General features: G+C 41.2%; 1 protein-coding gene across 11 annotated transcripts; it reads right to left on the reverse strand.

The window, feature by feature from the left end:
• Positions 1-29,848: 29,848 nt before the first annotated feature.
• Positions 29,849-105,797, reverse strand: LOC106579892 (pre-B-cell leukemia transcription factor 3). 11 transcript variants are annotated; one of them, XM_014160232.2, is made up of 11 exons: positions 104,388-105,797; positions 103,563-103,642; positions 46,398-46,645; positions 45,397-45,587; positions 44,230-44,365; positions 42,708-42,737; positions 36,363-36,528; positions 35,699-35,776; positions 35,136-35,248; positions 34,015-34,104; positions 29,849-31,613 (listed from the first exon to the last, which is right to left on the reverse strand). In XM_014160232.2, the coding sequence occupies exons 1-11, from the start codon at positions 104,579-104,581 to the stop codon at positions 31,521-31,523; spliced, it is 1,419 nt and encodes a 472-aa protein (XP_014015707.1). In that variant the 5' UTR covers positions 104,582-105,797; the 3' UTR covers positions 29,849-31,520. The 11 variants fall into 11 exon arrangements, with proteins under 11 accessions (XP_014015707.1, XP_014015709.1, XP_014015708.1 ...); XM_014160234.2 differs by having other exon boundaries at positions 103,563-103,636; positions 104,388-105,795; XM_014160233.2 differs by having other exon boundaries at positions 46,404-46,645; positions 104,388-105,794.
• Between the last annotated feature and the right edge of the window lie 38,382 nt (positions 105,798-144,179).

Here is a 144,179-nt window from a genome sequence, read left to right on the forward strand (position 1 = left end):
AAAACATCACAAAGAAACAGGCTGCATTATACTCCAATTAGACTGCACTTAATAGTATGTTGCTATATCTCTCTGTCCTCATAGTTTCTCGCTAGGGATTGGAATTGGAGAATATTTTCATAATGTCCTACCACAAAGCTCCCTGCCCTATCCAGAGTAGTCTACTATCCTTTCTGACAGCTGGAACTGCTAGCTTTCACCCTCTGTTAGTTAGCTAGCTACCTAGCTACAAATACGTTTTGAGTTACAAAAATAAATACATCAAGATAGGTAGCTAACTAGCTAATATTAAGTTAGCAAGTTGGTGATATTTAATTAACTTGGCTACAGTATGTAAAGTTAGCTAGCTAGCAAACACATTACATTAGCAGATCATTTGAGTTAGCTTGCACACAAAGTTCCTGTAGCTATCATTTTCAGAATATATTTATTTACTTGAATAGGTTCTCCCAATGCCTCCGTTTTCTGGGTCCTTAGAAAAACACAAGTATGGGCAATCTCCCAAAGTTTCCGGTGATAGCAAAACACAGCCAGCCATTTGGACGATTGGAGGACTTCCAACAGACTGACTGGTCTTCCAACATGGCTCCTGGTGTGGTTGCTAGGTGGTTTGTGACGCAACTGCAAGCCCTCTATTGTGTGCAATTACAAACTGGGTAGTTCAAGCCCTGAATCCTGATTGGCTGACAGCCGTGATATGTCAGACCGTATACCACGGGTATGACAAAACGTTTATTTTAACTGCTGTAATTATGTTGGCAACCAGTTTATAATAGCAATAAGGCTACTGTACTCCTGGTGAGAGATATAGGTTTCAAGACTGGGCATTCAACTGAGACTGCTCTTCTCTGTGTCACGGAGGCTCTCCGCACTGCTAAAGCTAACTCTCTCTCCTCTGCTCTCATCCTTCTAGACCTATCTGCTGCCTTTGATACTGTGAACCATCAGATCCTCCTCTCCACCCTCTCCGAGTTGGGCATCTCCGGCGCGGCCCACGCTTGGATTGCGTCCTACCTGACAGGTCGCTCCTACCAGGTGGCGTGGCGAGAATCTATCTCCGCACCATGCGCTCTCACCACTGGTGTCCCCCAGGGCTCTGTTCTAGGCCCTCTCCTATTCTCGCTATACACCAAGTCACTTGGCTCTGTCATATCCTCACATGGTCTCTCCTATCATTGCTATGCAGACGACACACAATTAATCTTCTCCTTTCCCCCTTCTGATAACCAGGCGGCGAATCGCATCTCTGCATGTCTGTCAGACATATCAGTGTGGATGACGGATCACCACCTCAAGCTGAACCTCGGCAAGACGGAGCTGCTCTTCCTCCCGGGGAAGGACTGCCCGTTCCATGATCTCGCCATCACGGTTGACAACTCCCTTGTGTCCTCCTCCCAGAGTGCTAAGAACCTTGGCGTGATCCTGGACAACACCCTGTCGTTCTCCACTAACATCAAGGCGGTGACCCGATCCTGTAGGTTCATGCTCTACAACATTCGCAGAGTACGACCCTGCCTCACACAGGAAGCGGCGCAGGTCCTAATCTAGGCACTTGTCATCTCCCGTCTGGATTACTGCAACTCGCTGTTGGCTGGGCTCCCTGCCTGTGCCATTAAACCCCTACAACTCATCCAGAACGCTGCAGCCCGTCTGGTGTTCAACCTTCCCAAGTTCTCTCACGTCACCCCGCTTCTCCGCTCTCTCCACTGGCTTCCAGTTGAAGCTCGCATCCGCTACAAGACCATGGTGATTGCCTACGGGGCTGTGAAGGGAACGGCACCTCCATACCTTCAGGCTCTGATCAGGCCGTACACCCAAACAAGGGCACTGCGTTCATCCACCTCTGGCCTGCTGGCCCCCCTACCTCTGAGGAAGCACAGTTCCTGCTCAGCCCAGTCAAAACTGTTCGCTGCTCTGGCACCCCAATGGTGGAACAAGCTCCCTCACGACGCCAGGACAGCGGAGTCAATCACCACCTTCCGGAGACACCTGAAACCCCACCTCTTTAAGGAATACCTAGGATAGGATAAAGTAATCCTTCTAACCGTCCCCCCCCCCTTAAAAGATTTAGATGCACTATTGTAAAGTGGTTGTTCCACTGGATATCATAAGGTGAATGCACCAATTTGTAAGTCGCTCTGGATAAGAGCGTCTGCTAAATGACTTAAATGTAAATGTAATGTAAATGTAGATATTCATCATAGCTGAGGAGTATATTTAAGCAATAAGGCCCGGGGGGTTTGTGGTATATGGCCAATATACCACGGCTAAGGGCTGTATCCAGGCACTCCTTGTGGCGTCGTGCATAAGAACAGCCCTTAGCTGTGGTATATTGGCCATATAACACACCCCCCCGGGCCTTATTGCTTAAATATACTCCTCAGCTATGATGAATATCTCTCACCAGGAGTACAGTAGTATATAACAATATCTTGCAGAACATCCATAGTCTGTCTTTTCTGGGATTCTGAATAGTACTCGTGACATGAGCTGTCTTCTGTGTTGGCAGTGAGGCTAAGCAGCTACCACATCACACCACAGCAGAAATAAAGTGTGGAACATGGTGGTGGGGTGAGGAATACTGTCTGTAATATATTCATGTTTGTTAAGATCAGACTCAAGGTTAAAACAACAGCTATTTTTCTCCATGTCACTTCTCTTCGGCAGAGTGTGGAGTTGCAATGTGCCAAACTTGACGCCTATGCTCACTAATGGAGGAAAAATAAAAGATGAATGATAAATAAGTAAATATTTTCACAACCTTTCACTGCCCAACCCCCTCGCTCTTCTCTCTTCCAGACAGAAATGCAAATAGCCCCATTGGGTTTCATCCCCCTTATGCTCTAACATGCATTGACAGAGTCTTTATATTCCCACTTCCCCAGAAAGAAAAATATAGGCAACACTTTCGTTTAATATGAAAAGATATTAATGTTTCAGTATGTATAGGTAGGGATCAAATCTGTGCTTTAGGATGTCATAGACAGCGGTTGAGTGGAATGCTAAATGCCATACACCCTCAAGGTTATCTCTGCAGACAGGGGACTTTTGCAATCCGTCTCTGCTTTATTTTCTCCAATGCATGCATCAAGTCAGCCGAGATTGTTGTACAGAGAAGATGAAGGTGACTTTTAAAAGAAGCCAAATCTTCCCTCTCGACACGTATTCTGTCAGTGATTTTAAATTAGGTTCACACCTTGCTGTGACCACAATGAATGGTAGTAATTTGGAGGGTCCAGTTGTGCTCTCCCAAAGCAGTGTGTGGGGTTGGTTTTGCTTGGGGGTGAGATTAGGCAGAGGTACAGTAACCCAGGGGCTATCACAAAGCACTGACACATGAAAGTGTCATTTCCCCCAACGAGTGCCAACCGAATATTAAAATTAGGTCATCAGTATAGCACACGCCAATTTTTGCCCTCATAGATCACTGCTGCCCTTCCATCCAGGATCTCATTACGCCATAATTGGTCAATAAGCAGTTAACATACAGTAGACGATGTGTAATTTTAACATGGATGAAGAAAATGTGTGTAGAATTTAGTTTGTGTTGGTTTGAAGGTAGTCAGGCCCCTATCAAACAGTAATTGTGTATTTGTATTTATTAAGGATCCCCATTAGCTGCCAAGGCAGTAGCTACTCTTCCTGGGTTCCAGCAACATTAAGGCAGTTATATACAATTTAAAATATTACATGACATTACATTTCATAACACTTTACCCAATACATTTAGTGTGTTCCCTCAGGCCACTAATCCACTATCACATACTTACAATACAACATCCATGTGTATGTGTGTCACCGCTGTTACATAAGGTGTATTTGTATCTGTTTTTTAAATCTGATTCTACTGATGGCATCAGTTACCTGATGTGGAATAGATTTCCATGTAGTTATGGTTTTATTTTGTACTGTGAGACTCCCAAAGTCTGTTCTTGACTTGGAAATTGTAAAGAGACCTTTGTTGGCATGTCTTGTGTGGCATGCATGGGTGTCCGACCTGTGTGCTAGTACAGTAGTTTAAACAGACACCTTGGTGCATTCAGCATGTCAACACAACACAAGTAGTGATGAAGTCAATCTCTTCTCCATTTTGAGGCATGAGAGAGTTACATGCATATTATCAGTGGTGTAAAGTACTTAAGTAAAAATACTCTAAAGTACTACTTACAGTGCATTCTGAAAATATTCAGACCCCTTCAGTTTTCCATATTTTGTTACATTGCAGCCTTATTCCAAAATGTATTACATTCTTTTTCCCTCATCAATCTACTACACACAGTACCCCATAATGACAAAGTGAAAACATGATGAACGGCGCAAAGGACAGAGAGATCCTTGGAGACAACCGGCTCCAAAGCGCTCAGGATCTCAGACTGGGGCGAAGGTTCACCTTCCAACAGGACAACGACCCTAAGTACACAGCCAAGACAATGCAGGAGTGGCTTCGTGACAAGTCTCTGAATGTCCTTGAGTGGGCCAGAGCCTGGACTTGAACCGGATCGAACATCTCTGGAGAGACCTGAAAATATCTGCACAGCGACGCTCCCTATCCAACCTGAGAGAGCTTGAGAGGATCTGCAGAGAAGAATGGGAGAAACTCCCCAAATACAGGTGTGTCAAGCGTGTAGCGTCATACCAAATCAAATCAAATCAAATCAAATGTATTTATATAGCCCTTCTTACATCAGCTGATATCTCAAAGTGCTGTACAGAAACCCAGCCTAAAACCCCAAACAGCAAGCAATGCAGGTGTAGAAGCATGGTGGCTAGGAAAAACTCCCTAGAAAGGCCAAAACCTAGGAAGAAACCTAGAGAGGAACCAGGCTATGAGGGGTGGCCAGTCCTCTTCTGGCTGTGCCGGGTGGAGATTATAACAGCACATGGCCTAGATGTTCCCAAGAAGACTCGAGGCTGTAATCGCTGCCAAAGGTGCTTCAACAAAGTATTGAGTAAAGGGTCTGAATACTTAGGTAAATGTAATATTTCCGTTTCTTGAAACCTGATTTTGCTTTGTCATTATGGGGTATTGTGTGTAGATTGATGAGGGGGGAAATAATTTAATCAATTTTAGAATAAGGCTGTAATGTAACAAAATGTGGAAAAGGTCAAGAGGTCTGAATACTGTAAGTCGTTTTTGGGGATATCTGTATTTTAATTTACTATTTATATTTTTGACAACTTTTACTTTTACTCCACTACATTCCTAAAGAAAATAATGTACTTTTTACTCCATACATTTTCCCTGACACCCAAAAGTACTAGTTACATTTTGAATGCTTAACGAGACAGGAAAATGGTCCAATTCACACACTTATCAGGAGAACATCCCTGGTTGTCCCTACTGCCTCAGATCTGGCAAACTCACAAAACATAAAATGCTTTATTAGTAAATTATGTCTGAATGTTGAACTGTGCCCTTTACTATCTGTAAAAAATGATTGCCTAATAGAAGTAATTTGACATGATTTATACTTTTACTTTTGATACTTAAGTATATTTTTGCAATTACATTTACTTTTGATACTTAAGTATATTAAAAACAAATACTTTTGGACTTTTACTCAAGTAATATTTTACTGGGTGCCATTCACTTTTACTTGAGTAATTTTCTATTAATGTATCTTTACTTTTACTCAAGTTTGACAATTCTGTACTTTTTCCACCACTGCATATTATTAATGTTAGCTTTCAGTGTACATTTAAGGGCCAGCCAGCTGACCTGTTCTGAGCCAATTGTAATTTTCTGAGGTCCCTCTTTGTGGCACCTGACCACACCACTAGTCCAAGTGCGACAAAACTAGATCCTGTAGGACTTACCTGTTGATAGTGTTGTTAAAAAGGCAGATTATTACTTTATTATGGACAAACTTCTCCCCATCTTAGCTACTGTTGTATCAACATGTTTTGATCATGACAGTTTACAATCCAGGGTTACTCCAAGCAGTTTAGTCACCTCAACTTGGTAAATTTCCACATTATTTATTAGAAGATTTAGTTGAGGTTTAGGGTTTAGTGAATGATTTGTCCCAAAAACAGTGCTTTAAGTTATTGAAATATTTTGGACTAACTTATTCCTTGCCACCCATTGTGAAACTAACTGCAGCTCTTTGTTAAGTGTTGCAGTGATTTCACTTGCAGTAGTAGCTGATGTGTATAGTGTTGAGTCATCCGCATAAAGTACATAGACACACTGGCTTTACTCAAGGTCAGTGGTAATGTCATTAGTGACCTAGACAGCTGCCCTGGGGAATTCCTGATTCTACCTGGATTATGTTGGGGAGGCTTCCATTAAAGAACACCCTCTGTGTTCGGTTAGATAGGTAACTCTTTATCCACAATATAGCAGGGGGTGTAAAGCCATAATACATATGTTTTTCTAGCAGCAGACTATGCTCGATAATGTCAAAAGCCGCATAGGAAGTCTAACAAAACAGCTCCCACAATATGTGTATCATAAATTTCACTCAGCCTGTCACGCCCTTGGTTCTCTATGGTGTAGTAGGTCAGGGCTTGACTAGGGGGTGATCTAGTATGTCTATTTCTATGTTGGTACTAATATGGTTCCCAATTAGAGGCAGCTGTTTATCGTTGCCTCTGATTGGGGATCATATTTAGGTAGCTATTTCCCCACCTGTGTTTTGTGGGATATTGATTGGTAGTGTGTTTGGGCACTACGTCCTCATGGTCTTTGTTATTTTGTTAGTTTCACTTAAATAAATATGTGGAACTATACTCACGCTGCGCCTTGGTCTGATCATTTTCAAGAACGTGACACAGCCAATGATCATTTGTGTAAGTGCGGTGCTTGTTGAATGTCCCTCCCTATAAGCATGCTGATAGTCGGTTGTCAATTTGTTTAGAATAAAATAGCTTTGTATCTGGTCAAATCTTTTTTTCCCAAAAAGTTTAAGGGTTGGTAAGTGGCTGATTGGTTGGCTATTTGAGCCAGTGAAGGGGGCTTTACTATTCTTGGGTAGCGGAATTACTTTTGCTTCCCTCCAGTCCTGAGGGCGCACACTTTCTAGTAGGCAAATACAGTAGAAGTGGCAATATCGTCCGCTCAGTAATTTTCCATCCAAGTTGTCAGACCCCGGTGGCTTGTCATTGTTGATAGGCAACAATAATCTTTCCAGTTCTTCCACACTCACTTTATGGAATTCAATATAGCAACGCTTGTCTTTCATAATTTCATCAGTTATACTTGAATGTGTAGTGTTTGTTGCTGGCATGTATACATTTGGTAATCTTGCCAATGAAAGAATAATTAAAGTAATTGGCTACATCAGTGGGTTTTGTGTTGAATGAGCCATCTGATTCAATCAATGAGTTCAGTTTGCCTTTTTGCACAAAATTTCATTTTGGGTGCTCCAAAGCTGTTTACTATCATTCTATGTCTTTGTTTCATACTATAGTTTCTTCTTCTTTTAATGAAGTTTAGTCACATGATTTCTCAATGTGCAGTACGTTTGCCAGTTGGTTGTGCAGCCAGACTTACAGTTGAAGTCGGAAGTTTACATACACTTAGGTTGGAGTCATTAAAACTTGTTTTTCAACCACTCCACAAATTTCTTGTAAACAAACTATAGTTTTGGCAAGTCGGTTAGGACATCTACTGTATGCATGACACAAGTAATTTTTTTCAACAATTGTTAACAGACAGATTATTTCACTTATAATTCACTGTATCACAATTCCAGTGGGTCAGAAGTTTACATATACTAAGTTGACTGTGCCTTTAAACAGTTTGCAAAATTCCAGAAAATGATGTCATGGCTTTAAAAGCTTCTGATAGGCTAATTGACATCATTTGAGTCAATTGCCATTCCTTTTGCTCATCCCTCTCAACCATACAATTGTACAATTCCTCATCAATCCGCAGGCTTTAACTTTTTTACAATAATTTTCTTAACAGGTGCATGCTTATTAGTAACTGGAATAAGCAATTTCATAAATGTGTCAAGTTCAGTGTCTGGTTGCTCCTCATTACACACCAAGGACCAACAAATATTATTTACATCAACAACATAGGAATCACAACAAAACTTATTGTATGACCTCTTATACACTACTTTAGGCCCAGCCTTTGGAACTTTGGTTTTTCTAGATATGGCTACTACATTGTGATCACTACATCTGATCAATTTGGATACTGCTTTACAGTAAATTTCTGCAGCATTAATAAAGATGTGATCAATACATGTTGATGATTTCATTCCTGTGCTGTTTGTAACTACCCTGGTAGGTTGACTGATAACCTGAACCAGGTTGTAGGCACTAGTTACAGTTTGAAGCTTTTTCTTGAGTGGGCAGCTTGATTTAAGCAAGTCAATATTTAAATCACCCCAAAAATATACCTCTCTGTTAATATCACATACATTATCAAGCATTTCACACATGTTATCCAGATACTGACTGTTATCACTTGGTGGTCTATAGCAGCTTCCCACTAGAATGGGTTTTAGGTGAGGTAGATTAATCTGTTGCCATATTACTTCAACAGTATTTAACATGAGATCCTCTAAGCTTCACAGGAATGTGCTTCTGAATATAAACAGCAACACCTCCACCTTTGGCATGTCTGTGTTTTCTGTAGATGTTATAGGCATGTATTGCTACCACTCTATCATCAAAGGTATTATCTCAGTGAGTTTCAGAGATTGTCAGAATATGAATGTCATCTGTTACTAGCAAATTATTGATTTCATGACCCTTGTTTCTTAAGCTACATATGTTAACATGGGCTATTTTTAGCACTTTTCTGGGACGCTTGATTGTTTTCATTGCTTTACTGGGAATCTTAGCAGAAGTAGACACACTGGACTTCCAACTAGGGCACACCGCCTCACAGCTAACAGTAAAACTATGGTTCATAGGCATATGATTACTGCATACAATAGCTGTATGATCAGCAGAGGCATTCAGGTCAGTTAGAGATGCATCAATTAGGTTACTTATTTTGTCTTCCAATGCCCCTGGAATAATGTACATTTGCTGAAGCATTATGACAACTCAGCGACACAATGGTAGGGATTAACTGAGCTGGGCTTGCGTCATTGATAAGTCATTGTCTCAACGCAGCCTTATATTGTGTCACGTCCTGACCATAGTAAGATGTCATTTTCTATGGTAGAGTAGGTCGGGGTGTTTTGTGTTTTTCTATATCTATGTTTAGTTCTAGTTTTATATTTCTGTTTTTTTTGGGATGATCTTCAATTAGAGGCAGCTGGTCCTTGTCTCTAATTGGAGATCATACTTAAGTAGGGTTTTTTTTCCACCTGTGTTTGTGGGTAGTTGTATTTCTGTTTAGTCTATATACCTGACAGAACTGTACACTGTCATTTTTCTCTTTGTTATTTTGTCTTTAGTGTTTTTGTTATAATAAATTTCATCATGAGCACTCAACACACTGCGCTTTGGTCCCCTCTCTACGACAGCCGTTACATATTGCTATATAGGAGCACAAGTACAGGACATCAATAAGCTTTTCCCAAACATTTTTAACCTGCATCAGGAAATTGAGTCATAGTTCATGTGGGATTCAATGAAATTATGAAGGGCAGCTAAGAACAGCTGAAGATGAATTTGAAAGAACTGATTCGTCTGTTTGACACCAACAAATGCCCCATAATATCTGGCCCTGTGCCCTCCCTAAATCGTGGCATTGAAAGTTTCAGTAGACTTTTAGCCCTCCATAACTTGCGGGTGTAACATTTTATTGACAATTTTGATACATTCTGGAAACAAAGCACATTTTATAAGGAGGATTGGATCCAACCAAATAATGTGGGTTCATGGATCCTTTCACAGCACAACGTTTTGCTCTAGGGAATGAAATATTTCTCACCATTGAACTGCCCAATACAACGGCCAGAGAAAGGGATGGAGAAATCTGCCCATTCCTACCCCTCACATAATTCGTTGAACCTTTCATGAGCCCACTAGAAGCAGGATAGCATATGCCCGCTGCTCCCGGTAATAGGTCCAGACCTCCCACAGCAGGCAGTGCCCCATCAGATTTCAGAGAGCGGGAAAGGAGCCGAACTAGACAAAGCCGCTGCTGGAGTCAGCATAGTTGAGTCAGCACAGCCGTTGCAGACACAGGAAATCCCAGCGATGAAGGTGCAGGTAGATCAGGCACCAGTGCGGCGAAGCTATTCCTTATGTCAATCTGCTCCGAACCTCTCGCAGACACTCCAGTCCTCTTAGCAGCATGCCGCTGCCTTCGGTTTCCACGACTTGTGACATGGGACCAGCAGTGATTGGAACAATCCTCTTGCTGTTCTCCGTCTACTCCACTACAAGATGGAGGAGAAACAGATGGAGACGACTTCCTTGGCAGGCAGGTTCGAGGTAGCACAGGTCATTCGGATAGGGACAGACGATGAGGCGGGGAAACATCCATCAGACCCTAGTGGCATCCAGCCACAGGAGCTGAGAACAAAAAAAGTTCAAATTTGTATTTTCCACATAAATTTGCACATAATTGAAATTTGCTTCCTCCTTCCTGTCATCCTCCGCAAGTAAACAATTTCCGCTTTGGAACTCCGGATTGTCAATATTGTCCCGGACAAGATCGTAATAAACAGCTTCTACAGCGCTGGAAACATCTGTTAGCTATTCCAGGCAAAGCGGGCTCAATTGCAACCTAGCTAGCTAGCTGGCTAGTTGGTAGCAGGTGTTGACACAAACACTTTTGAACTAAATAAAAAAAATTGAACAAAATAAAACTTCCAAAAACAGGCCGAAACAACAGTTCGAGGCTCAGGAGGTATCCGAGTTCGTGACAGGAGTCATGCAGAGCAGAGGAAGCAAAAAATGACCTGAACAGACTTCAATGACAAAGCAGCTTGAACATCCATTGAGTATCTTTGGAACTCATATCGGAAATCTATTCAGGCATAACGAGTAAATGTTTCACATACTGGCCTGAAATAAACCTTGGGTTCTGGGCATCTTTTGGACTACTATAGTCCCTTAATATGTGCTGCAGAACTTTGTTTCTAGAGGCAATTTTTTTTGCATCAGTTTTGTTGTATGATTTTCATTTGACGGAAGCTGTGCTGCATAAACAAACAGTGCCCTAGGCACTGGCTGGTTAAACAAACACGGGCAATTTTCTTTTTCCCTGCTGTATTACATAGTACATTCTGTGAACAACAGACTCATAAGAATGTTTTTCTTTAGCAGATGCTCTGATGTTTATTTGTTTATTTATTTAGCAGACGCTCTCATCCAGAGCGACTTACAAGAGCCGTTAGGGTTAAGGGCCTTGCTCAATGGGAACATTGATAGATTCTTCACCTAGTTAGCTCACGGATTCAAACTGGGGATTTCGGTTACAGGTCCAACCGCTAGGCTACCTGCTGCCCTGTCAGTACAGATGTTATGTAGCGATGTGTCGTTATATTCCCACAGTAAAACTGGTGCTTGATATAAGTAGTGATATACAGTGCCTTCACAAACTATTCACACCCCTTGACAGCCTGGATTTAAAATTGATTAAACTGAGATTTGTCACTGGCCTACACACAATATGTCGTAATGTCAAAGCAGAATTATGTAAAAATAAATAAATAAAAAGTATTACAAATGAAAAGCTGAAATTTTGTGAATAAGTATTCAACCCGTTTGTTATGGAAAGCCTAAATAAGTTCAGTAGTAAAAAGTTTAAGCCCTAAGCCCCTTGGGGGAGGGGGGGGGGTCTACTAAGCTAACATAATTGTTTTAAAATGGTCATATCTGTAACGGCCGTCAAAGGGAGTAGACCAAGGCGCAGCGGGTTGAGTGCTCATTTTAACGTTTTATTTAAATAAACTTGAACACTTAACAAAACAAGAAAACGAATGACAGCTAAACAGTTTTGCATGCTAACCCTAGCAGTGCAAAAACAACTTCCCACAAAGGACAGGTGAAAACAGGGCTACAACGATGTACCTGATTGAGAGCCATACCAGGCCAACACAAAGAAATAAACAAACTTGGATAGAGCATAGAAATACAAAACATAGAACATAAGCAAAAACCCCGGAATACTCTAAACAAACCCCTCTACATAAACCCCTCTAAACAAACTACAAATAACCCCTTTACTGGTCAGGATGTGACAGTACCCCCCCCCCAAAAGGTGCAGACCCCGGATGCACCTCACACAAAAATGAACCCCCCAAACTGAAGGGAAGGTGGCTACTGTCACCGATGGTTTCCGTGCTACACCCTCCCCAATCCTCCTACTGTGGAGGTGGCTCAGGCTCTGGCCTTAGTCCCCCACCTAACCTGTCCACCCCCGCTGAATACCTCGGGCTGAAGGGCGACTCTGGGAGCTCCGGACTGTGGGGCGACTCTCTGGGAGCTCCGGACTGTGGGGCGACTCTCTGGGAGCTCCGGACTGTGGGGCGACTCTCTGGGAGCTCCGGACTGTGGGGCGACTCTCTGGGAGCTCCGGACTGTGGGGCGACTCTCTGGGAGCTCCGGACTGTCGCCGGACGCTCTGGACGGGGCCTGCACACTGAAAGCCTGATGCGTGGGGCTGGTAGTGGAGGTACCAGACTGGAGACACGCACCCCAAGGCTAGTGCGAGGAGCAGGAACAGGACGAGTTGGAACAGACTGGAGACACGCACCCCAACCAAGGCTAGTGTGAGGAGCGGGAACAGGATACACTGGGCCGTGAAGGCGCACTGGCGGTCTCGAGCACAGTACTGGCACCACCCTTACTGGCTGGATGCCTGCTTCCCTCTGGCAAATGCGGGACGCTGGCACCACGCACACCGGCCTGTGAATGCTCGGCCTTGACACCGTGCGCATCACCCCATAGCACGGGGCCTGACCAGTAACATGCTGCCTCCGGTAAGCACGGGGAGTTGGCTTGGGGCTTAACCCTGGCCCAGCCAAACTACCCGTGTGCCCCCCCAAAAAATATTATTGGGGCTGCCTCTCAGGCACATATACCACATATACCAACAAACCCCGAACCACATAAAACAAACACCCCCCCTGCCACATCCTGACCAAACTACAATAACAAATAACCCCTTTACTGGTCAGGACGTGACAATATCAAGGCTTATTTAGCTATTTGATTTGGAATTTTAGGACCCATTTAGGTATCCACATCATTTTCTTTTTAAATACTTTGATAAAATATTGAATATGGCCTTTACTACTATAGCCCATAGAAACACATTAAATAACACATTCATAAATGGCAAAAAAAAGACAGTACAAAAAATACATGATAAGGAATAAAGTTTTGAAGTGTCTGTCCTATATCTAGCAGATATAAGAAAGCTCAGTAAATATATATATATTTTTACACATTTAATCACTTACTTTTGTTGGCTTAAAATTACCTCCATACTTCCATTCATTTGAGTTACCTTCAGACGAGTCCCGTGATACTTGTGGGGTCATATAGCTTTTTTTTTTTTTAAACGGTTCGGATGCTACAGACAGAAGTTGGCACATGAGTATTACCGACTTCAGACTTGTCCTGTGGGGCTTGTGGGGGTCGCAGAGAAAAACGGAGAACACCAATCCATAGAGTGGTCATATTAGTCCAAACCGTTTGGACACAACAGATGTTTTCGTGAGAAGAACCTTCCAGTCCATCCAAAGAAATTATATCTCTAGCTTAGACTGACAGATTTTGATGTTTTTTTTAAATGATGTTACTTAGATTGACATGCTTCAATAGACTCTGAAGGATTAATAGCTCTGAACATAGTTACCTGCATTTGATTGGTTCTCTTTGATTTTAAAACTTCACAGTTGCCTTCAGATGAGCAGGAGGTATCAACATTCTCTATAACAAACCAAAGCAGGGTTCTGAGCCCCCAGCTGTAATAAATGGGGGAAATCGTTGTCACAGCCCATGTTTCTCTCTTCTTTAACGTAGTTACATGACTGTACTAGGACATTTATGGACTTCTTGATCCAGTGGTGGTGGATTAAAACAAAATCAAGCCAAACTGGTTTGAACACCCTTTGTGAAGGAGTCTCACAGCATACTGTGCAACAAAAAACATATTATGAACACTGAAGCATTGTTTTATTTTATTTTCCTTTTTTGATTCAATCTATTTTCCTCAATTTTTTTGTTGAGTACCTTCTTCCTGCTTGTGAAAATGGGGTTTGTATTGATGAGCTGGGCCCAATATTGATTTCCCATCATTCCAAGTGTGGACATTTTCTGGTCTATTATACTACAGTCGCAGCATATTCCCCTAGCAGCTGTAAAGTGGATATATGGACAACCTGACCTTGGCAATACGGAGATAATGAAATATCCTTAATGACCCTCCCTGAAAGATTTTACAGGCCCGACTATAGACTGCCAACCCATGTACAATAATAGTTAGTGGAGGGGATTTTAAAGGCCTACCTAAATCTATAGCTTCCAGTACATATTGGTGAAACGGTTAACTCTTCTATTCCATAAAAGTACTGCAACCATTAAGGGTACATAGGTACATAATAGGCTCAAAAACATGAAACACAACCGGTGAGTGAAGTTTATTTTTTCTTGGTACTGTTTGATATGGAATATGCGGGGAGAGTATTGTAAGAGTTATCTCTTTGGCTTGCACTGGTTAGCAGTGGTAACCGCGGTAACTTTTGTTTGGAGGCGCTTTCCTGTCACTTTCATTCAATGGATAACTAATAATTGCTTTTTTTTACTAAGAAGGGAAATATGAATACTGATGGTAACGACCTAATCCACCAATCTTAAAAATATATATATATATATATATATCTTATACTAGTTTCGGCTTAGACCTCAGCTGAGCGTATGCAGGTGAATACTGTAGATCATTATTCGCTCTACTATTGGACAGGCATTTCAGCAATAGGTACAGTAGCGAAAGACGATAACAGATTTTGAACATGAAAAGAGCGTCTGTGTTGTATGATTGCCATCCAGAGGCAATCATACAAATACTGTAAATCACTTCTAACATTGTTGCAATAGGATAATATAAGCCTAACTATCAGTATAGTGGACAGCCATCACACTTAATAGGTGTTTGTGAAAGGGCTATTGTAAATATTCCTAATGTGAAGCAAGAGTTCTTTTACAGATTTGTAAAATAACAGTTACACTTGTACTTATTGTGTGGGAAGTACTTTGAGTGTAGGTTTCTGATTTAAATAAGGTCCTGGCCATCAGTCTGTGTGGCTTTTCTGGGGCTAAATTGAGGAGGGCTGGTTGCAGAGGCAGCTGGCTGAGCATGTCTGGTTCAGACACGGCTGGTACATAATGACTATAATCACAGCAGATAAGCAACTGGTGCATTGGAAAGGGGGAGGGACTGAGGGGGTGAAGGAGATAGAAAGAGTAATTTAATCTTTTGGACCCACATTTGTATGAAAGCTGTGGGATTTGTGGGAGATGCCTTTCAGTGAATGACATTTAGATTACAGAGGCACCCCTGCTGACACCACGGTCAATACCACCCTCTCCACAACGGAGGTCCTAAGACTCAGCAACACCATTCTCAGAATAAAGCAAACATATTTTACAAGCAATCATTTTTTAAGCCTGTAATCATTTAAATATGGACATGCTCAGGACTTAGAATGAATCAGACGAACATTCATTTCAGTGGAATCTATGATTGCTTTGGATATAGATAATCTAGTGCACTCACTTTCATGGTAATTTAGCAAAATATGTTGTATTTGATCATTTAAACATGAATTGGTCATGTACTGTACAATTTTGTATTGGGTGAGGGTGAGTTTATGGGATATTTGAACCACACTTGCGTTAGGTAGAGAATGCCATCTTCTTCGTCATCATCATAATAATTATTATCATCCTCCTCATTATCATCTTATTTGTCGTTATCACTGTCATCATATTGCATCTCATGAGTAGTCGTAAATCCACATATTTGGTGACCTCCTGTACATTAAGTTTGGCCCCTGATCTACGTATGTGGACACTATAACAACAAAATAACTACCCTCATCAGTGTAAGACACAGTAACTTAGTCCTTTGCTCCTTCCCTGTTTCCTAATATTAAAGATCACATTTTTCCCTGTTGACATACTTCAAATGTATCTCAGATTAATGATATATCACGGCAAGGGATCTACAAAAACCGTTAGAAAGCCTGACACCTTGATGTCAAATTTTTTTAAATCTGCAAGTAATCTTTTTGATTTATGAAAGTGTCCAGGTTCATCGAGAGTGATTTCAGATTTATCACATCCTGGTTAGAATTATTAATGATTTTCAATTTGTAAATCTGATGCTGCCATGTTCTGAAGTGCTCCGCAGAATCACCAAAGGCTGATATCGGGGTCTAAAGCTTGTTCCTGGAAACATGATTACTTTATCAAAATATCGCTACCTATGAGTTACATTTCACTTATTTTCCTCTCTTGCAGAGTCTCTCCACTCCCCTTCATTTATTTCTCCTCACGTACAAGTGCTAAACACATTTTTCAGAAATGCCTCAAAACAACACAGCCACAACTTACTGTATTTCATTGCCCGGCTAATCTTTTCAGGTAAAAAAGGATTTTTATATTACTGTTGACTAAATAAAGTTATGTGAGCTTCATTGCCTCAAAAAGTTAACATACCACACATTTTCAGTGAGGTAGAGAAAGCCACAAAGCTTGCATAAAAGTAAGAATGGCTGTTCAACTATTAGACAATTATGAGTTATGCCTTAAATGTACTGTTATTACAATTTACATTTAAGATAAACAAACAAGCCAAGTTAAGTTCCTGACACATGCACTTTTCCACACATACCAAACCTTGAAGTGCAACATGCAGACAGCTATATTGCGCAACCTTTGTAACACTGCTGATTAGCAGAAAAACTAGACCATCACTTTTGAGATGGTGGACAATGTCTTACTGTTGAGGTTTACTAGATTTTGATGGCTATGACATGTCAACACATTCACAGATCCCCTTCACTCTCCCACTATCATGACAGCAACTCAGAGCTGTACGCACTCGTTATGAAGGCTATGTGGGCATTCTGATTGTAATATACCCATGACAGACATGAATAAGGATGGCAATTTGCAAGTTGGCAGTATTACCCAACAAATATGTATTGTTTGGACACCTCTGCTGAAATGTGCAGTTTCAAAAGAGTAATTTGTAACTAACAAAGGCCAAGTTTGCTCTTACCTGTCGAAATGTACAGATAAAATCTATTTTGGTTTGCTTTATTCCAAAGTAATAATTGCTGCATGTTATTTATATACTGGCTTACCTATCAGGCTATAATCAGATACTATAACCTTGAAGTAAATAGTGAATCTTATGTGAGAATAACCACCTACATAAATGGTGCCCCATGTGAGGAGAATCCACTACTTCACTGTCCAATCTGTTACAGCAACAATTGTATTCTCTGTTTAATTGGTTGACTTTTTCATGTTCCTCTCTTGCAGTAATTTGCCAGTTGGTAAGTCAGTGTGATACAGTGTTTATTGCTTTTTGGTAAAGAGCCCAGGGGAGTTTGTGTGTCCTAGTGGGGGTAATTAAGAGACATGAAGGAGTGGCAGGAAACAACTGTGGGAGATCACACTAAATGATGGCCTATCTCCCTCTCTAAGTGATAACCCCATCCAAGATGCAACATTTATTTCTGTATAAGATACTATTGCTGGAAACACTCACAGAGATGCCCTTGCCTTTAGCATAAAGTGTCAACTGATCAGAGGACCAATTTGTGCTTAAAAGTTTAACAGTTCAGCCTTATGAAAACATACTAATAGTCAAATCAAATCGAATTTGTCACATGCGCCGCATACAACAGGTGTAGACCTTACCGTGAAATGCTTACTTACGAGCCCTTAACCAACAATGCAGTTCAAGAAATAGAGTTAAGAAAATATTTACTAAATAAACAAAAGTAAAAAATAAAATGAAAAGTAACACAATAAAATAACAATAAGGAGGCTATATACAAGGGGTAATGGTACCAAGTCAGTGTGCAGGGGTACATTAAACAATGCAGGATATTACCTTCACTCCAATACCCTGTAGAAATAGTGTGCATCTTTCAGCTGCAATGCATTAAATGTGACATTCTTTTTGAAAGAGCCCACCATATTTAAATTGTGAATGTTTTCTCAGGTTGGATGAATAGCTCTAGTGTCGCTTTATCCTTGTACCAACTCCCTCTGTGGTGGGGATGGAGAACGGCTCATATTCCCCACCCTCTCATCCCATTTCCATTCATTGTGCTTGCCTGGGGACATAAGGCCATTAACCCTCCAGAGCAGTTGCCTCTTTTCCATTAATGAGGGTCTGGTGCTACGACAAATGCTGTCATCCATATTGCTCAGCTTCTATATGTTAGATTTGAAGAGATATATTATGGGGTCTTTGATCATTACCTTTATTGCGACAGATATTTTCAGCTAATCCACTGAAAATCCGCAAACATTCCTTTGTGTGTGTTTTTTTACAGCCCGTGGCACACTAAATACAGCAAACCTGAACAATGCCATTCTGAAACATCATCCTGACTCACTTTCATTCAGACATGCAGGTTATTTTCTCATAAGGAATCAATAGGAGGATGGAGAGTGAACAGGGATGCGTAGATGTGTAAAGCAGATGCTCTGAGAGGACACAGAGACAGTCTGATTTCTCTAGGGGGAGCGAGAGGAAAAAGGGAAAATGTGTTCCATACCTCTAGCTAGACACAATTGGAAATGGAGTTTGAATGCAAAACCCTCCATTGCCCCAACTCCTCTCTGAGCTGGGAATTCTCATTGGACGAAAACCTGTTTGTGCTAATTTGGTTTGATGTGCCTCAGTCTGTATGCCTATCTCTCAATGTGGTCATGTGTCCCAGAGGGACTGCAAAGGTGAAGGGTGACAGTACTTCTAGTAGGATTGTACATTTAATTCATAGCTGTAGGGGCTAATGAGAGAACTGTAATGGAGGCATTTGGGGTTGAAAAAGTCAAGCAAAGGATCACTTCCAACCAGCCCCTACTGCCATGACATACTGTGACAAACGGAGCTGTAAACAAACAGGCTGCCACCCTCTACAGACTTGACTACAGTAGTCTGACAACCAAACAAATTAAGGATGGCTTATGAAGTTTTGTGGTCTAAGAGGGTAGACTGCAAGTGCCAGGACTTCATTTGTGTCAGACTAGCAATGATGGTAAGTCATTCCTGTGGTGGGCTGGACACTGTGCCAGGTTTTGATATCCATGCCATGAAGACACGAGACACAGATTCTGGACAGGCCATGACGTCATTTCTAGTTGCATCACTTCCTGCATGTATTCTCCTCATATCCATACATGTGGATGAGACCAATTTTTGCACAAAACAAGCAATATCTTTTGAACCACGGCTTAAAACCTCAAAGTGCAAATTCATGTGATTCTCCATGTAGTAACAGAGTCTCAGAGGTCTATAAAGCTTTGGGCCAGAGTATTTTATCCATCCTGTAAATAACCATTTTATTGAGAATGTCAATGAGGAGATCTGGTTACCTATGCTGGATCGGAGGAAGAGGGAGACTTAATTGCTCCCAGTGAGTGCAGTCTGAGGACTTGATTAGACCTCCAACCACTTCTCATGTTCTTCATTTGTATGGCGACAACCTTCCTCCTGACTGAAATCAGGCTGAGGTCGTTCCATGTCTACCGGTCTCCTGAGAGTCATACCCCAATGACTCTCCAACCTACTGACTACATTCCCTCCATTTTACTTCACATTGTTACCCAGTGAAAAAATATATACCGTATAACTTCAATTAATAGCCTGGTCATTTATTTGCTTTAATCACTCTAGGCAACCGGTGCTTATTAGAGATGGGCTTCTACTAGAACCAAGCGTCCATTTCCTTAATGCACGCAGCTTTTGCTCAGTAAAATGTTGCAAACACTACACTGTTTATTGTGACCAGTATGACCAGTATAAACATTACAATGGGTGGCAGATAGCCTAGCGGTTAAGAGCATTGTGCCAATAACTGAAAGGTTGCTGGTTTGAATCCCTGAGCCGACTAGGTGAACAATCTGTAGATGTGCCTTTCAACAAGGCACTCAATGAAAGAGTCTGCTACATGTAATAATAACAAATCCATCTCGATCAGACGTGCAAAGGCTGCCTGTCATACACCCCTGATTTCGTGCTTCAGCACCATGAATTTGATGTTGTGTTTTCTTTTTGGTGGTGCCATGGCTAGCAACGGTGACAGAACATTTATTAAATAATTTTTATGCACTTGACCATGGGAATATCAGAGCTGTGTACATGGTAACATTGTAAACCATTCATTTAGACCTGCCATTTATTTGAAACAGGTGTTAATTTGTTGAAATGTGTGCCGGCTATTAAAATGTTTTACATTATTCATATCAAGACAATTAGTAAAATAAATATGTGTTGTTTTTTGAAAGTACAAATCATATTAATATTAAAAAATATTAGATGCCTTTTACTTGAGTAATTGTCTTATTCTGTGACTGAATAATAGTATCTTCCCTCCTGTATTTCAATTATTTATTTTGTACTTTTGTACAACATTAATTCAAATAAACTGTGTTGAGGGAACTGAGGACAGACAGAGCTGTTATCTCTTAAGTGTACTTTTGCTAATTGTATTATCTCAAGGAAAAAAGAGGAACTGCAGCCAGCACCATAAAATGAAAAGACAAAATCACAATAATAGCGCTCAACTGAGCCGCCTGCCATTAGCAAGATGAATTAGTTGGGTCCGTGCTAGTGACAACAGCTACAGAGGGAAACTGATCCTGGTGCCTTGAAGACCTGAGCTCCCAGACACCACCAGGAAGCAGACACAAGGCCGGGCAGACCTCCAACACCCAGTGGACACACACACACACACAAACACACACACATAAACACACACACGCACAGAGAAACATAGTTGGCACAGAAAAGCATACCTGCATACAATGAATAATCTGAGATCTAAGATACACTTTTTTGCAATTATACTTGAGGGAAATTCCAGTATTACTTTTCATACAACATATAAAAAGCACTGACTCTAGTACTTCGGTACTTTGACAAGTGAAACAACGGACACAAAAATAAAAGCATACTAATTGCGAAAATTACTTTGCCCCTTTGCTGTATTTGACTTTTAGCTTATGTATTTAAAATAATCCTTTATTTTGCATGGTCATTGCCTGGAGCCTGGCTCCCCAGTGGACTCTTCTCACCATTCTATCCAGAGGCCTAGATAATAAAGTAAGGACCCTTGGTCAGAGGCAGGTTACATGGCAAGCACTGCTACACATAGGTGACATTGACTACAAATTAGGTTTAATATTGGATTCCAGGCTGGCGGCCCTTGCCCGGACTCCATTACACCAGGGAGCCAGCAGCCGCATGCAGAAATTTGTATCAGATCACATACAGGAGTATTTCAAAAATACGTAGCTAGGGGGAGTGAAAGTCACCTGAATACCATGTTTATGTGGCTAAGGAGGTTCGCTGATGCAAGACCTGAAGACTTGTGTTAGCCGGAACTGATACCTAGTCTTTACGCTTTAGTTATACATTAATGTTTTGGCTTTGGTGAATGCCCCAATATCATTACATTTATACACAGCTAACGATTAAACAACATAAACCAATCAATGTTGTGTTGTGTGCCCAAATATTGTGGATAGAGGAGGCAATGTATTTTTGTGTTAAAAACAACTATAACTGACCATTGAGTCAACTTAAACCTGCTGTTATCAGTTCCATTGAATTTCACATTAACACGTTTGTTTGTCATGATAGTATTCTTGAATGATCAGTATCTATATACTCGTCATTTTTAGTGGCCATAGGTGCTGGGATGATTGATGACATGTGAAGTATGACATCATGCCAGTGGGTGGCTTGTAAGAGCGCTGTACCAGTGAGGTCACTGGTCTCCTAATGACCTCCTCAGGGTTCACAGCAGCAGCCGCCTTCTCTCTGGCCCTACTGTAGGTCTCCCCCTCTCCACTCCACCCTGGTCAGCTCAACGCTTGGCTAGCCTCTGAGCTCATTGTCTTTAATCAAGAGTTTGGGGTATTGAGTAGTAATTCATTTGGAATCTCCTTGCCCTTAATTGATCACACTTTTTCTGTACACATACAGTGGTGTTGCTATGTATGTATTGATGTTGATACTGTGGATCTTCATTCGCGATAGCATAACATCTTTCCTGCTACCTCATACTAGTGGGTATAATAGTGGGTATAATACAGTATATATTCATGAGCTTTAAATGGTCAGGTCACGAAAAACTCATGAACTAAAAGTATGCTTGCATTAAGTATGCTTACAAGTCCTGTAACATGGTTACTATTCCTAGAGAGAGCTACTGTACAGCCTTTATGGTGGTCGCTAAAGGTCTTGTTGCCACACAAACATCGCCTCAGCAGACTAGCCACAGCCTCACATCAGTATTTGTTCTGCTCTGAATCATAGGTGGCCCAAAGCTGTCTTGATAAATAGCTACTCCAGGCAAGCATGGAGTATGCTCTCTGACACTATAGGTCACATAACCTTGTTGTCGGGACTAAGACTAATGCAATGTGAAGTGTCAAGTTATTATACTGAAACTAGACTGTGGAGCAGAACCCGAACTAGTCTGGTGATAGGAAATAGGTGAAACAAGGCAAGGTGAATGTAGAAAGGTCACAGAACAAAGAGATAGTGAGGAGCAAATGAGAGGGTACGGCCGGGGAAGTATTACACATTAACGGTAGCCTGTTGGAGCGGAAAGGGGCATTGGGGGTGCTTGCTAGTTGATGTGAATGATAATAGGCTGCACAGAACAATTGAACACGTGATATGTAATAGCAACTCAATGGAGACTTGGTAGCACATGATGCTTGTAAGGAACTTGTTTGTTTATTTCAAGACTAAATAATGCAATAATAATTCAACTCTGTGTCTCCTGAGCAAATGCCTCAGCACCTGTCAGAGATTGTGGTACGGTGCCTATTGAGAGAGATGCTAGAAGAAAACATGCTATTATAACAAAGCCAAGTAAACTCAAAGTAATTGTCTGCAGATGGTGAAAACAAGCCACAGCTGTTAATATAGAGTGAAACATGAGCTATAAAATATAAATGTAGCAGCAAGGGATTGAGAACACACAGCACCAGACCAAAAGCAAATGACTTCCCATTACAGAATATAACCTACTGATCTGACTGTGCTCTAGGTACATAGAGCATTTAAAGAGAACAATCTATGACTTGCTCATAAGGGTGGGGGAAAAAGAGAGAGAAGGAGAGAGAAAAGGAGAGAGAGAAGGAGAGAGAGAAGGAGAGAGAAAAGAGAGAGAGAAGGAGAGAGAGGAGAGAGAGATGGTGAGAAAGAAGGATAGAGAGAAGGAGAGAGAGAAGGTGAGAGAGAAGGAGAGAGAAAAGGAGAGAGAGGAGAGAGAAAAGGAGAGAGAAAATGAGAGAGAGGAGAGAAAAGGTGAGAGAGAAGGAGAGAGAAGGAGAGAGAAAAGGAGAGAGAGAACGAGAGAGAGAAAGGAGAGAGAGGAGAGAGAGAAGGAGAGGGAGAAGGAGAGAGATGGTGAGAGAAGGTGAGAAAGAAGGAGAGAGAGGAGAGAAAGAAGGTGAGAGAAAAGGTGAGAGAGAAGGAGAGAGAGAAGGAGAGAGAGAAGGAGAGAGAGAAGGAGAGAGAAAAGGTGAGAGAGAAGGAGAGAGAAGGAGAGAGAGAAGGAGAGAGAGAAGGAGAGAGAGAAGGAGAGAGAAAAGGTGAGAGAGAAGGAGAGAGAGGAGAGAGAGAAGGTGAGAGAGGTGAGAGAGAAGGAGAGAGAGAAGGAGAGAGAGGAGAGAGAGGAGAGAGAGATGGTGAGAGAAGGTGAGAAAGAAGGAGAGAGGAGAGAGAGAAGGTGAGAGAGGAGAGAGAAAAGGTGAGAGAGGAGAGAGAGAAGGAGAGAGAGAATGAGAGAGAGGAGAGAGAGATGGTGAGAAAGAAGGAGAGAGAGGAGAGAGAGAGGAGAGAGAAAAGGTGAGAGAGGAGAGAGAAAAGGTGAGAGAGGAGAGAGAGAAGGAGAGAGAGGAGAGAGAGATGGTGAGAGAAGGTGAGAAAGAAGGAGAGAGAGGAGAGAGAGGTGAGAGAGGAGAGAGAGAAGGTGAGAGAGGAGAGAGAAAAGGTGAGAGAGGAGAGAGAGAAGGAGAGAGAGAGAGGTCTGATTTCACTGATATCCCTTTTTCTCTTTTCTCTTTTTTGGGGGGAGACTTGATGTCAGTGTACTTTACCAGCACAAAGGAATCCCGTGCTTGCTGACATGCCTCTGCTGAGAGGTAAAGAGAACATCTGTCTCCTGTCACAAGCCTTCACAGGCCTGCCATTACCCAACAAGGGTAAGATAAGCCACCATCAGTTTGGGGAGGAGGCTACTTGAAGCCTTGTTGCTATCCTCATATAAGAACGTACATTGTACTAGCTATGGGGAGGGAAAGATGGTGGAATGGTTTCAGTGTGCTTTGAAATGAAATTGAGAATGAACTCCTGAGATGCAAGGATAGATGGGATCAAATGTTAATTAACTGTACTGTTTATAGCTCAAAGGCCACTTAGGACTCATGTCTTTATAGAAATCAGCACTCCAGATTTACTCAGTATAGTGAGTCCATGCCCCATAATGCTCATACTCAATAAATCAAACTAGTCTACAGCTTGAGTCGTGTGCTATATGCACGTGATGAAGCAAGTTCTGATGAAGTAAAAGGAGTGCATTATAAAATAACCATATCCACTGAAGGCAAACTGAAGTTTTTGTGTAATGAGTGTTGACTACATCCAGACAACCTATGCTGAATTCCCTACAACTATCACATTATCAAAATGCATGTCCATGCTTTCCAAATAATATTATGCTGCTTCTTTCAGAAGCCTTTACCCGCTATTAAGGTTGTGCTGGTAGCCTAACGTTAGTGTAGTTTATTTGGTGACAGATGGCAATTTTAAACAGCAGAATAAGCCAACATAATGCTAACATACTCAGTCATTTACATAGATATAGAATCAAACCAAAAACAGCAATCATCTTCCATCTCCATTGCTATTTTCCTGCAGTGGAGATGTCTGTGCACATTGTTAATCAAATGTGTTGTGGAAAAGCAATGCATTTGTCTATACATCACCCACCAAGCAGGGAGAGCCAGGCAGGCCCTGTGCAGTAAAGGCCCTGTGCTGTAATGGGTGTGTGGTGCTTCAATGAAATATTAAAGGATCCTAATGAAAAATAGGAAGATTGCCTTTCGCTGCAGAATTACAAATGTGTCTATTAATTTATATTTTAAATCATACCAATTTCATCTGGTGTGAGTAGAGCCAGGCAATAAGAGCAGTTTAAATTTTAATGTATAAACATTGTTTCCCTATTGAAATGTAACATGGGTCTTTGAACAATGTACTAGCAGCAATAAATCAACAAGAGTAGAAAATTGCATGTCAAATTTGCATTTAAGAGAATATGAACTCTACCTTAATAAAATCAATTACATCTTTCTTTAATTTAATTGGCGTCAGCTCAGATCTTGCAGAATGCTAATATAATTCACGATTTCCATATTTAATGATGCATGATTTTCATGGTAAATTTTACTTGGAAAATGTTGTCTTTAATGAACCTTAGAGAAAGCTCTAGTAGGATTCTTATTTGATAAATGTAACTTCTTTATTTCTAAAGGTCTTTTGGTCATTTTTCTTATTTGATTATAAAAAGCCTAATGGATTATATTTGAACAATAAAGAAATAGTTAAATGGTTTTTATTTTTTTTACTTAAATGGGTCTTATTTATGTATTAACGTTACACACCGCAGTGGGTTCCTACTGTATGATAGTGATGGAAAGTTTGACTATTTTTACTGACTGATCTTTCCGACTCGTTCAGTCAAAAAAACGAATCTTTCGACTGATTTCGTTCATTTGAGTCTGTAATGCCCAGAGCACGCAGGACCCCCCTACCGGCGAACGATGAACTGAGGACTCGAAAGTGTTAGGATTCTACAAGCCTCGTTCAAATGTCGTTCACTTTAGGGGGCTTATTGGAGCTTTCATTTCTGACTGAGACTTGTAAAAGTGTGCTTTAAACAATCTAAATGTATTGAGTGCTAGTTATACAAATATGATTACTTCTGGGTACATGTATTTTTCTTCTCTATGCTTCCTGCAGCATAATCTATTTTCCTGCGCGCATTTCTGACAGACAGTTCATGGTCGGAACACGTTTCTGGACTAGAGCTCCTGAGCGGGAGGAGCGTATATCAATCCTGCTGTAGGACTCATTGCGGCCAGCAGGTCAAACGAATTACTAAAATGAACAAGTCATTAAAACGAATCATGCCTCTCAGTCAGTAAAAAGAGTTGTTCAAAAATAATGAATCGTTTGCTAACTGCACATCACTACTGTATGTGCAGTACTCATTCAGAGGTTTGTAACAGTATTGTTGAGCTATACAATATCAATACAACAGTAACAAATGATCTATTCACACTCTTGGTTCATACTGCCTGATGTAGGTATAGCTACTGTAGCCAGTTTGCCAGGTGCTAGCCTAAATTAAATAATGCCACATGATTACAATGCTGGTCTATTTTACATTTGTGGTATTTAATCCATCATTTAGAGTTGAAACTGAGCTTTCATAGCGAATATATTTATTGGTGTATACCATGCTCTTAGCTAGTGTTACCTAGGGTAGATGTCCGCGCCCACATAATAAAAACATTGCCATCAAAATCCCTCTGTTTAAACTAGAAACTATCAGAGACTCTCACGAACGTGTTCTGGGTTTTATTCTACAACACCCACAAGCTTCACCGGCTTCGTGTCAAGTCGCTGACGCCGGCGTTCCAACTCCGAACAGGTCTTCTCACAAAAACGTCTGTCAAATCCGAACAGTTTGAGCTATAGACTATGACCCAACCATCGAAAAATGGGACTGTCACGAACATGAACATCTTCTCCGTTTTGCTACGACGCCTACAAGCGTCACATCTGAAGACAACCCGGTACAGACCGGTAGAACATTAATGAAAATTAATAGGATTTTTTTTAACCAGTGTTACTCATGTAACCTTTTTTAAAAATTATTATTGTAATGCTTTCCTATATCTCTCAGATGCATCTCAGACACCTCAAACCATACTTCCTTTAGATTTATTTTTGGATGAATGTGTTATTCAATGCGTTTCTACGAGCTAATAGCACTAAGGCCAAATTCGATGTTTCATCAAATATACAATGCAGTCAGAAAGTATTCAGACCCCTTGACTTTTTTCACATTTTGTTACATCACACCCTTATTCTAAAATGGATTTAAAAAATATCTCTCGTCAATCTACTCACAATACCCCACAATGATGAAGCAAAAAACGTTTTTTAGACATGTTGGTAAATGTATAAAAAAAAACGTGAAATATCACATTTGCATAAGTATTCTGAACCTTTAACTCAGTATTTTGTTGAAGCACCTTTGGCGGTGATTACAGCCTCTAGTCTTCTTGGGTATGACGCCACAAGCTTGGAACACCTGTATTGGGGGAGTTTTTCCCATTCTCTGCAGATCCTTCCAAGCTCTATCAGGTTGGATGGGGAGTGTTGCTGCACAGCTATTTTCAGGTCTCTCCAAAGATGTTCGATCGGGTTCTGGCTGGGCCACTTAAGGACATTCAGATACTTGTCCCAAAGCCACCCCTGTGTTGCCTTGACTGTGTGCGTAGGGTCATTGTCCTGTTGGAAGGTGAACCTTCGCCCCAGTTTCTGAAGCAGGTTTTCATCAAGGATCTCTCTGTACTTTGCTCCGTTCATCTTTCCCTCGATCCTGACTTGTCTGCCAGTTCCACCACCCTGCTTCACAGTAGGGATGGTATTGGCCTGGTAATGAGTGGTACCTGATTTCCTCCAGGTGTGATGCTTGGCATTCAGTTCAATCTTCGTTTTTTTATCAGACCAGAGAATCTTGTTTCTCATGGCCTGAGAATCTTTAGGTGCCTTTTGGCAAACTCCAAGCGGGCTGTTATTTGCCTTTTACTGAGAAATGGCTTCCGTCTGGCCACTCTACCGTAAAGGTCTGATTGGTGGAGTGCTGCAGAGATGATTGTCCTTCTCTCCAGAGGAACTCTGGAGCTCTGTCAGAGTGACCATCGGGTTCTTGGTCACCTTCCTAACCAAGGCCCCTTCTCCCATGATTGCTAGGAAGAGTCTTCATGGTTCCAAACTTCTTCCATTTAAGAATGATGGAGGCCACTGTGTTCTTGGGGACCTTCAATGCTGCAGAAATGTTTTGGTACCCTTCCCCAGATCTGTGCATCGACACAATGCTGTCTCGGAGCTCTACGGACAATTCCTTCGACCTCATGGCTTGGGTTTTGCTCTGACATGCACTGTCAACTGTGGGACCTTATATAGACAGGTGTGTGCCTTTCCAAATCATGTCCAATCAATTGAATTTACCACAGGAGGACTCAAATCAAGATGTAGAAACATCTCAAGGATGATGAATGGAAACAGGATATACCTGAACTCAATTTCGAGTGTCATAGCAAAGAGTCTAATACTTACGTAAACAAGGTATTTCTGTTAATTATTTTGCCCTTACATAGCTGCATGCTTCCCTTTTCAGTCGCAGTAAATGCACAGTTCCTTTCCAAGGAGTCTGCTACGAAAATGGGAATAAATGGATGTCAATTTCCATTTTAAATTGGTAACCAATGACCCATTGAGACAGCCTTTCTACCACAGACAGACAGAATAACTGGAATTAGAACAGCCTGACATTTCAGTTAATTGCACCAAGCATGCCACCTTCGCAATAACCTCCAAACCAGGTTCAATTAAGTCTTCACCTTCCAGCCACAGTTTCAAATGAGAGCAAAGACCACTTAAACAGTGCTATGAAACAGGAGAGGCATGATAGTTTGTAGCAGTCTTTCGAGACAACTTCCTGTTGGAAAGTCACATTGCGTAATTATATTTTGTACACTGAGTTCTGTCTCTGATCAATTTCTTTTTTTCAATTAGACATATTTCCTCATCTTCACTCTAATCTTCATAATTGGCAGGCTCTTCGCATCTAAATGCATTTCCATGCAGACATCCATGAGAAGCTTACTTCACTGTCCAATGGTTTTTACATGTTGTTTGTTTAGGATAATCCAGGATTTGGATTAATCACAAATCTGCAAACATCCCAATTAATTTAGTTGCATTTGTCAGAGGACTCAGGCAACAATTATAACTATTAATATGATCTTGTCAGATGTCAGCCAAGCACATGTCATTTTTGTAGGCAAGTCAGTTAAGACCAAATTCTTATTTACAATAAGAATTGTGAATTGCAAACCCTAATGACGCTGGGACAATTGTGTGCCGCCCTATTGGACTCCCAATCATGGCCAGATGTGATACAGCCTGGAATTGAACCAGGGTCTGTAGTGACACCTCTAGCACTGAGATGAGGTGCCTTAGACCGCTGCACCACTTGGGAGCCCATGTAATGGCATCTTGCAAGCTGTTCCTCTTATTTATATCAAAGCAAATGCCTGAAATGGGCCCTGAAGTCTTAGAGCCTTGTCTGGCCCTGTGGATAAACCATGCTTTCTTTAAGGGTTGATAGTTTGATATTTAGCATGCCACAACAGAATTAATTACCTAGATTGGTCATACTTTATGCAATGACTGTAGGGGTCTTATGAGCCATATATAGATACGCTATTACTTTTGACTTTACTAGTTTCTGTAATGCATTCTGATCATGACTGAATGTCAAAGTCAAATAAATTGAAATTATATTATGTGTATATATTTATATGGGGAAAGATTGTTAGTAGTAATGTACAAAAAAAATAATAAGAACAGAAATTTCAATTTTTAAAGCAAAACGTTTATTCATGTTTGAAATTACACATAACTACCACAAGGAAGACTTTTCAGTCCAGGGTGTAGTCGGGTTAGAAAGAAACACTAAACATTTTTAATACGTTAGAATCACTGCCACAAATCATTTTCCATGACTTTATCAGTTTCAGAATCACATACAATACAAAAAAGAGAAAGAAAGTTTGAACCCTGTCAAACAGAGCTTGAAATGTACAGTTCTGAAAATGAAACCTCTATGTATTACAGTTTTTATAATGATTTTTTGTGTGAATTAGTAACAAGATGAGCAACATTCAAAATGTTCTTCAGTATTTACAACAGTTTTACTGTTTGGTGTTAATTTATGACCAACATTCTCCTAGCCCCTCCCTCAAAATCCACCAATTAACAATTTTGCACCTCTCCCTCTTATTTTTAAAAATGACTTTTTTTCTCATTATTCTTAGTATTAATATTAATGTTAACATCATACATTTTCTTGTTTTTGTCTTTTTGAAGTTGCAATAAAGCAACATTATTTTCTTAAGATTAAAATATACATTAGATTACATGAACAAAAACAAAGAGTTTATTACAAGATGTAATCAAAACCACTAAATAAAAATGTTAAATAAAAAGACAAGAACTATGGTGGTGATATTGTTTAGAGGTAGTAAGTGAGCACTCTAAGCTATAGAAATGTTGAAAATCTATTGGTTTCTATGAGTTTGAATGAGGTAATAAAGCTGTGTATTGATTGGTGGGATGTATAAATACTCTTAAGCTATATTATATACAACATATTTTGTGTGACTGGTATCTTGTCACATGCCAAAAGGAAGTGCTACAACTGGTTGGATTTACTGTTAGACCCATGACTATTTCAACCAATAGCCCAAAATAACATATTTGAATATCACATGACTTTCACCTCACACAGAATGTTAACCTATATAAAGTTGTCATTTTCTATGCTTGAAGATTTTGTCCCAAAATACAGTGTTATCCCATTAGTCTTGTCAATGAAAGGACTGCATGTCAACCTGGTGGTTGTAAGGCAAAACTAATATTGAAAGCAACTCTTTCAACCTGCCAGCATGTTTACAACACTAGCATTTCTTATTTGCTGCACTCCTTGCGTTCAGTGATGGAACTGCTACTTTGTTAGTCAATATACAGTAGGTAAGATACCAAGGGAATTAGCTGATCTAAAACAAAACACAAATGATATGAAAAAGATATATATTGCATTTCAAAACCAAAACATTTTAGAATGCATATGACAACAACAAATGCCATCCACTTAGGAATAAATTCAGCTTGGGGAACATCACTTCTTAAATCAATTGTCAATTGAAATGAATGTTGCGCAATAAACATCTGGGCCTTGTTTGATTGGTACATGTATGTGCTTACCCCTTCAAATGACAGACATAAACTAGAGAAATGGTGAAATATAATCATGAGACTGATGGAGTTTGAGCGAAGACTTCACTGAACTACCAAGAAAACATCAGGTGTCCATATTGTAGAACATCATTGTGAGGGGGGTTGAGGACTCTGGTAGATGTAGCAGACAATTAGTTCTGAAAAAAAGTTTTGTTTATCCTCTCTGGTTGGTCAGTCAGTGAAAGTTCACGCTCTACAGCTGGGGATCAGATGCATCAATAACAGATCAATTTGAGGTATCAGAGTGCACACTTCCAGGTCCTTCTGTCGGGGAGATTACAGAAGATGGAGTCATTGCATCGTGCCATCCCCCATTAGCCTAGGAAGGAAGCAGAAGAGAAGGGATCAAAATGAAATACTACACATGAAAGAAGTCCATATTAACAACATAATGCTTTCGTAAGAAACCTATATTTGTCAAGACCAGTTATTCCCCCCAAAATGTTTTCATGTGAGGGAGAATAAGATGACTCTACAATAAAATATATTTAGTAATACAGATAACCAAAATACAGGTAAAAGATTCATTCTTATTGTGTAGAGTATGTTTGTGTACATATGCTCATTTACTAATTAATAAATAAAAAAAGGTATCTCCTTTGATATACTGTAGTATGTAGTACAACTGGAAAGCCAATGGCCATTCTCTGCATTATACTAGCATCAGCCATGAGACTCCTAGAAACAAATGTGCCTTATGCCTCAGCCAATGGGAGCGATCCCTGAAATCAATGTCTAATCAGATTTCAGCAGTGGCAGACAGCTTGTCGCTACATATTCTTATGTCAGTCAGGAAGAAGGAAGGCTGGGGGTGGGTGAGGTGGGGAATGCTGAGTGGAAGTGACGGAGCAGGGCCTTTCCCAGAGAGCCAGTCTGAGCCAGCCTGACTCCGCTTGGCTCGCGGCAGGGACTAGCCTTTGCTGGATACCCTTCGTCACCATCAACAAAACAAAAGGTTAGCGTATGCTAATTAATCTATGATGCACTTCATTATCAAAACAATCCGTCTGCATTACTGTACATTGGGGGCTCTAGCACTTGTGGTTCATTGGTGGAATTAGTATTTTGATGATTTAGATCGCCTGGAATAGGTCAATAAATAGCTTTATCTGGTCTGCTTTGTCACAATGTCGGTACTGCATTGAAATAAGAGTATTGCTGTATGAGAAGGCCTCTCCATCTCTTTAAATGAATTATCCAAAGCATGTTTTTGTTGTTGTCTGGATGTTTCTCCTCTTTTCACGTGCTATTATTGGATGTGTGGACTTGTCAGTAATGTTGTATTTCAGAGAGTATGTTTGTGTGGTGATTAATTGAGCTCTGGCCTAAACAGTGAAGGAAAGTGAGAGAGTGAGAAACACTTCAGTTGAGCCTGCTAGAGGTTGACACTTCTTTTAAAGGCCTGCGGGCTAAAAGGTGTTCAACAAAACCAAAATGACACCAAACGCTGTCCGAGAACACTAACGACGGCCTGTGTTATCGTGTGTGTGCTTGCTTACATGGTAACCCCCCCACCCAAACTATTATTTTTTAAAGATAACAGTGTGATATTTTAATATACTTCCAAATATGTATCCCACTTTGTGAATGTCAAGTGATTGTCAAGTATGGAAAATAAAACATCTAAACGGTTGATTGACAAAGGTTGGCAATGTCGAAAGTATTAGGTTCACCTCTTTGCAATACTGAAAATGTATAACTTTTATATGACTCTATCAGAATTTACATATCAGCTCATGACATTAAAATGCCTCTCAATAACAATAGCTGTCATGTTGGGAAGCTGAAAATAACCAAGCCTTCACATCACTACTGTCCCAACCATGGCAACATGAAGACAACAAATGGTAATAGTTTCTCTCTGGTATTGCAAAGGGAAATATGTCACTAACCATTTCTCTCTCTCTCTCTGCCTCTATCCTTTCTCATCAAACAAATTGATCTTTACTCTGATGGCTTCAGATTATGCACTGTGTTACAAAAAAGTACCATATCAGCCCTCATCAACGAAGATGGAATTCACGTCTGGAAAAGGCTGCAGGCGATCTCACTTTCATATTTTATCATGGTGATAAGGATATGGCAAAGTCTCTGAAGCATTTCAAAACAGCTAAACTAAACATAGGATACAACTAATAGCCTACTTATGTCATTTTGCTTTCAGTCACATAAGGTTTTACTTGATGTTTATAAAATCAAAAACGGGGGGATTTTAAGTCAAATGTATTTTTATTCCACCTGCACTATGATCTAGGTGTGTTTACTAAACTCTGCTTTTATCCTCCTGCAATGAAAATGTGCCAACTTTTCTACAATCTCTAATCTCCTGTGTCATGTTTGCTCTATCCTTTAAGAAGCTCAATCACTTGCTGCGGCAGTGCTGAATGGAGTTTCTCACTTCCCTGGCTCCCAGCTGCTACTATCTAGATTTCCATTAAACCTTTTAAGTAACATTCAAAACGTTTTTCTAAGAAAAGTAAATGTATAACGGGTCAAGAAATAAAATCAATTAGTGCAATTAATTTGCCTAAGATGTCACTTTTATCAGACAGTTGGCAGCAATGCGGGGTGTTCTCTCTCTGAGCTAAGACTACTACCATTATGTGTCAAATGTTTACAGTAGAATGGATCCAGTTTGGACAAGGTCTGCTCAAGGTAATGAAAAATAACCACTGTCTCCAGAATGGTACCTACAGGAAGAGGAAACCAAGATGACTTACATTCAAGCCATTTGGGCTGTACATAGTGTTCCCCCCCAGAGCTTCACTGTATCCTGCCGTCTGACTGATAACATGGCGCAGGGTATCCACCTGTGGGGAGAGAGAGGGTGGGCATGGCTGTCAACTCACTGTGGCATGGGGGTTGACATGAACACACATGCTCAATGCCACATTTCAGAACATACAGGACTTACTCCATGTGGAAAGGGACTATGAGACACAGACAAGACATTATGGTGGGTGTTTGCATTATTCAATGTATGTAGAGTATATCCACTGTCATCTAAATGTCTTCTCTACCTATGGCTATGTGGAAAGTTTTTGTGGAAAATGTCTAAATTCTAACATTGAGACATACCATTGGGAAAAGCACGGCCACACTATACACATAAAATATTCAAACACACAACAATGTGTTTTGTAAACAAAACCATATGCACAAACAAATAGAGGGGAGGAATACATCTTACTGGACATAAGGACGAGGACATGTTTTCTGTAACATATGGACAATACAGTTGTATTGTACGGACATGATTCATATGTTCTTTAAAGTGTTAAAGCCATACGTCTCTAGTTCTAATGGGTTCATCTGACATGCGTATGATTATGTTCCTCTATGTGTCTCTGAACCTGAAGAAATAACATCATGGATGACAACAACAGTATGCAACACAACCAAAATGAGACAAAGACAGGAAAGGATACAAGAGAGGAATGTAGGGGACCATAAAACCCAACACCAACCCAAGAGCTCAAGTCAAAGCCAAATGCATTCACAAAATGGAAACTTCAATCGAGTCTGTTACAGAGATTAAATAAATCCATTTTCTGGAGGCTTTTATAAATAATTGTTGATAGCAATGGGGTGGGATATTTTTAGGTAGGCCAGAATATTCCATCCAAAGCGAATTAGAGTCAGTAAAAAAGAAAATGGAGCTCACAGTGTGGCTCACTTTTGCAGTGGAGACCTGACTGTGGGAATTTGAGCTGGCCCAATGTGGGCAGCATGTCTTAGTTACTGTACTTCAGACTGCACTGTGGATGGCTCAGCACACAGGCAAAACTGGGACGGCTCTGTGCATTTGCACACAGGACCTGTCCCTGTTTTTGGCTCCTACCTGTGACTGCACATTGACTCCGACTTGTGCCCCTTGGTAAGAATCCCCATTCAGAGACTGCATGCTCAAGAACATGTCCCCAGAGTTTGGGAGGTTAAAAGAACCTGAAGAACCTGGAAAGGGAAGATGTAAGTAGCTGAATAACTATATAGAGGGCTACGAGGGAAGAGTACACACTAACTTAACACACATAAGCGCACAGAGAGACACAAACGCAGACACAATCTACTGTACATAGGAACACAACGCCCACTACTACACTCAGTTACTAGATTCCCAGAAAGTAAGCAACTACAAAAGGAAAGGACGGAAAGCAAGGAAATACAAGATAGAGGAGAGGATTATGGTCATGTCAGAACTCTGAGAGGCTATACAGATTTTCCCCAAAAAGGAGGCAAAACAAACTGAATGAAAATCACATGACACAAACAGAGATTTAATATGTGGCTGGTGGCTTTAAGCTCCCAATTTGTTCCACATCCCTTAATCCTTATCTACTGTTAGTGGGGAAATATCATATACCAATGACAAGGACAATAAGAAGCTTATGAAAAGAGCAGTACCAGTAAACATGTTGGTTAAAAGAGTGTTTTTGCTCTCTGCAGAGTCCAGCTGAAATTCTTCATCTTTCATCTGGAATCCTGGGTGCAAGAAAAAGGGGACCACTTCAAATAGCTATCGCTTACCAGATCACAACCCTTTGTGAGGTCAGCCAAGTCCAAAATCACAGTCATTCTCCTGGACTATACATTCTGTTGGATGTCTTTGTTCTGTCATTTGTGAGTCCTATTCATTAATAATTGTGTGCATTGTTGTTGTTATTTCACATTGGTAACCTATACAGTCTACTCTAACTGCTCCCAGCTATTATTTTCAATCTCTCTTAGAATAAAATGCACTACCATACAGTGGAGCTACAGTTTGACAAATTAGAGGGGGGGCTGAGGAAAAGTCAAGGGAAAACAAAACCTCAGTGACATCTTTTTGCCAGAAATACATCTGTTCTCGGTTCACAAACCAAGAACGCACTCTTTATGCATGAGTTTGCTTGTCTTATTTGGCATCGACTGTCTCAAAGACAGGAGACTCTGTGATCCCCAGGCTGGGAGCAGTGCCTGTCACTCCTGCCTGTGTGAATGGTGCGTGAGTGGGGGTGAGGCATGGGGGGGCTGGGGGCTGAGGGCTGGGGGTGGATGGCAGAGTTAGGGCCTGCACAGGGGTGCCTACCGGAGTTGGGTGTGGTAGGGGAGTTGGTCTGGCTGTTCTGCACTGCGGCGGCCACTGCATGCGCTGCTGTTACTGCAGTCTTAGCAGCGTACAGGTTAGCTTCTTCCTGGAACTTGCCTATGTTCTTCTTGTACCGGATTCTCTTGTTGCCGAACCAGTTGGATACCTGGGGGAGAGAGCAGAGGGAGAGCCGAGGTGTCAGACGTCAAGCAGCCAAGGCACTGTGCACTGAGCAGTGTGATTGTTTCAAGACGTTTGGGTCCATCAGGTACCCAATTCCCAGCCCCTGCAGTAATGTCCACTGGGTATGCAGGCTAATTAAGCAATAATCAGGAATCACTTGTGCGTTTTCATAAAAGTGAGCATGACATGCTCTCTGTTTGTCTCTTGACAAAACCAACACACCAGGGGTTGCTCGTCTCCCACAACACAAACTGAAAAGTTCTCCTGACTGTATTACATTGCCAGGCCTATTGCTAAGGAAACAAGTTCTGCCATTACACTCAAAGACATGTTTAGACTTGTTTGCTTCTGCATTGGTGGTAGAACTTTCTTGTGTTTTTAACAGATACACAGTTTAATATTAATGAAGGATATTGCGTACTACACCAGTGCAGAGCATCAAACCCATGGCTGGCCACTGCACATTCTGTCAGCCGGGCTGCATAACACAGGACAAAGGCATTGTGGAGCTATGGTGAGGTCAAAGAGTAACAGTGAGACCTAAAGTGCCTTCGCAAACTATTCACACCCCTTGACTTTTCCTACATTTTGTTGTGATACAGCCTGAATTTTAAATGGCTTAAATTGAGATTGTGTCACTGGCCTACACACAATCCCGCATAATGTCAAAGTGGTATTATGTTTTTAGAAATGTTTGCAAATTAAGAAAAAATGAAAAGATGAAATAGGTTGAATACTTATTGACTCAAGACATTTGTTATGGCAAGCCTCAAGTTCAGGTGTAAAAATGTGCTTAACAAGTCACATAATAAGTAGCAATAATAGTGGTTAACATGATTTTTGAATGACTACCTCATCTCTGTACAACACATACCATTATCTGTAAGGTCCCTCAGTCGAGCAGTGAATTTTAAACACAGATTTAACCACAAAGACCAGGGAGGTTTTCCAATACCTCGCAAAAATCTAACTTTGAATATCCCTTTGAGCATGGTGAAGTTATTAATTACACTTCGGATGGTGCGTCATTACTTTCCTAACTCAGTTGCCGGAGAGGAAGGAAACCTCTCGGGGATTTCACCATGAGGCCAATGGTGACTTTAAAACAGTTACAGAGTTTAATGGCTGTGATAGGAAAAAACTGAGGATGGATCAACAACAATTGTAGTTACTCCACAACACTAACCTAAATGACAGAGTGAAAAGAAGGAAGCCTTTACCGAATTAAAACTATTCTAAAACATGCATCCTGTTTGCAATAAGGCACTAAAGTAAAACTGCAAAAAATGTGGCAAAGAAATTCAATTTATGTCCTGAATGCAAAGCATTATGTTTGGAGCAAATCCAACACAACACATCACTGAGTACCACTCCATATTTTCAAGCATGGTGGTGGCTGCATCATGTTATGGATATGTTTGTCATCAGGCAAAGACTAGGGAGTTTCTTAGGATAAAAATAAACGGAATGGAGCTAAGCACAGGCAAAGTCTTAGAGGAAAACATGGTTCAGTCTGCTTTCCAACTGACACTGGGAGACGAATTCACCTTTCAGCAGGCCAATAACCTAAAACACAAGGCCAAATCTACACTGGAGTTGCTTACCAAGAAGACAATGAATGTTTCTGAGTGGCCTAGTTACAGTTTTGATTTAAATCGGCTTGAAAATCTATGGCAAGACTTGAAAATGGCTGTCTAGTAATTATCAACAACCAACTTGACAGAGCTTGAAGAAATAATAATGTGCAAATATTGTACAATCCAGGTGTGCAAAGCTCTTAGACTTACCCAGAAAGACTCACAGCTGTAAGCGCTGCCAAAGGTGATTCTAACATGTATTGACTCAGGGGTGTTAATACTTATGTAAATGAGATACAGTATGTCTGTATTTCATTTTCAGTAAATGAGCAAACATTTCTAAAATCATGTTTTCATTTTGTCATTATGGGGTATTATGTTGTAGATGGGTGAGACATTGTTATGAATTCAGGCTGTAACACAACAAAATGTGGAATAAGTCAAGGGGTTTATGAGGAACTGTTGCATCCATATGAAATACAATCTCAGGACAATGTCTGCTGTGTCTCTTCAAATTGAAACCTGAAACCTCACTTTAACAATACTAGTAAATGCTAACATTAAAAACTGTATAGGGTCCAGCTTCTATATTTCTAAAGTGCAGTTTCTATATTTACATTTCTACATTTCAATATTTATATTATATCACTATGACTACTACTTCAGTATTACCGCACGGTGATAGAAATAAACTGTCTCTCATAGTAGAAAGAAAGATTGACATTTTCTTTGCATGGGGTAAAACCAGTGTGTGAATGCTGGCTCTGCAATAATAGTGGAATAATAATGAGATTAGGTTTGTGTTTTAATAGTCCTATAAATTAGAGTGGCCTGTCGCCGTGCTATGGCTCCCCTCTTAGCTCCTACAGCCTGCTGCCGGACCAGCCAAAGAGCATCTGCCCCTAATGAAGCTTTATTTAATTTCCACCCCTGCGCTTACATTTTAATATCTCCAGCAGCCCGCCAATACTGCAGCAAGCGCAAACTGACTGGATTTGCATGACATCAGATCATTTCTATCCTGCATGTCTCTGTGCTTCTAAATCTTTAATATCTAGGCAATTAAAATGAATGACCATTCAGGCGAAGCCACTGTTGGCATGGTTTCCTTGACATCAATTGTTTGATGGGTTTACCTAGAGGTTAAACTAACAAGCAAGGTTTAATTGGATGCAATGAAAGCCCTAGCCATCATCCTTTTTACTTAACCTGCTTACAGTGGTTTTTAAGGGCAGACAGGATGCAGGCAGTCTCACCCTTTGAGCCAGATCACCAACAGCATTGCAGACCATAGAAAACCTCTCTCTGAGTGGTATCATTACTGGGATATTACTGTATATATTTAACAGGAAACAAAAACACATTACCCTGCTTTGAGAAATCACTTTAAGGCAAATGCAATGACATTGTTATATTTTAGTAAATGCAGAACTAAATTAAGTATACAATTATCATTATTACAGTTAATTAAAATAAATGCATATAATAACAGTGATGATTCTGCAGTATAGTACATGGGCTAACATTTATGAGAGAAAAAACAAAGCATAGGTAAAAACAAGCATCCAGCCAGCTCTCTAAAGCCTGTTTCATTTCATAGTAAAGGCCAAACTGAGCTGCCTGTCTGTGTGTGCTTAGCTGCCTTTAATCCATCCTTTATGAAAACACATGGTGGACCAAGGCTGATGCCGTATACCCGTCTGCTTCAATGGCATCTATGGGCCTCACAGCGCATCATAAAAAAGTCACTTATCAGCAGCGTTGTGTTAACACAAGGGCCACAACATAATGAAAACTACCTAGCCCACCACAGCCAGACACTTTATGCAGCCCATCTACATGGCATTATAGTGCATAATAAAGACAATGATTTTGACACTGAGCTTGGATTAGCAATATATGAGAGGCCTTTGAACATTTGTATACCGGTAATGATCATCATTGTGACTATCACTGGTTTTGGTTATGCTATAGAAACAGTAGTTCTGTCAGAGATATTTACTTCTGATTCTTGATAATAATTCACTATCCGGTATTCAACAGTGTTACATGAAAGCTTGAAACAGAAAAGTATTGCAATCAATTCTTCAAAAACAGAATTGCTTTGACAGGATGTATAATGTTGAAATGGTATTTAATATATCAGTATATCAGTTTGTGATGACCTGGTCAGTATTATTCTATTATTCAGGACAAGCTGTTATGACTGTATTTAAGCACTGTTTGGTGTTGTTAGATTGCACAGCCTCAGCAGTGTTAGCATCACCTAGCCTGGGTACTAAGGGGCTACTTCCTCTGGTCTACACACATTTTTCTCCTGCCCACTGAACTCTGGCTTTGGTGATTCACAGGTTGCGCTAAACATTGTGTAAATGCAGGCACCGTAAGGTAAGGACCAAAACCCAATCCACAGAACTAATTCCCTTTTATCTTGCGGCAGACCGTGCATTCAATTGACTTCCCTATGTTAGTGGGAGCCAGGTTGAAAGACTGAATTACCTGACCTCAGCAGCTGCATCAAAGGGAGAGATTGTATAATGGCCACGCAGGCTCCTTGCAAGAACACGACACCGGGTTTGTTCTCAGCGACCCACTAGAGAGGGCATGTAACAGTAGTTAATAATCCACTAACATTTCTGTCCCATTCCGGGTCAATACACGGCTCTTGTCATCGAAAGAGAATAGATGATCTTTCCCAGATCTCAATACAACTGGATTTATAAGGACTTCTTAGAGAACTCTTTAATGAAGCCTCACATTTGGGTCTTAATTATACAGACAAAGGTGGTTTCAGTGACCGTGCTGGTACTAATATCATCAATAATAGAACAGAGAACATTAATACTTAACACATTAACCCAAGGCATCCCTCGCGCCCTCGCCTAAATATATAATGACCTGAAATATTGATAAGTGTCGCTCAATTGAAGAGTGTGGGCTCTGAACTGGGCAACCACAGATTGCGGTGCTGAGTCAGCCATGTGTTCTGAGCTCTCTCGTTTGTCCGTCTGGAGGGCTGCCTGTCCCTGTTCGTGCCCTGGGAGCAGAGTGACCCCTCACAGCAGCACTGTCTGGAGAAGATATCAATTATGGCCCCAGACACATCCATAAACCAAGACACAAACCACTGCCGTCCAATCACACACTTTCATTTAGGAGCCCAGTGTCACACATGCAAACTGACAGAGTGAAATAATACGACTGCATCCTGCATTTAGAGGGCCATTGCCTCATGAAGTGAGGTCAACTTTTAAACAACACCATTAGCTCCTTTCGCATCAATGATGGTCGCTACAAACAAGCACATTTGGCCTCGGATGGTATAATCCGAGGATATGCTGTTTACTTCACCAGTAAATAAGTCATCCATGCCTTTTATTGGATGAGAAGTCCAATTCATGCTTGTAAGTGTTGGTGCACATGTTTTACAGATCTAAGTTTGGTAACTTTTTTTCAAAATGATGTTCATGCAATGAAACTCACACTCCGTTCCTTCTAGTCAGAGAAGAATATAGGCATTGTATAATGTCCACCCAAACCTACTTAATCAATCCATAAATCAAAGCAGTACATTCCACCTAGACATCTGTGATAACCTTCAGGCTGATATGTAATGCTTATTGAATTACATAGTTCTACTACAGTCATTGAAGTTCACCATTAAATTTGAGGTTATTTGGAAATACCCAAACACTCATTCGCTGAAGTAACTTTCCTGACTTCACCAGGCTCTCCTCCTATGCTTGAGTATTTTAGGATGACAAACTCAAAGAGGACTTGGCGGAGTCTAACTCAAAAGTAGTCAGCAAGAGTGTCTGCAGTGGCCTAGGCTTGTCAAGGAGAACCCTGCTAATGGGGCTTGAGATGAGTTCAAGTGAATTTCTAAAAGACCTCTTATTTCTGCATAGACTGATTTGTCCTCCTGGGAACTCCTACAGTGTCCTGTTTAGTGAAGCACTCAGAACAAAGAATTGTTCCACTTGTGAGGGTCAATGTCCACTCCTTCAACTAACATGAAGCACACAGGTAGAAAGCAGAACATTAGACACACGCTGCATGTTTTAAAACCAAGAAGGACATAACTAACAAATGATCTACAACTAACAAAAAAACACATACAGTATAGAAAACAAATGATTTGTGTTATAGAAATAACAAAAAAGTGAAATGACATGAGACATCAAAACAAACACAGTGTGGTGGCATGGGTGTTATCTTGAAATGGTATTTAACAATCATAAAAAATGATTAAAAGTGAGCTGAAAATACAAATGGAAATGTTGAATGATCCCTAGTCTTTGCATATGATTTGCTCACACACTGATGTGTGATTCAACAGAAAAATAACACATTCTATGTATCACAGTGGAACTTGCTTGGTGCCAAACCTACAGTAAAACTGTAAGCATGGTAAGCCTACATTAAAATAGCAACGGATACATTTTCTATGCCAGGATATCAGTCCATTTGTGTGAGGGAGGGGAGCTGTGTGCAGTGGTAGACTGTGAAGGTGCACATACAGAAACAAAGAAAATATACAAAGAATGAAAACAACAACAGTGGATCAGGAGAAGTCATGACATACCTGTGATACTGTGATGGTGCTTCCCACCCCCTGAAGGCAAAAAAGAATGGGCTTTTACAGTATCTGACTGCATGACTACACTCAATATACCCTTCCACACCCCCTCCCCACAGAAAAGAGAACATTGCAAATCAGTGTTTCTTGTATAGGTTATTCTCAGATTGGAACAACCATGGATTAACATCTGAACTAGAATACAAAATCTAAATGGTTCAAGTTGTAACAACAGTAGCAGAACAGAGTGCAGGAAGATAACAATACTAAATTGGTTTGGGTGTGGGGGTTGGGTGTGAGAGATTATATTGCCTTCAGGTTAACCCAACTATTAGGCTAAAGGTCAAGTGGGAAAGTCACATAAGTTGTCTGTAAAAACAAAATGTTTAGTGGGTGAAGCAGTGTCGTCTCCATGTACAAGCCACTGTGACCACACACGTACACCTTAAAAATCATATTTATTTACTGGATAACCTATACTGGTAGACATCCAGTCACCTGGACTGATCAGGCAGACAGAGAACCGCATGGCAGATGGGAATGAGAAAGAAAATGGCAGGAGACCCAGAGTGGACAGCTATTGAAAGGCTAACATACTATAGGCCCAGAGTGGACAGCTATTGAAAGGCTAACATACTATAGGCCCAGAGTGGACAGCTATTGAAAGGCTAACATACTATAGGCCCAGAGTGGACAGCTATTGAAAGGCTAACATACTATAGGCCCAGAGTGGACAGCTATTGAAAGGCTAACATACTATAGGCCCAGAGTGGACAGCTATTTAAAGGCTAACATACTGTAGGCCCAGAGTTGACAGCTATTTAAAGGCTAACATACTATAGGCCCAGAGTGGACAGCTATTGAAAGGCTAACATACTGTAGGCCCAGAGTGGACAGCTATTGAAAGGCTAACATACTATAGGCCCAGAGTGGACAGCTATTGAAAGGCTAACATACTGTAGGCCCAGAGTGGACAGCTATTTAAAGGCTAACATACTGTAGGCCCAGAGTTGACATATAGGGGGGCGGCAGGTAGCCTAGTGGTTAGAGCGTTGGACTAATAACCGAAAGGTTGCTAGATTGAATCCCCAAGGTAAAAATCTGTTTTTCTGCCCCTGAACAAGGCAGTTAACCCACTCTTCCTAGGCTGCCATTGTAAATAAGAATTTGTTCTTAACTGACTTGCCTAGTTAAATAAAGGTTCAATTAAGAAAATATATATGGAGTATTAACAGGCCTAGAGTGGATAGCTATGGAGGGCTAACCCACTGTAGGCCTCCTATTGAGGCCACTATTGAGGACACTGACCTCCCCTCCCCATGGCTACTGCTGTGATAGGCTGAACACGCCCTAACTGAGGTGCCATTAGGCTCAATGTCAAGGTAAGATAAAGACATTGGGCTCTGATCGTGCGGCATAGCCGTCCTTCCAGGCTGGTCTGGAGTTGCCACCAGGGGCCTTATTTACTGCCTTTTCCCCCCTGATTACCCAACAGCCACTGCGTCTGAGACAAGGAATCTGCACCCACCTGGGATACTGTGATGCTGCACTTCTTGGCCAACTCCTCTTTGGCTTCTTCACTGGGATATGGGTTGCTGAGGTGCGAGTAGAAATACTCGTTTAAGATTTCCGTCGCCTGCTTGCTGAAGTTTCTCCTTTTCCGCCTGAAAAGTGAACAAAATGAGAGAAAGGCCAAGCTCATTAGCGAGACCAGTATTAACTCATCCATTTGGAACAGACAAATTGCACAATCAATCTCACACATAAATGGTGAAAATAATGAGGAATGTGGGTCTGAGAGAGGCGTCAGGAGCGGAATATTGTGTCCTGCTTTCAGCACCATCCTCATCAACACACACCAAGCCATCCGGCGCCCACTAGACCCACAAACACACACAACACAAACACGTACAGTACATTGCTTAATTTGGTCTGTTGGTCTCTGATCTCCAGTCCAAGCGTGTAATGTGTAGTGTTTAGTGCAGTGGATGGGTAGGCGTGGTGATGGAGATCTAGGCCCAATTGCCCAGTCGAAGTGCATCTCGGTACATTATAGAAATCACAACATGCCCAGCTGAGCATTCTTCCTGAAGTGCCACAGCCCCAGGGAACTTCAGTGGGAACAAAGCAACTCTAACTAGATCCGGGTCCCCTTCTTCCCCCCAGGGCACTACTTACCATGTTATTGAGCATTAACTTATTTTGCCTTGTTTACTGCACTTCACGCGAGCAATGGGAAGCAAATGTGCTTCTGCTTGGTTTGCTTCAGCCCTAAACTTCCTCCCGCTCTCCTCAGAGCGCCACTCCACAAACTGTTTGTTATTACAGTAATCCAGAACACCTGCTCATGACCTCCACTCCACCAATTACATATGACTTTGTTCCTGCTTCATTTAATCTAAACTGCTTTCAGGTGCTAGGAGAAGATTGTTTTGAGAAGATGGCTATAATACATAATGAATGCACTTTATGGCAAGATCATCTGTGAATATTTGCAGTGTGCTGTTTGACACTGTGTGTTGTAGATTTGTTTTTTCTCGGATAGGAAGTGCATTTCTCTAATGTTGTTATTACGATCGTATGTCTACATACAGTTCTGTCTCTGGGTACCTTCCGATGCTCCAGGCTAGAAACATTGGTTTGTGCGTCACAGTGAAACACACAGGAACACACACGCACATATATACACACTGACCTGGCATCAAGGAATCTGGAGCGCAGGATCATGACGGCCTCACAGGTGCTCTGTTTGAGCTGCATCTGGATGGAGCTGAACTTGCGGTGGATGATGCCCACCATGCGCTCGATCTCCTTGGGAGAGATGGGTCGCGTGCGGGACTGCTCCCTCAGCAGGTTCATCACATGGGTGGTGAACTCGTTACACGCCTGCAGAGAAATCACAGAGCACAACCCAGCCCTGTTAGTGTCCTCCTGGCTGTATCTTTTGGCTAGGTACAACTCTCTCAGTAGCTGACCCGCCTCCCTTGGTTAAAAGCATCTTCACTGAACGCGCCATTGAAAAACACAGCCCTGTATTTATACGACTGCTGAGTGATTCAATGACTTAATAGGTGAAGTCATCTATGAATGCAAATGCCAATTTGCAATTTGGCTTTGGCCCAGCACAGAGAGAATTTAACCAGCTTTTTGTTAAACCAGTAGTTCATACATGATTCATTAGAATAACTAATTTACGTTGTGCACACTTTAGCTCATTACTCTGAGTAAAATTCGTTAAGTATTTACATTTAGATAATTAAACAAGGAAACACCCCTAAGAAAGATGCCTTCACTCCAGGCAATGCTATGTGCCCTCTCCTCCTCTCTCAGAATGAGAGAGTACATTTGTGTAATTTACCTCGCCGCCTTGCTGAGGCAGTGTTCCAACCTTTCATTTTCTTGTATAATACTCCTCTGTTTTATTGCTGAAGCTCAACATGGCACCCTAATGAGTTGATCATATTCTCATTTTACTGAGACGACGGCACCACTCCTCAGAATTTGTTAACGAACCACAAAATATATACATGTTTACAATATTACAAGGGGAATACTTTGTTCCCGGTTTTGTACTCATGGTGGTTAATATTACTGGCAATATTTCTAGAACTTCAGGGCAAAGTGAGAATGAAAAACATCATGCAAGCCTATGAAGCTTAAAGGTGTGATGTAAAGGAGGTTAAAGGTGTGACTCACACCCACCTGTTCGTATTTCTCCAGCTCTGTGTGATAGATCTGTCTGATCTGGGTGAGTTTGGATCTGTAGTCTGAGTGTTCGATGGAGTTGTCTGAGGCCCCGCCCGATGCTGCAGCTGCAGCGGCAGCAGCGGCTGACCCGCCCCCTTTCTCTGGTCCTGACACGCCCTCCGCCAGCAGCATGTTGTCCAGGCGCATGAGCTGGGGGTCGGGAGGGTCCTCCTCCTGGGAACCACGGATGCTGAGGCCTGAGAGACAACAGACAGAGAGAGAGAGAGAGAGAGAGAGAGAGAGAGAGAGAGAGAGAGAGAGAGAGAGAGAGAGAGAGAGAGAGAGAGAGACAGAGACATGATGACATCCAGACCTCCAGACATGACACAGACACAAAGGCTTTTTGATAAGTGGGCTGTTTGATAGGGCAGAACCTCGATGGTAACTGAAAATAATTATCACTCCATTATTTGTTTAGTGTTCCTTTGAAACTAGAGGGTGAGTTTGATGGGCTCACCTAGAACCACACCTAGACACATATTCTCAAACAACTCCATGGCTGACTGGGTGATTTCCATTAGGGTGAAAAACACACAACAGCTCAAATTATGCTGCTAAAGTACCAGCCTCACAAGTATTGTCTTGTACAGAATCCTGAGCAGTGAGCCACTAAAGCTCAAATTCACTGGATGTCTGAATTCTGGTACGTGCAAACATTGCAGGGGTAATTAACGCCATTACCTCAGCAGAATCGTAAAGCCGTAGTGTGGGACAGGTAGTCCCCTGTGGACATGGATTGGGTACTTCCTGTGTATGGTCTGTATTCCTGTTGCCCAAGCCTTCTTTTATCTGCACACTGTGCTGCTCACTGTGTGTACAGGGTGCCTTACATGACAGCAACATCCATAAACTGACAAAAGCTCAACTGCAAGGTAGCGCTTCTATTCTCCGAAAGGATGAATATACCTCAAGCATGTGTCTGCCTTTTCGGCATAGCGCAGAGCCTTAAATCACAATTTTCACTTTGTTTTCTGAGATTAAACACATATTTTGCATTATTCCACTTCATTTACAACAATCTGCGAGAACTACTGTACTACTACACTATTTAACTTTTTTCCCCTGCTAATTGTGCACTTATTTACTGTGCAACTAAGAAATCTCAGGGCACACGCCCGTGCACGCACACACCCACAAATCGTTGAGTGCTGACTTTTGCTGCTGTTTCTTTTTCTTTTTTCTTATCTTTCAACAAATCCTGATTAGCCATCAGTCAGCATCGGCGCACACCTGCACGCATAGAGAATGTTGCCATGACGGCTGCAAAGAAAAAAGACTGCAGCAGGTCAGAATTACCAGCCAAGTAGCCCTGTATTATTCAGTCCAATAAATGGATTAAAAAAACTGCACCCAATCCGCAGTAAACACTGAGTGCCCACTCAGACGTTATGATTACCAGAGTTGTCTCAATTCAATAATCTGCCTGCGATTCAGGGATTTCCAGCAGCTCATTAAGGCTTCATTAAGATATGGTGAGCCTCTGAATTCCAAATAAGAAGATTAGTGGTTCTATTGTGTGAGGCAGTAGCCTAGCAATCAGAGAGGTCCTCTACCAGGCACTGACTGACAGACTGACCCAGCACACCTAGTGAGTAGGCACTGGAGTGTGTTAAGCCTCTCTCTCTCTCGCTCAGACACATAAACACAAAATTGAGCTGAAAACAGTGACACTATATGGTCCTTTTAAATGAACATGATGTCATTTCTCCTATCACATTCCCCATTGACATTGGTGCGTTTGGTGTGTGTAGCTCAGATGTGGAGATGCTAATGCAAGACAAATGTGTGTCTATTCATGGGTTGTCTGGATGTTTGTCTTGTAGGTGTAATGGTGTGAAAGTAGAGGATGAATGTGGCCATTTGTGCTGGAGACACTGATGCTGGAAGAGTTGTAGCATCAGGTCTGCCAAGCCACATCACCCATGTGGACAACATGCCATTAACTCCACTAACTCTAACCACATCCCCGTCATACCTGCAAAGATGCTAAGCTATTCGAATCGTATCTCTGGTGGTGGCAATAGCTGGAGGTTGATCTACCAAACAGGTTTGCTCAGAGCAGTACTTTTGTCTACCTTTTGCTGCAGACACTTGTTTTGAGTCTGCACTTTCCTTTGTGCTGGAGGTGCTATTAAGTAGGTAGGCACGTTTTTCATGTCAGGTATATTAACTAGAACTCTGAGAGCAGCCGTTCACATTTCCACACCAAGCCCATGTTGTCACTTTCACTCCACTCTTTATCCAGGGGAAATACAGCTGGGGGAATTTACAGGGCTTTTCAGTTAAATGGACATAAATCACTGGTTTCATTCCAACCAAATAATCACAGGCCATAAAGAGCTCCTTGTCTCTTACCATATATTACCGCAAAGTTCCTATGAGCAATAATGTGGCCATTCAGAGCTTGGGAAAACAGACCGAGATATTAGGAAGTGACATGTAATCCTGTTATGAAGCTGACGTGTGGAGTGGCCATGACATTTTTATCATAAGTGTCCATTTCTATTTGGGAAATCAGCGGGATAAAAATGATTACTCTACTGGTCTGAGATTGTGCCGCCCCTCCAGCAGCCCACTAGTGTGTGTTTGTGCCAGAACAGCTATCGAGCCCCATCCATAACAAACACGTTTGGAAACACTGCCACCCTCCACCTGGCTCAACATACAGTAGGGAGCAGCTCTCATTCAAAAGACCAAGTGCAGGGATTTTCCTCACAAAGTCTATCTACTACTGTCCCACTGGGTAACAACTGGTTGAATCAACGTTGTTTCCACGTCATTTCAACCCAAAACAATATAGTATATGTGATGGCGTTAAATCATCGTGGAAAACTGATTAGATTTCCAAAAAGTAATCAACGTACTGTAAGGGAATTGTCTTTTTTTCACCCAACTTTTAAGCTAAAGTTGACAACTCAACCAAATGTAAATCAAAACTAGAGGTTGAACTGACGTCTGTGCCCAGCGGAGTGTTTCTCTCCCTCTCACTCTCCCTCTCACTCTCCTTGTATTTTTGTTTTCTCTCATCATTGAAATCTTTGTTCATGTTACTTAATACCTAATTTCTCCTCTAGGGTTTTTGAACGGAATAGAAGTCGACAATGTGATTAATACATTCATATCAGCGAGGTCTGGTCTGACTTTTTATTTGTTCATGTTTCAATGTGTTATCTGATCCGAGACAATAACACATACGACAGATAAAGACAAAGCAGGCCTCTCTCACAGACTCTCTCCCCTCCTCTGTTTATGATCATTTCCGGTTTCAGGCCGTTGTCTCGTTCATCACCCATGCTTGAAGTTCTGACAGTAACCTGAGCAGTGCCTCCAGCCTCCCCTTCCTACCACCTCTTTCCCCCTGTGCCCTCTTTTATTCCGTTGGCTTAGCTGACCTTTGGCCAGTGCTTGTTTACTCTCATCACTGAAGTGTGAGCTGGAGAGCCATAAAGGTAGAGCCCTGCTGGGTTAATGTGAGCTTCTGAGGAGAGGAGCAGAATCAGGGGCTGGAGCGGGGTTATCCACCAGTTCATACTACAGTACTACACTGTCATAGAGAACAGAGAGAATCATTTTTTCTAATGAGATTATTTTTTTTATTTTTTTTGCATTTCCTTTCTTTTAATATTTATTCCACAGATTTAATCAGAAGCCTAATTATTTTTCTCTCTATAGCATGTGATTGGATAGAGGGCTAACAATATGGAATAATATAAATTGTAGAATAGTGTCGTAAATTGTTAGCAAACTGTGTGCCTTGCTGTATTTGAAAGAACACATTGTATCCCTGTTACTTCCACTGCTTTCAAAATATCCTGTCCGATACATCTAACCCTGACCCCCTGCAGTTAATGCTTCCAACGAATGGGCCCAGCGCATATCTACACACTCTGCATCTAATTGCATCGATCCACAAAGGTCTCCCAAAGCTAACTAATCGAAACGGAATTTATTTTCTGTCAATAATTGCAAAGGTCATCTCTCTTAAACCAGGAGACAATCTCAGGCAGTACAGAGTAGGGCAGGCTGTGGGTCTCCTCTCTCCTCTCAGCCCTCTCTGTTGTGTGTATTAGTGAAGATCCCTGATTTCCACCGTGTGATTAGACCACACTGCCAAAGCAACACACCAGAGACCACAGAGGACTTAAGAGGAACACTATCACAAAGAGAACCGTGTCACTACAGCCTTGTTCCCATGTCTCTTTTGACTTAATATCATCTCAATTTTCAAAGCCTCCGGATCAGTGGCTGTCCTCTTTGGAAGCAGGGAAGTGCATCAAATTACCATTGGAAATCTTTTGTTCTGGCAAATCAAAAATAAAGATTCTCTTTCATTGATGTCCTTAAAGTCTTTTATAAGCTTGGCCTACATCCACATGGTACAAAGAATCTGGGAGAATGCCTGCGGGCTCTCTCAAGCATGTACATAATTAACATGCCATTAACACATTAATACACATTAGCTATTCCCAATGTTAATGGCAATCACACTGAGGGAAAGCTAGCATGCATTAGCCACATTTTGTTCCAATTTCTTTCTTACCATGAAAGAGCTGAAAAGGATCCTGTCTAATTCGGGGGCTAAATCATTATATTTCCCCATAGACAGAAACAGTGGCTTTGACAGTTCTCTGCACATGTCTGTCAATGCGTGCTCACACTCTCTCTTTCAAACTGCATCAATAGGAAAAGATATACACATTACATTACTATTCCATCTCAATAAAAAGAGACTTCAAAGCATGCACGTTCTCATTGTATTCAATGTAAACCGCAAAGGGTTTGACTTTAAAGGGAGAGAAACTGTGGGGATGAACAAGTGAGCATGCCGATTAAATGCGGAGTAATAGAGGGTAAGAAAGGGACCCTAATCTGGGGAATCCCTGTCCAGCATGATGCTGTATTTCCTCCCAGTATGGTGAGTGATAAGCTAATCAGGCCCGTTGACAGTGAAGTGGTACAGCCCCCCTGTGCTGGGTCAAGACTTCTCCCATCATACACCACCAGCACACTCTAAACGGACAGCATGGGAGGGTGGAGGGACAAGACGTGACAAAAAGTGGCTCCGGTCAGAGAAGAAGATCCCTGTCAGCTCAGGTAGCCTTTGTCCTTCGATGATGATGCTCTCCTCTCCCAAAGGAGGCTTTGACAAGGAAATGGGGCGGGGGGGGGGTACTCCAAATCAGAGAGATGGGAGGGTGGATGGGTTAGGGGGTGGGAAAAGATAACCCGAACAAACATCTTGTAGACATTTTGCCGAGTACACCAAAATGAATCACTGTCCCATTGTGGCGCGGACATTTGTGGAATGTGACACAAGGCATGACAGGCCAGGGAGAGAGGATGGGAGAAAACTGAGGGTAAACAAGGCCTAGTGTCACTTGATGTGTCTGTGTGTATGTACGTGTTTGTGTGTGTATGTGTGTGTCCACTCTGAATGCTGCCCTCTCAGACTGTGGTGGGCAGGCAGCCAAATGGCGCGGTGATGGCTGACCAGGCCTCGCTGTGGCGGCCGCACGCGGCGGTCGGGGAGACTGGCCAAATGAGTGGACAGGACCTCCGTTACAGATCAGCACACTGACTGACCCTACAGAACACATACAGGGATCAGCAGCAATCACCAACTCAATTCTGCCTGTTTACCTAATGAAGCATCAATATTAACAGAAACCTAGTAGAAAAATATTACATATTTATGTACCTCGTAAAAAAATTGCATCTTGCTCTATTTTAGTAACAAATAAATTAGTTTTACAATAAAGTATTCATGTACAATTTCAATATGACTAAGATCATTTGCTGCTTTTTCCCTCTTCATTTCATATCTTATGTACTTTTGGTTTTTAGCTGCTAGCCTCAATTTACTGCAAAGGTACCCAGATTTTTTATTCAGACCCCAAGCACATAATGCAAATGTGTCACTGAAAGCCACTTATGAAATACCCAAAGGCAACTAATCTCTCCTCCTCTCGTTCCAGCCTTCTCTGCAGCTCCCTAATTAGAAGATTGTATGAAACCAGGTCACACAGCAGGTCCTGTACACACAGACAGCAAGGCATATATACAGATACCATTTCATCTAAACATCATGTGCATGAAGCCATGCATACTGTATTCTACAGGCTAAGGGTGCTATTAATCCCATGTTTTTACTGGATTCCTCTAAAGAAATGGTTTAGGGTTGAGGAATTGTCTGTGTCAGTGTCTGTGTGTGTGTGTGTGTGTGTGTGTGTGTGTGTGTGTGTGTGTGTGTGTGTGTGTGTGTGTGTGTGTGTGTGTGTGTGTGTGTGTGTGTGTGTGTGTGTTACTCATGCACACATAAACCATAAAGCAGTATTGGGAACATACAGCAGACCATGATCCAGTGCCAAACAAATTATTCTTTGCAGTGCCATTTCTACACGAGAGTTGACAGTCTATCATTTAGATTTTGTTGCAGTGTATCCACGGTAGAGACTGCACTGCCTGAAGGAGAAGGAGCTGTTTCCCTCTGAAGAATGTATTTTAGAGAGAAGAATATGACTCCAAATTATAGATTAACATTCCCTTCACAGCCGAGCTAACGTATATAGTCCCAATTACACTTGGAGGCCGAGGCTGTACCGGTGGAAAATGGGTGTCTTTGACACACAAAAGAATATCATGCTGCTGAGCGGTGAGAAATGCTGAGAAGCGCACCATACATTAGTTTTTTTTACAGTGTTTATGACCTAAGGTAAATAGTGAATGTGATTTGGAGAGACAGAATGCTCAGGTCAGCCAAAGTCACATGTACCTGAACAGGAGCATCATAGCTGCTGGCGTATTGTTGTGCCTGATGCTGCAGGTTGCTGTGGTCTGCAGTGTGACTTTGAGGAGGAGCTGGACAAATCAATGTCCAGTCCCAACAACAACATGTGACAGAAGCAGGCCAGAGAGGATGGGTAGAGGAACAGAGACTACCAGGAAGGCTGCCAATCTACTCTTAATCAGCTCTCCTTTTGCTCAACACATCACATCATATCCATCGCAAGAACAACTGTGACAGTACTACAGTGGTATTGGGGTTTAATATAAACTATTATAATAGGGATTCACAATCAAATGAACATTTCTATAATAATTCCAACAACAAATTGCCAAAGGGAAAAACCCTTTGTGTTTTGTTTTTCATTTGATCTTAGGAGTAACAGTTCTGTATTGATGGTGCTACTGCTTGTTGTCTGGTATCCAGTGAACAAGGTAAAAAAAAAGGTTATTTGTTTCTAATTATTCTCAAAGTACATTTTACACACCATTTAATGAGTTTGTCTGGAGGAGTGGCCATGGGGCTGTGACTTCCTCCCCCCGTTATCCAAGATGAACCGTCCTGTCTCCCCCACGTCACCCCCATCATGTGAATCAAGTCCCTCTCCCTACTCAATTCTCTACAACGGCTTCACCGAAGCAAGACAACAGCTCCCGTGCCATCTCGTCTCGGCGTACCGGGAGAGAGGGGGGGTTGGGGGGGACAGAGCGAGGGGCTTGCTCCATAATTACAGTAATTAACAGTTGCAGATTTAATTGGAAGGGAAGGCATTAACGGGAGGAACATTGTGGCGGCGTGTGCGGAGAGAACCTTTGCGGCATAGGGCTTTTGTGTAGTACACACCTAATGGAGCAGTGGCTTGCTAGCTGGCTAGCTGGGCTGCGGTAGCGCTGTAGCCCACTGCTGACACAACAAGCACTGGGTTCAGACGCCGGGGCTTGTCACGACTCAAACTGGAAGCAGATAATTAGGTGCCAGGTTAATGAGAGCATGGGCTCTTGATGGCATTTGGTTACTGTATGTGGCCAATTAATGATTTAGCTTTTGTGTGGAAAACATAGCCCATTACTCAGCTTGGCCTCTGAGTTGGAGTGATGGAGTGGCAAAGGGCTGTAACTATAAACCTTTTTTAAATGGCTAATGTTGAATACCTGCGGACCACTTGCAGTTCTACAACAGACGTATGGAAACATACATTTAATCTCAATTTCCGTGTAGCCACTAGATGACCTTTTCAGACTGTATTGCCGTATGTCACTGCTTTCTATGTAAAAAATATCCCCATAGACATCAAGCAGACCAATACAGTCAAATACAGTACATTGCATGCCAATACACACACAAGAAGAAAGAAAACGGGTACTCATGCCATAAGTGTTAATTCACGGTATCGCCGTTCATAATGTGTTTGTGAAATCCCATACACTTTTGAAAAGCACTGCATTTTCATTCCATAGGATTTACTGGCAATGAATCCACAGAGAGAACTTAAGACATCCTCTTTCTTAGCCCTCCAGTCCAACGGCTCCACATCTCCTATTTTGGAGTGTGTTGTTCTCTTGTCTGTGGTGGCCAATTAGAGTGGTATAAGATAAATGGGCACACACAACTTTGATGTCCATCTTTTTAATAAGCTTTGGTTAAGATGACATCTGTGTGAAAGGGTTCAATATCCTCACAGTGGGAGAGAAAAGAGGTTTATTCAGAAGGAAAAAAAATCATGTAAATACTGTTTGAAGGTTTGGGCTGGGTTGGGGATCATCGCTTCTGCTGGGACTCTGCTGTTGATATTCATGATCATTTATAGCCCAACATATTGGACATCTTAGTTCTGCAAATTAGCCAAGGGGAGATGATGTTTAGAGCTTTTCCAAAACGTTTCTTTTATTAACAGAGGCATGTGCAAAAAATATATATTCAACTACAATGTATAATCCCCCCCCAAAAAAATATTTCATATTTCATGCATGGACAAAATATTTAATTGAAAATCATTTTAAAAAAGAACTCTATACTAGTATAGAATATGTATCTGTGTAGCCTTTATGCATGGGTAATGTGACATACTATACAGTGCATGGAGATATGATGACATTTTTCTGAGCATATTTGTTGGGCGTCCGCGTGTGTGTGTGAAGTGCGCATACCCGCTCTGGCCTGGGGACGTGCCCTTTTATATGTGTGTGTAACTCAGCCAGGAATAATGTAAATGTCTGAAGAGTCTTAAGACTGAGCAGGCCTGTATAAAAGCGCCCTGTTTGAGGCTAGTAAAACAAGTCAATAAATACAGACGAGAAGCCAGAGCTGTCTGCTGCGGGCTCTCCTGAATGAAAAGAGAGGTGAACTGCTTATTTTCAACAAGATGACAACAGCATTATGAGCCCTCATACATTCTGACTATCACTCACCACTAGCTACGTATATCTGTCAACATAAAACTCGCCTACATCCTAGATGTAAAATAACAACCACCTCCACAGAGAGAACTGTGATGGTCATGGAATTTTGGAGGGTGGTAATTGGCCAGCCAAATGACCACGGTCACCTTAATAAACGTTCGAGTAGCAAAAAAATATCAACTTTAAAAAATATATATATATATTTTATTCCTCTGCTCCTGACTGCATGAACTGCCCTAGAAATAGAATGAATCCCCATTCAAGACAATGATGGCATAGTGGGTAGACTGGTGGCCATCGTGAGTGTACACATAGGAGCAAAGTAGGAAGTAAAATACTGTATGCACTAAAATATGTGTTGTGATTTGTTGATTCAACTCAACTGACATTTGCACATATTTTACTTCCTGCTTTGATCCTATGGGTACAGTCGCTATGGCCAGTCCTCCCTTGAATGGGGATGCCCATTCTATTTCTATGGCAGCACATGCACATGTTTGTTCCACAAACACAAATATATATTTAGGGGGGTTATGATGGTTATTTTATTTTCATGACAGTCTACATACATAACCGTCGGTTGCACGGTTATACAGTATTTGTGCCAGGCCTAACTGTCAGTCCACAGCTGGTTGTGTTGGGCAGTGACACAGTGTATTAAATGCTGCCTAGTTACTGATCCAGGCTGTGAACTCTCTCTCTCTCTCTCTCTCTCTCTCTCTCTCTCTCTCTCTCTCTCTCTCTCTCTCTCTCTCTCTCCCTTTAAATGTTTTATCTCTAAAAGAACAGCAGCAGGAGATGGTACCACTCTCTGACTCCCACCACAGACAGCACCCAGAAGGTAGAGTTCCCTTCCTGTTTGCTCTCCAAATGGGAGGGTGATGACACAGACTTACCTAAATGGAAACACCATTACGAAGACAAACACTACACTATAAAAACTGTTACCTGATTACAGGTGAGAGCAAAGCCATGGCTTTCTACCTTTTACATTATGTCAACACTTCAGAAAAGCCAATAGGTCAGTAACTGACTGACTGGCCAGTCTTTGGTCTAGTCCATTTTGTGTTCTTTCCCTTTTCTCCATATCTGTTATCCAACAGGATGTGTTTACCAATGGGAAAAGTTCCTCTGCAAACAGGCTACAGTACTGTACTGTATGTATCATATCTGTGGCTTTATGTATGAATACTCAGAGGTCATATATCACCACAGGTCGTATACCACATTGAGGCCATTTTCAGTCTTTTAAATAACACACCTAATATTCAATCGCTGTATGTAGATATCCGTTTTCCATTTCTTTTGCATGTTTTTAGGGAGGATTATGTATGAGTCATTCCACCTCAAAAAGCACAACATAGAGGATTTTAACACCCACCATCACACATTGTTCTGAAATCGTTTCTGTAGTTATCGTTGCTGAAAACTTATTTTGTTGAATATAATTAGATGTCAGCAAAATTGATTGCACCCACATTTTAATTGACAGGATTCACATAGTATTAAAAAAAAATTGTACCCAACATCCCATTTGGAACATAATTCTTCTTAACAATGAGTAGGACGTGAGGAATCCAATAAAATGATCAAAAACCACGGAGCTGGTGCTTGGAGTATTGCTTCTTCATCCTTTGTAGTTTATTCCCTGTAAATATGGTGAAGTTTTTTTCACGTTCAGAGAAGCTATTCGTTTTCTTCACAAAGTTGCAAAGAAAATGTTGTGATCCATTTAATAAACACAAGAGATCAGAAAAATTGATAAAAGGGTGTGGTGGAAGTACTCAATGGTAGGAAGAAGTTTGGTCCAAATCAGATGTTGCTTACTATTTTTGTTGAATATTATGTGAATCCCATAAATGAAAAGGGTCAATTTGGGTGCAATCAATTAGCTTAATTTCTCAGAGATCAAATACAATTTCACCAAAATAATGAGTCAGGAATACTAATCTTATCTGTTTCCTAACTACAGAAATGATTTCAGAACAATCTGAGATGGTGGGTGTCATCACTTGCTGAAATGACATGGAATTACCCATATGAAGTATCATGGAGGCATGTACTGCACACATCTGCACAACAATGTGTGGAGTGGGAGGTGTCATGAGACAAATCTACAGGAACAAATATTAGTCCGTTTCTTTCCCCTCAGACAATACCACCACTGGTGATTATACACCAAATGTTGCAAGCCTAAAATCCTGTGATAAGCGATACAAATCCCCTGGACAAAATGAAATGTATTAAACATGGATTTCATAAATCTAGTCTTTCTCACACTGGGTCAGAGGTAGAGTCACTATAGAGCCCAGCATGCAGTTTCCCTGAGCTCTGTTACTCAAAGTCACAAGTGCTCTGTCTGCTATTAAATTGAACACCAGCAAAAGCAGCAAGAAGCCAATAAAAAATGTCTCTCGGTCCAGGAGTTGTTGAGTTTCTCAGGGAACTTTGACTTGCTAGCATGTTACACGGTAACTATTGTAAGCTATTCCAATGGTTGTGACTCTAGCACAGTACAACCTGTGAATCTGACACTTGGAACGGTAGTAATGATGTTTTATCATTACTACTTTCTGGCATCCATATTGATGGTGGATGAAAAATCTGGATCAAAACCATCTAATTGAGACAACTGATCATCTTCATTCACCCAAAGACAAAGAGAAATAGGAGGGAGATATTCCTCAAGGTCCAGTGCTCTGCAGCATTGCTATTCCTGTTCAAGATACAGTAGCTCATGTTAGTGTTAGCCCGGGTCCAAGCCGTACGCATTGTTAAACACCCAACTGGGATCCTTTTAACCTTGAGCAGCATACCAAAGGTAGAGGCAGCCTGAGGCTATGGGGGGGACTGGGTTCCACAACTCCCAGTGCCATGCTGCTTCACAGTGGGGGCCCAACATGGCCAGATTGGTAGAGAGGCCTTGTGGTATAAGGGCTGAACAAGGAGGAGGTAGGGGCTAGATGAGGGCCGGGGCACTAAACCCATTCATCTGGACCAGTGGTACTACATTCATTTGAGTTGTTTCATTATTTATTTGCTTTGATGTCCAAATGAGGCTTGCCTGGCCATCTCACTAAGCAGGGATACAGGGGGAAATTGCAAGAACATTCACCTTGGTAGAGACAGTGGTGGTATATGAGCATCTGCTCCCAGTCTGTTCACGAGACATTCAGGGTAATTATTTCTCTAGCTTGATGGATAATCTGTGATCACTAAAGATCAGAAAGAGCTAAGAAAAGACAGCCAGTAATTATCATTGCTCTGTGACTCTCCCTGATAGGTGAAGGACATTTGAGCATCTCGTAAGTCAACTGCGCAACTTGTTTTAAGCAAACGAACACAGAAATCTTCAGATCCAGTCTGGCAACAAGGTCACACTAACAAAGGCAAAGTCTTCCCGACTAAAAACCGTTGTTGGAGACACGGCATCTGTCATGTCGACTACAACTCAGAATGTACTGCTGTAGTAATCTTACAGGCCTCTTTAGAACAGATGCGGTCTATTTTTATCAATTTTTTTTTAAGATACATGTTATAATGTTGGGGTCCATTGTTGTACAGGGTCAATAGGAACTTTTGGAATGTTGTTTTATAATAAAAGGGGGCACTGTAGAAAATACTACAAATGTCATAACAGTGATTATGTACTTGACTGCCATGTGCTTCCATTAGTAGCTAGCATTTTTTTTATGCCATTTTAAAAGTGATAGCAAACAGGCTTTTGTGTCAAAGTGGGGAATAGAATAGAAAGGAAACAGTAAGGAATGTGTGGAAATAGGTTAGGACAGAAGTGCAGTGGGCTAATAGATGTCCAGTAGTCCTATGAAAACCATTACTTTGATTTCCTGTGTCCCTCCCTACCAGGCTGTCCTCAGAGCACACAGAGTCCGAGCACAGCCAGAGTGGATGACGGTAATACACTAGCAGACTAGGTTTAGCAGCCTACTGTATGTGTGGGCAGAGTGAATATGATGAATACATTACTATTTGAACAAAGTAGAACCTTTTTTCTCTCAAGCTCATATTATTAGTTGTGCAAAAACAAATATACAGCCCCCACCCTTTCAATCATTTAAATTCCGATTTCCAAGTATAATTTAAGATTTTTTTGTTGCGACAGTTGGCGGTTATTTCAAAACAGCGCAATGACAGATTAAAAAGTTGTCAAATTGGATATTTAAGAGGACTGCAGGCAGTTGTGTATTTTTAAAGGAATAACACAGATTGGAGATGAAATGAGGAACCTATATGCATATGTTATGCCATAGGGAATGAATACATACATTTTCCTCCAGGCCACCTACTTTCTAATAAGGAACCGGGAGTGTATAGATGTGGTAATGTCACAGAGTAGAGTTAATATGGGCGAGAAATTGCTTTTACACAATGATGTCAAAAGGAATATGTCACTGTATGATCATGTGGAATAAAGATACTCTTTTTTTTCCTCCATGAGTTAGTATTTCATTAATGGTTTCATTATTCCCCTTAAGAATAAAGAAACCAGTCTTTTATATGAACCTTGAATCCGCTTCTATTGAAAGTGGTTAACAGCATTTTATTTTTCAATAGCAGCACAGATCTGTTGAAAATACCCATGTGGAACATAGGCTGTAATGTAACAGCTTTCTTATAAGTTGAACAAAAGAGAAAGTGACAAGTGACAGTAATGGTATGACAGTTTTTGCGAGATGAGTTTTTGTAAACGTACAAAGCCAATGTGCTGGATGCAAGAGGTTTAAGTCTTAAAGACAGCAGGGTGTTGCTATTTTACACAGCCAACGTAATTGATTGTAGGAACAATGTCTGATCAATACACACATACAAGCCTCTTCCTAACAAAGACCTGCATGTAGAATTCATATACAATATCATATCTCAAAAACAGATAGTTCCGGACAAGCATGCTGAAATAGCACTTACTGTACCCACTGTTGCTTTTCTGGGTGTTATTATTCAACACTAACAATATAGTTTTTTCTGACCTTTGGTCATTTTGTTGTTGTTTGTTTGTTTTGTCTTTCACAAGCGTTTCCTTTCAGTAACTGTTACTCAGAAACACCCTCATGTCCATACACACTTCCTCATGTCCATACACACTTACTCATGCAATAAGCATCATTGTCACAGTTCCTTCCCTTCCAAATGGCTCTGCCTCCACCATCTGCAGGCATTCCCAGACACCCCGCTTTGAGTCTGCCATAATGATGCATGACTAAGTACAGTTAAAGTGTTGCAGTCTGTTGGCAAAAAGCAGTCAAGCACTTTGCTATAGTGTCACTACGGATAAGCGAGACAGTTGAAGGTTGACGTTGGATAAAAGGCAGTGACAGGTGCTCTGTGTGTGTGTGTGTCTGTCTCTGTGTGTGTGTGTGTGTGTGTGTGTGTGTGTGTGTGTGTGTGTGTGTGTGTGTGTGTGTGTGTGTGTGTGTGTGTGTGTGTGTGTGTGTGTGTGTGTGTGTGTGTGGAGACCATGGCACAACAGCTTTGAGTGTGTATTTCAGTGGCACGTGAGATGAGGATGGACACACAGCAGAGAAGTGCTGCACTGGGGTATATTAAATCTGGGACATGGTTTAAAATAAGCTCCTCTGCCAGGGAGTGTGGCCACAGTGCTGCCAGTGCAGCTTGGTCACGCCACTGCCACTGGCTCAGTACAGCCACAGCAGCTGGGCATCTCCCTCCACACAGGTGGCAGGACCCGGGCAACACTGGCACCGTCTCTTAGAAAACCAAAACAGCCTGATGATGCTGGACTAAAAATACTGCTCAAACGGTGAAGGAAGTGTATGGTGTAAACACATGGTAATATAATTGAAACGATCACATTTATAATAAGAAATCCCTTGGAGAAGGCAACGTTACTCTTCTGAGAATGCCTTCACAGAGTGCCCCAGCACTTGCAGTAAGCCTGTGAACAAAGTACAGCCTTTCCAGTGCACTCCTCATTAATGCAGTTTATTTGGCTTCTTATGCTGGGCTGTGAGAGCCGGTCTCTTTGGTGAGTCTATGGAGCAGCTGATGCCTGCTCTGTTTGACAAAGCAATCAGGGGGCTGGAGGTTCACTCAGAGCAGGGATTCTCTCTCTCTCTCTCTCTCGCTCTCCCTCGCTCTCTCTCTCTCTCTCTCTCTCTCTCTCCATTGTCCTGCTTCTGCCACTAGATATTCAACTTACAGTCAATGAAAAGCAGACAAAGAAATACCCGCTCCACTTTCTTTTGCCTGGGGTTTAATGTCTACAGTAAATGCTGCATAGACTCACTAGCTCCTTTACCAAATGTAATGCAGCTATTGCTTTCATGTACATTTTTTAAAGAACGCTTTTTTTTGTAGAAATGCTCATTTTTCCTCATCATTCTGTCACAAACCCTTCTCCTCTCCCTCTCTCTCCCTCTCCGCCGCCACAGACTACATAATTGATGCAAATGCTGTCACTTGCGTCAGGAGTGGAGGCTCTTCTGGTTAACTTCTCTGCAACACTTTATCGAGGAACATTAACTAGAGAAAGCAGCCTCGCACCAGGGGTGGGAAATATGCTTGTCATGGGTCTCATTCAAGCTGCCATTCAAGGGACTACTTCAGGACTGTTTCATCAAGGTGATTGAGAACAAAAAAGTACTGAAGCAAATTCCAGCTTATGTTTAGGGGCCTCGGCACATACATTATTTATACTGGCCCGGCCCAGCCTCTCCACCCTTCAGAATACATCATTGCCTGATTCTCAAATATTTCTCCAGGTTTCATTCCATTTAAGCTATATCATTTTCGCATCAGGCTCGACAAACCATTAGGCACAGAGAGCCTGCTTTTTGTGTGTGACACAGACCTGAAATTATGGATTGCTGCTTTCATGTGGGAGCAGTTGGGGCTTGATGGGAAGTCTCTCACGATTGGTGAGTGACAGGGATGCATTCAGAGACACAAACCGAGTTCCATCTAACAGAACAATGCTGGAGGAATATTCCATTTAAGCCTGTTTCTAAAAGGGTATAGATTGTTTTAATTTATGCAATTACAAGTATTGAAATTCGGGATATTCTTATGTGTAGGTCCAACATTTAGTGTTCTAAAACTGGTTAGGAAAGATAGTTGAAAGGCAGACATTTGCAGTTCTCTAGTATGCACATCAGCTACTCCCTCTCACTTGCAGCGGAGTGCTGCGCTTGTCTGCTCCTGCCTCCCCCTCTCTCGCCCTCTCTCTCTTTCTCTCTCTCTCTCTCTCTCCCTTGTCCTCTGTTTCTGGCCCAGGCCTGTGCTACAGATTAAGTGACTTGATCCTGCAAACATCTGAGGAATTCAGTTCCACATGGGGGTCAGAGCGAGGCCAGGGGATAGCCTTACAGGTCCTGGTCCATTAGCAGATCAGCAGAGGTGTTTTCAGCACGGCTCTACCGGCAGGACAGGAAGAAGGTATCTTACAGGCTGCCATTCAACAACACTCGTTACCATTACAACCATAACCTCAGCCTGCTCACATACACGATCACAGAGATTAAAGAGGAAATTAATTAGTACCACACAATAGTTGTTTCTTCCGTAGCACGTGTCTTGCTTTATGTGTTGTATTAAAGAAGCATACCTTTGGAGATAAGACTTTAGTTAGTAATTGCGATGACATAGTTTTGAAAAGTGCACAATGATATGTTGAGCAGTACTTTTCTGTTGTTGTTGACTTTTTGCCTTATTTGTGAACTGCACAACTCAATCTCACTAGCCTGCTGACTGGTTCTAAGTAGGTACTTCACAAAAAATACAACATATTTCTGGCCAATAACGTTCACAAAGAATATCTGGCTTCCTGGAAAAACATTTCAACCATAATTAGCTTTCTCCATGAGAGGCTCAAATGTTTCAGATGAATTTTTTGATGCTCTCACTGTGTTGACTGTTCAACCCTCTGTGCCATTCAGAGGGTGAATAGGCAAGACAAAATATTTAAATGTCTTTGAACAGGGTATGGTAGGTGTCAGGTGCACAGGTTTGAGTGTGGCCAGAACTGCAACGCTGCTGGGTTTTTCACGCTCAACAGTTTCCCGTGTGTATCAAGAATGGTCCTCCACCCAAAGGACATCTTGACACAACTGTGGGAAGCATTGGAGTCAACGTGGGCCAGCATCCCTGTGGAACGCTTTCAAAACCATGTGGAGTCCATGCCTCAACGAATTGAGGCTGTTCTGAGGGCAAAAGGGGGTACAACTCAATATTAGGAAGGTGTTCCTAATGTCTTGTACACTTAGTGTACACAATTCACAAATTGTCTCAAGGCTTAAAAATCCTTCTTTAACATGTCTCCTCCCCTTCATATACACTGATTGAAATGGATTTAACAGGTGACATCAATAATGGATCATAGCTTTCACCTGGACCTGGTTCGTCTGTCACAGAAAGAGCAGGTGTGCCTAATGTTTTGTACACTCAGTGTATATTGTGGTAAGCAATTTAGGTACGCTATTTAGCATGCTTATTTTATGGCATTTACATTGATTGTGATTGGCTCTATGTGGTAAAGCATATGCGGTGAAAACATGCCAGCATGAAGAAATGCCGTTAAGACAGTGGTGTCCATCTCTCACTCACAAAGCCTTTCTCAGGAGCCAGGACCCCTGCATAGTCTGACCTGCTCAGAGGGAGCTCCTGTAGCTTACTGGCAACGCAATGTGAGTTTACGGCTAACACAGACTCCTTTATTTGACTTATAGAGAGGCCCATCATGGGAAGGTTCTGTAGAACATGCTGACCTTGTCATTCTGGGGGGTAGGCTGGCTATCCCCCTGGGCTGCAGGAGCAAAGTACTGTTACCCATCCACCCTCTGGCCCATTACAACACAACAGAAAGGAGATTTTTATGGGTGACATCAGAACAGGTGTCTGCTGTAGGGCTAGGCATAACTAACCTTGTTGTAAAGTAAGATACAGTAACATGTTGGTCTTATTACTGTGCCCAGCCTGTGGGATTTTATTAAATGTAGTACATTATATCAGATGAATAGGACATACATGGGGTATATCTGGTTTTGCAAGAAGATACATATTTCCTTATACCAGGGCTCTCCAACCCTGTTCCTGGAGAGCTACCGTCCATTAGGTTTTAACTCCAACCCTGTTCCTGGAGAGCTACCGTCCTGTAGGTTTTAACTCCAACCCTGTTCCTGGAGAGCTACAGTCCTGTAGGTTTTAACTCCAACCCTGTTCCTGGAGAGCTACCCTGTAGGTTAACTCCTGGAGAGTTACAGTCCTGTAGGTTTTAACTCCAACCCTGTTCCTGGAGAGCTACCGTCCTGTAGGTTTTAACTCCAACCCTGTTCCTGGAGAGTTACAGTCCTGTAGGTTTTAACTCCAACCCTGTTCCTGGAGAGCTACCATCCTGTAGGTTTTAACTCCAACCCTGTTCCTGGAGAGCTACTGTCCTGTAGGTTTTAACTCCAACCCTGTTCCTGGAGAGCTACCGTCCTGTAGGTTTTAACTCCAACCCTGTTCCTGTAGAGCTACCATCCTGTAGGTTTTAACTCCAACCCTGTTCCTGTAGAGCTACCGTCCTGTAGGTTTTAACTCCAACCCTGTTCCTGTAGAGCTACCATCCTGTAGGTTTTAACTCCAACCCTGTTCCTGTAGAGCTACCGTCCTGTAGGTTTTAACTCCAACCCTGTTCCTGGAGAGCTACCGTCCTGTAGGTTTTCGCTACAACCTTAATCTAGCACACTTGATTCTAATAATTAGCTGGGTAATAAACTGAATCAGGTTAGTTACAACTGGGGTTGGAGCGAAAGGAGGGTAGCTCTCCAGGACCAGGGTTGGAGAGCCCTGCCTTATACATATGCTGAGTATAAGAGAACCTAAGCATTCATTGCAATAGTCTTAAAGATGGTTTAAATTTACACCAATGAGCCTTAAAGTAACTGCCCAGTGTTTCCTATCTTCTATGAAATATGACCTATAAATATTGGATAATTACAATATGAGTAAAATAGTTTTCCTTCTAAAAAATGCTCTGTTAAAAACAGCTTTTCAGTATTGGAATGGTGTGGGCATACGCCAACAACAGATGGTGTGTATACAGGTCATTAAAAATGTTCATGCAAGTAGACCGCTGATTGGGCAGCTCATCGTCCTCTAGACCACTAATTGGCCAGCTCATCCTCCTCACAGAGATTATATCATGTTCTAGGAGGAGGAAGCAAGCATTTTTTAAACAGTCTGAGATACAAGTTTGAGGTGGGGTTGTGTCTCCAATTTGTGCTTTGGCCACAAATATGAGTATAGGGTGAGTCAACAACATTATTTGGATATGAACATTTAAAAGTGAAATTTTCACTGGGCAGTTACTTTAAGGATAAAGGGGGAGGAGAGGCTGTAAATCAGGAGCAAGGAGAGCATCTTTTAGCTCCCTATAAATCCTTATTATTTCAAATAGCATTTTTGAAGGCTAGAGAGTAGAGCAGAGCATGTTCTCTTTATTCTGCAGTCAGTGGCAGACACGGTCAAGCACTATGGGTTAATGTAATATCACAGTTGGATGCATCCCCAAGCCACTTAAACTCCCTATTAGTAAAACAGTCCTTCTATGCACAAAAATGAATTTCTGCAGTAACTTAAAGAGCAAAGAGCATTGTCTAACCTACTTCAGGGAGTAGATATGTAGGGAGTAGATAATGAAGTAAAAAATACAAGCTGTTTCCATTGCAATATGAACAGCATATGAACATAATTTCAACATGATACTAAGGTTGGTAAAACAGCTACAGTTGGTGAAAATAATGATAATTACTAAGCTTTATTCAGAGTTTCTTAACTAACTGAGATATTCATATACCCAGTTTGGTCATAGGAGGAAGTTAGACTAAGTAGCCTATGGAAAAACGGAGTGTAAAAAACCCATGGTTCATCTAGTGGGACTGGCATAACAATTAGGATTCTGAATAAGAGTGTAATTGGAAGCAACAGGAGCAGAAAGAAGCGGAAATTCATCAAGGCAACCATGGAAAAGCACAAATGGGTTCTGAACGAAAAGTAGAGAGCTGATCCGCCACTCCCCTTCCCAGTCTTTGCCAGGAATAAAATCACCTACTATCGCCAATGCTTACCAAACAATTAAATCAGCACCCAAACAACCGGTCTTGATTAGTTGTTTCCTTCCCTGGACAGTCCTGGGAAAGTTAATGGTTTTGCTGCAAATATTAGTGAATTATTCCAGAACCCTTGGTCCTTCAAGTCACATCAGTTGAGATTTTAAACTGGGTCTTAAGAGCAAAACTTGGCATTAAAGTTTTATAGCTCATGTGCTCCACCAAGTTGTAAATTCTGTTTTATTAAAAATAAGATGAAAGGGGGGAAATGAATCTAATGACTGTCTGATGCTCTCAGCATCCCTCCCGACCAAAAGAGGACAACGTCATTTTGTGAAAACTGAAATAGCTACGTGGTGTTTGGGTCATGGGCCATTTTCCAGGGTGTTTTATAGGTAGGTGGGTTTTATGGGGTGACCCTGGTGAACACACATACAAATACAGCCAATGAGCACTGTCCTTGTGTTTTCAGAGTAGGACTGGCTGCCTGGTGACAGAGGCCCACTGCCCAGGAGCATCTGTCTCTCCACACGCCCTGCCTCTGCTGCCAAACAGGCACACTGGCGCAAGCTTGCCACACACTCATTGTGCCACAGCTCCACTGTCACTAAATGGCACGTTCTCTCAGCCCCAGTCCTCCCTTTTCATAGGCACAGGCTTCTCCAGCTGCAGCTTAATTTCCTGTGACTTGCCTAATTACTGTAATTAAGGATTAATTGCCATTAATTATTCACACATAAGCTCATCGCAAATCATGGGGTAAATGTCTTATGAAAGCTGCCATACAAGTCATGTATAAACACACTAGGATGCTCCAGGCTGCTGAATCGATCACTCAGCCCTCCAGCAAATCTCCACGCCACACTTAGGAAAACAGCGATAACTCTCCCCAAAATCAACAGTCTAGCCAGGTAATGGAGGAATCAATCCAAATGTTTTTTTTGTCTGTTTCAATTCATCTATTTCCAATGGTGCATCCGAACATCTAAAACATCAAACGGATATATGTGCCTGAAAGTGTTACTCAATCACAACCGTAAACGTTGCCGTAACAATGTTTTGGTTTACCCGTGAGTCATGTGGTCAGAGATGATGTATGTTGGTACTAAACACAGGACATCACAGACTAAAGAAACCAAGAGGTTGGAAATCAAGTTAATGTGGGAACATAAACATGAGCATATGAAAGGGCTAATTTAGCTTTAAACTCTGCTTCTAATTCTCTCCCTCCAGGTCAACTGCATGAGAGGGTAGTTTATTCAAACTGCTATCACAGCAGAAAAGATGCCTGAAAACAGGCAGGAATTATCTTTGTGTGGCACATGGGGTGAATTAAATCAGTTAAAACATTTTCAGGAGCTTTCAGCGGGGAGGGAGAGAGAAGAGACAGGGTTTCACAGGGGAGGGAGAGAGGGATAAAGACAGGGTTTCAGGGGGGAGGGAGTGAGGGATAGAGACAGGGTTTCACAGGGGAGGGAGAGAGGGATAGAGACGGGGTTTCACAGGGGAGGGAGAGAGGGATAGAGACGGGGTTTCACAGGGGAGGGAGAGAGGGATAAAGACAGGGTTTCACAGGGGAGGGAGAGAGGGATAGAGACGGGGTTTCACAGGGGAGGGAGAGAGGGATAGAGACAGGGTTTCACAGGGGAGGGAGAGAGGGATAGAGACGGGGTTTCACAGGGGAGGGAGAGAGGGATAGAGACGGGGTTTCACAGGGGAGGGAGAGAGGGATAAAGACAGGGTTTCACAGGGGAGGGAGAGAGGGATAGAGACGGGGTTTCACAGGGGAGGGAGAGAGGGATAGAGACGGGGTTTCACAGGGGAGGGAGAGAGGGATAGAGACGGGGTTTCACAGGGGAGGGAGAGAGGGATAAAGACGGGGTTTCACAGGGGAGGGAGAGAGGGATAGAGACGGGGTTTCACAGGGGAGGGAGAGAGGGATAGAGACGGGGTTTCACAGGGGAGGGAGAGAGGGATAAAGACGGGGTTTCACAGGGGAGGGAGAGAGGGATAAAGACGGGGTTTCACAGGGGAGGGAGAGAGGGATAAAGACAGGGTTTCACAGGGGAGGGAGAGAGGGATAAAGACGGGGTTTCACAGGGGAGGGAGAGAGGGATAGAGACGGGGTTTCACAGGGGAGGGAGAGAGGGATAGAGACGGGGTTTCACAGGGGAGGGAGAGAGGGATAAAGACGGGGTTTCACAGGGGAGGGAGAGAGGGATAAAGACGGGGTTTCACAGGGGAGGGAGAGAGGGATAAAGACGGGGTTTCACAGGGGAGGGAGAGAGGGGTAAAGACGGGGTTTCACAGGGGAGGGAGAGAGGGATAAAGACGGGGTTTCACAGGGGAGGGAGAGAGGGATAAAGACGGGGTTTCACAGGGGAGGGAGTGAGAGATAGAGACAGGGTTTCAGGGGGAAGGGAGAGAGGGATAAAGGGGCTTTCAGCGGGGAGGGAGAGAGGGATAGAGACAGGGTTTCAGCGGGGAGGGAGAGAGGGATAAAGACGGGGTTTCACAGGGGAGGGAGTGAGACAAGGTTTCAGCGGGGAGGGAGAGAGGGATAAAGACGGGCTTTCAGCGGGGAGGGAGAGAGGGATAAAGACGGGGTTTCACAGGGGAGGGAGAGAGAGATAGAGACAGGGTTTCAGGGGGAGGGAGTGAGAGATAGAGACAGGGTTTCAGGGGGAGGGAGAGAGGGATAGAGACGGGGTTTCACAGGGGAGGGAGTGAGAGATAGAGACAGGGTTTCAGCGGGGAGGGAGAGAGGGATAAAGACAGGGTTTCAGCGGGGAGGGAGAGAGGGATAAAGACGGGGTTTCACAGGGGAGGGAGTGAGAGATAGAGACAGGGTTTCAGGGGGGAGGGAGTGAGGGATAGAGACAGGGTTTCACAGGGGAGGGAGTGAGGGATAAAGACGGGGTTTCACAGGGGAGGGAGAGAGGGATAGAGACGGGGTTTCACAGGGGAGGAGAGAGGGATAGAGACAGGGTTTCACAGGGGAGGGAGAGAGGGATAGAGACGGGGTTTCACAGGGGAGGGAGAGAGGGATAGAGACGGGGTTTCACAGGGAGGGAGAGAGGGATAAAGACAGGGTTTCACAGGGGAGGGAGAGAGGGATAGAGACGGGGTTTCACAGGGGAGGGAGAGAGGGATAGAGACGGGGTTTCACAGGGGAGGGAGAGAGGGATAGAGACGGGGTTTCACAGGGGAGGGAGAGAGGGATAAAGACGGGGTTTCACAGGGGAGGGAGAGAGGGATAGAGACGGGGTTTCACAGGGGAGGGAGAGAGGGATAGAGACGGGGTTTCACAGGGGAGGGAGAGAGGGATAAAGACGGGGTTTCACAGGGGAGGGAGAGAGGGATAAAGACGGGGTTTCACAGGGGAGGGAGAGAGGGATAAAGACGGGGTTTCACAGGGGAGGGAGAGAGGGATAAAGACGGGGTTTCACAGGGGAGGGAGAGAGGGATAGAGACGGGGGTTTCACAGGGGAGGGAGAGAGGGATAGAGACGGGGTTTCACAGGGGAGGGAGAGAGGGATAAAGACGGGGTTTCACAGGGGAGGGAGAGAGGGATAAAGACGGGGTTTCACAGGGGAGGGAGAGAGGGATAAAGACGGGGTTTCACAGGGGAGGGAGAGAGGGATAAAGACGGGGTTTCACAGGGGAGGGAGAGAGGGATAAAGACGGGGTTTCACAGGGGAGGGAGAGAGGGATAAAGACGGGGTTTCACAGGGGAGGGAGTGAGAGATAGAGACAGGGTTTCAGGGGGAAGGGAGAGAGGGATAAAGACGGGCTTTCAGCGGGGAGGGAGAGAGGGATAAAGACAGGGTTTCAGCGGGGAGGGAGAGAGGGATAAAGACGGGGTTTCACAGGGGAGGGAGTGAGACAAGGTTTCAGCGGGGAGGGAGAGAGGGATAAAGACGGGGCTTTCAGCGGGGAGGGAGAGAGGGATAAAGACGGGGTTTCACAGGGGAGGGAGAGAGAGATAGAGACAGGGTTTCAGGGGGAGGGAGAGAGAGGAGACAGGGTTTCAGGGGGAGGGAGAGAGGGATAGAGACGGGGTTTCACAGGGGAGGGAGTGAGAGATAGAGACAGGGTTTCAGCGGGGAGGGAGAGAGGGATAAAGACAGGGTTTCAGGGGGGAGGGAGAGAGGGATAAAGACGGGGTTTCACAGGGGAGGGAGTGAGAGATAGAGACAGGGTTTCAGGGGGGAGGGAGTGAGGGATAGAGACAGGGTTTCACAGGGGAGGGAGTGAGGGATAAAGACGGGGTTTCACAGGGGAGGGAGTGAGGGATAGAGACAGGGTTTCAGAGGGGAGGGAGAGAGGGATAAAGACGGGGTTTCACAGGGGAGGGAGAGAGGGATAAAGACGGGGTTTCACAGGGGAGGGAGTGAGAGATAGAGACAGGGTTTCAGCGGGGAGGGAGAGAGGGATAAAGACGGGGTTTCACAGGGGAGGGAGTGAGGGATAAAGACGGGGTTTCACAGGGGAGGGAGTGAGAGATAGAGACAGGGTTTCAGGGGGGAGGGAGGGAGACAGGGTTTCAGGGGGAGGGAGAGAGGGATAGAGACGGGGTTTCACGGGGGAGGGAGTGAGAGATAGAGACAGGGTTTCAGGGGGAAGGGAGGGAGACAAGGTTTCAGGGGGGAGGGAGTGAGGGATAGAGACAGGGTTTCAGGGGGGAGGGAGTGAGGGATAGAGACAGGGTTTCAGGGGGGAGGGAGTGAGGGATAGAGACAGGGTTTCAGGGGGGAGGAGGAGGGAGTGAGGGATAGAAACAGGGTTTCAGGGGGGAGGGAGTGAGGGATAGAAACAGGGTTTCGGGGGGGAGGGAGTGAGGGATAGAGACGGGGTCAAGCAGCAACAACCTCTCTCGCTCTTCTCTTAGAGCTACACAGACATAGACACACATTTACATGTGCCTGTGAAAAGCCTGAGAAATCCCCATGCACTTTTGAGGCAATAGTTTAAAAAGCTCATGGTTCATAAAACCATAATAATGGCCATGTAAATCTGCTGAATATGAAATGTCTTCCAGGGGGTAGCATGCAAACAGTATTTAAAATCAGACACTTTTACTAGCCCTTCAATCAGACGTTCCAGTTTGGACCATTTATGTGTTGAGAGACAGAAAACAAGATAAACTATGTAGTCCTTTACAGAGGCTCTGCACAACCTCACAGCAACCCGACAAACTCAGTTCTAATATACAAGTCTGACAATTATTTTCAGATTCCTGGAGTGGTGTCTGGCAAAGATGCTGCTTCAGCAGTGACATGGAACTCCAAATCTGCTGTCCCAGGTAGTTTCTAAATAAACACTACTGGTACTACTGATTGAACTTGGGGTGCGGTGGGGTTGGGTGGGGTGCGGGTGGGAGCGGTGGCAGAGGGGGCACTAATTGTTAGGCTGGGGCCGTCTGTGCCAGATTAATGCAGGGAACATTTTCATTTGGGTACATAAGTTTGTTTGTCTGATTTAAACATTTATGTTAATGGACCTTCTGGCAGCTCTTTAATGCTTTATACACTCTTGTAAACAACTTCTTAGCAGATCCATCATTTAGCCATCCTCTCCTTGCTATCCTGCTCAACCCAAGTACTGTAGAAAAAAAGAGAGCAGATAGTAGATCATTTGAGATTGAGAAATGTGGATTACAAGACCTCCTAACAGAGCTGGAGCCATCACTTGCAGAATTTCATAAGATCAGCATTATTGCAGCCAGTGTTTAATTTATAGAGCCAACCCAGGGCTGTTTTATGCGTTTACTAGATTCATGTGCAGAGCCATACTTTTTTACTGCTGTGGTCTTTGATCGAGTTAAATTTATTGGGATTAACGTGCGGTTAAAGCGTGGTCTGCGATCCATTTCAAATCATTATAAGAAGCCACAATTTTTCCCTCTCTACGATTGAGTCTGCAAAGCTCAGTTATTATATACAAACATAAACTGGCAGGTTGTCTGTCAAGCCACTATGCGTCTCCCCATAATGCTATTACTGTACATTTTGAACAACTCCTTACAGAAAAAAAACAAAACCAGTCCAAGTGTCATAAAAAGTTCAACTTTGTAGGTTGAATGTGTTACTCTATGTGACTAGGTGCTAATCATTACACATGTAGACACCATCACCTAAAACAACACCTTATATCCATAAAAAAAAGTGTCTGGGGTAAAGTGCTGTTAAAGCAGCAACGTGAGATGCAGTCAGTGTGTCATCATCCTTACACAGTGAGTCAATGTGTGAGCTGCAGGACCCCACAGCTTCTGTCTGTAGCTAGCTGTCTGTAGACCCCTCCGCCCCCACACAGCACACTCCTGACTCTCACCTCCACCCCCTGCATGACACCTCCCAGCATATGCATCACCGCCACTGCCTCTGCCTAATTGATACTTCCCTATTTATCATCACCTTCCCTCTGTCAGTTGGCTAGGTTCGCCGTGTCGCTTTGCATTTATGGACTCCCAACTGCCTTGATCTGGGTAATTAGAGTTTATGTGTTAATTGGTGTAAATACAAAGATGGGAGTTGCAGGCGAACATTTCACACTGCCAGCTATAAATTGTGGCTCTGATAAGTGTGGGCTGCCGTGTTGGAGGGACAGTAGAAGTGTTTACAAGGGAACAGAGAGATTTCTGAAACTGATTTTATAGCCTCTCCTTTCAAGTGCAGCAACAAACTTTATGATGTGATCGCAGCAAAGTGCTTCTAACAATCCGTATGTATGAACACATGGTGAGTCGTGTTTAATATCTACTATACCTTGTTAATAAAATCACCATATATTTTCAATGTAATTTACTGTTTTGAGTATTTGTGTACAAGAAAATGGCCAATAATTAGCAGAGACACAAAACAATAATAATAATGAATGTTATCAATTAAATAAATAAAAATGTAAAAGAAGCACATTATCAGACAAAATATGCAGACCAATTACACAACTTTGAGCTGATTACAAATGTGCCCCGAGCCTGTGCTTTTCACATGCAAACACACAGATGGATGTTTCTATTCCCCCCCTTTTCATTTTCAATGTGGTTCTTTTTCAACTCTGTGGTGTCAGCAGATGTCCTTCTAACGGAGACAAAGAAAATGAGAAGGGGCTGGATATCATCAGCATAGAAATGAGGCTCCTCTTACTGCCCCCTCTAAGGCACAGCCACAGCACCGCTCCAGCCACTGCACTACCTTTTCAACTTGCAAATGACAGTGTCACCAAATGCTATCCTTCCATCAATCAAGTCGGGGGGGTCATGAATATACAAAAGGCGAAGCGGAGACTGGCTGCCTCCCGCCGCTCTACTTGGCCCAATTATACAGGCTCAGCTTTCTCCTCTGCGCTCCCACTTTTTGTTTCAGTCTAAAGGGTACTGTCCTAGGCAGCCCCAGGCTTAATCAAGGTAGGTCACGCATACTGGCCCTCTCAAGTGGACTGCAAATGCAAGTTAAATGTGGACACCAAATGTCATCTTTCTTTTGCATCATTACTGCTAGAGGGCAAAGACAGCAGGGGACATTTCTGCACCCCTTACCCAGGCATATCCCATGTGCTGCATTCCTCCTCTTCCACCAGAACCACACCAAACTCCTACACCCCCCCCCTTCCCCCCACCCACCATTTCTGCCCCTTTCTCTGTCAGATCATAGTAGTGAATTAGCATTCTAACGGATGCATTCCAATCCAGGGATGAATTAGCGCACTGGGCTAACTAATGACCTTCCTGACGAAAGTAGAACTGATAGTCGACGGCACTGCTGATCAATACCCAAGCCTCAGCTCTCCCTTTCCTGTTTCCTTTTTTTGTTGATATCTCAGCCTCATAACACACTATAGATACATCTTCAATACAAACAAAAGACTCTTTGTTACCATGGGAGCCATAAGGGTGAAACAAGGTGGAGAGAGAAAGAGAAGATTTCTGATCAGGGTTGTATGATCAAGAAAACTATAGACACTATTCAGGCCAATCTATTTTCTTTGTCATAGATAATTGTCATAGAAGTTGGATGTAAAATGCGAATAAAATACTGTGCCTAAAAATGCACAAGACATCAATCACCGAATACAGAAACAACTGATGTACCTGTACCGCATTGACAAATTTGTAGTGAAAAATGACTCATTTATCATCTTACTAAAAGTGATGACTCTAATTGCTTTGATTAGCGCAGCTCTGAAACAAAGGTTAAGTTAAGGCCCTTTCTTTGGGCTTAGCCCAGAGTGGACGATGTGCTACACTATGTCTGAATTTGACACATAAATCTGTGCTGTACTGATGGAGGGGGAGTAGACGTTCCTCTGCGTCTGACCTGGTAGACTACACTTTGTTTTGACATGACCATGACCACTCCCTGAACTTAGTCAGTTTGGCATTTCCTTGAGAAGTCTATACTCCCTTTCTCAGATCTCTCAGACAGACAGTATCATGAAATACACAAACGCATGTTCATGCTGTTAAAGGAGGAGGATTACCATAGTATTTCTCCATCTTCACAACAGTCTGTCTGAAAACGTCTAGATAGTTAGTGAGCGTCTAAAAGATATTCGACAGTGTCTGTTTTGAATTAGCTTTGATCAGCTTTTTGAGGTGTTAATGTGGCAGCATTACCCTGGTAATCAGTACACACACGGAGTCCCACAGGAGAGTGAGAAAGTAAAGGGTTAACCTTGGCCCACGGCTGAGAAAATAAATTACTTTAAATATGTAAGTGGACGTCAGAATGGGCCATGCAAGAGCAGTGTGTGTTTGGGTAAACCAACAGTCTGTCTCCAGTAATTTATAGACAGCTATGATAAATGCTATTTGTCCATGACAGTCACATGAAATAATAAACCTTGGCTTGCTATAAACATTACCAAATCCTGACACTATTGATTTATAATGTCTAGCAGTGACATCAAACCAAACAACTGACAGAAACAATGCCGGGGCTTTAGGAGCAGTTTGTCAACTATTAATTCTGTCAAAGGGGGTTTCGGCTCTAAGCCGGGAGAGCTTGTCTTGCAGTTGTCAATCCCTGTACTGAGAATGAGTGCAGTGTGTTCATGAGTAAGGGCCCAAGGTACTGCTCCGTTAGCCCTAATTACCCCCAGCCCTGCCTTGGCAACCACAGGGCCAGCCTCTGTTTAAAATGCATGTTAATTATGCAAATTATTAATTGGGCTGGTGCTAGAGGATTTGTGTTTATGCCCGGATTATAGTTAATAACTGTATCAAGCCGCATTTTAAGCCTGACCTATGACAAGTAATGCTGAGGTGCTGAAAGGGACATTTTCCAATACATTAGCTTCTCTTCTCTTCCAAGTCCATTCCCCATTACTACGAGCTGAATAAATGACATGTGCATTTTCCAACATAGTGGAAGGAAACAGGGTATGAATACCCTCCTGAAATTGTACACTAAGTGCATTAAATCTTAAGAATAAGTAGCTATTCTTATGAAATTCATCTCGTGTAATACTATCTATTATTTGTATACAGTATATAAAAAAGCCAGCTGTTTATTTCACACGGCACACACACACACACACACACACACACACACACACACACACACACACACACACACACACACACACACACACACACACACACACACACACACACACACACACACACACACACACACAAACAAACAGGCATTTTGGAAGGGGTCCTATTTCATGGCTGTCCAGGATTAGCTGTCAGGCTAATTGCACACACCTGTGAGGGAGACCACACATGCCCTGTCACCACCTGCAATATGGAGCTGGCTTATTGCACGCTGTAATCCCCATACTACCAAAGTCCTGCCACCCAGCCTCAGCCCCAACTCTCAACATCTATAATGGAGTCCCAAGTAGACTTAGGTCCATCTTACTCCACACCCAACCTACAGGCCCTCTCCAAAATTCTCAACATCAGTCCTGTGTCCCCTGGCCCTAACTTACCCGAAAGCAGCTCAAGCTGTCCTGTGCGAGTATGTAAGTATGTAAACTAGCCTTGGAAGTTGAGTAAGAATACAACTCTGGGGCAAAGTTATGTCAAATGCCATAGTGAGCATGGTTGTGACTAGCATACCTTAACCCTGCCAATGACTCACTCACAGAGATCCTGATGGAGCTTGCAGGCCCTTTGGGAGCTCTGAGTGTTTCCTGGATGGGGTTAAAGCTTGATTTGGTGTGCAGACAGTCATGCATGAGTGAGAAAGTGCTACACAATACCCAAGAGCTATGAAAAGAATATCCTCGGCCAAAACCTTGACATTAAGGGATTAGATAAATACAGTGAGCTCCCAAAAGAATAGGGACAGCGACACATGTTTTGTTGTTTTTGGCTCTGTACTCCAGAACTTTGGATTTGAAATGATACAATGACATATGAGGTTAAAGTGCAGACTGTCAGCTTTAATTTGAGGGTATTTTCATCCATGTCGGGTGAACCGTTTAGAAATTAAAGCACTTTTTGTACATAGTCACCCCATTTTAGGGGACCAAAAGTATTGTGACAAATTCACTTATATGCTTATTAAAGTAGTAAAACGTTTAGTATTTGATCCCATATTCATAGTATGGAATGACTACATCAAGCTTGTGACATTACAAATTTGTTGGATGCATTTGCTGTGTTTCTGATTATTTTGTGCCGAAAAGAAATTAATGGTAAATAATGCATTGTGTCATTTTGGAGTCACTTTTATTGTAAATAACAATAGAACCGAAAAGGGTTCTTCGGCTGTCCCCATAGGAAAACCCTTTGAAGAACCCTTGTTGATTCCATGTAGAACCCTTTTAATTCCAGGTCGAGCCGTTTTGGGTCCATGTGCAACCCTTTACATAGAGGGTTCTACATGGAACACAAAATGGTTCTAGGTGGAACCAAAAAGGGTTTTACCTGGAACAAAAAAGGGTTCTCTTAAGCGAGCAGCCGAAGAACCCTTTTGGAACCCTTTTTTCTAAGTGTGTAAAAAAAGTATTGTGTCATTTTGGAGTCACTTTTAAATAAGAATACAATATGTTTCTAAAGACTTCTACATTAAGTTGCATGCTACCATGAATCCTGAATGAATCGTGAATAATGATGAGTGAAGAAGTTATAAATATAATACCCCCCAAAAAATGCTAACCTCCCCTGTTATTGTAATGGTGAGAACTTAGCATGTCTTGGGGGTATGATATAAAATGCTAATCTCCCCTGTTATTGTAGGTGAGAGCTTAGCATGTCTTGGGGGTATGATATAAAATGCTAACCTCCCCTGTTATTGTAATGGTGAGAGCTTAGCATGTCTTGGGGGTATGATATAAAATGCTAATCTCCCCTGTTATTGTAATGGTGAGATTTTAGCATGTCTTGGGGGTATGATATTTGTGCATCTGTAACGCTCACTCATCATTATTCACAAGTCATTCAGGATTATTCGTAATCATGGTAGGATCAAATTAAAGCTGACAGTCTGCACTTTAACCTCATAGTCATTGTATTTCAAATCCAAAGTGCTGGAGTACAGAGCCAAAACAACAACAACATTGTCATAGTCCCAATACTTTTGGTGTTCCCTGTATTTCTCCATCTTAATGGTTCACTACGCAGAAATTGCTCCACCATTTCCTGGTTGGTAAAATCAAATATTTCGCCCAACTTCAGTTTACAAAACAAGAAAGTATAGTGTAGAGAATCATTGTACCATCTAAACAATGATTTACCATCTATTTTACCATCTATTTTCAGCTGTTTGAAGCTGGTGTACAAAACCGAAAGTAAAAGACACAAAAACGAAACTTAAGAACGGGAAGCATACAAATAGCGCATATTGAACAGATCTACCACTTCTTAGATTTGCTTTCAATGAGAATGACAGCTATGTAAGAATGACAGCTTTACCCCCCTTTTTTCTCCATATCCAATTACAATCTTCGCTGCAACTCCCCAACAGGCTCAGGAGAGGTGAAGGTCGAGTCATGCGTCCTCCGAAACATGACCCGTCAAACCACGCTCCTTAACACCCGCCTGCCCGCTTAACTCAGACTCCAGCTGGACCAATGTGTCGGAGGAAACAACATTCAACTGACGACCAAAATCAGCCTCCAGGCATCCAGCCCACCACAAAGATTCACTAGAGCGCAATGAGCCAAGTAAAGCCACCCCCCGGCCAAACCCTCCCCTAACCTGGACAACACTGGGCCAATTGTGCACCGCCCTGGGATCAAACCCAGGTCTGTAGTGATGCCTCTAACATTGAGATGCAGTGCCTTAGACCGCTGCGCCACTCGGGAGGCCCAATAACACACACTTCTATGTGAATTTGTTTGGGTTGCCCAAATATGTACAGATTGCAGAGTTAAGGCATTTTTTCCTTCAGTGAGCCAGGACACCATAGTAAGACATTTAACCCTATGACTCAAAAAGACATACGTATAAACGGTCAGAAGCCATTATCTTAAATAAGAAAGTATTGTCAAATGTACTGATACTTAATGACATTACTTCACAGCAAGAGGGGTTTCACGCATTCCTGATAATCACCTCTATTACTAACCCGAGCTAGCTAGCTAACTCAGAGGCCTGTGCAAGGAAGGGAGCAGTACGAGTAGCCCAAAGGAGAGTTGTAATGCTGTTGAGATAGCACACTGTACATCACATTGAACAGTAAACACACTGAGAGTCACAGTGTGTGTACTATTCCTCGGCTCAAGTGCCAGCTAACCAGCAGTAAGCTGCATTTCCTCCAGTTGCTGCCTGCATTGAAATGGTTAAGAGAGCATTAAGCCATTTTGCTCAATAGCCTTTGATCAATACAAAGAAGTGCTTGGATTGCATGTTCTGATTTATGCCCTGTGAACACATGCCTATGCACACATACAAACACCAACAAACACACTTTGCTCCAAATGCGTTGCTATACCACACTAATGAGTTAAAATATCATGAGAAGGAAAGGCCAGTAACCTTTGGCAAGGGACTGAAATACTAAAAACAACCTTCCTAGGCACTTGTCTTACATCACCTTTGAATTTGAATTTTAACCATTTGCTCAATTGATTTAAATGCTAGTTTGAAGAGAGCCTAGTAGAAGGCTACTGTAAATCCTGCTCTCCTTTAATGTTTGCTGCAATTCCTCTGAAATGGGGAATATTGATCAGTGTGATTTCCCTGGGTAGCCAGAGCTAGGCAGAAAGAGTGACAGACATTCTTTAAGAGACATGGAGCCAAAAAGTAGAGGGGATGTTTTTTGCAGATGTTTTCTACATCCCAATAAGCTGACAGATGACAAGCATAATTTCCCCATGCTGCATGTGTTGTACGTGTTGTGCTGACAATGGTGGATTTGCTTTAAGGTGGGACTGTTGGCTCCACTGGCTCTAGCTCATCTAATGGGTATTCTAATGGGCATTCTAATGGGTATGGTAGGAAAAGCTCTTTTCTTCTTACTTCAAAACTGTGGAGAGGAATCTGCCATTATTTGCACTAGATCAAAGCATGTAATCATGTTTTAGAAATCAATAATTGCTATTTTGTCTGAGTTCCCTGTTTTTCTTGGCTGGAATGTTAGAGCCCCTGAAACAGATGAGTTAGCTAAGTGGGTTAGCTAAATGGAGGGGCTTTAGCCGGTCAGGTAAAGAGTATGCATCAAAGCCTGGGAACCAGTGAGTAGTGATCTGATGTTGATTTTACATGATCAATTTGAGACACACAAGGTCATTGGAGCCTGATAGTCCTGGGAACTGGTTGTTATCTTAACAAAGTCGTCAACCTGCATCTGCATTGACTGATATGGCACTGATTGATAACACTGGGCTGAGTAGAGGTTCTGGATATTCTTTGGTGATCTCTGAAATGTAAATGCCAGACATTTTGCTTTAAAAACCAAAACACAAAAGTGATTTTTGGAATACTGAAAACAAATGTTTATGCAGTCTGTTTGGTGGCAAACTGCCAGAACTAAACATATCCTTATTCCCTTAAATCTAGCTCAAACGCAAATGTTAAGGGAATATCGTCAAAACATATGGTCAGTTGGAAGAGATAGCACACCTATTGTGTGAATTGTTTTATTCTAACCAGAAAATAAACATTTGAAAAACCTGTGATTTTTTTTTACAAAAGGGTGGAATCCTGAGCAGCTGGCATGAAATGAACTCTTCTGTAGAGGGAATGGCAGTTTCAGAGCGCCTTGAGCATCGATTTGGAGCCAAGGCAGTAAACAGCTTTTATCAGCAATAATGATGGCATAATCCCAGTTAAACAGGAAAGTAGCATATGGCATCAGGCTTACAACTGCAATCCAAACAAAGTAGGGAGGATTTTTAACACTATGTCCACTTGAAGGATATTGGATAGCCAATACTGTTCTTTTTTTTCATTCACAGGTTATCATCGACACTGTTAGAGATTAACCTGACTCATGGGATTTATATATTTATTCATTTTTGTCATGATTTGAATCATGCCAATACACATCATAAGAGTGTACTACTGCACCATAAGCACCATAAGCAGCATGGCATCATATGGTTAATAGCTTACAACTGGCAAGTGGGGAAGTATCCATGTTAGCCATGCTACCATGTTAAACAACTTGTCACAAGGTATCAGTCAAAAAATCCTGGATAGATATAAAATGATATAGAAAAGTATAATACCTCAATATTGCAGTGATGGCTGCTGTATTGCGAGCACCTGCACTGACTAGCTACAGTAGTGTACAGCGTGTTTATGCAGAGCAAAAGCAGTCTCTCTACTTCCCCTAAGCAGCAAATTCAAATGTATTATCAATCAGGCCTATTCCATGGCTGGGGCTTGCTCTGAAGTAGAAATTCACTGTGCAGCAATATCTATATTTCTGTTGTCAGTTCTATCGTATCTCCCTTCATTAAACCTATCAAGTTTTCCCTTTGATCATGCAACCAAGGCCAGAAGGCAGATTTGTTCCTGGAACAGTGTGCGCCTGCCAAGTTGCTCTCGAGACCGGCTTCAACCTCCTCCATTGATTTTCCTCCAAGCTGCGACCATTCATTGTTTGTGACATTCTCCTGTCGCCTCTTTAACACCCTTCAACCAAATCAATTTCATATTTTTGTCAATGCCTTGCAAGAGGATGAGCCTGATGGAAAGGGACTATACATGATTTAGGATGTCGATTTTCTACAACAGTTTTATCTGCAGTTTTTACAAGACTTTTAAATTTAAGGACATAGAGAGGAAGAAAAATGTGCTGTCAATCACTGCAAGCTAACAGTCCTCTTAACCACCTCTCTGAACAAATGTTTAAAGGAAAAAGGTGATAAAACACTGCAATTCTGTGAGACAAGAGATACACCATGTCTGTGGAGCACAAAAAAACTCATACTTGATTTAGCAAACAATGACAACAATTTCAAATACAACCTTCCTAGACTTGTACCTAAAAGCTCATTCACAAACTAGCAAAAGGTAAGACATATTTATATTATGACCAAACAGCATGCACTTATATTTGATGCTTTATATTACAGGAATTCTAATCTTGTTTATTTTCCTTTTTATGTTTAATTTGTTCTGTTACTTTCTCTCTCATCTCAGCAAGCGTATGCCATTCTGCTTCGCCCTCTATTATAGTCTTGATACCAGAGTCACAATGACAACAATAATAACAAAACTGACCTTGACTTTCAGCATGAATTCTAAGAGTACTATTTGATAACAATATTAACTGTAGCCATAATGAGATGAATATTCCCTATTTAGCGTGGAAAGCTTTAGGACAAATTCCGAGGGGAGAGCTGCCTGCTCGAGCTACATGCTGGTCACTCTTGATGATTTATTGCCTCCTAGCTGTTCAATTTCACATTTTGTCCTCGTCATATCCCCGACTCATGATCATTCTGCGCTGACCCTTGTAGGGCAGGCAGGGAATATTGATAAAACAATTATCTGCTTGCCGTTCATTTGATTTTCCATTTCAATTACGGATTGGAGAAGGCAAAAAGAAAAAGATTGCAGCATTGATTTTTCCCCCTACCTTACAACAGGAAGGAGGCTGGGTTTGATGGGATGCTTTGGTGACATGAAATGGAGGCAGGTGAAGCGAGGCGTTCGGTAGCTTTAGGCTTTCTACATCTTCTTTTCTGTTGCCGTTTTAAAGGCTTTGCTTTAGGGCCTGTTCTCAAATTAGGTACAAAGATGTAATAGGGACCAAAGACGGTATTTTAAAATGCAACAAGATGGCAATTAAAAAAAAAAATACAATGTTACATGTTTACCATTGAAAATCTCCAACAAAATCTTAACCCAATTTCAGTCCCACTCTATAGGCAAAAGGGTCTGTCCTCTCCACCAGTGGAGTCTGAACTGCGATGGGATGAGCTGCTCTCCATGGGGGAGCACCATATTCACACCACTGCTGACCTGAGGTAAATCTGTGCCGGGTCCTCTGGAGGCCAGGGGCCCAAGAGGTCAGGGCACTTTGTCAGTGACACCATTCCATTCCCCCATTCTGATGTTCTGCCAGTGTGTATTTGTCACTCTGAAATGACAACATACTGTAGCTGCATCATACTAGTATTCCCCATGGCACGGACAAAATCCTTACTCCACATGGGCCTGTGCTATGGTTGAGAGGATACAGTTTGACCAGACCAGACAACAGAGCACTATGTACAGTATTCCAATAACAATTAAACTATACACAAATAAAGGCTGCAGGCATTCGAGTGCAAATTCAGTCATACTGAAAAATCATGTAAATATGTACAGTGCCAGTCAAAAGTTTGGACACACCTACTCATTCAAGGGTTTTTCTTTATTTTTACTATTTTCTACATTGTTGAAACAACACATATGGAATCATGTCGTAACCAAAAAAGTGTTAAACAAACCAAAATATATTTTATATTTGAGATTCTTTGCCTTGATGACAGCTTTGCACACTCTTGGCATTCTCTCAACTAGCTTCATGAGGTAGTCACCTGGAATGCATTTCAATTAACAGGTGTGCCTTGTTAAATGTTAATTTGTGGAATTTCTTTCCTTCTTAATGCATTTGAGTCAATCAGTTTTGTTGTGACAAGGTACGGGTGGAATACAGAAGATAGCCCTATTCGGTAAAAAACCAAGTCCATATTATGGCAAGAACAGCTAAAATAAGCAAGGAGAAATGATAGTCCATCATTACTTTAAGGCATGAAGGTCAGTCAATCAGGAAAACTTCAAGAATTTTAAAAGTTTCTTCAAGTGCAGTCGCAAAAACCATCAAGCGCTATGATGAAACTGCCTCTCATGAGGACCGTCACAGGAAAGGAAGACCCAGAGTTACCTCTGCTACGGAGGAGAAGTTCAGTAGAGTTACCAGCCTTAGAAATTGCAGCCCAAATAAATGCTTCACAGGGTTCAAGTAACAGACACATCTCAACATCAACTGTTCAGAAGAACCATTACTAAAGAACACTAAAAACAAGAAGAGACTTGCTAGGGCCAAGAAACCCAAGCAATGGACATTAGACAGGTGGAAATCTGTCCTTTGGTCTGATGAGTCCAAATTTGAGATTTTTGGTTCCAACCACTGTGTCTTTGTGAGATGCAGAGTAGGTGAACAGATTATCTCCCCATGTGTGGTTCCCACCGTGAAGCACGGGGGACGAGGTGTGATGGTGTAGGGGTGCTTTGCAGGTGACACTGTCTGTGATTTATTTTGAATTGAAGGGACACTTAACCAGCATGTCTACTACAGTATTCTGCAGTGATACGCCATCCCATCTGGTTTGCGCTTAGTGGGACTATCATTTGTTTTTCAATCGGACAATGACCCAATACACCTCCAGGCTGTGTAAGGGCTATTTGACCAAGAAGGAGAGTGATGGAGTGCTGCATCAGATGACCTGGCTTCCACAATCACCCGACCTCAACCTAATTGAGATGGTTTGGGATGAGTTGGACTGCAGAGTGAAGGAAATGCAGCCAACAAGTGCTCAGCATAGAGTGTGCAAATCTGTCATCAAGGCGAAAGGTGGCTACTTTGAAGAATCTAAAATATATTTGGATTTTTTTGGTTACTACATGATTCCATGTGTTATTTCATAGTTTTGATGTCTTCACTAATATTCTACAATGTAGAAAATAGTAAAAATTAAGAAAAACCCTTGAATGAGTAGGTGTGTCCAAACTTTTGATTGGTACTGTATTTCAAATGTCACAAAACTGAAAATCATGAAGTCTATACAGAAGAAACGAGTAAGACATGGATGTGAAATTCTGATGTCCATGAGCATTGAGCAAGCCATGTGAAATAAATGTATTAGCATATAAAGTAAATAATTCTGTAAATTATTTGGAACATTGGTAATGGGTTAAGACCTAATGGGAATCCTAGTAAAATAGCCTTCTGGGAGCCTGGGAAAATGTGCCTCAGTGAAGTGGCCGGCTCCTGGCCAAAACTATGTGTAGAGGGGAAGGGGAAGGGAGGGGAGGCGCTGACTTCACAGAGATGGCAGGACAGTGTGTGAGAGAGAAAGGGCGAACGGAGAGCAAGAGCAAGAGCGAAAGGGGAAGGCAGAGAGAGAGAGAGAGAGAGAGAGAGAGAGAGAGAGAGAGAGAGAGAGAGAGAGAGAGACTGCTCTAGGAATCTTCACCCATGGATGATGTTAAGTTCCAGTGTTGAGCATAATCGTGTAAAAACGCTGAAGACTTGAAAGGGCTGATGATAATGCTATTGCTGGCCAGTGATCCAGCACGGTCCCAGGCAGCAGCAGCAAGGCACCCAGTGCTCTACAACCTCCTATACTGCAGTCCGCTTCAGCGCACACAGTGGCTCCAGGGGAATTCACATGGCTGACCTTAAGGAAGTTTGGCTTTGATCAAAGTTTAGCGTTAGCAGGATTGGGCTGCCTGCTGCAGATCAGGCTAGGGGATCAGGGGCTAAAGCTTGGGCTAGGGGCCCTGGCAAAGATCTGTTCCCAAAACTCCAGTGCACCCTTCCAAACCAGGATTCTGTTTGGCAATTAACGTAATGAACTGGACAACGTAAAAACGCATAATTACCTTCTTTATCCCCATCCATTGAGGTGCCTCTCCTACATTTTCTAACATGTTTACCAGTCTATCATAACTGATAGGAGGGCTTGACCTGTCTCTAACTGAGGACTTCCCTATCCTACATCACCCAGAATTCATCAAACTGATATGTTATGATCATCCTAACTGTTAGTATTCTCACTTATGACTAGGGTTGCTAAACTAACGTAGTTGACCAAAGTTTCCGTAATCTTCAGTAATTTTGGTAATTAACAGAAAATCTATGGCAATCTATTGTAACTTGGGTAATTTATACTTGAATATAAATATTGGTCTCCATATTTTCCCTGAGTTTCTAGTAGAAATGATTCAAGAGTAAATAGCCTCATTAATGAAAAAAGCATCTAATCAACAATGGCAATATTTTCAATGAACTCCGCAACTCTTCTAACTGGCACCAGTTCGACGCCAAAACATTGACAACAAATACATACTGACATAGTAAAATAAATACAAATGTGTACAAAAAAATATAAAGGATATTTCATGCTGAAACCCTCACATTAAACACCAGTGCTATTCACTAGGTTGATGTTTAGGATAATGTTTTACAGATTTTTTATTACATTTTTTATTTGAAAATAATCTTATTTAATTATTTCATATATTTTACATGTGATAAAGCCACACAGAGGGTCAGAGATTATTAGACACCTGTGATAATCTGAAGTACCCAAAATGACCACTAGATGTCTTGTGATAGATTACATAAAATCCTTGAAAGATACCAAAATTCTGGTTGATTACTGGTAAACTCCAAAAGTTTCCAGTAATATACCGTCCCTTCACAACCCTGCTTATGACACATGAAATAATATCACAAGTGCTGACACGTAAGCATCTGTAAAATAACACTTCCTTGTAGACTTCCTTGTCATCAGCAGGGGTGAAACACTGCGCCCTTGTTCAGAGAGCAGCCAACAAGGAGAGGCCATGGAAAGAACAGAGGGGCAGACAGAAGAGACAGAGAGTAGAAAGAGAAGAAGACCTCCAGTGGGGAGAGAGGTAGTGCTTCCAGGGCATATGGTGTGTGTGTGCATGAGTGTGAAAGATAGAGCAATGTGTCCATATGTGTTGCTGGGAGTGCCTAACCTCCCAACTCGTCGATGCACAACATGTCTGCTCGCTCCCTTTTCATTTGAACACATTTACTAGCCCCAAATTTCACTTCAATCTCACCTCATCTCTCCATACTACATTAACCCCTGGCAATTGCCTTCCAAATGACCCCATTAAGCCGTAATTGCCTCAGCAGGCCCGCTCCCTCGCTTGTAATTCTGTGCAGCTCGCCCACCAGACGTTCCCCCGGCATTGTTTCATGTTCTGGCTCCCATCAGCGAGTTCAGATGCTGACCCCCCGCCATCGTGGCCGGAGCCACCGCTCCACTCACTGACCGCTAGCTAACAGTGGCACTGTCAGATGACTACTACCCCCCATCGCCACAGTGAGCTCACACACACTGGAGGCGCCATGGATTCACTTCCTCCTCAATGACCAGACTCACAACCAATTTGATTGACAACCTTGCAGATGATACAGGAGCCATTAATTGACGACCAATGACTCTGAACTTCAACCTAGATTACCTCAGACTCACACTATTTCAGTGTTATACTCCATTTACGATAACCGCCAATGAAAATATGCTATGGAAGTGTGATGTAATACATTTTTCTTAATGTGTGCCTATATCAGCTATCAAGAACCAAAGCCAAGATTTTCATGTGATGTGTTCAATATTTAACGTAGGAAGTGATTGGTGTGATATCTGAGCATTTACAGCCAATGAGCTAACAATCCATTTTTGCCTTCAGTATTAATCAGGTTCGTGTTGGGAGAGAGTGCAGCCAGCAGTGACACCCGCCATGGCACCTCCCAACATTGCCTCACCTTCCGTGTTCCCACCAGGGAGCTTGTGTCAGGACTGCTCAACTTTTTTGATGAGGGCCTCCATGGGTAACTAACGTGCAAATGCAGATGGGTGGGGAAAGCAATCCTGACAGTGATGTATTGCAACTGGTTGCATTTGTCAGAGAAGAGAGAGGCTTGGCCAGCCATTGGTGTGCGTGTGTGTTTGGGGGTGGGGGGAGTAGGACTGATACCCCATCTCCTCTCATCCACCATGTCCACACTGCCTCCCACAACTGGTTCATTACCCCATCAAAGCCCTCATCTTCTCCTCTCACAAACCCCTCTCTCCTCTGCTCTCTCTCTGTCTCTCTGCTTCTTAACAGCACTACTCAGCTAACAGCCTGGTTCATCTCAACATCCATAATGTATGTGACTTTTGAATACAGTACTGTTGACATACATTCAATAGAAAACTGATAATAACAAATCAATACTTTATACTAGACTATACACTATAAAATATTGTGGTACAGTTCTACATAAATATTGTATATTTAACGAATCCATCCAATACACTACACAGGACACACATTCATAGAATGTAAACACACAAACATACGCATTGTTTATAGCCATTTCATTGTTTATTTTTTTTCAGTTTTTAAATAGCTCATTCATTTAAATTCATTATTTTCCAAAGCAAAATGTTCCCTCGGAATATCAAGGTGTTTTTGTTGCAAAGCTCTAACTGATCCAGGGGGATTTGGTTCCAACAGTCTGTCTCTCCCTGGCCTTTCAACACAAAACTCTGCGCTCCAATCAAAATGAACCACCAGGGACCCACCCCCCCACCCCCCCACCCTCCCCCCCGAGCTATGCCTTCTCTGAATGCTGTGATACCAGCATCTCTGCCATTGATCGCAGAGTTTTGCAAAGAGCACGCAGGCTAGTATTAGCAGAGAACAAAGGCATGTGCTGCCCTGATAAACTACTGCACACGATTAGTGCACCTAATGTCTCAAATATTTGTTTTATTTTCTCCAAAGAATAGATCACTATTATACAGGTTAACTAGGGTCTCACACTAGCCACAACTAATATTTATTTGAGAAATTGTATGATACTTCAAAAAATTTATTGATATCTTTGTGGTTTATAATTGACTTGTCATATATGATAAGTATATACATATACAGTATGTAATAAATATACAATGTTTTGTGTGATGCAGTTCTATGCACTTTAATTGCTTTCATTATGTCCAATCTAATTTCAGGCACTAATTACATTAAATGAAATACAGCTTTATTGATCCATAAACTTCAGCTGACACAAATCAAGGAAATCTAATACATTATAATTGGGATGAATCACAATTAACCCATGGCAAACTCAGTTATTGGTCGACCACTGACATAGTGCTAATTATTTTTGAAAAACTGTGTAATTCTTCCTGGCAAAGTTTAAAAATAACTCTTCTATAAATACAGTATGTGCTCGTTTATTTAATCAAAGGCTAATTTACTTCTGACAGAGAGTAAATTCCACTATTTTCTGTGAGGCTCTATAAAATTGCCATCATTTTTAATTAATTCTTAATTAAAATATATTACACCACAGCTTCTACCCATCTCTCTTGATATTCTAACATAATCAATTCAGAACCATTTACATATCATTAATTAAAAGCTTTCCTCTCTCATCCTTAAACTCATAATGAGGGCCTTTTCCTCATTAACAACCTATAAGGTAGAATATAACAATGCAGTGGAGAATGGATGGCAGATTTTACAATGTGTCCTCTGGTTTTGTGCAGAGCTTTTTCTCATTCTAAAGTTGACTAAAATGTTGCAGTGTAAATTTTAAACACTGGAGGCCTATGGGTGAAACATCATCATGTTTAGAAATCACAATCAGAATTGTGCAAAAAGTAAACCTATTGTTCCCAATTTTGCAATTCAAAGAAAAATCTCTTCTTTCAGAAAGGGGAGTTGAAATGTATTTATAATGCAAAGAGAATTGACAGTTCAATATCAGCAGTCCTGCATTTTACTGTATAATGAATTGTGCAGTAAAATAAAAAATAAAAAAAGCAGGTGTGTATTCATTACACAGGCTTTAAAAACGCTGCCACGTTTCAAATATCTCTCCATCTTGAGCTCTCTCTTAAGGAAGAGTAATAATATCTAGTAATGGTAGGTATTGTTATGCCGAGGATCAGGCTTTTCCTGATTTTTATCGTCAGTCTCTCACAGGTGCTCCAGCGTTACTTGTCACGACTGCATGTCTGGGTCTTCCACACGTCAGATGGAAATCTCTGCACTTGGTGTTTCAGCAGGCTGACAGCAATTTATTTGAATGTTTCGTCACAACGGTGGTGCATATTGTGTTGGCTGCCCACATACCAGAATAGCAACAGCTTTACCATTCTGACACACACATAGTGCTGTCACAAGTCCTGCCATATTAGCCAAATGGCCAGTGAGGAGGTGACACGTTTTTAATTCCTTATCCACAACCCAAATCCCGGTATGTCTTATATTCAACCATCGAAACCACCAAAATGACAGATTTGTGCAAAATGAACTGAGTCACAGACACACTGACACGTTCCACCAATGTAAAGCAATCAGACAATAATCAATAACAATGTTTGTGTGTTATAACCTCCGTCGTTGTTGAATAGTCAGCATTATTAAGGAGTTCTAGCAGGTGGAGATCAGCAGTCTCTCTGCACCTCCGGGTTGTACAAACAGCCTTTACCCTGATAAGTTTAGGCCCATGCCCAATTACACGCTTGCAAAGTCATGCCCAAGTAGATAATTATGAACAGATCCTACTGCAGCCTCATCCTCTCACACAGTGTTAATACCACCGGCCCAAAGGAAGCTAACAGGAACACACATGCACACTCACAGACATATACAGACAGCTACAACATTGCTGTACTTCAATCTGCAACCACAAACACTAGTTTCTAAGAGCAATAAACAGAGTGGGTTGACTATTCTTGGCTGCACGGTGGATAACAATCATTTTCATGAATGAAAGAAATACATCAAGTTGTTGTGGCCAGGAAATAACAAGAAAGAGAGCATGTCATAAAACTGTTATGTATTGGATTCACACCTATACTAAATATTAAACTTACATTACATTACAGTACGGAAACAACTTGAAAGACAAAATAGTTTAACACCAAGCTGTCAGCAAATGTCAAGAATGTTATTGACTTGGGAACTGACATGAATATGTCTCTATTTTAGGATAGGTACTTATATTTCACTAGCCAGAATAGCCCAAGGCTGGCTGTGTCAGTACATACCTACTACATACCTACTACATAATGTAAATACAATTCCTCGTATTATTCTGGAAGAACAAATTTAGCACACACAGGATAATCAGTAAGTTAATGAAATCCTCTCAAAGATAGGAACTCTATTTTTACACTGTGATAATTAAAGTACTGCACAGTTATAATTTACAGCCCTCGCTTAATTGCATAGGAAAAGTAAAATGGGAAAGGTCTATGAGGAGATTAAAATGCGGTGTGTGTGTGTGTGTGTGTGTGTGTGTGTGTGTGTGTGTGTGTGTGTGTGTGTGTGTGTGTGTGTGTGTGTGTGTTTCTGCTCTCGATGCTGGTTTGCAGCCTCAACAAGAGATTTCCATGCATCTAAACAAAAGCATTATATCTTTTAGCATCATGGAATCAATCAAAGATTAGGTAATGAAATATGTACTGTCCTATTTTCTTCTGCTACCAGGCCCTTTGACAAATCGAGCGCAATCCAAAATCTCCATAAATCACTATTAAAGAGAAGTATATCATCTCCAGCGCATATATCTTCCCCAGCCTGACCCGTAGACTAATGAGAAGAGGCCTACACTATCTTGTCTGATTAATTAATTCAAAATGTCGCCTGTTATTCAAATGTGAGGCTGGTGTTATTTGAATAAGACTTGACAGAAATGCCTGAAGAAATCATTTCTGGTTTGTGAGGTTGCTGTTGCATTACTTATGATGGCTTATGGAAATGTTAGAAGCAGGGAGTATTTTCTCCCTCTACGCCACTTCTCTCCCCCTCTCTCTCACCTCTCTCCCCCTCTCTCTCACTTCTCTCCCCCTCTCTCCCCCTCTCTCTCACCTCTCTCCCCCTCTCTCTCACCTCTCTGGTCATGATAGCTCAGAGAAGTATGTCATTACTTCCACCCGTTCACAATTAGGGTTTTAGAACTTATTTCCACTGTCCTCTGTGTTTTTTTGCATTCCGTCCCACAACTGGCCCAGATCTGCAGGGCAGTGCCTTGGCTCCACAAGAGGCATGCTGGCAGAGAGCGAGGTCATGGTTTTTACAACAGCAGCTCCCCACTGCTGACAGCCACTGCTGCCAAAGTGACACACACTGTTTGGCTTTCCCACGTTCATACAGCTCCACAGCCCTTCATCTTTATCACGCCCCACGCCACACACAACTAATCACAATTACAATGTAACGTTACTCCTCACTCGGATTTCCCAGGATCGCTCCCTTTAGCTCACCATACTAAATCATATACAAGGTAGGCTACACAATTATCAAAAGCGTACAGATAATAATAGTCAAATATCTCACTCTATAGCATGATTTTTCCTTAACCCTAGTTTCTAATATTTACTGGAGAAAGCGGAGGAGACGGATAGAGTGGGGGTGGGGAGGAGAAAGGGTGGAGGAACCGGAGTCCTGGTGCACACCACTCTATCCCTTCTCTCATCAAGCGTGGATTCTAATCAGGGCTCGGGAGATAAAAGACATTCAGTCATTAAATAAATTAACTCTTCCACTCCATGCTCTCCATCAGCACCCGGGAGAGGCCAGGCCGTGCTTGGCATACTTACAGACAGAGGTACCAGGCACCCTCGCACCCAGCCTTCCCTCCAGGACCTGACGGGTCGGCCGACCCACACAAAAACACACACACACACACTACGTTAGGGGATATTTTTCATTATTTAGAGAATGTGGGGAACCACGCCTTCTGTTCTAACCCAGCTATGTGCACATTTGCATGGGAGGCCTACCACTTTGCATAATTGTATTAAAAGACCGAAAGCAAATTGAGGGCATTACATATACAGTACAGACTGACACAGTCCAGCAACTTACTATATGTAGTACAACTGTAGACGTTTAAATAGTAAACAAACCCTTGCAACTATGCTGATTCAGTGACTTTGTGAGATTTTGTTGACGGGAGCTTTGAGCCTTCATACACAGGAAACAATTGAAATGAGGAATGGTGAGATAGTAACTATTCAAATCACTGACAAGCCAAATCAAAGCTGACATTGTCTTCCTACGCACCCATCTGAGAGCAGAGAGAGACCCTTATGAGGCTTACTGATTCACTGTTTAAAACTTTGACTTCTCTGCTACTCGCATACACTCCTACCTTCCACAGTGCTACGAGAAAGAAAGTGCTACCTAAATATGTATCAATCATTCTGACAGAGCTAGTGCTTATTTGAGAAGCAGAAGTGAGGGAAATACACCGTGTCAGCAGAATGTCCATTGGTAAAACTCGCTTTTAGAATGTTCACTGCAATGTGCAGAGAGAAATGACCTTAGAAATCCCTTACAAGGTGCCTGGTATCATCCTAATGCATGCTTTAATTCTCCATTACGTAGAAATGAAATACCTGGTAAGGTGGAAAAGACATTAGTGAAAGTAAGGCCTGAACAGAATGCTCTGGGGATGTCTGTGGCACACAGGATTAAATATGAATGTGTCTGCTGCTAGGACACAACAGACACTCATATCATGGCTACTGCACATCAGCTCAGTGTGTTCACACATGGGCTCCCGAATCTTTCACTTTCAGGAAATCCTCAATGTTTAACATGTTCAATTAAATGACTGGTGTTAATATCCCAAAACACACATACTACGAAAAAGCACATTGTCATCATCCTTTCTTTACAACATCGAATATATCTTATTTTTGTTTGCTGTTCCTTTTCCAAGTGTGCAGACATGATCGATCATATTGATACATGGATCTAGGTTGCCAACATGTCATTAACTGTGTTATAATATCTATAGACATGTAGTGAAGATATTAGGGACATCTGTTAATCAAATCAAGCAAACATCAGTCAATACCTGTTATGTTGTAATATAAGTAATTCCATATATCAGTAGGTGCTTTTCCTTTCCCATGTACTTCCTAACAGCCATAACTCCAGGAAAGACTGAGTACTCCCAACAGCATGCTAGTGGACAGGATACCAGCTCACAAATCTGGGGAGCGGACCCATCCTAAATTCATTAGGAGGAACCATCCAATCTCCCACTGGAAAAAAGGGAGAGAAAAATAGCAGTAATGTACTCTGGGTGACCTCCACTTTCTAAAGGGAAGAGAAGCCAGCCTTTTTCGCTTTTCAATGCCCGTCAATATGGAGTAAAAGGAGGGACAGCGTTCCCCTGCTCGCCGTCATTAATCATGGCTTTCTGGGAGCAAGAGCGTATTAATTTCTGTCATCCCAAACATCATTGCGTATTGTTATGGCACGGCTCAGTCCTCATTCACCACCAGGCGTTACCCGCTCGTCCTGGCTGAGGGAATACAGGCCCGGTGTGGCTATGTTTCAGAGCAAGAGGCCTTTATCCCTGGGGCTCTGACACCAATTAAGCCATTTCACCAAGAGACGAAAACAGGACCCGCCGTTTCACTGTAACATGAGCCAGAACCTAGTCGTTGGCCACTTGCCATCTTTCCATTGCTTCAGCCCACAAAAATGAACTTCAAGGGCTTAGGTGAAGAAAAAGAAAGATACATTTAGAGTAGGCTTATACATTCACCAACCCTTGCTTGAGTAAATATGACGCAAGAAGAGGAAGGGGATTTCAGTCCCTTGTGTATTGTTCTAGGAGTAGTAGATAGTAAATCTGGATCACTCAATAATAGTAGGATTCTCTGTGTGTTCAACACCAGGAACCAATATGTTGCCTTTAAAACAAATACAGCCCCATCATGAAATTGTTTTCATCTGACCTTCAATATATATTTCACTTTTTCTATCATTATCTTAATGTTGAGTAAAAATAGACAATCTCTGTTCCATTTGAATAGTATAATGTAAGGCAGTACAGTATTTATTGATGACTTCAAAGCTGGTCATACAGTTGTCGTTAGACATTTACATCTGCTTTTACATTTTTATGGTTGCCTTTTGGCAGGCAGCAGAGTGGGGCTTGTCAGGGCAGCGGCAGAATAATGCAAGGTTTGTTATGAATTAAATATTAGAAATCTTAACACAGCAGCCAATAAGAATTATTTGCCTTATTAAAGCAGCAGCAGAAGACGCTGATTAAATTTTCATTGCATTGCAGTCTTTTTCCCATTTCGGCCTTCAATATATCATTCTAATGTGTGAAACATGTGGAACAATGGCTTGTGGAACAATGGGAGTCTTCATTTCAGCTGAACAAATAAGGATAGAACTTTAGAAAACACCTTTTGTGAAGATACATATGGTACAGCAAGGGAGAAAACGGACTACAATCATGCGTTGTTATTCGACGTGTGTGTGTGATAACATTGATAATGATTTGAACACAGTAGCAGCCTTGCAATGTTGTACTGTTATAAATGCTCAAATAACATCTGTAAATCTAATAGCCTACATCTGAAAAGGCCAACACTTCTCTGAGAGAAAAACTGATCACCTGTAAGAGTTACATTCACTATACATGTTACTGTATTAGGTGGATAATATTATATTAATCATATAACCTAAAAAAAAAAACGACTAATCATAAAAGAGATAAACCCCAAAACAAATAAGATCATCCAAATATATTTCCTGTGAACACCTCTGTACTAAAAACCATTATGGCATGTTGGTTGTCCACATGTAATGTGTATGGAGAGTAAATGAACATCAGGCATCTATTGCCCCATGAGAAAATCTCTTCCCTGAAACACTGGAGCTAATGAAATGGGGACCTATAAATAGCAGTATCATTACTGACAGCAGACCAGTCTCTCCATCTGACCCTCTTTACACTAATAACTGCTATATGGCAATATAGCTCCACCATCTAAGAATGCTGCGTTAAAACATTAACACCAAGATTGGGCTCAGATAAAGAAACTCTATAGGAAACATCCGGTAACCAAACCTTTAGTTGTATCATTGCTATAACTGTGTAACAGTCTTCCCCATGGTCCAGTGTCTCAGTTACCTGACCTGATCTGGGATCAGCTCTTACTGAATCAATATCACTTATCGCACCATAAGACACTTTCAGACTAGTCCTCAATAGGCTTGAACTGAATATTACCGACACAAATCTAGCAATGTATAATTGAGAAAATGTCATTAAGTAAACATGAAACGAATTGATTTAACAGACATACTCGCTGTCAAATCTATATCTGAAAGGAACCATCCAGCGAGGTCTGCATGGGTAAATGGTCATTTTACATTTTGCTGTAGACATAAACACTGTGGTGGGTGGATGGCTTTTTAAGCTTTTACGCTTGCTGACAAAATTATTGATGACAACACATCACAAATTGTACTTATTTCATATACACATGTCAGGGGAAAAGTATAAAATATTGAAAACAGCGGTGGCTGGTGGAACATTCACTTTAAATGAAAATGTAATGTTTCAATACTGAGCACAATTTGGTTAACCTGCAAAGAATAGCTGCCGAGTCAAAGGTGATATCGAATTCATCAGCCGGTCTATTTCTGGTCTGTAGAGCGCGCAGCCGCGGCAATATATTAGAGGAGATGCCATGCTAACAGATGCCGGGGCCCTGATAGAGAACAAGCTACCTCCTCCATGTTGCTGTGCCCCTAAAACATCTACACCATCTCAGTTCCTCCATCAACATAAGGGCACCATGTAGCCCACAGGGGGAAACATTATGACCTCTGGCCCCTGGAGAGGAGGGCTTAGCTACGCAACGATCACAAGGGAAATAGTGTAGAAAAAGAAATGATATATTCTGCAGGGATTGAACATCTCGAGTAACTCACACGTAAGACAAACGTATTACCACTGATTTTCTTTTTTTTTTAAGCCAACTGAATTGATCAACTCCAATGAAATTACAATACCAGAATTCTGGCTATGAGTTAATATTCTATATGTTCATATTCTCTGTGTTTTCTTGAATAACAAAGAATGGAGCAAACCGAGGGATCTGAGGTAGAAGGTACTTATTAAATGAAACATGAGCTCATCTAAAGAGTTGGGGGTGGGGGAGCAGAGACCACATTTATTAAATGAGATTAGCAAATATAAGACAATGTCATTGATACCCAGACTGGGTCAATGTGGGAGGAGCCTTTCTGCCTGATGGAGGACGAACAATGCTGAGGAGGATCTGAGAGATTTATTCTAATTTTCTTTTCTATTATTCATCACGCTTCAGCAGCATGTTGGTTCAGGTGGGATACTCTGTTTGGTTAGCAGAGAGAGAGGCACCAGAACATTGAGGATAATGGAGAGTGCACAGAAAGCAAGCAAGGGCCATGCTGCTCCAAGCTTTACCGATGTCAAGCGTGTGAAATAAACGTGTGGCAGACACGAAGAAGTATTCCTTGACAGCCACATTCCTACAGCTGTAACCCCTCAATTTCAATCAATCCTTCCCTTTTGCATCCCAAGCAGCCTCTCCTGGCTGCCACCGCCTGAAGATAGCTATTTCACCACCTCTGTCATGCCTAATTAACAACGCAGATGTACAATTTAGAAATTTCGCAATTAACCTACTAAAATATTGTTGGAGGATGCTAATTCTTATGCCAGTTGCCATAAAGACTCATTTGCATAACGTATGTGGAAAAAACAATTATGGGCTGTTGTTCGCATAGGAGCCCACAGAAAACGCTTCCAGCTATAGAAATGGGAGCGAGAGAGGCAAGTGCAAGGTTCTGCGTGAGTACAGATGGAGGGACATCAGCACCAGCGGATTATCGTTCAAATGCAGCTCATTCAGATCAGAATCAGATTCCGGTGCTGCTATATACTGTAGGATTCAGGATAACAAAATACAACAAATACTCAGAGCATGTGAAAGCATGAGATTACAGATTTTCCCTCCCTATTGATACTGATATGCACACTACTTTTTCTCTATTCTCTCTTTGTCATATGCTCGCTCTTTTTTCTCTGTTGTTAGGAGAAAGGAGGGAATTTGGGAGCTGCTTAGATAACAGCCCCATCTTCCCAATCCCCTGCCCGCTGCAGAGGAAGCACAAGTGGCCCTGCCATTGAGACGGCCAGGAACCCAGCTGTGAGAGAACCATTCTGCCGAGCGCTATCTAGTCACTGCAGCCACATCACTGAGGCACTCTCAAACAAAAAGCAGCCAAAGTCAATTGTCTGTCTGCTGAATAGCTTTCTGTTCCCCGGCATACATTGACTCTGGTATTGTGCGCAAATCAACACTATATACAAAAAAAAAAATGGTAAAGAACAAGGCAGTCTTCACAAATATTGACTTTTGATCTTGGGCCATGGTAAGGATACTGATATCATTAACTTAGATTGTTTTCTCAATGTAATAATAATACTAACACAAATACTAGTAATACTAATAAAAAATACTATTACTACTACTACTACTGATAATAATAATAATAATAATGGGATGTCAAATTAACAACAAACTAGATTAAGGTGGCTCATTAACTCTGTCAGAGAGCCTTGAAATTAATGTTCCCTATAGGTTTGAGAAATGCTTACCCCTAAAACCTAACAATATTTACGCAAGGTAATGCTTTTACTCAGCCTTGCATGTGGTTAATTACAACCTCACTCTGAAATTAATTCAGCCAGTCCAGTGTTCATAACCACAGCGGGCACATAGATGAACAAACAGACACATTTTGTAGCATGTTCAGCAGTGTGTTCAGTAGTGTGAGGAGGCTAACATAATGCTGTCCAATACAATGCTGACATTCCCCTAGTATGTTAGTGTAGCTAGTCTCTCTAATCCTCTGCTCTACACACTGGATCTGGGCATTTATCAGCCTGAGCCTCCTGCACTCTCTTACCTCTCCAGACCTCCCGTTTCTGACCTTGATGAGTCAAAGGTCAGGAAAACAACAGGTCAATAAGCAGCCAGGAGGAGTGCAGTGCAGCTGAGAGAGCTGTGAAGAGGACTAAGCCTCTCAGTGGCGCACTGTGATTTAGATTGTAATAGTTTTCTGTAATCTCTTTCTATTGATTAAACCTCACATCAAAGAGGAGTCCTGCTGCAGAACCTCTCTTTTCCTGGTCAGAAATACCATATGGAGGTAATCTTTCACCGTTGTTATTCTTGCTGCTCCCGCTGCTGCTGAAAGCCTCTCTTCCAGGGCGAGAGAGGGGAAAGGAGAGCAAGGGAAAACAAACCCAGCACATCTGATTAGCACTGAGATCTCCCTCCACAATGCACTGTAGTTCTTCCTCAAGCTAAGGCAGAAAGAAATGACAGCATACTTATCTTTTTAGAGTTTACTTTTCTTTATCTGCCCCTGACATGCTGGGCACAATTCAGAAGAGGTGTGGAAAAAAGGAATGTTGAAGAACAAACCTGTGTGATCTTTTGCAGATTGCTAGTGTCAAACATGATGAGAGAGAAAAAACAAAATGGGCAAAAGGGCACAGAATTCTAGCAGTTTTAGCAATATCGCACATTCAGCTCATTGAAATGCAAAACCAAGAGAAAGTGAAAAAACAAACCCCTCCTGCTAAAAACACTCAATTTACTGACAAGCAAATGACTTCATGCTGCCACTTAATCTCATTTCTTCCATAATGCCCTCTAATTACCATATCAAAGTGAATTAATACTTCTAGGGTTTTAGCAATGAGGAAATCTGCTCTAGGTCTACAATAAGAGTGCCAAAAATCCTCCGAACACTAGAAACAGCCTTGCATTGCAAAATCCATCTGTCTGTTTACCAGTCAAGTGCATCCTTCTCTCTTTCCCAACCACACAACACGGGCTACTGACCCAAGCGGAAAAATAGATTTAAGTTAACCCCCCGCCCTTGACGCCATGCACCGAGGTCCCTGGTGAGTTTCTGAGATTCTAAGTGGGAGGCATACATACATTAATTCTCCACACAGGTTGAAATGGCCGTCGTATTTCTAACACACATATTAATGTAAAGATTCTAGATACATATCAGGTACTGTTTCACATTTTTCCACTGGAGCTGTTTAAGAGAGCCTTGATACAACTACTCTACTTTTCTCCCAAAAATACATTTTCTGCGCAGTTTTGAAGCACATACTTTAAACATAAAATAATTAAAGCCGTGTTTGTTTGTTGCACTGCTGTCAAATTCATGGTTGGAAATGATTTTCACCGGATGGGATCATTGCATGGTTAAATGACATTGGGATTGTGTGTCACTTGAACAGACATGAAAGGGGCAAAGATTCACAGGGGCATGTGAATGGCCCACAGTGGGAAAGAAAAACAACCCGGTCAAGAAGGCCACCAGACCAGCTGAGCTCTGTCAATGGCTAAGAGGGGGGAGGCTGTGACTCCAAACCACATGTTAACCACACGCACACTCACACAGATACACACTCACACAGACACACAGACACACACACAGATACACACACACACTCAAGACAGATACACACATCATCCATTCACTCTTTAAACAAATGTAAATACGTGTGTTTGCTGTCATTGTTTACATGGCTACAATACAAACACTTCTGGTTTGATTTAGCCTGTTTTTATTTATGCTTGATACAGTGTGATCCAAGAATAATAATGAGCATTTCATATATCTGAAGATTGCTCTCTCCTTTGATTTACGATTAAATATCTTATCAAACTAATTGCATTGAATTGCATTATGTATCTATTGATAAAGTATAATCAAATGAAGGCACTGGAGTATCTGGTTACAATGAGATCAATAATGTCCACCTGTCAAATGTTTTCATACATATAAGATGTAGACAAAACTGCAAACAAGCAAAAAACACACACACACACACACACACACCTCTGAATTTTGAGGCACATCTCAATTCAAAATAGAAAGTGGATTTAAATTCATAAAAGTAAAAACAATAACTTTACAGCTACTTCCAAATGCCAAAAGGCACACAAAACACACACTGATCAGAGGGACTGGGATAGAGAAAATGCACAACCAGAAGAAGCATTACTACACAGCCCTTTCTAAATTGAGTGCTCAAACAACGTAGTACAGAATAATATTGTTTAGTGGAAAAATACATTGAAACAAAGGCTATCAAAGGGATTAAAGAAGATTACAACAACTGAGCTGGTAAACAAGCTCATTTAAATAATTTGCATACTTGGAGACTCTATTCCTCATGCATATTTAATTAGATCTTTAATGTAATATGAAATATAAATATGTAAAAAGTAATCCAATATGTGCCCATGGAGATTTGAGTTCTACAGGTGGGGTTTAGATCTGAAAGCGTATAGGGAAACATACATATTGTGTGTGTGTTTATATTGATGCATGGATTCATCTATAATGCACACACAGAAGCATACAGTATACTGTACGCACATTCGCTCACACACTATTACATCGAGCTAAACCATCCAGTGATCACATTGTCCCTTTTTCTTACACGATCGCTCTCTCGCTTTGCCTCTTCCTTTTCGACAGGCATAAAGAATGCATCAAGTAGGCTAGGCAGCCAAGCGGGCCCTTCTCTTGCCCCTGTGGACACCTCCTGTGGCCAAGAAGTTCATTAAGTTTTATGGTCTTCCCCAAGTCACTTCTGCTTATTATTAGCCCCACAAAGGCCACAAATCTGGCAAGCCATCACTATTTTGAAGCAGTAGCAAATGAATGTCATTTAAGTTTTTTTTTGTATGATAGGCTACTTTCCTATGTTTTAAAATGGGTTTAAGAGTTTACCGGTATTTGACAGCTGTCATCACTCTTTCTCTCTCTACAGACACCAATATACAAAACTTAGACCTGACCGGCATGTAGGGGAAAATGCCAAATGCTTACATCACTCTTGTAATCCAATGTATTATTTCTTGTAGTCATTAACTAATGCAACTCTGCCATTGGTATCAAATATACCAAATATATCAAATATTCACTAGCAAGAGTAAGTATAATGCTCCTGGCAACAGATTGAAAGAAAACTTTCCACAACTTGAAAACTTTAAAATGAAAAGGACATTTTATATTAAATGTATTTAATAAAGTTCAATATTTTGGGCAAGAATAAGAGCCTGTGCCTGTTAGACTGTATAGGGTATTGGCCAAAAAATAAGCCACACACACTTTAACAATAATAATGAATTGCAATATTTTTTATTTGTTTCATATACACCTACAATACTGAAAACTTGTATTTGTACTTTACATTGCAGTGCAAACACATTTTTGTAATAGGTTTATATGTGAGAAGTTGACTAGCAGTAACCTGCTTTTGGCTCATAAAAATTGTGAGAGGAATCATATCCATGAGAAAGACCTTCTCCAATAATATGGGCATAAAATCCTTAGTATTTTTTGTCATATCCAAATGTTATATTATTTCTATTAGGTCCATATGATATCCATCTGGCCTTGGAATGACTGGCTACCTGTCCTAACAAAAGCATCACATCATTGGCTGTGGTGTTTGTGGCTTCTTATGAGCATTCTCCTTTCACCAAAACCTACAGGCCCACTCGACCTTGGGTAAACAACAGAAATTAAAAGGCGCATTATGATAAAATACTGTGCTATCAGGGTATCATATTTGATTTGCTGCATTTGCTGTGACGACAGGATTGCATGGCATCGCAACGCACAAGAAAGGTGCACAAGACAGGTTAACCCACTATTAGCAACCTATTCGTTTGTGGATTTATTAATTTTAGAATTTGAAAAAGGTGATCCTAAAGTCGCATGGTGCCACAATTGTCACTCACTCACACAGTGGACAGACACAATGTTGTTGTTTTGGGGGAGCTTGTTTCCCCTTTCGTGTTTTACGCATCATCTTACAGAAGGCTACTAAGATGACCAAACAAATGTAATATAAAAAAATATATACTTAACATTAATTATACATAATAATTAAAATCTTAAATCATGTCCTACTTTCTAACAATGTGTTAACCCCTAATACAATTACTAATTTGTATGCTACCCATTTGTATTAGGAAAGTAAAATGATGTGCAGAGACTGGTTCTAAAGACTGTCCACGAATGCCTGGCAAATATTTTCATGTTGTTTTCTATTAGGCTACACAATGCTGTTATATATACTTTACACCGTTTCATTGCACGTAGCTTGTCACGTTAGAAACGTCTGACTTTATTGATCCAATGAATGCTGAATGTGCGTTACAGATGGCAATAACGGTTAGATAGACTAGCGCTAATAATGTCAATAGTGATCCTGTGGTCAGAAAACCTCATTATGCAGGAGATTACAATGTAACTGACACATTTTGGGATTAATTTAAATCGTGAAAACAGGGATAATCACTGTAGGCTATACTTTCAATGTTAATAAAACACAACGATGCAGCATAGTTGAGATGCAGCTCACATAATGGGCGTTGTGTGGTGTACCCTAAAAACACCAAAGCCGGTGAATGTCCTTTATTTGTGCGAAACGGGAGAATGTGACGCACAGCGTAAACATGTGCAGGTTGCCAGCTCGTCCATGCCACGGCAATGGAACCATCGAATAACAACCCTCTATCAATTTGTACGTGGAGCACATAATACCTTTTTGCGGGGTATGGATGCTTCTCAACGGGTGAAACCATAGCCTACATTTTCCTGTTACAAATTTGCTCCATTGCGTAGGAGATTCTGTCTCCCGCTTGATAACATCGGATAAGGCTGCCTAGGGGAAAATAAAGATGGCGGTGTGCAAATGCGTTGAGGCTCCGCAATGTTTCCTATTATTACAGTCCTCGTGTTGTTTAATCCTACACTTTAATGCATGTGAAATCTTACCAGTTTTCTCTTTGATCTCGCAGAGGACGCTGAAGAGTGCAGGTTTCATTCTGTGGCAGTTCAGTCCATGTTTCCTGTTTCAGTTTGAGACAAGAACCAACATTGAAATATAGTCACTATAACACCACAGTTGTTAAAACTTTTAAGAAATGACTGAATAATGTCCTTGCTCTTTACAATAACTCCGAGGTCTTGCTCACTTTGCACATGGAGGATCTGTAGGTAATGTTGACATGCATCTCAAAGTTGTAACATAAAGAGTGCTTTGTCAACACGAATGACAATGGATGCATTGTTTGTTGAAATACTAACTATTCTGTATGACTTCAAAGTTAGTTTAAAAAAAGTTTATTTGTTGATAATTCACAATTGAAACTACTCAAGAGTGTACATTCAAAATTGTTACTAATGGAAAATAACTTGCTATGGAATTAAATTAGGACATTACCCAACGTTATTTTAAAATATCACGAGTTACTGTGAAACACATTATTCTACAAATACGCATCAATCAATGTTTACAGTAGCCCAGCCTACCAATACGAAACATTATATGTAAATGTAATATATAGCCTGCACTTTCCCCTAAAAGTTTTTGTAGACTCCACACTAGGCAAAGATGCAAGTGTCAAAACTGTTAGAATCACTGGATGACAGGTGTTAACTTTTTAATATACATTGGTCCCTGCAACTAATTGTCCGTGGGTTTCAGGTATGGAGCAGCATTTTATAGCCTAGCTACCTGTTATTACATGGACATTAATTTGCTATAGTGCGTAATGGTGCGTAAAGTGTTTTGTAGTGAAAACATATAAATGAACCAACTTTGCTTGCGCCTCGTCCAGACTTTGGTCAGTAATGGTCATTATTTGATGCAGAATGTCACCGATATCTTGTTTTCGCCCATCATCTGTCCCATCGTGTCCATGTGGAGGCTGCAGTCCCATGCCTCCTTGTACCGAGTGGCCAGCCAAGCTGACACCGCCGAGAGCCTGCATGATCCGGGCTTGTTCGTCCATAGTCAGCCGCAACAGAATCAATGCACTAAGCCACACAAACGGAAATTTAGCTTGAAAAACTCACATACAAAAACTACTAGTACATGTGTTGCGTTAAGGAGCTGAATATTGGTGATATTGCGCTTACGCGTATAAGAAAAAATAAATAAGTGAGTACCAGTGATGGTATCAATATCGCGTGTCCATGTAATCACTTTCTTACTATCTTGTTTATTTACGGTCCGAAGTGTGTGTAGTTATGAATGTTTATGTCCGAAAATGCATAAGCTATAATTCTTCAAAACTTCTTTGTCAAAATGACAGCCGCTGTCCCTCGTATCCTGCACGAGTCCTCTTGTCAATTCGTCTTTCTCTTTAGATTTGACGTGTTGGGTATTGCTGATCCTTGCTGATCTCTCATTTATTAGCGGTCTTCTTTTGATTATGTTTCCTCTTGCAATTCCTCTTGTAAATGTTCAAATCCCCATTATTGTGAGCGCGAAAAATATCCAAAGTGAAATTAAACAATGAGCAAGTGAATGAAAAAACAACAACAATTAAAAACAAAATACAACACTTAGGTAGTAAATGAGTACCTTCTACCTGTAAATGTATAGCAATTATTTCCAAGATAACTGCAAATTAAATAAATCATGAGCGGCATTGGTAGCCAAATGCAATAATAAAAAATATGAAATGTAGAAAAAAGTTAATAGCGTTAGTGGAAAAATTATAGAAAAAATAACAGCGAGAAATTAATTAGGCTACACGCTTTAAAGCGATGCGCAAAAATATCTGCCTGCTGAAATTTATGAGCCCGAGCCTCTGCCTGTGTGCTTTATGTTGTTTGATGGCAGCGGTAGTGAGCGATTGACAGTGTGCCAATGCCACTCACTCAGTGCAGACGTGTCAGAGCAAAAAAAATACTAAATCGGAATAAAAATGCACGCTCCGCCCTTCAGAGGAGGGGTCTATATTCTTGTCACTTCTCTCTGGAACCCCGAAAATAAAATGCTAGAGCAGTGCTTGAGATTGTTATTATAATGATGAAATAACGGTGGAGTCCCACTTGTCGTATGCCTTACCCGTGCACGTGCACCAACATGCCGTCATTCTCCACACATAATAAAAAATTTGAGTGTAACACACAAAATAAAATGCTTAGCAGAGTTTTATATAGTTTGATACAGAACTGATAATGAATTGCACTGACTCTTCGCTTCTCAGGGCTATGCTATGTATGGTCGTACCTACCAAGCCTTGCCTCATAGGGTGGGCAAGCAGTAGACATGTTTATAATATTGGAAGTAAACCTCATCGACCAATCAACGCTGTGTTTGAATGCGACTGACGACCAGGGTGCCCTATTGCTGGCCGATGTATGGTCCTGAAAGCCCACCCACCACATCCCTTCATGTACTTCTACAAAGGACATAGAGGAAGAGGCGAAGCGAGAGGTTTCACTCTCCCCAAAATCTGTCCAAAATAAGCCTTATGCGTTTCTATGGGTTTATTTGAGACCTAAGCTTGTCGCCTTTGGGACAATTACTGAAATTGTTAGGGTAGAGACATGAGCATCTCTTCATTATATACAGATCTCTGAAAGTATATAAACTTCTGATTGGTCGTTGCTATGGGTGACATCCATTGCACAAGCAGGCAGCACTGCTCAGCGCTCCCCTGCAGTTGCTATGGCAGCAGACAAGTTGTTGAGCTGGATGCAAGGCTGCAACCATAGAGATCCTATTAAATAGTATTCTAGTAGTCTAATTCCTAATTCTTGGGCAACAACATTTAATCATCATCTACATACCCACCATTCATATAAGACAGGTTTTAATGAAATGTCACCATCATGCAAGTACCCCAGAATAGCAAGTGTGTGAAGAGTATCTCTGTGCAAACTTGTCGAAGAGCTCCACATGTTGGTGAGGGTGTAGGTCACACAAACTGTGGTGGTGCAATATGAACCACGACATAACATTTAGTTATTATCTTAATTCATTGTAAGTATAACATTGACAAAAATTAAAGAGGCTATACAGAATCTTTGCCTCTGGGGGTGCTTTTGAGCCAAAAGGGGTCCCCTAAATGGACAGATATTCTCCAGAAATTAACTCATTAGACAAAAAGGGGCTCATCCATGCCCATGAGCAAAAGCCCTGTTAGCCTAAAAGAAAAGATTATGAGGTTTCACTAGTTACAAAATAAAATTAGGTACTGTACAGCCTCTAATGAAAACTGAAGGGAACCCCTTTTGTCTCAACAGCATTCCCAGAGCATAAAGTTCCATATAGCCTCTCTAATTCTGTCAAAACTCTTGAGATAAATTGCAACAAAATTGAAAACTGTTATTGGATTATACAGTCATCATAAAATATAAAAACAAAAGTGGTTTAGTGTTGTTTATCAGAAAGGGACATGAAGAGGTTTTGCGTCACAAAATAAAATCAAGATTACAATCTAGCCTTTGGGAAAAGTCATACCACTGAGAGAACTACACTATACTATACACCACCCTGTGTACTGTGTACCTTCACACAATTAATGAAATACATTCAAGAGAGATTTGGTTCTGGATTGAATCAAGAACCTCAAAGGTCTGAGGGTTGAGATCACGGCAAGAAGCTTCTAACAAGTGAACTGTGTGGTTCCGCACCTTTCTTATTCACTTGACCTTGAAGTATCAGCTCAACACACTCTTGAGTTTAGTGAATGGGAGTCCCAGGACTACTGCATTTATCATTGAAATACCGGAGCTGTCAAGTCACACTGCATACCTGTCAAGGAGGGCTCAAAGGTACAGCTCGAGCTCCTCTCCTCTGTTGCAGTGCATGATTCTTCATTGCATTGCATACCATACCTTTTCACCATTGTTTTCAGTCATGTGTCAACATAATTCATTTCCGTCCTATGACAGCCCCCTGCAAAAAGACACAGTACCATTACAAATTCACCACACTATGTTTACATAACCAGTCGTGCACTATTGTCATAAAACAATGTTTTCAATTCTGAAACCATATTATTAATCTAAAATATATTATTTATTCTACTTTTATTAATTTCCCTAATCATTGTCAGTAGAAAACCATTGCAAAAATAAATACATAATAAAAGCCTCTTCTATTGCATTTATAATGCGACTGCAGTTGATCTAAAAAGGAGTAAGACATGACCCGAAAGTAAATTTTACTGCATACCTGGTATTTATTTTTAGTTGATATGGGTTAATTGAAACAAACATCACTTCGATGAAGAAAAGTTGAACATTTGAAATTAATTATTGCTGTTATGGCAACACCACTTGAATCAAGGGGAAAAAACATAAGCATCACATTACATTGCATATGAGATAATCTGATCATTTAGGATTTACCTTCTGTGGACTTTATCAAGAATGGACATGGTACTGGAGGAAAGGATGCGTGGTATAACATTATATGTTTAATGCATGAGGACTTATTACTGAGCCTCATCAACTCATCATTACTAATGAAATGAGGACTTTTAAAGCAGAGCATGCTCGTCTGTTTGAGCTACACATGAGTGTGCAGAGACAACACTTTGTCATCTGTTCAAATGTATATTATGCTTTTCAATGTGACATCTGAAAAGACCCACAGGTGCCATAGAAAGCAGTGACTGTGTTGTCATATTTCATTTAGGCATCCTTCTGCAAAGCTGTAATTGCCTAATTAGCTTGTTAATTAGGAGATTAGCATTTACTGATAGAGTGGCTTGCTCTGTTGTGATGGGAGGGATACAGTTTAAGTGAGGAAGTTATGGGTGTGTGATTTTAGAAGGCTGTTGTCTGCAAGGGGTTAACGGAATACTAAAGAGTATTAAAAAAAGAAACACGAAAATTCTGTAAACCACCCAGTGCTGTTGAACACAAAACAAATGAATCAACAACATTTCCAAATGAACTGAAAATCCAAATGTTTGTGCATTAAATCTGAGATCCGTGAAACAGCACCACTGGCCGACCCACCACCATTGTTATTGTTTTTGTTGCCGAGCTGAGGAGCATCGACCAGCATGGAGAAGAAGAAAAAATTGCAGTACATATTGTGCTCTTCTATCGCACGTGCAGGGATGTCAGAGGGAAAAAGAGGCGTTTGTTGTTTGCTGTAACTTCTTTGTTGTTGTAACATCGCAAACGGACGTGGCCGTTTCACCATTAAGGATTGCAGCTTTAATATATCAAAATGAAATGAATTAACAATGTATATCTTATTGTTATGACTCATATTTTGTATGTTCAATAGAACTAGAGCTGCTGGTAATGGGTCTACCTCTGACCAATGGTACAAAGGAGCGGTGAGATGGATCCTGGTCTGAGTGTCGCCTCTATGATCCCCTTGTTGCGGGAGATTCGAGGAAATGACCAAGCAGACGGTGCCAGAGACATTACTAACCAAATTATGAACAGTCTTTCATTTGGTTTGTGTACTTTGTTTATTTATTTCCCGGCATTTGTTCCATGCTTGCACTTTGTCTTCATTATTGCTGCACATGTGAAAGATGAGAGGTACTGTGACTGTTTGTTGCATCTGTTTATGGCTGTAGAGGGGTGAAGAAACACACATGCTGCCTGCTTTTGGCTTGACTTTTAGGATCTTTGCTCATGTTTGCGATATTTTTGCATTATACTGTTTCAGAAATATCAAGCTATGGACATTTTTATTGACAATGTGAGGTAAATATATTATTTGCTTCAGGCTCTCAATCCATGCTAAATTTGTATGAAATACAACATGCAATAGATGTTTTGTGATTGTGTATTGCCTGAATCGACTGTTCCAAAATGAATCTATGAAATAGTCTTATTCATGGAAAGGGATAACTGGTCCAAATAAATCTTCAATGCTGCCTACTTTAAAGCTGGAATCTGCATTAGGGGAAACAGCGCCACTGTTCGCTCCCAGCATATTTGTTAATTTTGTTCTGTTTATGAAATGGCGTAGAGGAGCATTGAGCATGGTGGTAAAAATGCAATACATACTCTGTGGTTCTATTGCGTGTGCTATGATGTATGTACTATCATGTGCTCTGATATGCAATGATGTGCAATGATATGCAATGATGTGTATGATGTGCAATGATGTGTATGATGTGCTATGATGTGCTATGATGTGCTATGATGTGCAATGATGTAAAATGATGTGCAATGATGTGCAATGATGTGCTATGATGTGCTATCATGTGCTATGTGCTATGATGTGCAATGATGTGCTATGATGTGCAATTCTGTGCTATGATGTGCTATGATGTGCTATGATGTGCTATGATGTACAATGATGTGCTATGATGTAAAAGGATGTGCAATGATGTGCTATGATGTGCAATGATGTGCTATGATGTGCAATGATGTGCAATGATGTGCTATGATGTGCTATGTGCTATGATATGCAATGTTGTGCTATGATGTGCTATGATGTGCAATGATGTGCTATGATGTGCAATGATGTGCTATGATGTGCAATGATGTGCTATGATGTAAAATGATGTGCTATGATGTGCTATGTGCTACGATATGCAATGATGTGCTATGATGTGCAATGATGTGCTATGATGTGCTATGTGCTATGATATGCAATGATGTTCTATGATGTGCTATGATGTAAAATGATGTGCTATGATGTGCAATGATGTGCTATGATGTGCTATGATGTAAAATGATGTGCTATGATGTAAAAGGATGTGCTATGATGTGCAATGATGTGCTATGATCTGCTATGATGTAAAATGATGTGCTATGATGTGCAATGATGTGCTATGATGTAAAATGATGTGCTATGATGTAAAAGGATGTGCAATGATGTGCTATGATGTGCTATGATGTAAAATTATGTGCTATGATGTGTAATGATGTGCTATGATGTGCTATGATGTAAAATGAGGTGCTATGATGTAAAAGGATGTGCTATGATGTGCAATGATGTGCTATGATGTGCAATGATGTAAAGTTATGTGCTATGATGTGCTATGATGTAAAATGATGTGCTATGTTGTCAGAGGGAAAAAAACATTGTTCGTTGTTTGAAGTAATTTCTTTATTGTTGTAATATTGCAAACGGACGTGGCAGTTTCACTATTACTAATTCCAGTTTTAATGTTGATTCTTTAGAAGTCCGTGTGTGTGCTCTTTGCAAAGGTAAATACATATGTTTAAAATACTGCATCTGCCATTGCATGTTGTTAACTCCCACTGTAGTCATTAACTAATTTCAAGTGCAATCTTAGTGTAGGAGGGAAATTAACAAACCATTAAGAATGTTTTAAATGCACAATTAGCATGCTGACATTTCTATGACATATTCATGAGCAGTAATTTTTATAGGGAATTTGCAGACCCTTTTTAACACGATATAGTCTAAAGTCTGTCTGAAAAAGAGGTCTCAAGATGTGCGCTGATTTAATGGGTCATTAGAAATGAGTAACCACCACTATATCTGGGTTAGAGCATGTGCCTCTCACCCCACACTTCTTTATCTTTGGCCGTTCCTGCTTTGTAGACCATGGCTGTTTACATTGCTCCACCGTAGATGAATAAACTCTAAAGTCCATGATACTGTACATTGGCAGCTCACCACTGTAATTTTAAAAGAATAAGATGAGGGCGCCAGTGTGTTTGTCATGTGATATGTGGTTTATGAGGTTGAATAAATGAAGCCAGAAAGATAAATGTACTCAGTCTAAATTAATCTTGAGAATATGACCCTCATTGTCAGGGTCAATTACAATCGGCACAGTGAACCTTTTTCCCAATTGTTTCAACACAGCCTGATCTCACGATTTCACATTTTACATTTTTGGGGTAAACGTTTGCCAACCCGTTACCATAACACTAACCCTGACCCTAACCCTAACCCTGACCTTACTCCTTACCCTTTCCTTAACCTTAACCTACTGTCACCCTACAACTAACCCTCATCAATACAATATGTACAATTAAAAATACTGGAAATCCCAACACTATGGTTTGAAAGTCTTGTCCCTAACCCCAAAGTTCCTCCAACGTACCAGTCAAAAGAGAGTCAGGAATTTAACTGTGAGAGGTATTCTGGGGGACTGTTTCTTTGGGAAGTCAAGACAGATGTGAGAGATCAGGAGCAGGCAGTAAGCACAAGGGGAAGGTGAGAGCTACACAGCAATACTGCTCCCCATGATCAATCATACTCTACTTGTCCTTCCTAGACTCCAGCTGTTACACTGTCTCCACTGAATGCACCGTTCTCTTTGCTTAAAATTATTACACAGGCTATAAACCCTGAAAGTGAGGAGTCCTGTTAATGTGGGTCCATGTAGTGGTCGCAATAACCTTTAAGATTGGCCAGTGGTGGGTTGGACACGGGCCATATATCCCGTCCAATACAGGATTGAGGTTTGACTTGAGGAAGCATTTAAGGCCTTTCCCTTTAATTGCCACTCACTGACTGTTTGCTGCAGTTCCATTGATTATTTTATGACTACGTTGGACTCAGGCCTTCATTTCAAGGCTGCACTGAAGAGCAAACCAAAAATAATCTGGCATTGTAAAACAGATCATGAAACATTGGAGGAAATTGAATTGTGTTGTTGATTAAGTAATTATGCATTGAATTAGCCCAACATGATAGTATTTGCCACATCAAACAATGCATTATAAATCAATGAGTCATCAATATGCCAGATATGTTACACAAGCAAAGCAAAGTACTGTGAGATCATTGTTATCCATTTATCATTGAAGAAGCTGTTTCTACTGAGGATGCTAACTAGCAATAACGCTAATCATGAGTTCTAGTTATTCAGTTGTTTACATTTTTGGGAAAGTATGTTCGGATTAAATATGTTAGATTTGGATTAGGCCTAGAGTATGTTCTCATCAAGGACAACAGTTGTTTGTGTAATCATTGATGTGCTGTAGCCTACAATGATGTGAAACATCCTGATAACAGTGTATCGTTCAATATACCGCTCTGACATTGCTTGTCCATATATTTATTCTTAATTCCATTCCTTTACTCAGATTTGTGTGTATTGGGTATATGTTGTGAAATTGTTAGATATTACTGCACTGTCAGAGCTAGAAGCACAAGCATTTCGTTACACCCGCAATAACATCTGCTAAACACGTGTTTGTGACCAATAAAATTCGATTTGATTTGCTTTGATTATACCCTGTAAACAACTTGAAACGTAGACTTTGAATGTACAGTATACTGTCTTATTCAAATGCTCCCAGACAGATATCGTAAAGATTAGAAAATTAGGATGACTATGATAAATAAAGCAATTGTGTTACCATGACAACCCACAATTCACATCAGTTTCTTGGTATCCTTCAGTCTGATTTTTAAATGGTACAGCACTTTTCCCTGCCACATTAATTAAACATTGTGCAAAGGTCATAGCAAAGTGTGTCTAAATCACTATAGCCAGGCTGCCCTCAACTCAACTTGGGTGTTGACATCATGCCAGATATGACACCATAACTCAGCCTACTGCGATGGTCATTTGATAAACAGTGCCATAAATTGTTGACAAAACAATTTGTGATGTATTATGTTACCGACTGCTTATCAAATCAAGTAATCTGGCAGGGTGCTCCATTCATCAGTATAATGTCAGCTCTCGTTTGGGTGGGATAGAGACAACGTTCCTGTCCAGCGGACATATCGACCTGCTTGGAGAGATCAGCAAAATGTTCCGAGAATATTTGTGTAATCTTTCTCTCTCTTTTACTACTTCTGCGTATCACAAGATATTTTATAACTTATTTTTCCCTTTTGTTGTTTTTATTCTGCTATGTTGAGAATCATGACTTCAGGACTCTTCAGGACTTGTACTTTACAGTAGGACCTGGACTTGGCTGTTATTGTAAGACTGCTTCTCTCTCTGAACTTGCACTGTTAAGCAGTAGACAGATTCACTTTATTTGATCCGTATCCGCAGTCATCTTTCATGACAAATGCCAGAGATACAAAAGGACACTTTATATTTCACAACTGAGAAAAATAGTTGATTAATATTGGACAGCACTGTGTGATCATTTCCATCATCTCTATTCCTCCTTTTATGTGTCCTCGTCCTAAGCTCAAAGACATAAAAAGCTAAAAAAGCAGGCACCAGAATGCTACAATGGAGAAAGTAACAGTGACTGAAAAAGAAAAACTGTCCAAATGACGTGTCTGTGCATTCAGGTACACTTACAGTATCATACATGTTAAAAGCAATCCCTGTATTTTGTGTTCCTAACAGAATCATACAATTGAAAATGCTATCCATTGTTACCATACTTCAAACTCCTTTTGTTGAGCATGTCTGTCAGTGTCATCATTGTGACTCTCTTCTTTGTTGGCTACTCATTAAGTGAAACGTGAGCAATATCTGTGCTACTGTAAAGCCATTCAGCCCACGCAATAGTCAGTTTTAAACAATGAAATATTTGATCTTAAAATAATGCCATTGCTCAATAGCAGTTGCATCTTCTTGATCAAGAAACAATGTCTTCATAACATCTCTTCATCATGTCTTTGCTGGAAGTCGGCTGTCCACCCTCTCATTTATAATGTTCAGTATCTGCTCGGCTGACAGTGGCTGACCTGTGGGCTTCAAAGAGACATTGAAGTTCTGCAAATAACCTGTCTATCATGGAGTCTGTCAATGATCACGATTTATCCACAGCATCTCAATGATGCCTTTAATGAATACTCAAAGTTTGTTGCCAATTTTTTTTTCATCATGACTACATTTTAGACTGGCCTCTCCCTATTCCTCCTGCATGTTCTACCATATAACTTGTTTTATTCTTTGCCATTGTCTTAATGCAATCTTGTTTGAAAAAGTGATCAGATGACATCCTGACCTGTACTAATTAGTATCCAGCAAAAAGGGCCAGGGGATTTATGAAAGGGTTCACACTGACACTCATAAGTCTTACTTAGGCCTCGAGTTAAAGTCACACAACCTTGAGAGCGAGGGAAACAGATTGCCCGAAAAACGTTCATGCGGTGCATTCAGCCTAGATTAATTAAAAAGGCAATTACAATACATTTTTTAAGTAGACAAATAAAAATGGAAGTTTAGAATGATGTGTTCTTTCACTATATCTTCAACATTAAGAACATCTTCACATTAGCTATGAGGAATATGTGTAATTTGTTAGGTGGTGATATCATCACGGCTATTATTATTTTTCTTACTGTATAATGCGAATGAGTGAAACGTGCTGATTTGAAAGCTTTGTGGTCTGCCAGTGAGAGCATCTTTAAATGCTGCAATTAAGCCCAGCTGTCAGTCTCTGGGGGAGGCGTATGCAGAGTGGTGGAGGGAGTGAGGTGGGGCTAGGGATGGGATTGGAGAGGGTGTGGTTGGAAGCTGGGACATCAATGTTCTTCCTTCCCAATGAGGAGCCAGGTAGGCATCTACTTGTGGTGACTTATCTTGATCGATAAAATATCCTTTACAAGTAATTTAGAGAGGTCTCACTTGTACTGAGAAAACAAGTCTTTTAAACCATAAACAGGGGTGTAATCATTAGTCCAAACAGTTGCAAAGCGTTTTGTTTTGCAATGAAAATAAGAGTTCCTATTGAACAATTTCAGGTAGGTCCCTCCACGTTCCGTTCCGTTTGCTTCTGTTTGGTTACTAGAGAATGCACCCCAGTTTCCTAGTTACTAAACATTTCTGACAACAACATGGCAGTCAAAATTAGGGGATTTGACTAAGTGGCCTGGGTTGAACCGGGCTATGGCCTCTCACGCGACCGGGCAAAGCTGGTGAGGGAGGCACGCCCTGCTGAAATTGAGAAGTAATCTGTTCCCCTCGGTCATGTTCTCAACAAGGCAGTATGATGCATGGTTCAGAAACAAACATCATCTTTTCCATAAAATAAAGTGAACTCCCAAAGTATAGGGACAGTGACAATTTTGTTGTTGATTTGGCTCTGTACTCCAGCACTTTGGATATGAAATGATACAATGACTATGAGGTTAAAGTGCAGACTGTCAGATTTATTTGAGGGTATTTTCATCCACATCGGGTGAACTGTTTATAAATTACAGCACTTTTTGTACATAGTCCCCCCATTTTAGGGGACCAAAAGCATTGGGACAAATTCACTTATATGTATTAAAGAAGTCAAAAGTTTAGAATTTGGGCCCACATTCCTAGCACGCAATGATTGCGTCAAGTTTGTGACTGTTGGATGCATTTGTTGTTTATTTTGGTTGTGTTTCAGATTAGTTTGTGCCCAATAGAAATAAATGGTAAGTAATGTAATGTGGCATTTTGGAGCCACCTTCATTGTAAATAGGAATAGAATATGTTTCTAAACACTTCTACATTAATGTGGATGCTACCATGATTACGAATAGTCCTGATTTAATTGTGAATAATGATGAGTGATAAAGTTACAGAGGCATAAATAGAAAAAATAAATGTGCCTGCCCTGCAGACGGCTATATCGGTCAGCTAATACAGGACTAATATAGATTTAGATTTTGCAGGGGGTACTGCAGCACCTCTACTTCCTGTGGCTATGAAAATACCCTCAAATGAAAGCTATCAGTCTGCACTTTAACCCCATGGTCATTGAGTACCTTTACATGCACAATAATAATTGGATATTAAACTGTAGGTAGATTAGGCAATAGTCATGTAAACACCTTACTCTGCTTATCTTAATCGGCGTTGAGTCAAAATCTGTCACGTTCTGACCAGTAAAGGGGTTATTTGTTATTATAGTTTAGTCAGGACGTGGCAGGGGGGTATTTGTTTTATGTGGTTCGGGGTTTGTTAGTTTATGTGTTTATGTAGAGGGGTGTTTGGTTAGAGTATTCCGGGGTTTTTGGGTTATGTTCTTTATTTCGTATTTCTATGCTCTGTCTATGTTGTGTATTTCTTTGTTGGCCTGGTATGGCTCTCAATCAGGAACAGCTGTACATCGTTGTTGCTGATTGAGAGTCATACTTAGGTAGCCTGTTTTCACCTGTCCCTTTGTGGGAAGTTGTTTTTGCACTGCTAGGGTTAGCCTGCAAAACTGTTTAGCTGTCGGTCTTTTTGTTAAGTGTTCAAGTTTATTAAAAATAAAATGTTAAAATGAGCACTCAACCCGCTGCGCCTTGGTCTACTTCATACGACGCCGTTACAAAATCGAAGAAAGCATACGGCGATTAAAAACACCTGGTTTTCTGAGCAATCTTTCACATTTTTACGACATGTAAACACCTTAATCAGCGTTTCAGGTTTGTATTTGATATGCGCATGTGCTCACACCAGCCGAGTGAGCCTCTCTGTTCAGCGCGAGTGACTTGAGTTTGGAATAACTGAATGTATCTGTCTTAGAAGTTGTTATCACATACAAACGTTATATGTCAGAACTCAGAATCAAATATGCTTACCACGGTAGAATGTTTATTTTGATTGCTGATTTTCTACCAATCAGTCAGCCTGATTTCAGAAACAGGATTTATTAGGCAAATCATTCTTCATGCAAAGCATGTAAACAATAATGTCAAAGTGGAATTTTGTTTGGCGACGGTTTTTGAATAAAAGTATTCAACCCCTTTGTTATGGCAAGGCTAAATATGTTCAGCAGTAAAAATATGCTTAATAAATTCCCATAATAAGTTGCATGGACTCATTCCGTGTTCAATAATAGTGGTTAACATAATTTTTTAATAACTACCCCATTCTTTGTACGCCACACATACAAGTACCTTTAAGATCCCTCAGTCGAGTAGTGAATATCAAACAGATTCAACCACAAAGACCACTGATTAGTAGATTACATTTTAAAAAGCTGAATATCCCTTTGAACAGAGTGAAGTTATTAATTAGGCTTGGATGGTGTATCAATACACCCTGTCACTACAAAAATACAAGTGTTCTTCCTAACTCAGCTGCCGGGTAGGAAGGAAACTGCTCAGGAATTTCACCATGACGCCAATGGTGATTTTAAAATAGCTACAGAGCTTAATGGTTGTGATATGAGAAAACTGAGGAGAAAACTGTTTGGCCCTGTCCGGGGGTATCATCGGATGGGGCCACAGTGTCTTCTGATCCCTCCTGTCTCAGCCTCCAGTATTTATGCTGCAGTAGTTTATGTGTCGGGGGGCTAGGGTCAGTCTGTTACATCTGGAGTATTTCCCTTGTCTTATCCGGTGTCCTGTGTGAATTTAAATATGCTCTCTCTAATTCTCTCTTTCTCTCTTTCTGTCTTTCTCTCGGAGGACCTGAGCCCTAGGACCATGCCTCAGGACTACCTGGTATGATGACTCCTTGCTGTCCCCAGTCCACCTGGCCGTGCTGCTGCTCCAGTTTCAACTGTTCTGCCTGCGGCTATGGAACCCTGACCTGTTCACCGGACGTGCTTGTTGCACCCTCGACAACTACTATGATTATTATTATTTGACCATGCTGGTCATTTATGAACATTTTAACATTTTAACATCTTGACCATGTTCTGTTATAATATCCACCCTGCACAGCCAGAAGAGGACTGGCCACCCCTCATAGCCTGGTTCCTCTCTAGGTTTCTTCCTAGGTTTTTGGCCTTTCTAGAGAGTTTTTCCTAGGGAGTTTTTCCTAGCCACCGTGCTTCTTTCACATGCTTTGCTTGCTGTTTGGGGTTTTAGGCTGGGTTTCTGTATAGCACTTTGAGATATCGGCTGATGTACGAAGGGCTATATAAAAATAAATTTGATTTGATTTGATTTGAGGTTGGATCACCAACATTGTAGTTACTCCACAATACTAACTTAAATGACTGAGTGAAAAGAAGGAAGCCTGTACAGAATAAAAATATTCCAAATCACGCATCCTGTTTGCAACAAGGAATTTAAGTAATACAGATTTTTTGGGGGGGTAAAGCATTTAACTTTTTGTCCTGAATACAAAGCGTTATGTTTGGGGCAATCCAACACATCACATCACTGAGTACCGCTCTTGATATTTTCAAGCATTTATTTTTTGTTTATTTCACCTTTATTTAACCAGGTAAGCCAGTTGAGAACAAGTTCTCATTTACAACTGCGACCTGGCAGGTGGTGGCTGCATCATGTTATGGGTTTCTTTGTCATCGACAAGGACTAGGGAGTTTCTTAGGATAAAAAGAAACGGAATACAGCTATACGCACAGGCAAAATCCTAGAGGAAAACATGGTTCAATCGGCTTTCCAACAGACACTGGGAGACAAATTCACCTTTCAGCAGGACAATAACCAAAAACACATAGCCAAATCTACACTGGAGTTGCTTACCAAGACAACATTGAATGATCCTGAGTGGCCTAGTTAGAGTTTTGACTTAAATTGACTTGAAAACGGCTGTCTAGCAATGATCAACAATCAACTTGGATAAAAAAAGAAGAAGAATGGGCAAATATTGTGTAATCCAGTTGTGCAAATCTATTTTGAATTCAGGCTGTAACACAACAAAATGTGGAAAAAGTCAAGGGGTATGAATACTTACTGAAGGCACTGTATGTTAAAATTTTCAAACTATGTTTCATTGAGAATTCAAATAAGGCATTTTTTTCAAAATCAAACACTTTTGCATGTAAAAACACAAAATCCCACTCATTACTTGCCGTGATTAACCTGAATCACTTTTTCTTTTGCCGACTTTGCCTTCAACCAGAACACAACACCAGGCTTACGCCCGGGAGGCAGTCCTGTTCCATAACGAATTCAATCACTTTTAACCCGGTGCAAAGTCCGCCCTCCCAGGTGCCCGGGCCAGCTTAATCGAAGTCCCCAAATGGCTTCTCCCCTTTCTGTCACACTCACTCTTTCTGTGAATCCCAAACCACCCCCTCACCCCTAACAACTCACTCGGAGGGCCCTCCGTTGTCACGTGCTGCTGAAGAAACTCAGAGGGTGACTATCAGAGAGTGGTGACGAGATCAATAAACCCACCAACTTCAGGACACACTCCTGACTTGAATGATGCAATTCATGTTCCACTTTTAAATAATAAAACTAGCATGAAATTTAAATGAACAATATAAATATCTATTCTTTGGTATAAAATTGCATAAACATTGCAGTGCCTGTCAGGATAGCACTTCGGCTCGGTCGAATTAGCCCTTACACCCTAGATCATTTTCACTCCCTCAGCTTTGTGACACTTGTGCAAATGGTGGAGGAGCGCTTGAATGCTCAAATGGATGACCAAGGGGCGAGGGAAGGGGGTGATTTGTGTTTCAACCCCATTTCACTCAAACCAGGAAGTGACTCTTGGTCACCTCCTAGTTTCACTATCCATTCTAGTGGGCGTTTGTGGCCTCTCTGTCCCTAAAGTCAGAGTAATCCATAACACATTCTATAAGAAAATGTAGTGTTCTGCAGCTTGGTGTTAAAAATCACAAAAACACCCAAAAATATTTTGTCAAGAAAGCCTTGAATATTAATGTGATGTAGGAGCCCTTGCACTAGCCTTTTCTGCAGCAATTCTTGTAATTGGGCTTTTTTTAACAATTTAAATTGTAGTGCTGAGATTAAAGGGACAGCTTTAAACATGAGCTCTTAAAGTCTGTGAGAAGCAGATACCATAGAGTTCATCAGAAATATAATACAGTAGTATGATGATTACAGTAATGGTCATTGGGGAGTTGAATCAAGAAGGCTGATAACAATTGGATGGGTCCCCCCTGTAATTTGACTGCTCCACATACACTACATGAGCAAAGGTATGTGGACACCTGTTCGTCGAACATCTTATTCCAAAATCATGGGCATTAATATGGAGTTGGTCGCCCCTTTGCTGCTATAACAGCCTCCACTCTGGTGGAAGGCTTTCCACTAGATTTTGGAACATTGCTGCTGGGACTTGCTTCCATTCAGCCACAAGAGCCTTAGTGAGGTCAGGCACTGATGTTGGGCCATTAGGCTTGGCTCGCAGTCGGTGTTCCAAGTCATCCCAAAGCTGTTCGATGAGGTTGAGGTAAGGGCTATGTGGAGGCCAGTCAAGTTCTTCCACATCGATCTCGACAAACCATTTCTGTATGGATCTCGCTTTGTGCACCGGTTACACTGTCATGCTGAAACAGAAAAGGGCCTTCCCCAAACTGTTGCCACAAAGTTGTAAGCACAAAATCATCTAGAATGTCATTGTATACTGTAGCATTAAGATTTCCTTTCACTGGAACTAAGGGGCCTAGCCCGAACCATGAAAAACAGCCACAGACCATTATTCCTCCTCCTCCAAACTTTACAGTTGGCACCATGCATTGTGGCAGGTAGTGTTCTCCTGGCATCCGTCAAACACAGATTAGTCTGTCAGACTGCCAAATGGTGAAGCGTGATTCATCACTCCAGAGAAAGCGTTTCCACTGCTCCAGAGTCCAATGGCGGCGAGCTCTACCCCACTCCAGCCAACGCTTGGCATTGCGCATAGTGATCTAAGGCTTGTGCGGCTGCTCGGCCATGGAAACCCATTTCATGAAGCTCCCGACGAACAGTTATTGTGCTGACGTTGCTTCCAGAGGCAGTTTGGAACTTGGTAGTGAGTGTTGCAACCGAGGACAGTCGTTTTTTTACCCACTACTCGCTTCAGCACTCACCGTTCTCGTTCTGTGAGCTTGTGTGGCCTACCACTTCGCGGCTGAGCCGTTGTTGCTCCGAGACGTTTCCACTTCACAATAACAGCATTTACAGTTGACCGGGGCAGCTCTAGCAGAGCAGAGATTTGACGAACTGACTTGTTGGAAAGGTGGCATCCTATGATGGTGCCACTTTAAAGTCCTTGAGCTCTTCAGTAAGGCTATCCTACTGCCAATGTTTGTCTATGACGATTGCATGGCTTTGTGCACAATTTTATACACCTGGACAGCAACGGGTGTGGCTGAAATAGCCAAATCCACTCATTTGAAGGGGTGTCCACATACCTTTGTATATATAGTGTACTAAATCATGTGCTGCATATGTGGATAGGTGAACTGGGGCACAGGTCATAACTGTACTTTAGGAATTATTGTAGCTCTGTAGGAGAAGGGTTGTGGAAGACTTACTGTAACATCTACCATAACTTTAGGAAATCAATTTGACTATTTTCTATTTAAAGTTGCCCCCCAACTTTGTTGAACAGACTGATAGATAGAACGATGAATGCTATTGAATTCAAATGATGTCTAGGTACTTGACATTGAGGTTTTCAAAAAGAAGTTGAATAGGAAGCAAGAACATTTGTGAAATGATTTAAATGTTTTCTCTTACTCATTTAATGGGGAGTGTCATCCAGAGGCTGTGACTGATTCAGACAGAACATCTGAGACTCAATTCAATTGTTTAAAAATAACGTTCCTCGTATCCCATTTTTTTATATTGAGGAAGCGGGGGTTAATGAAAAGTCCTGAATTCCTTCAAGAGAGGTTTCTTTAGTGTTAGAGGAGGACATTATCATTGTGAAAAGAGATAGCATAAATAGGTCTGTTGACCATGAATAATTTTTGTAAATTTTGTTACTCTGGCATATCCTTCATTAGGCGTTCAGCATTACATTAAAGTAGAAGCAGTTTCCAATAGTAATTAACTTCAGTATATCAGGAGGCCATTATTCACATCAAAGTAACCTTTTAATAGCTGAGCCTTTAACTCCACTGCAGGTAATGACTTTAAAAAATGCTTATTAAAAGACAAATGGTAATGAGCTTTAATAAAGCAGAACAACTTTGAAATGAACAGCAGTTTTCAATAGAAAAGGATGGAGGGATAGGACCCATGATTGCATTAAATAGACTAATGATTCTTTATCAGCCCTCTCATGCGTACATGAAGTTAACATTAACCGTGATTGAGGATGAATCTCCGTGAAAAGAGGGGATTTTTCAGGGCTCTTTAGAGAATCAGATAAAATAAAAAAGAACCCTGGTAATTTCAATGGCCGAGGACTGCTAACACAATTCACATGACCTAGAACTAGTTGTTTAACAAAACTCTCTTTCAGCAGTTATATGGACTGTCACAATACAGTACTTCTGTAAATGGTATCATTATAAAATGAACCTTGTTCATTATTTTAAATAGGTTCTAGATAAAGGGAAGTGGATTAAGATAGTTGGTCAAAGGGTTTAACATTATGGTTTAAAGGAAGGTGAATTGGATATTGGCTATCATACATATGCCATTTGCTGCTATGATTTATTCTACACAAAATCTATACAGACAATGTGCATGGTTAATTCTATAAACCATTTATAAAAATGTGGATTGAACAATGAAAAAAATTGAACAACATTATTGTAATACTGCCTACTTAGCGAATGTAAAGTGTGTAACGGTATAGGCATACCCACTTTAAACACATTATGATAAAGAAAAGATATGCACTATGGACTGACATGCTGACTGTCTGTTTAAGATGTACATTACGTTTCTCTATACCTGTGCTATAACACTGTAATTACTACAGTTCTACAACATGCACAATATTCCGTAGCTATGCAAACATTGCAGTGCTTTTGGTATAGGTGTTTTGAAGACAAAGAATAGACCGAAAGAAAGACCAAAAGAAAGTAGACAAAGAATTACCAACAGAAAGAAGGGAAATAATTATTGTGTGAGCAGCTGGAGTTGGATTCCAGCTGACAACAGCACCTGGGTGTGCAGATCAGGCTGCCTGGGGCTGGCCTCCCTCACACTCCACAGCCCCCCTACAGCTCCCCTATGCCTGCTGGAGCTCTGGCTGGCACCCCCCGCCTACCAGCCTTAGACATAGGTAGCATTGCCACAGTGACGTTCACAGACTTATTAAAGGGATGATTTGTGAAACGCCATCTTTTTATTTAATTAATCACCAACACAAAGCCATAAAACCCATCATTTAAAAATATACTTGTTAGTTTGCCATGTGCCTAATAGATCATGGTACATTAAAGAAGTGACATGATGATGTATTTTAAAATGTGGGCACCTGAAAAAACTGGCAAACTTCCCAATATTTTAAGGCCCTGTCAAGCCGTCTGCATTACATCACTTTTTGTTTCTCTATAAGTTACAGAAAAATGTATGAATTTGCAATTTACAAACAATGCTTTCCTCCTTCAATGTTCTTCTTCCACTCAACATATTCATTAGTCATAAAAAATTAGTTCATTTGGAAGATAAATAACAGGAGCTCTGCATGTTTGTTTTTTAGATGGCAAAGCTAAAGATATGTACATCTCAGCATGGGCTCTTTCAGGAAAATGATTGAGAAAATGATTTGCATATACCTCATGAAGTTTCAGTTACGCTTTATTTTACAGTCTGTTATTTACCTAGTATTTAGAAATGTAATAATTTAGTAATGACCTAAAACTTAATCCATTGTTTCTCTGAGGTTAATTCAAACAACCACCATTACCTACCATTTGGTACCAGGTAAGTTACCCATCGTTACCACACACTTCCTTAGTAAATACCAGGAAAATATCAGCTGACACAGGACTGTAAAACGTTTATTAATACGGTTTACTGATTGGTTTCCTCATAGTGAACTACCGTCTACCATCTGACAATTAAGAATTGAAATAAAACATGCACATACTGTATTTGAATATGGAGACGACACATGGGGGGGGGTCTACAATCAGGGAGTATGTAGAGAGAAAGATAATTACTGTTATTGATGTTATCATTACTGTGATGTGTCTACCGAGCTACCAGTCAATGGAATGAGGAGCTTGAACTCATTGTGTACAATGCACAGCGTTGGTCTCTGCTGTGTCTGTGTGAAATGTAAAAACTATTAGCGGCTTTCAACTGTCATTTCATTTTTATGTAACATGTCTTATCGCATATCTATAATTACACTAGGTACCAGAAATTAACAATAAACATTTGTTCAGTACTTTTGGGGAACAATGTGTGTGAACTAAAGTAATTTGGTCTCTAGCCTTTCAAGATTACTTAAGTCAGGAACATGATGAATGCAATGGCAGGCAATGCTCCGATGCATCATTGTCATTCTAGCCCCTTCCATACGATTTTTCATGGGAGTTGAGCATTTTATGATTAAGTGCAGTATTAGTCATTGTTTTGGAAGAAGACTTGTGCACTAATTTACAGAGGAGCGACAATCTATGGGGGAGTTTCCATTAGCCATGACAATGAACTAATGCCAGAAAGTAAGAGTGAGAAAATGTGATTTTCACCCCTCTCTAAAACAGGAACTCATTTCACTTGTGGTTGGGAAAGTCATTCCACACTTGCAGGTATACCTGTGACATTACAGTTCTTTTGTTAACATCAGTCTCTGTCTTTAGCAGGAGTGTTGTCATGCTGCACTGAAAGCTACATTAGAGGATTTATTGAAGTTGACTAAATAGGTACGTTTGGGGTGCATGGCATGAGCCAACAGAAATATAACCCATCTGAACAACAATATCAAAAGTGAGCTATTTGTTTTTGAATTTAGAAACGCATTAAGTCTTGCTTCCTTCAAGCAGTGTAATGTGCCATATATTACCTGCCTGGCGATGATAGAGGAAAATTGTTTTCAAACAAATGATAAAACATGCCTGCAGCGAACATGGAAAGTAGGGTAACAGCAGGCTAGCAAGATGAGAGTTACTGATTAAAATCTGTATCTTTATCTCCCTAAAATCTCTTCCACCGTGACGCCAATAAATCGATCAATTGAATACTAAGAAGCAAATGTTCGTTTTATTTGTGATTGCAGGTTTGACCTCTCATTCAGAAAATGTCACCGTTTTTTCTTCTTTCCTGGGTGGCATTTCTATAGAGATGAATGTATCACGGTTGTCTCTACCTTCTTGCCCTTTGTGCTGTTGTCTGTGCCCAATAATGTTTGTGCCATGTTTTGTGCTATTACCATGTTGTGCTGCCGACATGTTGTGTTGCTACCGTGTTGTTGTCATGTGTTGCTACCATGCTGTGTTGTCATGTGTTACTGCCATGCTGTGTTGTTGTCTTCGGTCTCTCTTTATGTAGTGTTGTGGTGTCTCTCATGTTGTGATGTGTGTTTTGTCCTTCGTTTTGATTTGATTTTTAATCCCAGCCCAAGTCCCCGCAGGAGTCCTTTTGCCTTTTGGCAGTCAGTCATTGTAAATAAGAATTTGTTCTTAACTGACTTGCCTAGTTAAATAAAGTTTAAAAAAATCTGTACTGACAGCAGTATCTGTACTGCTGTCAGTACAGATACTCACTTCCCTTGGAAAATATGATGTTGAAATACTCCCCAAGCAGATAAGTGTTTACACATGAGTTCCAAATTTGATTGGCTTCTGTAGAGAAGAGTGTGTTTGGATTAGACCTCAATGCATGCCACACCACTCACTGTATCTATATAGTATATAACTCTAACAGACCCTCCGTCTGAATGGGGATGGTTCTTTCATGCTTAGCTGTTTCGGAGGAGGAAATAGAACGCACACTGGATTGGTTCCGGTTGTTTGCCTTGCACAGAGGTATTCTCTCTTGCCTGTTCATCGTAACAGAACTTGTGACCTTTACAAAACGATAGATAGTTTTCTTATTTGTATGCAAAGTGTTTGTCCATGTATTCATTGTGCACTCTTAATGGCAGTGTTCTTTGAACTTAATATACAGTATATGGGGTAGCCACTGTAATATCAGATAGTGTAGCTAGTTGCAAAACTTATAGCTGGCTGCCACTATTACTACAGTCATGCATAGTGTATATTGATGTATGTACAGTTGAAGAGAGAAGTTTACATACACGTAAGCCAAATACATTTAAACTCAGTTTTTCACAATTCCTGACATTTAATTCTAGTAAGAATTCCCTGTCTTAGGTCAGTTAGGATCACAACTTTATTTTAAGAATGTGAAATGTCAGAATAATAGTAGAGAGAATGATTTATTTCAGCTTTTAATTATTTCATCACATTCCCAGTGGGTCAGAAGTTTACATACACTCAATTAGTAGCTTTGCCTTAAATTGTTTAACTTGGGTCAAAAGTTTTGGGTAGCCTTCCACAAGCTTCCCACAATAAGTTGGGTGAATTTTGGCCCATTCCACCTGACAGAGCTGGTGTAACAAAGTCAGGTTTGTAGGCCTCCTTTCTCGCACACCCTTTTTCAGATCTTCCCTCAAATGTTCTATGGGATTGAGGTCAGGGCTTTGTGATGGCCACTCCAGTACCTTGACTTTGTTGTCCTTAAGCCATTTTGCCACAACTTTGGAAGTATGCTTGGGGTCATTGTCCATTTGGAAGACCCATTTGCAACCAAGCTTTAACTTCCCGATTGATGTCTTGAGATGTTGCTTAAATATATCCACATAATTTCCACCCTCATGATGCTATCTATTTTGTGAAGTGCACAAGTCCCTCCTGCAGCAAAGCACCCCCACAACATGATTCTGCCACCCCCGTGCTTCATGGTTGGGATGGTGTTCATCGGCTTGCAAGCCTCCCCTTTTTCCTCCAAACATAGCGATGGTCATTATGGCCAAACAGTTCTATTTTTGTTTCATCAGACCAGAGGACATTTCTCCAAAAAGTACAATCTTTGTCTCGATGTGCAGTTGCAAACCGTAGTCTGGCTTTTTTATGGGGGTTTTGGAGCAGTGGCTTCTTCCTTGCTGAGCGGCCTTTCAGGTTATGTCGATATAGGACTCGTTTTACTGTGGATATAGATACTTTTGTACCTGTTTCCTCCAGCATCTTCACAAGGTCCTTTGCTGTTGTTCTAGGATTGATTTGCATTCAGTACATTCATCTCTAGGAGACAGAGCGCGTCTCCTTCTTGAGCGGTATGACGGCTGCGTGGTCCCATGGTGTTTATACTTGCGTACTATTGTTTGTACAGATGAACGTGGTACCTTCAGGCGTTTGGAAATTGCTCCCAAGGATGAACCAGACTTGTGTAGGTCTACAATTTTTATTCTGAGGACTTGGCTGATTTCTTGGCACTGAGTTTGAAGGTAGGCCTTAAAATACATCCACAGGTACACCTCCAATTGACTCAAATTATGTCAATTAGCCTATCAGAAGCTTCTAAAGCCAAGACATAATTTCTGGAATTTTCCAAGCTATTTAAAGGCACAGTCAACTTAGTGTATGTAAACTTCTGACCCACTGGAATTGTGACACAGTGAATTAGAAGTGAAATAATCTGTCTGTAAACAATTGTTGGAAAAATTAATTGTGTCATGCACAAAGTAGATGCCAAAACTATAGTTAGTTAACAAGAAATTTTTGAAAGGTAGAAAAACTATTTTTAATGACTCCAACCTCTGTATGTAAACTTCCGACTTCAACTGTGCGTGTATAAATGTATTATATGCATGCAATACACACTGAGTGTAGAAAACATTATGAACACTGACCTAATATTGAGTTGCACCTCCCTTTGCCCTTAGAACAGCCTTAATTCGTCAGGGCATGGGCTCTACAAGGTGTCGAAAACATTCCATAGGGATGTTGGCCCATGTTGACTCCAATGTTTCCCACAGTTGTGTCAAGTTGGCTAGATGTCCTTTGGGTGGTGGACCATTCTTGATACACACAGGAAACTGTTAAGTGAAAAACCCAGCAGCTTTGTAGTTCTTCACACACTCAAACCGGCACCCTACTACCATACCCAATTCAATGACACTTAAATATTTTGTCTTGCCCATTCACCCTCTGAATTGCACACATACACAATCCATGTCTCAATTGTCTCAAGGCTTAAAAATCCTTCTTTAACCTGTCTCCTCCGATTCATCTACACTGATTGAAGTGGATTTAACAAGTGACATCAATAAGGGATCATAGCTTTCGCCTGGATTCACCTGGTCAGTCTATGTCATGGAAAGACAGGTTTTCCTAATGTTTTGTACACTCAGTGTACAAACACGTGTGGTAGGTGAGTGTTATGTTTTCATGTGGATTCAGCAGCAGACTTGATTGTAGCCTCTCCACACAACAGTAAAGTAATACATTTTGGTCTATGGGGGTCTGGCATTGTGATGCCCTCAGTATAATTAAGCGGTATATTAGAAAGAGGGCTGGAATAAAACATGAGTATGTAAATGCAGCCTGGAGCTGATGTTGTAGTGATTATTACAATGCAGATAAAGCATTTCTCATAACTGCCTGTGTCTACTGAAGCCTCCAAAAACATCTGGACCTTTTAATTGAAAAATGGCATGGTTTTCTGCCGTGCTGGTACTTCTACTAATTGAAGTCAACAATGAAGACCTAAATGTAATTGAGAAAATTGCATTACTTTGTTATGTGGTGTGTCAGTCACATGAGACAATTGGTTTATCATTGTTTATGGGTCACTGGAAAAGGGGCAACAATTTTGTTCCCAGTCACTAAAGGATAAAACAGTACTTATAGATAATGCTCAAAACTTGCAACAATAGTTGTAATGCAAGAAAGGTAGTGGAACTTACAGTATGTAGTTTGGTTCAGCAATTTCAATACGGATTACATTCTGTATAGGATTTGTATTTCGCTTTGAGGTATGCAAATTACTACAAGTCATTTGCCTCTACATTGAGGTCAATGTTCTACACCTACAGTTTGCATGCATGATCTGGGGGCGGCAGGTGGCCTAATGGTTAGAGCATTGGGCCAGGTTGCTGGATCGAATCCCTGAGCTGACAAGGTAAAAATCTGTCGTTCTGCCCCTGAACAAGGCAGTTAACCCACTGTTCCCTGGTAGGCTGTCATTGTAAATAAGAATTTGTTCTTAACTGACTTGCCTAGTTAAATAAAGGTTAAATTGTAAAATGTTTATAAAAAATGATCTGACTGTACAGTAGCAGCATTATTGTCTTACACTTCCTGGTCATAAAACAAGCAATTAGGTGCTAGCTACTAATGTGTTGAACGGTTTCTCCATAGATTTACCTCCCCACTTCATATTTAATTAAACCTGATCTCTGAGAAGATACAAATCCACATGTCCTTTGGCTGAGTGTGGGGAGCAGCACACCCCAATCATGTCAAATAAGACCTGCAGTCTGTGCATCTGATCTGGTCTAGGCAGGCAGGCAGCATCACTCCGTTGTCATTGTGATTCCACGTGAACATTCCTTCATACTCTCAGTCTGGAGGCTCCAGATTTGTGGTCCAGGGACAGGGGCTGTTCATCTGCCAATATGGCACCACTTTGAGTGATGGGCATGTGGCGATGTCACTAATGATCAGGCCATAATGATTCTCTGACAGGAGAGGAGAGCAATAGATTGTCACGCGGGGAAGCTAAAGAGGTGTCCTAATGATCTATCCACAGACACAGCCAGAGGCCCTCCAATTTCACCCTCGCTCCACCCAACGCTACTAATCGGGCTCCTCTGCAGTGGAGGGGGGCACCATGTTGTCTTAATGCTGGCTCACTCCGTAAACATCTGGCTCCTCTCTATCTATATTTTATGCCATTACCTTTTAAGCCTAGGGTAAAGCGTATTAGCCTCGGGAAGTTGATTTCCACAAGCATGAGTCTTCAACTTAGGAAGAATCAAGTAGAAATCATTGGGTTGTATGGCAGTGTTTTACCAGCATGTGTCCTATATAGAATCATCCCAAGTGGGACCATTTCTGTAGCACTCAGCAAAATGAAGAATACCTTACCATGACCTCTATTTTTATGAGATGCTATGTTACCTCCTGTCTCCCTTTTCTTTTTTGAGTTCTTAACACCTCTGTAAAAATATACACACAAGGCCGCAAATAGACTGTATTTGTATAAATTCAGTGTGCATTACTACATCCTAATATCTTGATTAGCATGCATGCTAACTAGGAAAGGGCCCCATGCCATTTTCTATCTTCCCAGACAAAGTGTCTGTTCTATATCTAGGACATATAAGAAATAAGAAAGCTCAGGAAATATATATATTTTTTGGACACATATTTAGCCCCTTATTTTTGTTTGCACAAAACCTCCATACTTCTATTCGTTTGTATGTGTTAACTTTAGACGAGCCCCGTGATATTTGGGGGGTTGGGGGGGTAGAGCAAAACAGAGAACACCATTGTGTTCGTGAGAGTCTCCCCTTTCTATAGAGTGGTAGGTCAAAACATTCACATGCTATAGACGTCTTCGTGAGAAGATCAATTTTCAGGATGTCTCTTGGTCTGACAAACAGAGCTGTAGCTCTGCCACTTTCCACCGCAGTTGCGGAAGGGCGACATCGGCGGATGTGGTGGATTGAGATGCAGTTCATGCAAAAAAAACATATCTCTAGTTTACACTGACGGATTTTGATGGGAATTTCTTAGATTCGGTGCATCAATAGACTCTTGTGGTTTTTAAACTCCAACCATTTTATACAGTTAGAATATCCTTGTTCTGATCAAATATTGAATAAGAATGAAAAAGGAAAAAAATGGTTTTAATGCTGTTCATAGCTAAAAAATTCTAAAACAGATTCTCCTATAGTGTTGAGCTTTCCATGGTTTTGACATGGCTTGATAGATAATAAGTGTTCTACCCAATTTTGATTCACGGCAACACTTCCGACCAGCATTGTTAGAGAACACTTTCACCCCATCAGTGTATTTAATTATGCCTGGACTAGATTCAACACCCCTCCTCTCAATATTATTTTATGTTATTTAAGGAAGAAAAAAAAAGAAAGAAAAAAAAAGAAGCTGGAAGTACTTTTGTATTTTCAGAAAGTGTTAATGAGTGTCTGCTAAGCTTTCCCAGTTATCCATCATCCGGTAATGGAGGAGAGCATCCCTTTTCCAATCCGCTTCATTAAAAATGTTCTATTAAATCTAAATATGACACCATGTACTGCTGAAATTAATAGAGTTTCAGTATGTTTAATTCATCCTTATGGTGTTGAAATGTTCCTGGAATGTGTTAACCACATTGATTTTATTGTACGAATACGATTTAAGGAGAAAGTGCATCTGAACAATAAAATGCTCATTTGGCAGTGATGTTGTATCATTACTATAGAATTTGGCATTACCATTATAGATCACCTTGCAGAGTGAATTATTTATGAACTCAATGGGCTTTTGATGCCTGGACTTCATGGGTGAGTTAAAAACAAACTACAGTAAATTTGTCACTCCTTTTTAATTTGTCACTCTTTTTTGTGCCAGGGGTCAAACGGCACAAAACTGGCACACAAAGGCCACTCAATCTCATTATATTAAGGAGATTACCCTATGGCACCAAAAGGACAGGTGATGTCTTCAAATGAAGTACACACTTTTGATTTCACTCTGAGAGCCTTATTGGTTGATTTATTTATTTAGTTTGTTATTTCGGCTGTGTGCACCTGCTTCCTGCCAGGTCTGTCCTGACACAGGCGTGTGTCTGCCAGCCATCAATGCCACAACTCCGTGTGCTGCTCTTAATGAGCAACTCTCCTTCATTAGGGAAACAACATCTTACCTGTCAGAATTAGCACAGACAGCAACCGCTTACTCCGAGCTACACATTGTCTGCTTCGATTAAATACAGTTCAAGTTTTGTATGTCCATTTTCTTTCAATCTCCAGATGGGTCAGAACATTGTACAGATAAGAAAATGTCACTTAAAGCAATGACAGATCATGGACAACCTGGGCTTATGGGTTATCAGCACTGAATAACTAATCATTTGTGGCCACTAGGCTACCTGGGGCGGCAGGTGGCCTAGTGGTTAGAGCGTTGGGCCAGTAACCGAAAGGTTGCTGGATTGAATCCTCAAGCTGACAAGGTATAAATCTGTTGTTCTGCCCCTGAACAAGGCAGTTAACCCACTCTTCCTAGGCTGTCATTGTAAATAAGAATTTGTTCTTAACTGACTTGCCTAGTTAAATAAAGGTTAAATTAAAAAATGGAGAACATTAAATTAGTTTTACCTAAAGATCACAATAAATAGGAGCGTTATGTCAATGAGCAAGGTCAGACAAGTTGCTAATATTGGACAACTATTGTAATTTTCAAAAATACAGATTAGCCACAAATGAAAATGTTTTACTCTAAATACGACTGGCCTTGTTTGTTGGGCTTTGGGTCATGTTTTCTTAAAGGGGGGGATAATCAACTCTCTGACAGCACCAACCTGATAATTACCACAGAAGTCATGTTTTTTTTTTATCTCTAAGACAATATTTTGAGCGTTATTTGATTTTTTTTTTTGCAGAAGAAACAATTAATCTGACAACACCTCTGACGCGTGGCAATTATGTGAAGTAGGAGGTTTTGCAATTCAGCTTCAAATTATTCAAAGAATATTATTTTTGAAACAATATGATGACCTTTAAACCAAGTCTTGCCAAGTTGATCACTTGTGGTGGCAAATGCATCTTTGTATTTAGAGTTTGATTCTTTAACTTTGAGTATGATACTACAATGTCAGACTTATGTAAGTGCCTAGCGTGTAGGGTTAACCCTTTAGACCCCTATAGCGTATAGGGTAAACCCTTTAGACCCCTATGCATACCTTTTATTCTGTTATAAAGCTTCTACTAAAACACTGGTCGAAATACTTCAGTGAAAACATGAATGTCACCTCCATAGATGTGTTAACACCTGGCATAAACATGCTAATGAATGCATTGCAATCACATTACATTTCTTACACAGTAGTGGATAGAATAATATCACACTCACATATAGTAGAAACAACAACAATGAAATTCGTAACAAATCATATGAAATGGGTGATGGACATAATAAGCTTTTTGTGCTGCTTGGACAATTTCTGGGATATTTTATTTTAGCTCATGACACATGGGACCAACACTTTACATGTTGTGTTTATATTTTTGTTCAGTATAGATCAAATAATTGTTGAACCAGTTACCTACATGTAGTTGGTTGGGATGGGGGACTGAATACAGTCAAAATCGCATGTTGAAATTAGGTTGAAATGGAACCGTTGAAACAACGACCTCAAAAAGACGTCTTTTCAAATCCGAAATAGAACAGAAAATCTTTTTTTTTTTTTATTTGTTCACTGGGCAGTGTGATTAAGGTTAGGGTTAGTTTTAAAAACAGATTTTAAGAAGAGAAATTATAGAATTATAGTGGTTAGTGGTTCGAGTTCCTGCCAACTAGATGTGCAGGCATTGCAATGCATCAACATCAGATTGCTATATCATATCATGTTGTGGTTAGCTGATATGTTTAATACCTATCCAGTGACAACCCCAACTTGTCTTCTCGAGACATGGAGAAAGGCACACTAAGGGCTTGCATGTAAGGCGCCCGTGTAATTTATACTGAACAAAAATATAAACACAACATGCAACAATTTCAGTGTCACTGACCTGGGGCATTTCTTAGACCAGAGGAAAGAGTGCCGGCTACTGGCCCTCCAACACCACTTCCAGCAGCATCTGGTCTCCCATCCAGGGACTGACCAGGACCAACCCTGCTTAGCTTCAGATGCAAGCCAGCAGTGGGATGCAGGGTGGTATTTTACTGAGTTACAGTTCATATAAGGAAATCAGTCATTTGAAATAAATTCATTAGGCACTAATCTATGGATTTCACATGACTGGGAATACTGATATGCATCTGTTGGACACAATACCTTTAATAAAAGAGAAATGCTCACCAACAGGGATGTAAACAAATTTGTGCACATAATTGAGAGAAATAAACTTTTTGTGCATACGAAACATTTCTGGGATCTTATATTTCAGCTCATGAAACATGGGACCAACACTTTCCATTTATATTTTTGTTCAGTGTATTTTAGAATGCCTCATTTTGAATGACAATGACCCAACTGAAGCTGGGCAGGCCGGCAGTGAACGCTCAGTCCGCTTTGACACTCAGCTCAATTAGATTGCAGTCACACAAAATAATTAAAATGTCCTCACTCAGTTTTTTTCCGAACTCATATAAATTGAAAGAGGTGGCAAAGGGGTGAGGATTTACCATACATGCTAAATTAGACCAATGTATTACTTATGGAAACACAACAACACTGTCAGCAAAGATGATTGGCGATATGGATTATCCTGCTAGCGTACAATCAAAGCAAAAGCCACAACTGTCATTGGAGGTGTTGTTGCCGTTGTTGAAAGAGGGGGAGATTAAAATGTATGTTTTACTTCAAGGTAAGTCCTTATATTCAAACGTTGGGTGGCTAGGCTATCTAGACCGTTTCAATCCAAAATGATTGACTGGAATAAATCAATCAACAGAATAGTGATGACATACTGTGTCAGTAACTTTTTAAATACAGATGTATAGGCCTATATGATACAACCCTGCATAAAGCAAGCTCAGCCCAGTTAGTTATATTGTCCAATCACAGTTGTTGTCTGATTGTTTTGTGTCTGCAAATTTCGAGTTAGTATGTCAACATTTTTAATTGCGTTTCTCAAATAATTGCATATCTCTAATTGCGTATTTCTAGATAGTATCTCGAAATGTATATTTACGTATCTCGAAATTTCGAGATAGGATCAACATTTTAAACAAAATGATGGCGGGAACAGGCTTCCATAAAAATCTCTTGATATTTTAACAAGAGGGTCAATTAAGTTGTAGAAAAAGAAAAAAAATTCAAGGGTGCACAAAAGTGCATTTACAGTTGATGTCGGAAGTTTACATACACCACAGCCAAATACATTTAAACTCAGTTGTTCACAATTCCTGACATTTAATCCAAGTAAAAATACTCTGTTTTAGGTCAGTAAGGATCACCACTTTATTTTAAGAATATGAAATGTCAGAATAATAGTAGAGAGAATGATTTATTTCAGCTTTTATTTCTTTCATCACATTCCCAGTGGGTCAGAAGTTTACATACACTCAATTAGTAGCTTTGCCTTAAATTGTTTAACTTGGGTCAAAAGTTTTGGGTAGCCTTCCACAAGCTTCCCACAATAAGTTGGGTGAATTTTGGCCCATTCCACCTGACAGAGCTGGTGTAACAAAGTCAGGTTTGTAGGCCTCCTTTCTCGCACACCCTTTTTCAGTTCTTCCCTCAAATGTTCTATGGGATTGAGGTCAGGGCTTTGTGATGGCCACTCCAGTACCTTGACTTTGTTGTCCTTAAGCCATTTTGCCACAACTTTGGAAGTATGCTTGGGGTCATTGTCCATTTGGAAGACCCATTTGCAACCAAGCTTTAACTTCCTGATTGATGTCTTGAGATGTTGCTTAAATATATCCACATAATTTCCATCCTCATGATGCTATCTATTTTGTGAAGTGCACAAGTCCCTCCTGTAGCAAAGCACCCCCACAACATGATGCTGCCACCCACGTGCTTCACGGTTGGGATGGTGTTCTTCGGCTTGCAAGCCTCCCCTTTTTCCTCCAAACATAGCGATGGTCATTATGGCCAAACAGTTCTATTTTTGTTTTATCAGACCAGATGACATTTCTCCAAAAAGTACGATCTTTGTCTCCATGTGCAGTTGCAAACCATAGTCTGGCTTTTTTATGGGGTTTTTGGAGCAGTGGCTTCTTCCTTGCTGAGTGGCCTTTCAGGTTATGTCGATATAGGACTCGTTTTACTGTAGATATAGATACTTTTGTACCTGTTTCCTCCAGCATCTTCACAAGGTCATTTGCTGTTGTTCTGGGATTGATTAGCACTTTTCACACCAAAGTATGTTCATCTCTAGGAGACAGAACGCGTCTCCTTCCTGAGCGGTATGACAGCTGCGTGGGTCCATGGCGTTTATACTTGCGTACTATTGTTTAAACAAATGAACGTGGTACCTTCAGGTGTTTGGACATTTCTCCCAAGGATAAACCAGACTTGTGGAGGTCTACAATTTTTATTCTGAGGTCTTTGCTGGTTTCTTTAGATTTTCCCATGATGTCAAGCAAAGATGCACTGAGTTTGAAGGTAGGCCTTGAAATACATCCACAGGTACACCTCCAACTGACTCAAATGATGTCAATTAGCCTATCAGAAGCTTCTAAAGCCATGACATCCTTTTCTGGAATTTTCCAAGCTGTTTATAGGCACAGTCAACTTAGTGTATGTAAACTTCCAACCAACTGGAATTGTGATACAGTGAATTATAAATGAAATAATCTGTCTGTAAACAATTGTGGGAAAATGTACTTGTGTCATGCACAAAGTAGATGTCCTAACCGACTTGCCAAAACTATAGTTTGTTAGTAAGACATTTGTGGAGTGGTTGAAAAACAAGTTTTAATCACTCCAACCTAAGTGTATGTAAACTTCCAACTTCAACTGTTATTGTTGTTTTCCAAGTTGCCAGCAAACCTGAGTGTTATACTATGACACTACCAAGGTCTACTCAGGATTTTCTAAAGCTAGCCAGCTTCAGTTAGCATAACATTGCAGCTCAGGCTTCATCCATGTTGCAAAAGGTGGATATTGATCCTGCAGCTTCCGCTAACTCAAGCAAGTTTCTAACAAATTCTTCATTGAGACAACGCTGAAACCGTCATCCATGGGTGAGTAGGCACCACATAAAAATGTTGACGAAATTGACATTCTTGAAAAGTTATCCTGCAATTTCAGCAGGCTACGTTGGGAAATAGTCTAGAAGTGCTCCATCTTTCTTTTATTATGTGTGTCGTTAATTCCATCTCTGGTGTGCTTTGTTGTGCTTATCAATGCATAAGCACCTTTTCCTCTCACAAAAATATTTGTATTAAGTCATACAGAAGCTTACTGCGTGTAAAGTTTCAAATGCATTCTGTCTTTACTAAATGTGTAGTGTATTTGAAAATTACATTAAAAAAAAATATGTTTAATCATTCATCTTCCTCAAATATGGTCCAGAGAAAGAAGGGGATGATGACGCACTTTGCGAGAGGGAGGGAATCTGTCACAATTGTCGTAGGGTAAAGACCAAGACGCAGTGGGAAAATATATACTCATCTTCTTTTTATTTGGTGAAGAAGGAAAACACAATAAACGTATACAAAACACAAACGAACTGGACAGTCTTGTCATGCACACAGCTAAACAAGCACAATCTCCCACAAAATCCCATGAAAACAAACTCCCAAATATAGGACCTTCAATCAGAGGCAACAATAACCAGCTGCCTCCAATTGAAGGTCCAACCCCAATTAACTAAACATAGAACTACAAAAGACTAGATAGAACATAGAAATATACTAACATAGAACAATGACTAACAAACCCCGGACTAATAAATCAAATACCCCCTCTACCTAAACACATACACAAAACACACCCTGAACCACATAAAACAAACACCCCCTGCCACGTCCTGACCAAACTATAATAACAAATAACCCCTATTACTGGTCAGGACGTGACAGAATCTAATATGATTGGTTCTCAACTCGCAGTTCATACAGGATAAAGTGGAATTCTGAAGGATTTGTTGCCATAGAAATGTACCTGGCTAAAAGGGAAGCACCTTTCCTGTCAATGGTTATCCCGGATTGAACTCAAAAGTTGACCAAAGTTAGCTCACTAAGTCCTCTATCTCGTGTCGTAGTACACCACTCTGGCTTGCTATTGATGGTATACCAATGTAAATACTAAATATAACTGACGGGATTAATTAATATGAAGTAGCAGAGACCTATAAAATATTGCTAGCTACTAAGCACACATCCAGCCAAGATAGAATCTGCAATGATGTCTGTTGGTTGCACCCCGCTCCCAGTCCCGTTCTCTCTGTCTGCTTCGCTCTGCTCGCTGCACCCGCCCACTTTCTGTCATTTTTGCATGAAGTGGAAGGAGGAGGGGTACTACCATGCATCCAAGCACCCTGATTGGCTAGGAATAGGGCAGAGGTGTGGAAGGTGATTTACAGGGGGTGTAGGTGAGAACCAATTTCTGTTGAGATGGCTCAGGTTGGTCTTTTTTAACAGAGTTCAGAAGTTGTGGAGAAAATCACACTTGTGTTTTTGACAAGCCATTGAGGACAACACAAGTTAGTATCAGTGATGTATTTAAAACTAAAGTTTTAAATTGTTGTTAAGTCTCGGATAGCGAAGTAGCGAAGTAGCGAAGAATATATGAAATAATTGTCAGTAACTGACATAACACTGACATAAACTGCTGATGCACAAACAAATTTCAAAATTGCACGTTATGTATTATACTATTCTAACTCTCAACTCCCGACTGAGTTCCTAAAATAAAATGGTTGTCCCCCCCAACCCTTCTTAGACGCTATGGAAAGGAGTGGGAGGCCATGGCAAATGGTGAAGTCAGAGAGTACCCCCTCGTCATCAATCATGCATGGCAGCATAGAATAAGCTACTTCTACAGATAACGCTACTGGCACTACCCATCGCCATTCATCAACTCACAGACACCACAAGAAGCCAAGCAAAAACAGCTAACAGCACCTCCACCTCTGTGACCCTTACCATCACAACCACCACACTGAGGTCATTTCTCTGCCAGCCTAGCATTCCATTCAATTTGTACCATATCAAGTCTTAGATTTATTTTAGAAACCCAGCTAGTTGTGTTCCGGTTCCGGTGGCATACATTGAAATACGTGGGTTTTTCATGGCTTTCTTTAGCAAAATAACTTCATTTCAAATAATTGTCAACATACAGTATAACATCACATTAAAACTTCTTATGGATGGTGGCAGTATTGAGTAGCTTGGATGACTGACGTGCCCAGAGTAAACTGCCTGCTACTCACGCCCAGAAACTAAGATATGCATATTATTAGTAGATTTGGATAGAAAACACTCTGCAGTTTCTAAAACTGTTTGAATGATGTCTGTGAGTATAACAGAACTCATATGGCAGGCAAAAACCTGAGAAAAAAATCCAAACAGGAAGTGGTTTGTAGTTTTTCAAGTGATTGCCTATCCAAACTACAGTGTCTGTGGGGTCATTTTGCACTTCCTAAGGCTTCCACTAGATGTCAACAGTCTTTAGAACCTTGTTTGAGGCTGCTACTGTGAAGTGGGGATGAATAAGAGCTCCTGGAGTCAGATGACTGCCAGCAGGGCATGAGGCTCAGCCATGCGCGCTCACATGAGAGGTAGCTCAGTTCCATTGCATTTCTGAAGACAAAGGATTTCTCCGGTTGAAACTTTATTGCAGATTTACGATAAAAACATCCTAAAGATTGATTCTATACATCGTTTGACATGTTTCTACGAACTGTAATGGGATTTTTAGAGTTTTCGTCTGACCTGCGCATCGTGAATTTGTATTTGTGAACTGAAGGCGCGAACAAAAAGGAGGTATTTGGACATAAAGGATGGACTTTATCGAACAAAAAAAACATTTATTGTTGAACTGGGATTCCTGGGAGTGCATTCTGATGAAGATCATCAAACGTAAGTGAATATTTATAATGCTATTTCTGACTATTGTTGACTCCAACATGGCGGATATATTGTATGGCATGTTTTTGTGTCTGAGCGCCGTACTCAGATTATTGCATGGTGTTATTTTTCAGTAAAGCGTTTTTGGAAATCTGACACAGCGGTTGCATTAAGGAGAAGAGTATCTATAATCCTTTGCATAACACTTGTATTTTCATCAACATTTATGATGAGTATTTCTGTAAATTGATGTGGCTCTCTGCAAAATCACCGGGTGTTTTGGAAGCAAAACATTACAGAACGTAACGCGCCAATGTAAACTGAGATTTTTGGATATAAATATGAACATTATCGAACAAAACATACATGTATTGTGTAACATGAAGTCATATGAGTGTCATCTGATGAAGATCATCAAAGGTTAGTGATTCATTTTATCTCTATTTCTGCTTTTTATGACTCCTCTCTTTGGCTGGAAAATGGCTGTGTTTTTTTGTGTATAGGCGCTGACCTAACATAATCATAGGGTTTGCTTTCGCTGTAAAGCCTTTTTGAAATCAGACACTGTGGCTGGATTAACAAGAAGTAAAGCTTTAAAATGGTGTATAATACTTGTATGTTTGAGGAATTTTAATTATGAGATTTTTGTTGTTTTGAATTTGGCGCCCTGCACTTTCACTGGCTGTTGTCATATCGATCCCGCTAACGGGATTCAAGCCATAAGAAGTTTTAAGGTGTGTGGCGTCCACTGTATTACAAGGAACAATAGCAGGTCTATTTTGCTCCAGCAGCTGGCATATTCAATTGGTTCGCAATTCACCTGTGGGAACATGGCGTGTCTCAACACCCAACAACAGAAAGAGTTGGCCACTACTATCCAAGCGATTGTTCTTGAGGAATGTACCTCTGCCTTCGACTTGAAATGAAAACCAATAACTGAATTTCTTGCACTGCTCACTTCTAAAGTGAATACCTACTCAACTAAAGTGGAAAGTTTGGAGACAGCAGCTAATGTGACAGAGGGGCGTCTCCATGACTTGGAAACAGCGTTAACTAAACTAGAAGAGGAAATCAATCTCCTAAAAAAGAAAACAGAATCACTCTAAAATCATTCCTGTAAATTGAATGTGTGGATCACAGGACTTGAAACTGGTGTGGAAGCGGGTAACCCAAATTCCTTCATGAGCAATCTTTTCTATGAACTCTTTAAGCAGAAGAAGCTGGGTCCTATACCGGTGATAAACATTGTACACAGCACAGGTCCTCTTCGGAATGGATCTCGGTGTACAGTTTTGAAGTCAAACAGCAAATTGTTCGCCTCATAGAGAAGATGTTCAACATCTACCCAGATCTGAGTGATGGACTGTTGAAACAGAGGGTGTCCTACGATGAGATGAGATCCCAGCTACGCAAGCTAAACCTGAGATGCGGCTTCATGTACCTGGCAAAACTCATCTTGAGCTTCGAGAATACAACACACACATTTTCCACTCCCAAGGAGGCGCAAGACTTCTTGGAGAAGCACCTAAAGCCCAACAGAAAAGGGCAAGAGCCGACAGATCTAGGCTAACACCAATTTGACTAGCTCAATATTCAGGTATGCTATCCACGCACAATAACGCAGTCATGGCTGTGATGCTTCCCTCAGCATAAGTCAATGATGAGGACACCCCCTCAATTGGGTAAAAGGAACACTATTATTATTATAATTATTATTATTATTATTATTATTTCTGACCATTGGACTTCGTGAATATTATATTGCCTATGGTCCAGGACATTTAGACAACGACGTCAATGACAATGGACAATATATTGAAGTCTCATACAGACTGGGGTTGCTTCCTTGTGGGGCTACAGCACATTGCACCCGTATTGGCTAAACTGTTCAGGATAGATGGCCAGTCCCATATGGGCTACCACACAATTCCTTTTAGTTTTTTCTTCCTGTTGATGACGGTCCCCCTCCGTTTACGCTGCCGAATTTATATCCCAGAGAAGACTTGGCCTATAGGTCATGATTGATTATTGTGAAGATCTAGATTATGGACTGCATTTCTTGCACATAGCCTCTTATTTTTTTCATTTTTTTGTGTACGTAGTATAGAGCACATACATGCCTAATACAAATTGAGGGTACATTATGTTTAGGATCATTTATACAATTTTGCTAATGATAATGGACCAGGAGCTCTTGCTCCAACAGACATCATGTTTGACTGTTTAGGCTTGCATTTCTGTTGTTATATTTAGCAAACTTTTTTTTCTTCATTTCCTATCCTAATTCATCAAGTCTGCAAATGTACATTTAAAGGTCTGAAACCCTGTAAAGATAGAGCAGGGCAGGGGGGGGGGGGGGGCTAGGGAGGGGGCAGGGGTTAGAAATGGGGGTTGGTAGCTAGGAAGGGGGGAGCTAGGGAAGGGGGGTCACGGAAGGAGGAATGGGAAGAGGGAATGGTTCACGGGGGAGGGGGGGGTTCTGGCGGGGAATGACCAAAGGGTGGGTTTCCCTGTGGTTCCTACTTTTTGTTTCACATCCATGGGCTTATTGACACAAAAGATAACAATTACATTGTTAATAATACATCATTTTTTTAAACAATGCTAGCTATTCACTTCTGTCCTATTAGAAGTTCCAGCTGTCTTGATATCCTAGCAAGAAACCATATTGATATAGCAATGCTCCAAGAAACACACTTGCTCCAAAAGATCTCACATAGAATATAGAACCATTTGTACAAACTGGCTGCTGTTTCATCAACCCCAAACAAAACTAAAGGTGTAATCATAACGATACATAAGAAACTCAAAATTACCATCTTGGGTAAAGGCCACGACGAAGAAGGCAGAATCACTTCCCTTAACACCTAAACATCATTATAAGCGCCAAATGTGCTTGATAAATAATGAAAATCAGCACAAAAGCAATAATGGCATTGTAGTGATTATAAGTGTCAATATGACAGCAGTCAGACATAGTCCATTATTGTCAGTGCTTGCTATTCTGTAAAAACTCTATCCAAATGTCAGATACCATGGCAAATGTGTCTGTTTCAGGTGTCACCCTCTAGTTTCTTTGTCATTAAAATGGAGGTAACACATGATCTCTCTGAAGCGATCCAGTGACATGGTTTCTCCAAAGAAAGGTATCCCATACATTTTGTGCTGATAATCGGCCCGTAGCATTGTCACCAGCTTGTTCTATCCAAATGTTGCTGTCTCTTCCTCGCTCCTGTCTCACCATTTCATTTGGTGGTAGCCTAGTCGGCTTTTATGTGCAATAGGCCTCAGAGTTGTAGGCTGAGGCTCGGAATCTGAAGAATAATCATCAATTTCTTCGCCACCATCTGAGTCGTTTTTATTCAGATTTTGTCAATTACGCACGCTCTCACTGTGTACTCCAAGTAGGCCAGAGAAGACTGATAAGACTGCTTGGACTGCTGTTCTTCATTCACAACTGGTGATTACATAATTATGCATCATTCGCTTCCCTTTCCTCATCAACTCACCCATCATACTACTTCATTTATTTAATCTGTTGTTATATGTGTGAAGGTAGTTTTGTTATAGTTTAGGTTCAGTATTGAGGCAATTATCAGGGTGATTATCAACTGGGCACGGCTCTTTCAAATGTCGGGAGAAGGAGCGGTCAAGGGCAATGGGGGAAACCAAAAAATGACATGCCCTCCTGAAACTGATTATAACTCCAGTTCTGTTTGTGATGTTAATATTCTAACAACGACAGGGTGTAATATAGAATTTAGGAAAAGTCCAGGACAGAGGGAGGCATGATTTAAAAAAATGGTAGAGTAATAAAAATAAAATAATCATGACTGCTTTAGCGGTTCTAGCGTTAAATGTATCCATAATGGGAAAAAAAATGCCTTTATTAATGTGGACGCTCCAAATTTACATGATCTGAAATGTTTTTATTCTCTGAACAGCATATTGTTAGAATTAACTGAATCCCATCTGGTTATTGGAACAGACATGAATGCCATTTTGGACATGCGGTACAAATCTAATAAGACTAATTACAATCCACATGCAACCAAGGCTCTCCAGCATATACTCTCTGACTACAACTTAATTTATGCCTGGTGAGCACGTAAGCCTAAAGCAAAATAGTATACTTTCTACTCAAACAAGCATAAATCATTATCACTAACCGATTTCATACTATTATCTACACCTATATTTTCTTTCATTATGAAAATAGAAATTCTACATATGAGCTTATTACTGCCATCTCCTAAAAGAGGCACAATATGGTGTTTTAAAGTTTCATTACTACAAAATCCTACATTCATAAAGATCTATAAAAATTCAGTTGGTGACCCCCGGATTATATGGGACTCCACCAAATCTTTTATTAAGAATAGTGCAACTGCATTTGCATCTGGGTTGAATAAATCACAATTAATATCAGGGTTGAAGGTAAGACCCAGGTGCAGACAGTATTGAAGTAACAAAAGTTTATTAAATTGAACA

Source organism: Salmo salar, chromosome ssa20 (genome assembly GCF_905237065.1).
Source record: "Salmo salar chromosome ssa20, Ssal_v3.1, whole genome shotgun sequence".
NCBI lineage: Eukaryota > Metazoa > Chordata > Actinopteri > Salmoniformes > Salmonidae > Salmo > Salmo salar.

Coding starts and splice junctions, on each gene's coding strand:
- LOC106579892 (XM_014160232.2), bottom strand. CDS start 104,581: ATGGACGAACAAGCCCGGATCATGCAGGCTCTCGGCGGTGTCAGCTTG. Junction 34,105..35,135: donor GAGTCAATGTGCAGTCACAG/GTAGGAGCCAAA, acceptor CTCTCCCCACAG/GTGGATACCCTGCGCCATGT. Junction 31,614..34,014: donor ACAGCCCAAATGGCTTGAAT/GTAAGTCATCTT, acceptor CTTCCTTCCTAG/GCTAATGGGGGATGGCACGA.